At 39.5% G+C, this 112,885-nt stretch overlaps 1 protein-coding gene across 4 annotated transcripts; it reads right to left on the bottom strand.

Moving 5' to 3' along the window:
* Positions 1-33,733: 33,733 nt before the first annotated feature.
* Positions 33,734-104,534, bottom strand: Wars2 (tryptophanyl tRNA synthetase 2, mitochondrial). 4 transcript variants are annotated; one of them, XM_046458306.2, is made up of 8 exons: positions 104,395-104,499; positions 93,674-93,725; positions 92,846-92,895; positions 65,526-65,783; positions 49,550-49,630; positions 47,073-47,158; positions 37,359-37,477; positions 33,734-35,800 (listed from the first exon to the last, which is right to left on the bottom strand). In XM_046458306.2, exons 1-8 carry the CDS (start codon positions 104,482-104,484, stop codon positions 35,352-35,354), a joined length of 1,185 nt encoding a protein of 394 aa, XP_046314262.1. In that variant the 5' UTR covers positions 104,485-104,499; the 3' UTR covers positions 33,734-35,351. The 4 variants fall into 4 exon arrangements, with proteins under 4 accessions (XP_046314262.1, XP_046314265.1, XP_046314264.1 ...); XM_046458309.2 differs by lacking the exons at positions 92,846-92,895; positions 93,674-93,725 and having other exon boundaries at positions 104,395-104,534; XM_046458308.2 differs by lacking the exons at positions 92,846-92,895; positions 93,674-93,725 and having other exon boundaries at positions 104,386-104,499.
* Positions 104,535-112,885: the final 8,351 nt, after the last annotated feature.

The raw sequence follows: 112,885 nt of genomic DNA, 5'->3' as shown, positions 1-112,885 counted from the left end.
TAAACTTGGAGATCCCCCAGGAGAAAGAACCCAGGAAGTCTGGAAACCATGCACTGAGCCCTTAATGACTTCTGCCACTCTACTTGCAGACTCTGGCAACCTGGGAGGTGGGGGCGGGGTGTAGGGTCTCCAACCTCCATCACCACTGGAATTGTTTGCACTAGCTGTCCCCAAAAGTGACTGCTTTCACTATTACCTGGCTTTAGCAAAAATACTGGAGACAAGAAAGGCCAGAAATGTGCAGTTCCTTTCCCCAGAGGCTCAAGCCTCACTCTGGACTCCTGATCCACTGTTGGCCTGGCAAATGCCCAGATTAGAGCCTGCCTGGACCAGGCCAGGTGAGAAATGGCTAGAGCAGCCCTCTAAACTTTCCTGGGTCTTTCTTCAACCCACACCCTCCCCACTTTTCTGGCAGCTTCTCTCCTTCTTACTTTCTCACAGGCCTGAATTGTATTGAGAAAAAGACCACAAGTCACACATTCTTTCCTGAGCCCACAACAATGAGAGAGAGAGAGAGAGAGAGAGAGAGAAAGAGAGAGAGAAACACAAATTTTGGTTACCCACCAACAAAAAGGCAAGTCTGGAGGCCTGAACCTACATATAAGGGTTCCTGGACATAATGTTCCAGAAACATACAAAGAAGAACAGTGCCTTCATTGGTCTGCCTGAGTACCCTAACCCAGAGCATAAGCACTTCAGAGTTCTGGAAGAATTCCTACACTCCTCTATTCAGGTTGAACTTGGGTTGCTCCCACTCCAACATATCCTGCAATTTCAGGTTAGGCCACAAAAACTGACCCAAGTGAAGACAAACTGGCTTAAAAGAATCATGAATATAGGGATTTCCTGTACGTAAATGGGAAGGTGAAGTTCTGCCACTGTATAGGGGTTATGTAAGATTTTTTCCCCCCTGGGAATACACACTCCTTAGTGTATAACTCTGTGATGATGGAGAGTAAGGTCTGGAGGAGATTAAGAGGGATGGTTCAATATGTATGGCTCAGGTGTATGATAGTATACAGTTGGGGATAGGAAGAAGGTTGCAGGGATTAAATGTAAGAAGATAAAAGTGTAGTCTGTTATTATTCTATTGATTACTCACAGAGTTTTCAAAATATCCTCTCCTTACCCTAGTATCTTTCTCTTTTAACCCTTAGGGATGAGTGGAATCCCCAGATGAAGCTAATAGTCTAGGCACTCCCCAAGTTTCCCAGCTACAAGCACCAACCTTATGCCCTCTGTGGATCCTATAGGTGTTGAGCTCACTTCAAGTCTTTTTTAGACCTGAAACTGATTGACAAGGGCTCACCCCATCCCCTGTAGGATGCTAAAGAACAAGAGTAGGTGTTGAGCACCTGGAAAGTCTGAGATCACTGGGTATCACTGACCACCTGCATAGACAGAAGGAATGGAAGCCCAGGCCTAATGCTAGCAGCAGAAAACACAGGAAAGAAAGGGCAGCACAGTGATTGCTCAACCTAAAACTGGCCATGACTATATATTCTGAATTTTTTTTTTAAGGAAAAACAGTTCTGTATCATCAGGGCAAGAGTCATAGAGACAACTCAAAATAGGAAACCCCACATCCTGCATATATCTGTCTTTTCCGCCCATCATCCCACACCAAAATACCACCTTAAATTCCACCACTGATAATGCCTCAATATTAAGGTGAGCCACCAGCAGGCTTTGCTATTGGAGTTCTGATTGAGTAATTGAAAACAAAGTTAAAAATAGTTGACCAGCAGGATGTGTTAGGCTGCTCCTAAACACATGGGCAGGACACCCTGTGGGGGCAAGGGAATTGTAATGAATTCGGCCATCATGGGAGGTATAAAACATTATGAGGCGACTATGGGGTGGGAAGAAACAATCGGGTCTCCAAATTGAAGCGGAGCCTAGGACCAGGCTTGGTTTGGCCCCAAACTGTGTGACCTTAGGCAAGTCCATTAACAGGCCAGTGCCTCCGTTTCCAGGACCTGGGACTGAAGAGGTCCTAAATTGGTGGGGGACTGGTCACATTTGAGGCTTTATTATCGCTGTGATCGAAATCTTCTTGGAATGTGAGGGCAACATCCCCCATTTTTTTCACTTCTTTTCCCAAACTGGAGCCCCCCAACAACAAAAGAGCAAAAAACAGGTAGGCATAAGTGGTCTGGGACCCTCAGGCATAGTGGGAGGGAGTAGTAGGTTTCTGGAATCGCCTGCCCAAGGCCAGTTCCGCCGAGACGACGTGGGCCCACTCTGGTAGACCGCATCTCCAAGTCGCCGATTGGTTCAGGTCGCCCGAGAGCTGCGGGACCGTCGTGCGTCGTTGACTATTCAACCACCCCCCTCACACTTTTAAAAAATAAAAGTCCGTGGGGGCAAAAGGTCTTTAATGATGTTTTTTTGTTTTCACGAAATAAAATCTTCTGTTTTTATTTTAAACCAGCAGCGTGCCCACCTCTCGGTCCTTCCAGATGTTTGCAATAAAATCGCAGGTTTTGCCTTTGGGACTGGAAATAAAATTTAACGGCCTTCACCCTGTAATTATTCTCTTAGCTCGCCCTTCATAAATTTATCTGCTTTCTATCGGCGTTGGGGCAAGAGGCGAGCGAAAGGGGGGAAAGCCCCGATTTTATATTTGTGACTATAAAAAAGCGCCACCCGGTTTCCTCGCCTTCGGCCGCCGCGGTGTGGCCAGGAGAGCCGGGCCCGGCGGGCGGCAACATTGCACTATTGTTCGCTGACTTGGGTCTGCGCAGGAGCAGGGCCCCTCCACAAAGGGAGCCTTGTGTGGCCTGGCCCGGAGCGGCAGCGCCCCAGAGGCGAGGAAATCCTGTTCCCCCAGGCCCAGCTCCTCTTTCCCTCCGCGTATGGCGCAAGCGGCAGCTCCACCTTCGCCTTCGGTGTGCGCGGGCCCTGCTGGAAGCCAGCCCTGGTCTGCCAACCTTCGCAGGAAGCGAAACTCCAAGCCTGAGCTGATCCCACCGAGTGCGAGAGAGCCACCTGCCTCGGGATGCCAAAGCTTGAACCGCGGGCCTGGGGACAAAGGGGCTTCCTGGGAGGCTTTCCAAATCCTCTCCTTCACCTAGCGTGGGCTAGAAGCTGGAAGGTAACTTTACACGCTCTCAGGAGCTTAAGGTTGCTTAGGAACCCCAGAGAAGACATCCAAAGCCCTCGGGTTTTGACGCTACCCGAGTGAACTCCAAAATTAATGTGTAATCATCACTACCCTACCCTTACATAGGAAACTTGTAAGTTAATGTTCATACATGTATCATGAATGATTTTACAAAACCATGTATATATCTATCCTGCAACACTCGTGCACTTGTACACCTTGCACACTCACATGCCTGTCTTTCTAGAATCAAACATAAATGCATAAACAGCACGTCCTTGGGTTCCCGGGATTATCCATAGGCATATGGGGAAACATTCTAGCCCACACATTCCATTTCCCCTGAAATCTAAAGAAATCAAGTAGTTCCACCTGTTTTATTTCTTGCCCCCAATCCTCAATAATCTCAGGCTTTTCCTGGTATCCTAAAACTTAATCCATAAGACTGTCCACTAACCACCTCTCCTTCATCTGCATAGAGTTACCTTTTTGGTCAAAGTCTCTGAACTACATAAAAAGAGGAAAATAAGGAGCACCCTGCCTCAAGGATTCACCCATTTAGAGAGCCACCCTTGCCTAGAGGAGGTCAGAGGTTTTAGCAAAGCCCCAGGACCTGGAACAGAGTTCTGGCAGGTGGGCAAGGAGAAATGGTAAAACCAAGTAGGAGCAGCAAGCCTCTGTCTTTTTTTTCTTTTTCTTTTTTCTTTTTTTAATCGTGTGTAATGTTTTCTCCCTTCAGATAGCAAGCCTGGGACCACAAAGTCAAATCCAGGAGCCAGAAACATCCTAGGGAAAAATTCCAGAGAATTTTTTCAGGTTCTTTCTGATCCCAGAATTCCCTGCTTTTCCAGGTTCACTTCCCAAATGTGACTCCATCCTCTTCTTCCTGATAGTTTTGCAGGTGCTTAAATAAGTTCTTTTGCTTCCTTCCTTTCTGTCCTTCCTTCTTTCTCTCTCCTTCCTTCCTTCCTTCCTTCCTTCCTTTCTTTCTTTCTTGTCTTTTCAAAGAGGGAAAGTTATCTAAAGGTTATTATATGAAGAAGTACCAGTTTCTCAGTGTAACTCTGCAACAGTCTTGAGACAAAAAGAAGGGGAAGACTGAGGCTGATAGAAATGAGGCACAAGAGAGGGGCACCTAGGACAAAATCCAGGACAGCACAATGACCAGTAGCTAAAGGAAACCAACATAAAGGCTTGAGGGCCTTGGTGTAATGAAGATTTATTTTTTTTTTCTTGAACTGTCTGGATTTCATTCATCACCAATAAAAGGGCTTCCTAGGGCAATATGTCCTCAGTGGAACAATGGGAGCCTACCCTAAAGGCCATCACCCACAAAGCCTGACTGGTAGATTTTTATAGTGTCCCCTTCTCCACCAATTGAAGAATCAACTGCTCAAGAGAACAGAATACAACTCTCTATGCAAGATAGCCATGCAGCTCAAATCAAGAGAATTACATCTTCCTGTGTGCAAAGTTCAGGTAGTTATGTGGCTGGAATTATGCTTCCTTTGCTCTTGGACTCAGGTAGGGATAGAGAAGCTGGTAGGTTTGTGAGTTAGGTCATGGGTAGGTTTCCCTTCTTTTCAGCCCATAATTCATGGGCTACCTCTTCTACCCAAAACAAAGTCAAAGGGGATGGGAAGGGATACAGAATTCTTGCATAGTATACACAGTATCCCTGGTGATGCAGAAACTGGTTGGGGTAAGGAGATTACCATCCCAGAAGCCTGGTTGCCCTGGACAAATGAGCCTGCAAAAATGATTGACATGTTCTTTTATAATGAGACTGACCTTTCAGAGCAGATACTTATGTGGGTGTCTGTGGAGGGGCAGGCATGGCCAGAGCCCATGGGCAGGCTATTGGGGAAGAGATAAGTGGTGCAGTCCACTGATAGTTCTGAAACTGGCTCAGTCAAGTACCCTAGAAAATCTGGAGTAGGAAAGTTGTCTGTCCCTAAGCAGGAAAAAAATATTCACTTAATTCACATTCTTTGCAAGGACCTCACCACAGCCTACAAATCCAGGTGAAGAAAGGCATTCTTGGAATGGAACAATCCATGACTCTATGTTCTAATTCTCACAGTGTCTTCCACATCAGGGGACAAGGAGGTTGGAGGACTTTGAGAAGCAGACACTAGGATGGGCTGGGACTGCACCAACACCAAATATCATTATCCTTGGCTGCTTTCACCATTGACCCAGCTCAGAGAACAACAGAAGGCAAAGATTATCCAATAGCCACACCTTCCAGGAAAAATGGAGAGAGAAAAGATAAGAAGTTATCCATTTCCACGGCTTTCCTCTATTGCCACCAAGTCTCACTCTGTATCTCCCCTTTTCCTGGTCTACACCACTTCTGAAGAGTTAATATTTATTGAGCCTTTTACTCTGTGCCAGGCCTGCACTAAGTGCTTTACAGGCACCACCTCACTCCACCCATCTGAGTTCTATGAGCCAAGAACTAGTATTACCAGCCGCATTTTACACATGGGAAAACTGTGAGGTACAAAGGAGTTATGTAACTTGGCAAGGATCTCACAGTTTTTAGGGCAGGTAATCTGGCTCCATAGCCAGAATTCTTAACCCTTACACCCCCCAGTTTCTTTCTACATAGTATTTACACAACTTGAACATCTAGGTTCTCTCTGGCTGCAAGACACCCAAAGTGGTGGTGGGGTGGCGGGGGATGGTGGAATTGTCTTCTACAAGCTGAAAATTGCCTGGCTTGATGTAAAATACACATAGGGATGATTCGCAGTTTGAGCATAGCTTCTTCAAGGGCAAGGGGAGAAAGAGGCAGGGGCCTCCATCAAATTTTGACTCCGGTGGTGGAAGTGCAGCCCTGGGCTCACCTGAACTGATATCACTTCACAAGAATCAGTGGCTGCTTCCTGGAAGTGAACCCAGGACAATCTCTTGACTAAGGCTAGACTTAATCATACAAGATGCTTCAAAGATTTCTTGGGTTCTCTGGACTCTGGGGTGCCCACCTGGCCTTCCCTGGAGGACCCAGTACCCGTTGCATATGGGCAGCTTCACTTTAGAAAAGTCCCCATTCCATGTCTCTGATCCATTCCTGGTTCAACCATGAAGTCACCTATTCCCTGAAGGCTTCCTGACCCCCAATCCCATCTGGCCTGATGACCCCACACACACATGGGCTGGTAAATGAACAATCTCTTAGAATGCAAAAGGATAGTCTTTGGAGCCTCCAGCTCAGTTTAAATCACCTGTCCATCAAGGAAAATTTGTTGGCATAGTGGTGGACTGTACCCAGTATCTAGCAGACACCCTCAGATTAAAAGCTTCTAGAAGACAGTGAGTGCAAAGTTCAGGATAGTTATGTGGCTGGAATTATTTCATCTTGAGGGCTATCTCAACTGCATAGCTACTACTGAGATGCTGCTACCTATAGTGGGTCTTCAAATGTTTTCAAACTAAGTTTCCCTCTGGTCTCCCAAGCCCACCCACCCCTCTCTCTCTCTCTCTCTCTCTCTCTCTCTCTCTCTCTCTCTCTCTCTCTCTCTCACACACACACACACACACACACACACACACACAGATCTGAACTTGAGGGAGAACTACTTATATTTTAATCATCACTTCTACAGCTCACATTCACTTAAACTACAAGTAAGAAATGAGTCTGAAGGCTCCAAACACTCATTGGTATCAAGCATTTATTTCTGAGTAGCTGAGGCCTCAGAAATCAGATTTGTTAGTGAGAAGGAACAAGAAGAGAAAAACCCCAGGTCCTTGGGAATAAAGCATAGGAAGCAGAATATCAGAGTTCCAAAGAAAAAACTCTTGGATTTGGAAGAAGGAGATTTGGCTTAATTTGGTAGAAAAGAGAAGAAAACTGCTCTCAGGGAGGGCTCCCATGGAGCCATAGACCAACCCTGGAACACTTGTCTGGGCAGAAGATACAGACTGGCCCTCAGGAGTTCCCATTTCTCAAAGAGTGCACCTCCCAGGCAATGCTGTAAAGTCCCACACAGCCTATGGGCTGGAGGAGGCTCTAGTTGGGGGACTGAATTTAGTGGTGTTTGGTCTCTGAGTGGCTGCACCTTCCTTCCCTCAAAGAAACCACAGGCCTAACTCTCCCCCACCCCAACCCATTGCAAACACTGGCCTGTGGAACTCCAGTTCCAGGTGTGGTTAAAAGATTTGGGTGACAGGTAACCCGTCCCTGTGACCACCTGGGGGCCTGCAGAATCCAGGAAAAGGAAGAGGGTGAAACTTAAGAAGAGCTCCCCTCTTTCTTTCCTCCTTTCCCCACTTTAGGTTTCTCAGTGGAATGTTTGTAACTTCTCTCCTGGGCTATTTTCCCCCCCTCTCCTTTTGATGGCAAATCCAGTTTCATTGAGGGACTTAACTATTTTCAGATACAGATTAAAACTCTTGTCAAAGTAATGTAGTGTTGCCCCTGGACTGAGCTCCTTTCTGCTCCTCCATCTCACTAGTACACTCACTAGTGACATTGGCAGGTATTTTCCCCTCAAAGAAGCTTTCCTCCATGCTACAGATAAACTCTTTCTTTGCCCAGTCTTCAGACTGCTCCAACTCTCCTATCAGCCTGGGATTGCTGGTTGGTGTTTTTCTGTCCATTTTTCCTGAAATTTTGCACATATCACTGAAAATCCAGTTTGCATGTGTTTGATGGGGAAGACTTTGGAGAAGGAAGTAAGTTGGGTTAGAGAGAAAAGGAGTAGAAAGGTATGTACAGGGAGGACCCCCCAGACCAAGCCCTTGACCTGGCCCCTGAGGGCTTCAACATCCCCTGTCTTTGGTTTTCTCCATCTCCCACCATACCCCTGCAAGATCTCTCTAGGTCTAGCCATGCAAGTGGACAGGTTCATTAGCAATCTCCTTTTGGCCTGAGGAAGGTGTACTGTGGACTTTGGGGACTGAGAAAGGCTCAAGAAATATAGGGGGAGGACAGAAATCAGAAAAGGGGAAGAAAGGAAACGGAAATAACTAAAGGAAAGAAAAATGAAAGGAAAGAGGGCAGAACTGCTGCCTCTCAACTACTAAACCCTGGGACAACATATAATCAATGCCCCAACTCTCACTCAACTCCCCCAAACAGATGGGCATTCTCCAGGTTGGAGATGAATGGGGCAGAGGACTAGGGGTCCTGAAACAGTCTTCTGAGCAAGCATCTCATTTCAGGTATAGCAGAACCAGGCTAGTCTACTGCCTGTGGTCTGAAGTACCCTGCTAAGGCAAAGAGTTCTTAACACAGAGCCCACTCTTGCTGAAAACTGAGAGGTCTAGCAGCATCTCCATGCAGGCTGAAGAACAGGCATGGATGGATCTCCTGCACCCTTTACTTCAAGCACTGATGTGCTGTGTACAGAGTTCCCTGGACTTGGAAGAGAGGAAAGAAGAGAGACCGGTTAGAGAAACAACTATGGGGAGAAAGGGCCCAGAGTACCTGGGAGACCAGGAGGCAGACCCTAAATAAGTATGTTTGGCCAGGTTGGCCTAGCAGAAGAGGGAGGTACCTTAGAATGGGTATGAGGCGTGGGGAGGCCGTAGTGTTTGGCGCTCTTAATAGTTTCCCCAATCTTTGTCCAATTTGAGGTTATTAGGCAAAATGCTGAGTAAAGTTGCAAGTTGGTCTTATTTCAATAAATCCCCAAGCTCTCAGTGGCGAGTTAGACAGATGAGAACCGGCTAAAATTGACCTTCCACCCACCCAGTCTGCTGCTGTCCCAGCCTTCCTCCATCGGAGTTCTTCTCTGCAAGGAAAGAGGTGGTTTTCTCTGAGAGGTCATGCTCCCCTCTCTTCCAGATCACCTTCCCAACCCAAGCCTCGGCCTTAGCTTTTCTCCTCCCCACCTTTCCACACCTACTATACCAGCACATCTCGGTCAAAGACAAATAAAGCCCAGCTTCCTCCCTGGGGTGAATCACACCAATCGGTCCACAGGGGGAGGGGAAGAAAAACCCTGGAGAAGAATAATGTGCTGCAAACGCGGGAGAACAGATGTGCCCCTGCCGGTGCCCAGCCCCGACCCAGAAAGCTGCTCCTCAGCCATGCCCCCGCGGAATTACATTATTTTCTCCCCGGTCCAATCATCGTTTTATAGAAAAAAAATTAAATATAAATTGCTGCTTTGCAAGATCAAAGTGCCGCTTTCTGGTGCATCTGGAGGAATGGGGAGACCAAGAGGAGGGAAAGGGGGAGAGTGGCTCAGTCACGGCTGCCCAACTTCAAAGTGTTCTCAATAGTGAGTTTTGGACATTGTATTTTAAAATCTCTTCCCTTCCAACTTCTCGGGGCGCGGAGCCGGAAAACACGCGCTAGTTGGGTCGCTCCAAGGCACTTTGTCTTGACCCATGGGACTCAGCTATGAGGCCCAGCAGAGACACTGAGTCGCGGAGGGATGGGGGGGGGGCGTAGTGAAGCCAAGGTAGGATTGGGAGGTGCTGGTCCCACACCATGGAGTTACCAAATACCCGTATAAATCTCAGAAAAGCCACAGAGTTGCCACGTCCCTGCTCATCTAGCTGTTGGACGTTCCGTGTCAGCTTTCTGGCACTTAGGCTGGCTGCTCGGCTAGAAGGACTGAGGAGAACTACTAGGTTAGGATTCGGATTATTCTGATTATTCGGGGGATCCGGGTCACTCCCAGCAAGAGGTTGGCGGGGCTCTTGATTGTAGATTTATTTCTGTGTGACCCAGTCAACTGGGAGACTACGCAGGCCTGGTCGGCAAGGCCAGAGTTCCCTCGGACCCCATGCCCTTTCCTTAATCCAAGAGCCGGTATACGCGGGCCACGCGGAGGGCTCGGAAGTGCGACCAGAGCGCCCACGCCGGAAGCCACCAGAGCAGAGCGTGGAGTTCGCACGGCTTGGGAGTTTTTGCGGCGGAAGAAGCTGAACGCAGACTGAGCTGAGGCCCCGGGAGGGGCCGGCCGCTTCTGCGCTTTCGCTGGGAGATTATCTTGGAGCCAAGTTGAAGGGACGAGGGCTCTTTCTCTCGCGTTCAGCGGAACCTGCCTCTCAAGCAAGACGCGCAGGGGGACCCCCACGTCCCCACCGAGCTCCTTGCGACCTTTGGGACGGGCCAGAGGACAGCCGGATCACTGGGCTTCTCCCAAAGCGCGGTGGTCTTTCCTGGAAAGACCAAGTGCTCAATGTCAGCGCCGTTGCACTTGATCTAAATTGTCCCTGCGTGACCATTTCTGATGTTTTTAAATTTAAGGGCTTTATTCTAAAGTAGGATGGATTAAAATAATCGAGCTCCTGATCTCTCCTGCCCTGGGTTCCACATCTCCCCAGCCACCCACCAGACTGCATCTCCGAGAGCTGTCAACCCCCTTGGGAGGCAGGAGGCAGCATGATGTTATTATTGTCATTTTTGGATAAGGAAACCAAAGTCACTACAGCTTCGTTGATTGGTCCTATAGGTTCCTAAACTGCAAACTTAAGGACCCCTACCCAGGGTCACCTAAAAATTCGTGCTCTTCCCATTCCTCCTGAGTGATTCCACCCGCTTTGCACTCCCTTCTCCCGACCTTCGCTTGAGGTAGTCGACCCTGGCCGCCCGAGTAATTCGGCGCTGGCTTGTGCGCACCAACCTCACCATGCGCGCCAGGCATCTCACCTCAGCCAGGCAGGTGCAGAAGTGGCGGGTGCGGCAGCCGCGAGTCGTCCGGCCGGCCGAGGGGCAGGAGTAGGCTGGCCGCCTCCTTCTGCTGCCCAGCGGCTGAGGGGGCAGGGGAGGGGGGAACTGGGCTGGGGAAACCGCCGTCAGCGGGTCCGGGCCCCGCCTCCCGAACACAACGTCCAGGAAATCTCTTTCCATTGTCTGAGGAGCTTCACTAAACAAATTGTCGTTACAACTATAGGGCTGCGAAGAGCGGGTCTGGCAAGCTCTGATGGAGCCATTTTCCGGGAGCCTGTCTGGCGAGAAGTGTGCCCGGACGCCCTCCACCATAGGGCACAGAGAGGAGGGAAGAGCGCAGCGTCTTAGTGCCTACGCAAGCCGTGGTGAGGAAGGTGGGCACGTGGCGTCGAGGACCCGGGAGGAAGGGGATCTGTCCTTGGGTACTTGGTTCCAAATGGCAAAGGGCCCTGAAGTCCTCAGCGGCGGGTGCCTGTAGAGAGTACGTCTACCTTAGAAAATCCTTGCCAGGCTACCCATTCCAAGCGCCAGGATTCCCAGTGTTTCAAGGAGAGTGCATTTGCCATGACCCCCACCCTAGAGGGCGGACCATGGTATATCTTCCCACTTCCTGGTCTACACAGAATACATACACACAAATACACACGCACGCGCGCGAATGTTTGCCTTCGATTTCTGCAAATCTCTTTCTCTGGTTCACTTTCCCTGGTTCGCGACTTCTTGCAGCACACACCACTTGGAGGAGCCTCCGGAGAGAACCAGAGATTCTGTGAATGCCAATCCTCTATTCTTGTCACCACCTGGGGGAGGGGGGTGGGGGAGAAACTAGCCACCTTCCCCGGGGAAACAGCGGGTGTAGACCTGATGTGGGTGTAGATCTGGGCTTTTGAGTCGCAAGCTAACTTTGCCCAAGACTCCAGATTCACGTTCCTCATTTATAAAATTGGGGCGACTGGGGCAGGCTGTTGGTTCCTGAGACCCGTCAGCTGTGCATTTGAGCACACATTCTGAGCACATACGACACGTGTCTACATCTAACATATGGATCCCACCACCGGAGCACCGCTAACACCAGCGCACAGACTTAAGCTGTCTTTCCATCCCTCAGCTACTTTCTTGCATGCTGTTTCTACTGGGTGATTAACGACCCCAGATAGTGCAAGGAATTCTACTTCTCAAGCTCAGCATTTTCAATTCCTTAATTTGTCCCTAGGTGACCATTAGCGATCACGGCTGTAGATCACATCGGGGCGGGCCAGGTAGAGTGAGCAGCTGATTCAACACTGTTGAGTTGGAGTTTGGTTTCCTTTTTTAAAGCGACTCAGAAAGTAGCCCCCAGAGAACTTCAAGAAGGCAGCAGTCTGCAGTCTGTGGAGGTCCCTGCACTAGATGCCTTTGGGTTGTCACCACTCTTATTCTTTATAAACAGTAAAGCACGAGCAAATAACAAAGCCCTTCTGGACTTTACCCTCTGATGTGGGTGAAGCCGGTGGGTGAAGAAACAGATGCTCCCAGGTTTCCTTCCCCTAATCAGAGGCCTCACTAGAACCATGCTCTATCTGGGTCTAACCTTGTTTTATGTGAGGATCCTTCAATATGCTGTTCTGGGGACTAATGGTGTGAGCTCTGTGGAGGCAAGAAGGTGCCCACTTCAGGGCTGCTCTAGAGGATATTACAGTTTGGCATTTTTGTACCAGGTTTGATTAGAAACAAGTGAGACACCCCTTTACTGCCCTGTCCTACCTACAATACCTACTCTGAGTCCTGTGCTCCATTTCCTGTTTCCCATCACCCTCCTGATTAAACAGGTAGCTAATCTGGGAGGCAAAATCTTTGGAGACTACTATCTTCACAGGACTCTGGGACTATCAAATGCTAAGGGGAATATGAAAGGAGAGGTGGGACATAAGGAAAGGAAGAGTAGAGAGGAAAGAGAATGGGAAAAGTCTTTATCCTTGTTTTCCTGAGTCTTGCAGGCTGCCATAGATCGATTTTGCTCTAAGGGACAGAAATTAGCTTGTTCCTCCCCTGTGCATTGGCTGGCTGCTCCTTCCAGCCTGCTATCCTTCAGAAATAGTCTGGGGAAGCAGGAAGAAGAAGGTATCAGCATCCTCTAGGTGGCAGTAGGCCTGGCTGGGGTAAAGGAGGATACTGTAGCTTTCTCAGAGGGATAAGAATCTCTGGATGGAGTTCACTGAATGGCAAGAAGAGTAAGACCAACTGAGCTCTAAGACCTGACCTCTCATTTCTGAAGTCACACTCTATTGCTACTAAATACATACTTTCCTAAAATAAACCTGGAATATAGAACCAGTCTCAGCTAACAGTAGAGGCAGTGGCTTCTCTTCTTTCTGGATCTGGAGATCATCTCCCAAATTAAGACCCTGAGCTTTCCTGAGAACTTCAGCCACTTTGTGAAAATGACTGAGGCTGAGTAAGCTAATGGTGCCACCTGCCTGCCTGCAGACCTGTGAAACCCAAGCAATATACCTCCTAGAAAGTATGTACAGGAATGTGGGGGTTTGCAGGGTGAAGTCAGCTGAAGGACTTTTATAGAAACATGAGTGTGATCTATGAAGAAGGACATGACAGAGTAATGCATTTGCTTTTACTGACTGACTGACAGGCTTTGGGGAGTGTGTTCTGATCTGTTTACCAACTGGTTGCAGAGACAGGGCTGGAATGTGGAGGAGGGAAGACACAATGAATAGATATAAAACAAATCTATATTCTGTGCCCACAGTTTTTGTCACATTTATACACATGTATAGGCTTAGTTTTAAAAACAGGGCTTTGGACAGAATAGATATGCACATAAGCTCATTCATTCGCTCAAAAATAATCATTAAATGTCTACCACCAACACAGTTTTTTGTTTGTTTTTGGTACCAGGGATTGACCCCCTGAACCACATCCCCAACTCTTTTATTTTTTATTTTGAAACAGGGTCCCACTAAGATGCTTAGGGCCTCGCTAAGTTGTAGAACTAGCTTTGAACTTGCCATCCGCCTATGGCAGGCTCCCAGAGGCTGGAATTGTAGGTGTGTGCCACTGTGCCTGGCTATAAATACGATTTTCATAGACTCTCCTTTATAAATATGTGTACACAAGAGTGTGCGGATACAAATTTAACCAGTAAAGTCCAATCTGGTTTCATTGCAGGTTTGTGGGATTTCAGCTCGAAACCGTCAGAGTGATGGGGCTCAGACTTGCCGATGGATATATACACAATTGCCAGAGATGGTAACGAGTTTGCTGACACCCTAGGAGTTCACGCTTTTCCTCTTGTGCAATTGTGGAAGTGGGGATGGGACAACTTGAGTTCCAGTCCTATTACCTTTAGGGGTAATGCTGAGAAGCAGTATGCTAAATCCCTTTAAAATAATGTTTTCCATTCCTAAAGCCTTTTCTTCCAGGAGCTTTCTAAGGAACTTGGTAACCATAGACCCTGCATTCAATATTTTTAATGCATATTATGGAAAGAGGAAAAACAGATTTCCACAATTGTACACTTCAATAACATGCACACAATGGCACATGTACACACAAGTACACATATGACTATACAAATTCACTTTATAAAGTGTAATCAGACTAGGAAAAAAGCAGAATGGGAGGAAGTTATATCCAGCTTTTCCTATTTTCTGAATACAGAAACTCCCAAAATAGGTTCAAAATACCACTCAGTTCTTAAAAAAGTAATTTATTTAATTGACAAAATAATGTACATATATGTTGTTTTGAAATACATATACCTTATGAAACAGCTAAACTGAACTAATTAACATAGCATACTTCACATACATTTTTTTTTGTGTGGGGAGAATACTTAAAATATATCCTCTTAGCATCTCTTCTTTCTCTGCATGTGGGGAGCACTGGAGATTGAATCCTGTGGTGCTCTACCACTGAGCTATATCCCTAGTCCTTTTAATTTTTAAATTTTGAAACAGTGTCTTGCACTGACCTCTTAGCAATTATCAAGAATAAAACTTATGGTTAATTATAATCACCATGCTGTGCTATAGATCTCTTGACTTACCCCTCCTAACTGAAGTTTTGTTTGACTAGTCGTTTAATTTTTAAACAGTAATTTTTATGTGCTCTTACCAACTTATCTGTTTTATCAGTGCATAACCAGCCAGCAGACACCGGTACTTGAGATATAGGACCTCGTTGCCTGTGGCTCCAAGGAATAGTGTGTAAAATCCATTCCACACTCCTTGGTATAGAATGCTCAGACTCTGCCTAGCAGAGCTAGAAGGGGAATCTTAAAAGCTTTGGTTTTAGGCATCTGCGGGCACAGGCGTATTCCTGGGTAGTGAATTTGCATTGTGCGATCCAGGTCGAACAAAGAGAGGTAGCCAGCCACATAAAACTTCAGTGGAAAATAATGCCACTGGTGGGACTGAGGGCAAAGTGAGGATGGAGGTTGAGTGCCACCGGAACTCGTCCTGAAGCAGCTGAGTTAAAGCACGTCCCAGCTAGCATCGCGATAGACAGAATTCTAATGCGAAAGCATCAAGGAGAGGGCATTGCGACCGGAAGACTTTCCTTTTACGGATTAAGAAGGCCTTGTAAACTGCACTCGACAAGATGGTCCCATTCATTTTAGCTATGTCTAATGAGATTTAAAAAGAAAAAAGAAAACCGTCCAGTTTTATCAAGCTGAAAACATTCTCAATTTTATCTTACTACTGAAGCAAAACGACTTTTCATAGCATACTTCTTATTTTCCCTACTATCCTTTGGGAAGGTAGCCTCAGATTTAAATGCATTCGATTATTCCCACGACACCTGTACAGGTGAGACGGGTTCATACCCTTGTAACCGTCGGATAGCCGAATTATGGATCCGGGACGCTAGGATACAAGGAGAACCCTGGTCGCGAGCTTCCTTCTCTGGCCAGAGTTCAGCAGCAGGGGCCGCGGTGGTGCGTGCCTTTGGGGGCGGCAGAGAGGCTGTCAGCGCGCGGCAGCTAGGCGGGACAGGGAGTCCAGCAGTCTGCCGCTGCTGCACAGCAGCTCTGCGCTTTTTCACTCGACTGAGGGAGGAGAACCAGAGCTTCTGCGTCTGGCACAGTTCGCACCCAGAGAAGCGGAGGGTGCCAAACTCAACCCCCGCGCGTCCTTGATATTCAGTCGCAAACCCAGCTGCCTTGGTCCCAGGCGGGCAGTTGGGAGTTCTGGTGGGCTGCGGGGAAGGGCAGTAAAGTGGGGTGGGGTGGGGGAGTAGCCGGCCGAGCTCCTGCTAGGCCTTTCTAGATACCTACCCTGCGCTGGGTCCGTGGACCAGAGGCGTCGGCTGATCTCCCAAGCTCTTTGGGAGATGCTCAAGGACTTTGATGCCCCGTGACCCAGAACCCTGTTTCTAGATTTCCGTTAATGAGCTTCTCCTCTTCTAACCCTGCCGCACAACTTCTCCATGTAAGCGGGCAAGCACGGTGCCCTCGCTTTATTTCTACGGGCTTGAGGGTAAAGAAGTGTTGGCTTTCCACGTCCACCCTACCCGGGTGTTGCACTCTGCTCTGTCTAGAGGGGGCAAGGGGAAGAATGCCAATTTGAACTTAAACATTTTTTTTTCCTTCAGATTTTGAGAGGAGACAATCCTTCTCCTTTTTTCCTAAAAGGGCCTACCTCGCAGAGCACAGGTTCTAGAGAACTGGGTGGGTGCTGGATGGAGCCTGCGACTGAATCTTGGGGCTCTGATTGCCCACTTCGCCGGGAGCGGACATCGTGTGGGGAAGGTGGCCAGAGGAAGCCTCAGAGATTGAGGCCAAACCCCTCGGAAAGTTATGAGTTTCCCCCAAGAAACTTCCCCGTTTCCTGACTTGAAGGTGCTCCGTTCTTTTTCATGGTAGACCTTTGGAAGAAAAAGGAGACAGACTCAAGGAAATTTCCCCTCAAAACCCCAGAGCAGTTACCAGATCTCCTTCGTTGTTGGGGGGAGCGAGGATCTGGCGGTTTGATCTCACTGCTCTCTGGTTTTGTTTTACAGGTCCCAGCTCGCAGTCCCAACTGCACTGGCTCGCGGCGGGTTCTCTGGATGCCGCAACGCACAAGCACACAAAGAGGCAAACCCGGCCCGCACTCCCTCGCTGTGCAAGTCAGAGGCCACACTGTCTCCTCCACTTTTGTGGATTTTATCCTCTGGCACATGAAGGTCTTAGGGGCTCTTAATGCTAAGACATTAACCCCTTTGAATAGGAAACACGAAAAGTTCAGATGGTTTCGTGGCTCTGACAGCGCTGCATGCGGTCTGTAAGCCAGCTACACCCTGCTTCGCAGCTCGCGCCTCATCGCCTGACCTCTTTGGTTGGGCCTGGGCCCGAGGCAGATTGCCTGGGCCGGCTCTGCATCCCGAGGACAAGTCGGGAATACCCAGGAAGCTAGGATGCCCAGATTCGGGCTAGGAAACTGCCCCGAGCGAACCAAAGGAACTTGCTTGCTTGCTTGTGAACGAGAGAGCTTCTAACTTTACTCTGTGGCTGCAGCTAAACTTTAGCAGCAGCAGGCCTGGGGCCTGGGGCCCAAGATCTGGTTTGTGAATGTCCTAGTAGGGTCCACGCCTCGCTGCTTTTATGGCTAACAGGATCTGCAGGGTGGTGGGCCGGAGCCAGGGGGTTGAGAATCGCAGGAGTTGGACAGGCGCTTGCGGGTCAGGGAGACCCAGGTGTGTGCGTGCAGTGGTGCCAAATAACTATGGAACCTGCATCTATACATCCGCGCCGGGGTTTGGAGTATCCTGGGACCAGTTAGCGTCTGTGGCCTCCTAACCCAGTGCCTCTTAGCTTCGGAGGCGTTCCATTGCAAAGACCCAAAGGAAAATTTTTGTGAAGGTTCAACAATCTCCTACGCATTTGCGTGATATCGCCTCGCTCCTGGCTGGCTGATTGAATAGCGTGGAGGCTGAGTTCCTAATCCGACTTCCCACTTCCTGGGTTTTCTCACCCCTCTACCTCAGATAAAGAAACTGATCCTTGATAGTATGATCTAGGAAGGCAGAGAAAATTTGACAGTCACAAGACTGCCCCCAGGTGATGGTTTTCGGCAATAACATTTCTGGGCAATTTTAGGTTGCATTATCTTTTTTGAGCTAATGACATCTGTGGCAGAAAAGTTATTGAATCCAAACGTTTACGTTAATCCCCCAAGAAAAGGAGAAATGGCTCTGAGAAAACCCCTGCCCACAGACTTGGAGAATTCGTTCAATTTGTCTTTCTAGCCCTACTACTGTTAACATTTGTTAACTGCACTTTCAGAATCGAAATTTCCACTCCCCAACAGGCAGACATGCTTCTAACCATCCCCTTTTCTTCTTCTTTTTTCCCTCCCCTTCTTCCTAGTTTTTTTTTTCTTTCTGAAACAATAGCACGGGCTGCTGGAGTCAGTCTGATGATATAATCCTTAAGGCATTCACGGGCAGACCAGGGGCCAAGCTATCAAAGGGTTCAGCTTTTTCTTCTTCTTTTTTTAAGCTGTTTACTATTCAGGAAATTTAGTAATTATTTTTTTTCTCTCCATGTAGTGGTATTGCCCTCTTCCTTTTGATATTAGATCCTCTATGGGCCCCTAGCTTCATGCTAGAAAGAAGAAAGATGAAGGGACAGAAAGAATTCTGCATCAGAATGCAATTTTCCTTTATGTCATCATTGCTGCTAAAGACCAGCTGAAGGCTTCCAAAGGAACAGGAACCCCCAGAGCACACAGAGTCCTCATGTTTCTAGGGACAGAAGAGAGTGCCAATTCCACTTATTCTTTTACACCACAAACTTGGTTTTTTTGTACCTCACTCCACCAAAATACATTCAGTGTTTTTATGGTAAGATTGAAAAGGCACACCAGGAGGGCAAAGGAAAGATAATAACCACAATTTAAAAATCCTTTGCTCAGAATGCGCCATACTGAATCATTGGCTTTTTTTGGGAGGATGTTTATTTATCAGTCTTAATGTCTTTGCTATGTAATCATGTTAACTATGGTTTCCTCAGCACCAGGAACAGTGTTCAGCTCTTAACTGGCAAAACACAATAAATATTTGTTGACTGAATGTTTGAGAAATGTAACGCAAAGGAGCACAAAAATGATTGATTATTTAATTCCATTCAGTTAAAAATTCCTCTGTGATACATTTCTTGAGCTAACATGTCCTACAAAGAAAAACTATTTCTGCTAGACCGTAAGAGACAGACTACATACAGTGACTTTAAGTTTTGTCTCTCCAACTAAACTATAGCATACTGTGATCAGAAACTCAATGTAATACTTTGTACACATTGTAAACAATGTTTTGTGCATTGCTCGACACATTCATCAATCATCTTAGAAAACAGTGAAGGAGAAGAAGTCACCAGCCTAAGATGGAATAGGTTAAGTGAAATTTAGCATGCAGGGTTTTCCTTTGATAATGCCAGGTGTTCCTGTAGATGGGCAAGTGTAGTTCAGATATTGGGACTTCCTCAATTAGATCATATCTCCTCCTGTTCAAACCCTTTCAGAACTAAAAGGTTTTCTCTCTACTTTACTGGTTAGGGTATAAAACCATAGAGAATAGGATGAACTGAGGATGACTCTTCCATGTAATCATCTGCACAACTCTTCTAGCTGCTTTTTTGTAAGCTGTGATGATTGGTTAGCTCAGTGGTCTGGGTTGATGCTAATGAGATCATCAAAAATGTTCTGTCCACAACGGAGCTTGTTTGTAGGCCTTATTCCAAATACATCCACGATAGCCTCTCCATAAATATTTGGCCAAAGAGACCTGGAAGAGAGCCATCTTTAATGTATGCTCAAAGACAGTTGTTTTTAAAAAATGCTATGCCAATCAATATATTTTCCCATAGGAGCCATGTCATACTGTGAGCTTATGTGCTTGTGTCAGACTGAAATAAACATGACATAGGACATAACTTCAGGGAACTTTTTATCTCCGCCCCATCTTTTTTATTTTTTAATTGACAAATTCCCCCATGGTAAACATAGGCACTAGAAATTAAGCTTTCCCATCAGAAAAATTTCTGCTTTCTTGAATTGCCATCTCATTATCACCCTACACAGAGATATGAAGCACACAATATGCCAACGTTTAAAGTGTTGGACTTTTAAACAATGAATGGTTAATTCTTTGATTCCTCATTACTTGTGTGATTTAACACATAAAAAAGTCTCAAATAGCCAAATTTAATGTTGGCTAAATTAGAAGGCAGACGGTGCTGGGTTTGATCCTAAATCTAACAAATCACAAATATCTTCTCTCTCAGACACACATCCTGTCCATTCTCTCATAATGGTGATTAGCAATTGCCAGTAAGAGAGGGCTCTTTCCTTTGATCAGTTAAGAAATTTTATTTCTTGAGCTTTAGGGAATGGCATCAAATTAAAAAGCTTCTGTCCAGCAAAGTAAACAATTAAGAACATGAAGAGAGAGAGCCTACAGAATAGGAGAAAATCTTTGCCAGCTACTCTTCTGACAGAGGATTAATATTCAGAATATACAAAGAACTTCAAAAAAAAAAAAAACACACCAAAATCCCACACATATAACCCAACTGATAAATGGGCAAGTGAAGTAAAGAAGAAATAACAAAAGATAAAATATAAATAACCTATAGACATATGGAGAAATATTCAAAATCTTTAGAATCCCTGAATACCTTCAGGGAAATGCAAATCAAAACTATACTGATATTTCATCTTGCTCCAGTTAGAATGACAATTATCAAAAATATAACTAATATTAAGTGTTGGTAAGGTTGTATGGAGAAAAGAATACACATACATTGTTGGTGTGACTGCAAATTAGTATAATCTCTTTGGAAATCAGTATGAAGAATCCTCAAAAGACTAGGAATAGAACCACCGTATAACCCAGCTATTTTACACCTTGGTATTTAACCAAAAGAATTGAAGTCAACATACTATAGCAATACCACAAATGTTTATAGCAGCACAACTCACAATAGTCAAGTTAGGGAACCAGCCTATGTGTCCATCAACAGGTTAATGCATAAAGAAAATGTGGCATATATATATATATATATATATATATATATATATATATATGCAATGAAGTACTAGTCAGTCATTGGGAAAAATGAAATTACATCATTTGCTAGTAAATGGATGGAACTGGAGAAGATCTTATTAAGTAAATAGGCTGGAATCAGATAGTCAAGATGTGAATGTTTTCTTTCGTATGTGGAAGCTAGAGAGAAATAAGGAATTTTAAAAGGGGGATCTCCCCCCAAATAGAATAGAGGGAGGGGGTTGAGGGGGATGGAAAGGGGAAGAATTACAAAATAAAACCAATCAAATAATACCAAGTAAATGTAAGATCAATCACAGTGAATCCCAATTGTATGTAAAAGTACAATGCAGGGCTGGGGTTGTGGCTGCAGAGGTAGAGCGCTCGCTTAGCATGAGTGAGGCACTGGGTTCGATCCTCAGCACCACATAAAGTAAAATAAATACATTATGTCCATCTATAACTAAAAAATAAAAAAGTACAATGCACCATTCAGAAAAATAAATAAGTAGAAGGAAGACCAGTAGAATAGAGAAAGGAGATTGGGCAGGGCTGAGAAGAGGGAAAGGGGAAGTGCTGGGACTGAAATGGGACAATTTATGTTAAATGTATATATGAATATATTACAATGGTCTGGGATGTAGCTTAGTGGTAGAGTATTTGCCTGGTATGTGCAAGGCCCTACATCAATCCCCAGCACCCCCCCCACCCAAAAAAAGAAAGAAAAATGTCAGAATGAACCGACTATAGTGTATAATTATAATAAAGTAATAAATGCTTTAAAAATAAACGTTTGATAAAGAAAAAATTAGTGAGATAAAACTTACGGCTCTGATATAGGTTTGAGTTCATTGTCAAAGTTAATGCAAACAAATAATAGCTACTGAAAAAAAGAAATTTAATTTTGTATTTTTATAAGAACTTTATAGTTATACATAGTAGTTAGGTTTATCCCAACAAACTTATACATGCATGAAATTTGACTTCAGTTCGTGATCCACCTTTTCCTCCTCCTGCCCTCCTTCATGACCCCCTTCTCCTTTCTCTACTAGACTTCCTTTCACTTGACTTAAAAAAGAACTTTTAAAGAATTAGAGGATCAAAAACTGAGTAGAAAGTAATGGGACTAATCCACAAGTTTTTACATACCAGAATTTATTTATTCAAATAAAAAGTTACCCTGGGATTCTGTGTCTTATCCAAATGATTTTTTTGTGAAACATTTTTGTTTTGTTTTGTGCATGGGACTAAACCCAGGGCCTTGTGCATGCTAGACAGCACTCTACCACTGAGCTGTATCCCAACCCACTCAAAACATTTTTGGAATGCCACTTTTAGAGATGACTTCATGGGCTGTTTACCAGCCACACAAAAATCTCTGAATCATCACTTACTCTAATATTTTTTCCTTCTGCCTGCCAATAAGGGTGCGCTGCCCGTGCTGAGCAATAAATTCTAAAATTCACTCTCCTGCCTCCAGACCTACACTTGGTATAGTTTTTATAATTTCACATTGAAATAAATCATCTTGACGAGGTCATCTTTGACCTTCTCTTCTCCAGAGATAATATTTTCCAACCTATATCAACAATCATCAGGAGTATCAACTGCAGAGTAGCATCTTCACCTAAAGAAAAGGTGTCATTTCAGTAGTGTCCCTGTGACAGAATGCACAGCAAGCAATGTAGTGGCCTAAAGTAATTGTGGGCTGGTCCCATCCATATCTAGGGATCCAGATCTTGGGAACAAAGCAGCCCCAGGAATTCAGAGCAGATTCCTAGGAGGTATGCATCTGCCCAGAGAACCCCAGATATGGTGGGTCACCTTATTTCAGAGATTGCTTGTTCTAGGACAGCATCCCTGTATATAAGTTTCTGAGAATTTAGAAAAGGTCTCAGAAGAGTTGAAACAAATTAGGTCTAAGTCCCTTCCTTTCCCAACTCCTCCTTCCAAACAAAGATAAATAAATCAACAAAAACAAATGCATTAGACCAGAAATCATGCTAGCAGGTCCAAACAGTAGAATTATAAAAAGTCTGGTGATGATTTAAATGAGGACAAACTACCTATAGTTTAAGAAGTAGTTACCCAGTGGTCAACCACAGGTTCCTGAATGACCTCAAGACAAAGTGAAGACCAAGGGAAAACGCCATGCTCGTGACCCTACCCAGGCCTGCTGCCTAGATGATGCAATTGGCAGTTGGAGGTAGGGGAATTGTTTCTTTGCACATCATTGATACTTCCAGATCATTATTCCCCTCACCTTCTTATCCAGGTTTTGTAACGCCTATCAGCCTGAAGACCATGTCTCCCTACTTAGAGATTTTATTCCTGGCTCACTCTCCTGCCTGCAGAGCTACGCTTGGTATAGTTTTTATAGTTTCACATTGAAATGAATCATCTCCACAAGGTCATCTTTGACCTTCTCTTCTCCAGAGATAATATTTTCCAACCTATATCAACAATCATTCTTTGGGCCATACTCCAAACTTTGTCATTGCTAAGAATTGCACCCCCCCCCCCATAATCTTGATTTCAAGTTATGACCCATATAAACTTGTTTTCCAGTTTACTATCTCAATTATTTTTTTGGACACCATCAGGACTGCCTATCCATTGATTTAACCATCTTTCCACCCACTCGGCACTCCTCACAGCCTAACCTCCCCACTTGCTCTGTTTGGTTGCCATGACTCATTACACCCTGGCATACTACTCAGCTTCTTCACTCTTGGTCCTTTATTGCAATCATCTGGCAAAGTTCAGCTCTAGATGAAGTCCAACTTCGCCTAGACTCTTCCTACACCCACGCAGCAGAATGTGGCTGGAGCAACACCGTCAACTTTGCCGACTGCTCACATTGTAAATTCATGTTCCCTACCCTCAGGAGAGCCCTTAAATGCTGCCTGGCACTTCTGCATTTCCCTGGTCCATTCCACTCCCTTTCCCTAGTTGACGATTTCACACCTTCTCCTCCTACTTTTCCCTGGAACCTCTGACAGATGCTCCCTCTTCTTCAATCTTCACTGAGGATCTTGATTCCTGTTTCTCTAAGAAAACTGACGCAAGAAAGAGAACTTCTACTTGCTTTTTCTGAGATGTGTAGGAATCCATCTGCCTCTGTATCCCTATATTGTTCCTTTTCTCTTCTCTGGTCTCCCATCTAAATTTAATCTGTTCACATATGCTCTGGATCCCATTCCCTTCTGCTTATTCAAGGGTATCCCTTTAGTAAGCAGCCTCTCTTATTCCAGCCCCATCAATTTTTCCCTCTGGTAAATTATAATTATTTTGCAATTAAAAATGCAATTATTTTCCCCATCCTAAAAAAGTGACAAAACCCTCTTTTGACTCCATTTATCACTGTAATATTTTTCCATTTCTCTGTTTCCCTTTACAGCAATACTCCTTGAAAGAGTTATCAAGGACACTGTCTCCAGTTTCTTTCCACTCCCCTTTAAATATATTTAATTAGGTTTCAGACCTTACCATCCACCAATGTGCTTTGATCCGGGTCATCAATGACCCACACATTGCTAAACTCAATGGTCCTTTTTTTTACTTCCTTGACAGAGATCAGTCTTTTTTTTTTTTTTTTCTGAAAACAGCTTTTCTGCTTGGCTTGTAGGGTTTTCTCCTTGGTTCTTCCTCTGTCACATTGGCTTTTTTTTTTCTCAATGTCTTTGCTGCCTGCGTATTTTCTCATTTCCCTGAACTTCTGAATAGGATTAGTTTTTGGACCTCCTTTTTCTGTCCATACTCACTCACTCATTTGGAGATTTCATTAAGACTTCTGGCTTATGAAATGCTATCTATAAATTGATGATTCCCAAATTAGTATCTCTAGCCTGGACCACTCCCTGGTTTCTAGTTTTAAATATCCAATTGTCCACTTAACATCTCCAACATCCTAAGCCAAACTCCTCTTTCCAGATGGGTTACCTCTACATTAGTTCCCATCTCATTAGACAGCAACTTCATCTTTCTAATTCTTCTAGTCACAGACATTTTAATTAACCTGATTTCTCCCCCCCCCCATCTTTCTCAGATACGAATCTATTAGCAAATCCTGTCAGCTTTACCTTCACAAATGTTTTTTCATAGCCAATTCTGCCTGAACACTTCCATCACTGTTAGCCTACTCCAAGCCTTCCCTTTTACCTCCTACCTGGTCTCCCCACTTCCATCTCTAACCACTGTTGTCTATTTGCACCACAAAATAAATGGTCAGCAGGAACCTTTCATAACTTAAGCCTGCAATGGCTCCCCATCCCAATGTCATAAAGTAAAAACCAGTCCCTACAATGGCTTGTGAAGCCTTGACCTCACTACTGTTCTGACTTTGTCTTCTGCCACCATGCCTCCCACTTACCTCCATCTACCCTGTCTCCTTCCCACTCTTTAAATGAGTCAAGCATGCTCTGTGTCAGGCCTTTGTATTAACCGTCCCCAGATATCACCCTGTTATCTTCCTTACTTCATTCCGTTTTTTTCTTAAATTTAACCACAATGAAACCAACCTTTACAACTCTATTAACCAGTGCTTACATTAGTTTGCTGGGGTTGCCATAACAAAATACCACAACGGTGGCTTAAACAACAGACATTTATTTTCTCAGCGTGTGGAAACTGGCAGGTCTGAGACGGTGGTTTCAGCTGGTCTGAGGCCTCTCTGTGTGGGGACCTTCTCACTGCACCTCCCATGGTCTTTCTCTGTGCCCGCCAAGCTCTTCTTATAAAGACCTCAAACAAATTGGGTTGGGGGCATCCTTACAGCCTCATTTGAATTTAGTTACCTCTTTAAAGGGCCTATCTCCCCTAAAGAATCGTAGTCTTGAGATCCTGGGGGTTCGGTTTTCAATATGTAAATTTTGGCAGAACACAATTCAGTTCACAACATTCCATCTCATTTTCTTGTTATTTCTACATCTGGTGACCTACCATCTTATTTTCTATTTATTTCGTGTCTTTAATCGCTTCTTTACAATGTCAATTAGAAGAGGGCAAAGATCTTTTTCTCTTTTGTTCACAGCTTGTGCCCAGAACCTAGTAAGTCTTGAATAAATACTTATAAAAGGATTTAATGGATTTACATACTATTTCTTTCTTGAATCCATTTGAATTTGTAACCTCTAATCCCTCAGTGTGGTTTTCAATAAAAAACATTACGTTTGCATCTGCTCTGTGTCCAGTATTGTGCTTCATAGGAGAATGATTTAAAAAATAAAAATAATAATTAAAAATTCAAAATCCATTTTTGCAATAATTTATGCTCAAAATACTTACAAACAACTCAAACGTGTGTGTGTGTGTGTGTGTGTGTGTGTGTACTCACACATATCAGGGGGAAGAAGGGCATTAAGAAATTTAGTTGGTAACCAAGTACTCAAGGAAAACTTACCTGTAAAATAGGGATAATGAAACTGATATATTAAACAAATATGTGAAGATGAAATACAGTTTTAGTTTGCCAAACACTTCTTCATATTAGGAAAATGTTTGAAAGTTATAAGAAGAAAGACACAGACCTCTGGGAGCCATATAAGCCCTCTGGTGGAAGGTTCCTGAGGATCAAGAAGGAGTTAACATGCCTGGTAGTGCCCAGGGTCTTGGTGAGCCTGGGCAGCCAATAGAAGCAGATCAGAGATGTGATTTTTGTAATATGAGTCCTTGCTGGGGTGCAACAGGGGTTGTGCTAGAGACTTACAGAGGAGCCCCTCTCTAGCCTGCCCACACAGTTCAATTTACTCTCTATAAAAATGCAATAAAAATCTCACTTGCTTCCAGAATGTTAAATACTTTTTATTCCAAATTATTTGAAATAGAAATCCTGACTGACAATGTTTTTGGAAGAAGTTGGATGAAGTATCTTTAAAAAGAAAAAGAAAGGGGATGGGAAGAAGACAAAGTAGCTGTATTTTACCAAACTGGATTATAGTTTAAAGACATTGCAAGATTTTAAAAACATGTGGGCCAGGGCAAAAACAATTTTTAGCAGCAAATGGCAGATATGCAGAATGACTCTTGTCATTCTGGTGTTCCTAACAGTGGATGGCAGAATTAAACCTTGTATTCTGAAAATTCACAAAACTTGGGGGAAGTTGTGTGATGCTAACTGCAACCTCTTCATTATCACATAAGTCTACCTTCACTAAAGTCCCAAGTTTGACTAGTTTTTGGATGTGCTAAACAATTCTATGTTTGTATTATCCAAAACATTCAGCTCCTATGTCAAAGATATAAGATCAGTTTGCTGTTGTGTGGTAATAATAATATTTTATTAGGTTTTGGATTTGTGTTACTGATCTTTCCATAACTGTAACAAAATACCTGAGATAATCAACTCATAAAGAAGAGAGGTTTATTTTGGCTCACAGTCTTTGAGGTTTCAGTCTATGGCTGATTGACTCTGTTGCTTTTAGGCACGTAGTAGTGCAGCACATCATGGAGGAGACATGCAGCAGAACTGTTCACCTCATGGCTGAGACATGAAAGAGAGAAAGGAGAAAGGACTAAGGTACCAATATCCACTTCAAGAGCATGCTCCTCATGATCAGAAGATCTCCCATTAGGCTCCACATCTTAAAGGGTCCACCATCTCCCAATAGCTTCATGGCTGGGGACAAAGATCTTAAGTCTTGTTAGGAGGCACTTTTCCAAACTATAGTAGGATTACATGCAGATTTCAATTATCTGAGTTATCTCCTATTAATAAGAATAATGCGGGCTGGGGATGTGGCTCAAGCGGTAGCGCGCTCGCCTGGCATGCGTGCGGCCCGGGTTCGATCCTCAGCACCACATACAAAGATGTTGTGTCCGCCGATAACTAAAAAATAAATATTAAAAATTCTCTCTCTCTCTCTCTCACTCTCTCTTAAAAAAACATGCCTTATTGATAAAAAAAAAGAATAATGCACTTTAATTTTAACCTCAAATTATATTTTTTTAAATGAATTCCATCCATCATCTCCCTATTTCCTCTGTCTTTATGATCCATTAAATAAGATCAGTGTGCATTGACCGATCTCATACAAAATACATTAAGAACAAGAGTCTTCATTCTCATAAATGTACTTGCCAGCCAATTACCAATACCATGTTAGTCTAGCCTGGTCTCTTCTAGTGTTCTAAACATTGAAGGTTATGATAATAAGGGTGCCAACAGCAAAGACGGCAGTTTCCTTCTATGATATTGGTGTCAGACACTTTCAGAAATGATTTGAACATTCCTAACGTGTGTTTAATGCAATTTTATGACTTACTCACTCATAAATTTAATCCATGCTCAACTGTTTTTATTTCTAGGCCATATAACCCTTTACAGGGTAATAAGTACTATAATTTTACTACCCACTGTGTAAAAACAGCTCCCCCTTCTTGTTTGTCTCTCTTGGCTTCAGGAAATCCTTATTAATTCTAATATTGGTGATCTAATCTCTGTTCACTTTAGAAACGAAATTATTTCTCCTTTTATGATTTGCATAGACCCAAATGACCTACATTTCAAGGTCTTTATAAATAATCATATACATAAACAAAAACAATCTGAGCTAAATTATTTTGGGTTAATGTGATGGAAAAAAAAGGGAAGGGACAGAAGACAGGAAATAGCAGAAAGTCAAGATAATAATTATGTTTTTGTGCCTGATTATGTATTTATACCTCTCTGTCCAAATAAACTCCTTGAGGACAGAGACTGGTTGTGGTTCATTTGTTCTATTCCTTATTTCCCATGCAGCAGTTCTCAACATCTGCACAATCTGTCTACCTGAAGGCTCAAGTCTGTTACCAAGCCCCACTCCCAGAGTTCCTCATTCAGTCAGCGTGGGGTGGAGTCTGGATATGAGTATCTAACAAGTTCCCAGGTGACCCCAATGCTACTGCTCTGGGGATCATAGTTACAGCCTCAGCACATAGAAGGCTGTCACAAAGGCTAGTTGCACTGGATTAAAGCAACCCAGTTGCAGGGGCAACATTAGACAAAGAGGCTGGTAAGGTTAGTGTATTGCCTGGGGTAGTAGCTAAGGTGCAGGAACCCAGAGAGTCCAAGAGAAGGTGGCTTAAATATGCTAAAAGTTATTTACCACACAACAGTCCAGAGGTAGGCAGGCAGTCCAGGGCAGCAAGGCAGCACCTTTTGTTGAGTCCAGGAACCCAGGCTGGGAAGTCAGCTCTGCCCGTCTTTCCCTGGTGTTTTCCATCAATGGGTTGAACATTCTCCAGGATGTGGGGGAAAGGAGGAGAAGTTTCCTTTAAAATAGATACAACTTAGAAATTGCACACATCACTTTTTTTTTTTTTGAACCCAGGGGAGCTTAGCCACATCCCTAGCCCTTTTTATGTTTATTTGAGAAAGGGTCTCACTAAGTTACTTAGGACCTTGCTAAATTGCTGAGGGCTGACCTTGAATTTGCAATCGTCCTGCCTTAGTCTCCCGAGCCACTAGAATACAGGCATGCACAACCTCCCCTAGCTTGCACACATCACTTTTGCTCTTTTCCCATTGGCTAGAACTATTTATTTCCCTTGCTTCCAGCTGGCAAATGTAGTTTCTACCCTGCTAAAATTCATAATAAGGGTTCCTTTACTAAAAAGGAAGAAGGAGAGACTGGATACTGGGAACTAGATAGAAATCTCTGCCACAAACTTTTATGACCCATCTATGAGTAAAGTGATGAAAATCTGAGCATTAAGTACAGAGGGGTTTTCTTTGCATTTATACATATCGTTTTGGGGGGAGATGGAGTGAGAGGAAGAGGCAATTATGTTTTAATACTGAGGTTGTTAGTTGGCTAGTACTATGGATCAAAAAACCTTTCTGTTCACCTCAACATGTCCATATTCCAGTATATCAAATGAGCATCAGAATGTGCTTCCCTCAGTAGAGAGATGTGGAGGAAGAGATGGCTTGATGCAATTGTAGAAGATGCAAGAAACAGCATGGAAGTCATGATAACAGTGGCTGGGGCAGAGGGACAATGGGCTGACACCATCGTCACCATTGAGTGAGGCACACAGTGGTAGTTCCTGCAGAATGGTGGGAAGATGGAGGAGGCACAGGGAGGATCCTACACATGTGGCCACATGGAGAGGCGAGCCTTGGCTGTGATGGTGGGGCATCAAGGGAGACTGTGGAGGGCTGTAATAAAACCCACAAAGATGTCATGGAAGAATTTGGCAAGAGCATTTTATACAGTGACTAACAGCAATAAGCTTAGAGTTTCAAAGCATTGAGCTAGAAGAGGGTTGAAGCTGAGAAGGTCTCCGGAAGAGCATTATTTTGTTTCTCTAGAAGCTAATAGGTAATAGAGAAGTCATAGGTAGAGGAAGCAGAAGCAGTGACTGGATTGGGCATCACTTAGAAATGGAAGGGGGAAGAAAAATGAGTTCAGGATGCCCCAGAGGCTGAAGCACGTGAATCATTGTGCATAAATGTGGATGCAGACTCATCAGCAGGGAATTCCCACTTCTTTGGATTGAGCTTGTGGGAGCTTTGAAGATGTTTAGATGTCACGAGCCGTCTGTGGGCTGTGTGTGGACTATGTTGTGCATAGTAGCTTAATAAGAAGATAAGTCTGGCATTGGGAACCTCCCATGGCACCCCTACAAGGACTGATTGCCTGAGGCAGGTGAACTTGCCCCTCAAGCTCAGCCAGAGATCCCACACAGCACCTGAGATGGGTGTGATGGGCCAAGATGTCAATCAGCCTGCTGACTGCAAAGACTCCGCCCTTGAAACCTTATCCCTGCCTTTGATGTCCCACCCCCAACCCGGCCATATAAATAAAGCAAGTGCAGGCTCCATTTTGCCAGACTATAGAAGCTTGATCCATCTGATAGGCTTGCCTTGCCCATCCTGCCCCCACGCTCGAAACTACTTTCTGTGTCCTGTGGGTTTTTTTCGTCCTTCTATTTTTCTTAGCTTTTATTTCTCAGCCAGCCCATTCCACCGAAGGGAACTCCATTTCCACCGCCTGTGCAGGATGCAGGCGAGAAAGAGAAATTAGCAAGGAGAAAAGGAGGGTAAGAAAACAGTGAAAGAATAATAATCATTCACTGAAGAGCTGGCAACCTCAGAAATTCTATTTGTTAAATTTTTATGTGAGTGGCCCAGGAGAGAAAACCATCACAAAACCACTCGATCACCCTGCATTTTCGTGAGTACTCACCTCCTCTTCTAGGGCAAGAATTTTTTTTTTTCAATGATACCTGCTGAGGAACTAGAAATTTCTTGCTCCCTGGTTGCCTAGTTCATGGAGGGAATTTTTCTTTCCCAAGGGTTGTCTCCTGGGTCAATCTGGATAAGCCATGCTATTTTGTTATTGTTGTTGTGTAAATCATCACAGAACCCACTCTTTTTGGTGGAGGCTTTTGCAAACTCAGGGAATTCTTAGATAACCCATTTATTTGAACTGACAGTTGCTCCCAGTGGGCTTCCCCGTGGGACATGTTGGTAGGGGAGACCTGGTGGTAAGGGCCATGTACACAGCACTTCTTCATCTCTGCATTCACACATAGGAATCGGGACACAGCTGTACTCCCGGGAAGAGTCTGTATGTTTAAATATTACTCAAAAAAAGGAAATCTGTAAAATCAGAACACTATTCTAAGTAGAATCACATCATCTACTTTTCAGAAACACTTTTAGAAACTGACAAGCATAGTCCTGACTTATTATGTGTATATGTGGATAAGAATGGGAAGGTTATGTTAAAAAAAAATAAAGTTTGCTTTCAATAGAGCCAACACAATGACATCAAATATCAATTGTTTTATTTATCTGAGGACTACTGAATGTGACATTTTGCTGTGCTTTGAATATGATTTGCCCCTTTAGAAACACCTCTTGAAGTCTACTCTCAACTGTGAGGTATCAAGAAGGTGGAAACCTAATTGGACGATAGTATTGATAGGCCTTTGGGAGGTAATTAGGATTAGATGAGGTCATCAGGGTAGAACCTCCTTGACTGATATTGGTGGCTTTATAAAAAGAGATCCAGAAGAGACCCTCCCATCCCCTGCCTTTTGCTATGTGATGTCCTGCAATTCCTCCGGACTTTGCCAGAAATAAGGCCATCACCATGTGCATTACTTCCATACATACAGAAGACATTGTGTGGAGACCACTGTGACCTAATGAACTCCAGATCCTGAGTCCACCCCTTAGAAGCTGAGTTTGAGCCTGATTTTACTTCTTAGAAGCTGAACTATGTTGGGCAAGTTTCTTGACCTCCTGCTCTTCAGTTTCAACCTTAGTCATGGATGATTGGATGGTTGGTAATTATTATTAGCTATGAGGATTAAATGAGAGAATTCATATGAAGTGGTGGTTCTCAAAGTTTAGCAGGTATCAGGACCACCTGGAAGGCTGTTAATGTAAAAAATTTCTGAGTTCATACCCCAGGTAGGTCTGTAGTGGAGCCAGAGCATTTACATTCCTGATGAGATCTCAGATGATTCTCATGTCGCTGGCCTGGGACCTCTCTTAGAAAAACACTGTGTTATAGTTTGGATCCTAAGTGTCCTCTAAAGGCATGGTCTCCAACATGGTGCTACTTGGAGGTGGAGGAAACTTTAAGAAGTGAGGCTACTGTAAGGTCTTCTGGTCATCAAGGCTGCATCTTGGAAAGAACAGTGGGTCTCAGCTACTGTTTTTTTTTTTTTTTTTTCTCTTTAGCTTACCATGAACAACTTTACTCCACCATGTATTCCCCAATATGATGTGTTATCCTGAGACAGGAACAAAAGCAATGGAGCCAACTAACTATGGACTAAACCTCTAAAACTGTAAGCCAAAATAAGGCTTTTCTCTGTATAAGTTTACTATCAAAGGTATTTGTTATAGTGGTGGAAAACTGACTAATATACTCTGTTATATGACATTTAATACTGTGTCTAATCCATCACCAGAACCCAACAGTGTTAGATGTTTTATGATAACCATCTTTATGATGTGTGTCAGGAGAGTTTCTGGGAGCAAGAAATATCACATTTTATTAGAAATTTCCAACCCATCTTCATTATTTTGATGTTTATGAAGAACCTACAAAGAGCAAGATAATACCCACAATGTTCTGTGTACCTAGTTAGAGCCAGTGGGTTTGTGGTAAGGTTTGTCAGTAGGTGGAGCTATAGCGCATAAGCTACTGACCATTATACTACCATCTGAAATATTTTGCACCATTTCGGTTGTCTATAAAACATAGAAAATAATAATGAAAATCCCCTTTTGTAATGAATCGTGATAATATATTTCCCTGTGATTCTTCATCTCTATTAAAAAGACTATGCAGAAAAGACTGGGATTCAAATCAGTAGACTAAGTAAAGATCTGCCCTCACCAATGTAGGTCGACAACATCTAATCCATAGAGGGACCATCCAAATAGAACAGAAAGATGGAGGAAGAGTCAATTTGCTCTTTTCTTAAGCAGAGATATCTACCTTCTCCTGTCCTGGGACATAAGAGTTCCTGGTTCTTGAGACTTCAGACTCTGGGATTTACATGAGATCCTCAGGTGTTGGACCTCAGACTGGAAGTTACACCATCACCTCCCCTGATTCTCTGGCCTGTGGATCTGGACTGAATGACACCACTAGTTTTCCTAAGTCCCCAGCTTATAGACATCATATTATGGGACTTCTCAGCCTCCATAATCATGTGAGCCAATTCCTGCAGTTAATCCCCTCATGTACATATATCTTACTGATTATGTTTCTCTGCAGAACCCTAACACATTAACCAAGGTTTTTAATCATTGTGGGCTAATTCTCAACTTACCTAGGGTTATTTTCAAAGAATAACAACGGGATACACATAAGTTCAATCACACCTCTGCAGACGTTGCTCCTTGGAAGTTATCACATGTTGTCTAGTTTTCCTTCCCTAAGATTATTTTCCATAGGGCCTTCATTTCTTTGGAGAAAAATATTGTAAGAAGGCAGAAACCACACAGACAAGATAAACAATTAGTTTGATAGACTCATCTTTATTTTGACATTTTCCAGTATTTATAACAGTTTCCTTTGAAAGGGGGAAAAAGAGAATAAGTATGACTTGGAAGATATATATACCCAAAGATGATCTAGGACTGTAGATATTCCATTCCATTCCAAGATCCAAAGGTAACAGGTTTTCTTTTCCCATGAGCCAGGCTAGCTCTAAGAATCCTCAAAAGTGTTTTTTGTTGTTGTTTTTTAATATTTATTTTCTAGTTGTGGTTGAACACAATACCTTTATTTTATTTATTTATTTTGAATGCATACTTTTTTATATGCATTTTTTTGTGTGCGTGTATGATGCCAGGGTCTTGTGCATGCGAGGCAAGCACTCTACGAGCTGAACTATATCCCTAGCCTTTACTTACTTATTTTTATGTGGTGCTGAGAATCAAACTCAGGCCTCCCACATGCTAGGCAAGTGCTCTGCTACTGAGCTACAACTCCAGCCCATAAGCTTCTTTTAATTTAGGCTCTAGGATACCATTTTGTGGATTTATATCTGTTCTGCTGAAAGGACAGCTCTACTATAAGTAAAATTTTTAAAAAATATTTATTTATTTATGTATCTTTTTAGTTTTAGGTGTATACATTAGTTTGTTTTTATATGGTGCTGAGGATCGAACCCAGTGCCTCATGCATGCTAGGCGAGCACTCTACCACTGAGCCACCACCCCAGCCCCTATAAGTAAAATTTAAAAAAAATTATTTGCCCAACATTCTAGGTATATAGGTATAAATAGTCATCATAGTACAGATGAAAAAAAAAACTAATCTTAGAAAGAGTAAAGGTTTTACTCTTTTATTTTAAAATTTATAAAAGGTTTTACTCTTGGATTTGCTTCTTTCTGAGTAATACTGTATGAGTTTATTGTATTCTCTGGGCCTCATTTTCCTCATGTGTAAAATGGCAATTCCTTTCCTATATATTTCATAGGGGGTTGATGAGTCTAATTCCAAGGAATGCAAAAAAAAAAGAGGGGACTTATTAATAACTTAATTCAGGAGCTGGGAGTGTAGCTCAGAGGCACGTGGGAGGCCTGGGGTTCGATGCCCAGTACTGTAGTGAAAAAGAAAAAAAATTAAAAAGATGAACAATAATAATCAACCTACTTTTATGAGACCCGTATACAAACTGTATCAAATGGCATCTGAAGGATTATAAATCTAAGGCAATTCGTGTGCTGCTTTTTAAAAGGGCTGGGATGAATACTTCTTACAGTAAATATCAAGAGCACAAATCATCTCATTTCCCAAGTTATTGCTCACCTCAGTCACATTTGTTCAGATATTTCAGTCCAAGGAGTGTGCTTCAAATAGCTGGGGATTCGGACTGCTATACCTCCTTTTACAATTTGCTGTTTTTGTTTTTCTGATCACAACATTTTGTTGATGGGATTTGGAACATTGCTGTATTTGAGGGCTACAAAGCATTGTCATCAAATGAAGACAATAATCAGCCATATCAAATTAAATGTCCCAAACTATAATTTATATTAATTAATTATTTTTGTTTGAAAGAAAGCTGCCTTTGTTGAAGTGCACAGACTATAAGATACAAAAACCTTTTGTGATTGGTTCAAACTTCCTATAGAATTCCCACCAATTTCTTCACCTCCTGGAGGACAGGATAGGCTAATTCTTTGGCTTTTGCTGACCCAGCTTGTAAAACCTTCTCTAAATATTCCTTGTCCATCTTCAGTTTTTCAATTTCATTTTTAATTGGAGCAAATTTCTCAATCACAGCATCTGCCACCACCAGTTTGTAGCGGGCAGTATCCATGCCTGTGCTGCGGCGGACCACCTCCTCCGTGGTGAGCCCTGTCACCGCAGCGTGAATCGAGACCATGTTGGAGACGCCCTCTCGGCTGGCAGGGTCGTAGGTGACCTCTGAGGTGAAGTCCGTCACAGCCTTGCGGAATTTCTGCACTATCTCCTCTGGGCTGTCTGTTATTCGGATGGTGGCCAGTTTGTCAGGGTCAGATTTTGACATTTTGGAAGAAGGGTCACGGAGGGATTTTACCTTCTTCATGGATGCTAGGTCAAAACACCAACACACATGCCAAAAAACAAAAACAAAAACAAAAACACAAATAAATCATCAAGACTCACTGCTGGAATCTGGAAGATATCAAGAATACCAATGACTTTTTTACCTGTCTGGTTATAAAAATAGCAAATATTCATTGTGAAAAAGTCAAGCAATTTATGTAAGTATGAAAGTAAAGATTATCTGAATTATGTAACACTGTTAACATTTTCTCCATACTTTCAGGCATCTTTTAATGCATTTGTCCACCTAAAATGTATACTCTTACCCAGATGAAATTATGCCAATCATACTGCTTTTGCTGTGTACAACTTTTAAAAAAGTATTGTTTCTTCTCCTCTCTGCGCTTCCCTATTAGTAATCATTTATTTACCCCCTGCAACCATTGCCATTTCTACCCCCCAACCAGTTTTAACAATCTGCAGTAATCCTTCTATTTCTTTACCCAGGATTACACACATACACACACACACACACACACGAGAAATGGCTTGTTTATTGCTCTGATAGAATCAAGATGTTAAGCTGTGCTTCATAAACCAGTGTTATTAATAGTTGCCTATTTTATGGCTATTACAGAAGCATATAAAATTGAAAGGTAAAATAATAATGTCATATATTAAAATTTTATTTATTTATTTATTTGCATTACAATTCTTAATACACCATTATACATTAAAATCTGATTGTTAAAAGAAGTCTGACTTCAATGCCTGGGATTTCTTGAATTTATTTGTGTGAATTTTTGAAATTACCTGGAAATTTATACCTGACTTCTGTCTTTGAGTTGAATCTAGGATCATATTATACTCCTTTACAATGTTGTCAGCTTAATAAAGATGAACAGTGCTTAGGTTCCATGATCTCTGCCCCTGCCACAAAATTTACAAGTCTATCAGAATGCTGGTAGACTTACAGCATCAAGAAGGTTCCAGACTAGCATAGCAATGGAGGCTGAGGCTGATCTCTGAGACCCAGCAGGTGGATTGTACATTCCATCTCCGAGGTTCACTTAAGAAGACAGAACATGAGGATTACAGATTCCCTCTTATTTGATGTAGATTGGGATACTTTCATTTTGCTGTGAGTACTCAGGAAGGCAAGGTAAGTAGGCTTTGGGCTTACAAATGCTCAGCATAGGACCCAACTCTGCCACAACTAGACATGTGACTTGGACACAAAGTGAGCCTTGCCAAACCTTTGTTTCTTTACCCATAAAAGAGGTGAAGATATCTGCTCTACCCAATAAAGTTTGTTATTTTAAATATATCTATTAGGTAAATTATATAGTACTTTACAAATTAAAATCATTTTTAGTTTGTAGTTTCTTCCATACTTCTCAAACATTTTAGTTATCTTTTTCAATAATCTAGGGTGACGTGCTAGTCCTACATGACAGAAACAATGAAGATTCGAGTTCCAAATCCTGAAGTTTGTCTATGAGAAAGCCAAGTTTTGTCCTAAGACAGTTCCCAGCCTCCATCTATTATCCAGTTTTCACTTCAGAATATGCCCGGATTTAACAATCATGTGTTTGTTACTTACTGAGGATGGATTTGGGCACTGGAAAGAACTCCCCATACTTCTTGTTGAAACCTTGTGCTAGATCCTGAACTAGTTCCATGTGCTGGATTTGGTCCTCCCCGACAGGAACGTGTGTGGACCTTTAATAAAAGACAGAAAAACTCAGCAAGGCTTCTTCTTAGATGGAAATGATATTGCAAGCAGCTGCATTTCCTGTGTCTATTTCATTGTTAGTGTTCAACAAATGTTCACAGACTACAGAGGGAACGTTGAGACCCAAGTCTTTATCCATGTATCAGACAAATGCTGGAGAGATGTTTGTCTATTCTGGTTCAGTTTCTTCCATAGCAGAAGAATACAGCCATCAACACCAGTGTGACAGGATCTTGCTGGGAGGGAGGCATGGGATCTTCAATAGCATATGCGTTACACATAATTGTATTCTAAAACCACTCCTCATTCCCTCACTCAGTCAGCACATATAACCCGAGCCTGACCAGATGCTTTTTACTCAGAGCAGTGGCTTGCACTTGAAAGACACACCTCCACATCTTCAAATCAGATATGGCAGAAAGCTCTCTCTCAGGCAAGTGTTTTCCCTCCCTGTCACACAGGGAGTGATTCAAGATCTTTTTGGAACACACTGTCATTTTCAAGTAAATTGCAATCATAGGAGAATTAAGATGCTGGAAGGAACATAAATAAACAACATCTCCAGGTACAATAATAGATAGATCTTGCGTTTTTCAGCTTCTTGTTGCTGAAAATACCTGACTTGAACAACTTAGAGGAGAAAAAGTGTCTTATGGCTCACGGTTTCAGAGGTTTCACAACATCCTGGTGGAAGGGCAAGGTGGAGGAGCTGCTCCATTCATGGTGGCAGGAGGCAGAGAAAGGGTAAGGAACCACAGAGTAGATGAACCCTTCCAGGGCACGCCCCCAGGGACCTTTGGCCTCCAGCCACCACCAACCTGCCTACAGTTACCACCAAGATAGTCCTTTCATACTAGCATGGTTGGATTAAGTTACAGCTCTTATTATCTAATCTTCCCACCTCTGAGCATTCTTACATCAACACAGCAGCTTTGGGGAGATAACTCATATCCAAACCATAACAAATCTCAAAAACAATGCTGAATGAAGGAAGCAAATTTCAGAAAACACCTAGGGTACACATTGGCATTTACGTAAATCGTAAAAGTACATAGGAAAATACTACACATTGCTTATAGAGGCATAGATCTGGAGTGATAAGTACGAAAACACACTGGAGGGGTCTTCTCAAATTCATGACCATAGCTGCTTCTGGAGAAAGAGAGAAGGAGATGGGTCTGAGGAAAGGAACAAAGGAGGCCTGAATTTTATCTATAATATTTTATTAAAAAACAAAGATGTGAAACCAAAAATATCAGAATGTGGAGAATCTATTTATAATGATTTGAATTACACATATAAAATTTGTAGGGTCAGATCATGATGAGGTTCATCAAGAAGAATTAACCATTTCAGAGAAGATCTAGTGGGGAAAACTGTACTGAAGTGTTACTGTGGATGGAGATAGGTGATGTTAGTATTTCATATCTTGATTGGCAAGTTTATATTTGATATTTGATAATATAAATATAATAAATAAAGTGCCATAGTTTTTTCTTTTCTTTTTGGGTACTAGAAATTGAGCCCCAGCAGTGCTTAACCACTGAGCTACATCCCCAGCCAATTTATTTATATTTTTATTTTGAGACAAGGTCTTGCTAAGTTCCTCGGGGCCTTGCTAAATTACTTAGGCTGGCTTTGAACTTGTGATCCTTCTGTCTCAGCCTCCTGAGCTGCTGGGATTACAGCATGTACCACTACGCCCAGCTACATAGCTAGTTCCTTTCAAGGAAGTTCAATATTACTCCTGGGAGAAGCAGTCAGTTATCATGGGCAAGTTTCTTACCCTTTCCAAGCTTTCAATGTCTCTGTAATGCTGCTTATCTCGCTGGGTGGTTTCAAGGATAACAAACATAGTGCTTGATGCTAAGGGCTCAGTAACCCTTGCTGGTGGTATGCCATATTAAGGGCTGACATAATGAAGGACAAAATGGCACAAGGAAGATATATAGAAGGGTCCTTGATGTGAGGTGCACTGTGACATTTTTCAAAGAGATCATTTCCTTTTTTGGTAGCTGACTCATATACCACAAACACATAGTCCCAGAGATGGTCAGAGACCTGGGTGGCAATCCTGATACGGGTAGAAAACATACCTGAAAGGGACACTTCACCTATCAGGTGGTCCCCAAATACAGACAGTATGCTAATATAATTCTGAGAACTCTTTTAATTTAAAGAAAACAGCAGGGACAGAGCAATGAATGGAAAGGTAAACTCCAGGGACAAAGAAGATGAATCAGGAAGTGCTTTCTGTTCTTAAGTTAGTAAATAAATGTAGGAAATTCTACTAAAGGATTGTGAGGGCCATGTCCATTGTTCTCTTCCACACAGTGTGGAGCAGAAAGCCACTGGCTCAGTGGTTAAAAAAAAAAAAAGATGTAGGCCCTGGGTGTAACCCATTCATGCCTCACCTTTGAGAATTTCCCTTCTTTGGACCTTGTTGCTCCTGTCTGGTAATTAGAGTGAGGCTGACGTGCAGAGGTCACTTTGACTCCCCCAAACCAAATTAGCCAACAGAGCAGGTTAAAAAGCAATTACAGTAGCCCATAGGAAATCAGAATGGACTGCAACTAACACAGAAAAAACAATTACCATAATCAATACACTTTAAGCACATCAGAATGAATATTTCCACATGCCAAAATGGTTCCAGATTCACCAAGCAACCAAACTAAACAGAAAACACATTTAGTTTTCATAATGACGCTGTGTGCGTCTTGCCTTATGTCGGATCCCTGCCTCTTTGCTTACAATTTGGTGAGGTTTTGATTTTTTTTTTTTTTTAAAGGAATAAAAAAATTTTAATTTTTTTCACCTGGTCCCATTGCGCCACGTGGCTTTTGCATCTGACTTTGTTTGTTTCTGGTCTCTCCTCCTCCTGCTCCTGCTTTTCCTTTCACCTCCTATAATTTATCTTGGCCTTTACTTCTTATCCATTGAGTTTACACTTCACATTAATTCAGCCTGTCTTTGATTCTACTCACTTATGGGGCTTATTCTTTTCACGTTTTTAACCTCTCTCCTCATACTCTTCCTTTCACTTCAAATAATTTAGTGCTGCTCTTTTAAAATTTATACCCAACTTAATGATATCCATATTAATGTGCCTACTCTTTTTCTTTTTCTCCAGTTTCTTTTTTTCCCCCTTACCCTGACTGTGCTTTCTTAGACACAACATAAAACAAAAGTCTTTCATAATTTTGATTGTTATAACTTCTGTCACATAATAATGCGTCTGATCTTCTTCTTTGGTGACTAAACCATTTTTCTTTTGCTTAGTTCCTTATTGCATCTTCATTTACTTGGGATCCACCCCACCCCTCTGGCAGAATTAGTGTCCAGATGAATAATCATTGCTTACATATATCTGCTTGCAGAGATTTGTTCTCTTGTCCCCCCACCCCCACCCCCCTCCTACTTTCTTGGCTTGTGTTTGTGGATTTTCAATGCTGCTGCTTTTACCCAGCCTGACGGGACAGGGGTTTGGTGTTGTCTTTTCTATCATGAAGGATTGATCCCCCATCCCTGGGCAATTGTTGGATGTGCTATAATAACTCTAATTCATCAATTATTTAGAAGACCCACAATGTGAAAGGTCCAGTGCTGGGTACTGTGAGAGATATAATAAAGTGGTTACCATCTCCAGGAGGATAGATATTGAATAAAGCTATACATTCTTCCAGTTAGTCCTCTTTCAGTATTCTCATTGCAACACCATCAATCTAGTTACCCAAGAAATGTGCGGTCATCCCTGACAGCCCACACTCCTGCACATCCAGTCCAATGGGAAGCCCTTTCATTCTGACCTCCTGAAAAATCTCCTACATTTGGTGAGGCACCATGGTGCACACCTGTAATCCCAGAAAATTGGGAGGCTAATGCAGGAGGATGACAAGTTCAAGGCTAGCCCCAGCAACTTAGTGAGACCCTGTTTCGGGAAAAAAAAAAAAAGTAAAAATGGCTGGAGATGTAGCTCAGTGGTAAAGTGCTTCAGAGTTCAATCCTAGTGCCATACCCCCAAACCAAAAAATCTTACATTTGGCTGCTTCTCCTTCCTCTTCATCATGGTCCAAATTAGACCAGTGAAATAGCCTCTGAAAAGTTCATCCTAGCTGTGCATCTGTAACTCATTTTCGGTATTTTAATCAGTTATTTAAGTATAAATTATATGAAATTTATTCTGTCTTTAAAATGTACAAAAAGCTTCCCGCTATGTTTGATGAGCTGACATCTTAGCTCAGCTCTCTTCCTTCTATGCTGTCTCCCTCTTTTTAAGGGCTAGCAGCCTAGAACCTATTTCAGATTGCCTTCCTAGGGTTTTGGTTTAGTGTAGCACTTGCCTGATGGCTAGAAAGAAGAAAGAGAAAGAGAAGAAATGATTGTTCAGAGAGTTGTGGATGAATATGTGGGTATTAGCAGTCTGCAGAAATGAGGCCCAGGCAGCTGCTTGCAGGATCTCATAAAAATCCAGGATAGCCTGGTCTCACAGAGAAAGGAAGTAGTTTAAGAACTGGAAGTCCTCAAAGCAGTTTTAGGAACTCCAAACTTTTAAGACGAGCTCTCAAAAAAGTTATCAAGGGCAGAAGTCTGATCCTCATACATTATGAAAACTTTTCTCTGACTCGACTTATTGAAGTATTGTCCACTTTACTCTCCCTACTTTTTGGTTTTGGTTTGGTTTGTGTTGATTTCATAAGTCCACTTCCCCACTGGGAGGTGGTGGAACCTTTAGGAGGTGAAACTTAGTGGAAGGAAGTGAACTCACTGGAGGATGCCCTTGAAAGGAATAGTGGGGCACTGGCTCCTTCCTGAGTCTGTTTTGCTATCTAGCTGCCATAGGGTGAGCAGCTTGGCCTCACCACATACTTCCCACCATGATGTTGTGCCTCATCACAGGTTCAAAGTGACAGTCAAGGGACCATGTACTGAAACCTCTGAAACTATAATATACCTTTCCTCCTTTAAGTCGACTTACCCCAGGTCTTTTGTCACATGATAGAAAGATGGCTAATGGCTTGGTTTCTTCTTACTCAGTTCTTTTTCTTCTTCCTGTGCTGGGGATTGAACCCAGGGCTTCAAGAATGCTAGGCAAGGGGCTGGGGCTGTAGCTCAGTGGCAGAGCTCTTGTCTTACACATGGGAGGCCCTGGGTTCAATCCTCAGCACCACATAAAAATAATCAAATAAAATAAAGGCATGCTGTCCATCTATAACTACAAAAAAAGAAAAAAAAAAAAAGAATGCTAGGCAAAGGCTCTACCACTCAGCTACAACCCAGCCCACTCCATTTCTTAAGGTTACTGTTCCCTCATATCAGCTTTTGCTTTCACTATCTTCTTATCCTCCTCTCATGTTTCTCAGTTTATTTTTTTTGTATTGGGATTGAACTCAGGGGCACTTTACCACTGAACTATATTCCCTGTCCTATTTATTTATTTACTTATTTAGAGACAGCATCTTGCTAAATTGCCTAGGGCCTTGCTAAGTGGCTGAGGCCAGCCTTGAACTTGGGATCCTTTTCAGCCTCCCAAGGATCTGAAATTACCGAAGTGCACTACTGTGCACAGCTTCAGTTCAAATTGTTGAGAAAGATAACCTATTGGACAGTCAATCATTCTCTAATGTGAGTAGACATAACAACTCTTCCCTGAAAGTTAATTTCTTTATCTGTAAAATGGCCCATCACCCATTTATCCTACAGAGCTGCTGTGAGAATCTGAATAGATAATGTGTGTCACAGCTATTATAATATCTGGCAAACAATGATGGACACATGTCAATCCTTCCTTCTCTCTCTCTCAAGGCCATGTACAGTTCCTTTTTTTGAATTAGTGACTTACCAAATAGTTGCTGAATTTGAATAAAAACTACATGTGTGTATCTGAGAGGGAAAGACACACATATGAAGAGAAAGAGAGAAAGAAATGTATACTTAATATAGAGCCAGTCTATTGAAATTAGGCATTCAGATAAATAATGCAGGGTACAAAATAAAAATTATGAATACTTGCTATTTTTGAATATTTTACCTTCCTTCAAATGGCTGCTATTTATTATGCTTTCAAATTAAAGACAATCTCAGGTCTCTATTCTTGGGTTCCTTACCAAGTTCCACCAAAACATTATGTAAGTCTTTTATTAACCGATCTGGAAGATTTTTCTTTCTCTTGTGTTTTTCCTCCAGCCCACAGTACCTAACGCTGATTTTAACAAGAGCAAACATTAAGTCTGTATTTAACTTATAGCAACGTTTTATGAAGAGGCCACATAGATTTACTGGCAGAAAACAAAACAAAACAAAATAAATGTTTTATCCATCCTTCAACCTACCAAACTACCTGTCTATATTTATAATGTAAATATTCATAGACATTCTGGCTATGACCTTTTCCAAAATCCAGAAATATCTGAAATAAAACAAAAACAAATAAACAATACCCCCACGAGTGCAGGTTGTCTAACCTGAAACCAGACGGGAGGCAAATGTTGGGCTGTTCTTCCTAAGAATAAGAGGAGGCAGATGTCTGCCCATGTCTATTATCTAATTATGGCACCAGATCTGGCAGATAGCTAGAAGGCTAAGGTAGTAGGCACTCATCTTGAACACAGATAATTATCTAGTTGTACAGAAAAACATCTCTATCTATTTGAACAATCTGTAACTAAAATGCCAGAATGCTGATGAGGATGGATAAGAATCCCTCCACTATTATCCTCCTTTTAGAAGGTAGTCAAGAGAGAGGCACCTCATGCTTTCCTTAAGACAAGTTCTAACCACCAAATAGACCAGCAAACGTGAAAGGACGAATATGTATCATATGGGAATTTCTTTGCTACAGAGAGCAGGCTCGGGGATAATAGGCTGAAAAATAAATGCCTATCCTTGGGGTCAAGTATTTTTATGTGAGAATCCTGCTGATGTTGTAGAAAGTAAGACAGACAAGAAGTCATCAGAGACTTTCAAGGTTTACCTTCCATGTCTGAAATACTTATAGTTTTGTATGAGATAAAAGGGCATTCACAGCCTCAAGCCTGGCTTTAAAAAGGACAGCACATAAAACAAGTTTTGAGATCTTAAGAGGCTATTTTTGCCAATGTCAGTCTTTTTTAGAAGTTCCTCTTATATCTTAAAATACCAGGTGATATCAATTCGTACATAATTTGCTCAATAACCCCCACAGGTATATCCAAGAGTCCACTTATGGATAAGAGAACTGGAGTATTTTACGATTCTTCCAATTGTATTTTGGGAAATTGAGAAAAACATACAGTATTTCCCCCTTATCCAAACTTTTAATTTCTGCAGTTGTAGTTAGCTGGGGTTAACTGTGGTCCAAAAATATTCCAAAAATTCCAGAAATAATCGATTCATAAGTTTTAATGGGCATGACATTCTAAGCAGTATGATAAAAATCTCTCACCATTTCCTGCCCCCATTCATCCTGCTTGGGATGTGAATCATCCTTTGGTCCAGCATATCCATGTTGTATATGCAACCAGCCCATGAATCACCTGGTAGCTACCATGGTCACCAGACGACAGCTGCAGTGTTGGGGGCTTGTGCCCAAGTAACTCATATCTTACTTAATAATGGCCCCTGACACAAGTTCAGTGATGCTGGCAATTCACACATGTCTAAGAGAAGCTGCAAAGTGCTTCCTCTAAATGAAAATGTGGGAGAGTTTTCAGCTAAAGGAAAGGAAAAGAAATCATATGCAAGGTTCCTAAGATTTATAGGACCAGTGAATCCTCTGAGAAATCATGTAGAAGGAAAAAAAAAATGTATGTGTTAATTTTGCTGTCAAATCTCAAGTTGCAAAACTGACAGCCATGGTGTGTAAGTGCTTAGTGCTTACTGTTTACTTCCATCTCATCATGTAGGCACTGTGTCATCCCACACTGTCACAGGAAGGGTGAGTGAAATACAGCAAGATATTTTTGAAAGAGCCCACATTCACATAATGTGTATTCCAGTATATTTTATATTAATTTAAAAAAATCATTTATGTATTTATTTTGATGCATGCTAGGCAAGTGCTCTGTCACTGAGCTACAGCCCCAGCCCTCCAGTATATTTTATGACCATATAATTAGACTTCATTCTGCTTCCTTTAAAATATCATTGGCTTGGGGCTGGGGATGTGGCTCAAGCGGTAGCGCGCTCGCCTGGCATGCATGCGGCCCGGGTTCGATCCTCAGCACCACATACAAAGATGTTATGTCCACCAAAAAACTAAAAAATAAATATTAAAAAAAATTCTCTCTCTCTCTCCCTCTCTCTCTTTAAAAAAATAATAAAATAAAATAAAATATCATTGGCTTCCCAAGATATTAAGAGTCTAGCATTTAAGTTGATACAACAAGCAGACACATAATCCCATGTGCAAGTTTTGATCATAATTAAAGACAGGTTGCTTGCTCTCATGGACATTGCCTGTTTGTGGAGTTAGGCAACTATTCTTTGGGCTGTTTCCATCATAATTGTCCAAGGGCTTTGAAGCCCTTCAGCGAGGAGGATACTGTCATCTGTATGCTATCATCAGATTCACAGGCAAAAGAATTCTAGTTCTCCTAGGGGACAATCATGGCTTTAGGGGGAAAGTGATGAGACAACAGTCCCTGATGCTTTCCCAGCAACAAGGCAAAGGCCAGGAGTGCACTTGCCTGGGAGGCTTTGCTTCTAGAAAGTCAAAGGGGTGGGGGCCGGCCAAGAGAGGCTAATGGAGAGAAAGCAGGGAAGAGCTGGGGGAGAAATGAGATCTCAAGTCCTGGCCAGTACAACAGAGAGCACAGAGAGGAGCATTCTTTGTTGTGTATTTTTGAGGCCTATAAATGGCAGTAGTAGTCAACTGGATGGATTATAGGTCCAAGAAAAGTGAGGGCGTATCACACATCATGTTCAAAATATTTTGCTCTCAACCTTCAGGTTAAATATGTAGCCACTACCCACAGGTGGCTATTTAAGTTAATTAAAGAAAAATTTTAAATTCAGTTTCTATGTCACACTAGCAACATTTCAAGGGCTCAATAGCTACATGTGGCTGGTGTTTCTGGATTCAGAAAGTGCAGGTGTAGAACATTCCCACGGTCACAGCAAGTCCTATTGGTCAGCATCACGTTAGAGTGTTGATTACTTAAAAATATATCAACATTTAAAGCTTGAAGTTTGTTCGTGAGGAAATATATATGGCCCCGAGGTTAAGAGGCACAGACCCGAACTTTTGGCACTCAAATCCTGTCTCAGCATGCTACCAACCACTCAGTTGCCTCATCAGTGAGACATGGAAAATAATAGTGCAAATTTTACAAGGTTCTTGTCAGGATGAGTATACATAAAGCATTTATAAAAGCTCCCAATATACAGTAAGTGCTAACTAAGTGTTAGTGCTTAGTATTGTTAGTTTCTCATTGAAGCATATTTCCATATTTTAGTATCTGTTATTAGAGAATAATATAAACTTATTCATGTGTCTAACTCTTTCTGCATGCCCCTTCTCCACGAACCAAGCCTTTGTCAGATGGGTTAAAACACTTTTTTATCATGGCGATGTGTGAGAACAGGGTTGGCCTCTCTCCTTACTTGTAGGAGAGAACGTCAGCTGCTTGGAGTACTGGGTATGTGAGCAGGCCCACAGTCCCGTCGTGCTTCTGCTTGGCAGTCTTTGCCTGTGGGGGATGAAAAGAGGAGGGAAAGAAATCTGATTTGAATTTAATTATATTGCTCAATTAAGAAATTTTTAAAGTAAGCAAAGTGTGATCTGAAGCCACCTGTAATAACATTATATCTCAATTCCTTTTAGCAACTCTAGCCGTCTTTAGCTGGTTTGTCTTCATGCTCCATGCCTGGGCAGGAATAAGGTGAATCAATTTTTCTTCATTTTTTTTTTTTTTTTCTGGTACCGGGGATTGAACCCAGGGGGTGCTTAACCACTGAGCCATGTCCCTAGCCCTTTCTTATATTTTATTTACAGACAGGGTCTTGCTGAGTTGCTCAGGGTCTCACTATGCTGCTGAACTTTGAACTCATGATCCTCCTGTCTCACTCTCCAAGCTGCTGGGATTACAGGTATGCACCACCATGCCTGGCTCAAGGTGAATCAATTTTAATACTGTCCCTTTATTTGATTTATTCATGTGTTTCTGGTCCTGGGATTGAAACCAGGTACCCTCATGCTAAGCACGTATTGTAACACTGAGCTATCCCACAGCCCCTTGCCCGAAGGAAGGATCCCACACCGCTACTACTTTTTACTCAATTCACTAAAGTACATACTAAGGCATTTTCTAGGTTTCCAAATCAGATAAATTCCAGATTTCACAGATAAGAAAAGAAATGATCATGAAATTAAATTTCCACAAATTAACATGAGTTAACATTCTCTTACTACAATTTATCTGATAAGGGTTGGTTAACAATTATCACTGGATAAAATCATGAACATTTAATTTGGAAATGAGCAAATGGGAAAATAATTCAATTTTTAAAAGTTAGCAAAGCATTAGATTTATAGTCTTTTTAATATTCGCATACTGGACCTAGAATTACAAAGTAAGCAAGGAGACATGAAGAACATTGCTTATAGAGCACCTGTTACATCTGCCTTGCCATTTGTTACTCACTAATCCTCCAAATAACCTTAACCTCATGCCCACTCTCCCATCAAAATCAAGCTGGGTGCTATACCCAGGGCCCTAATATCCTGCCCTCAGAGCACTTTTCACATGTTGTGACTTGTATAATGTCTTTCTCTAAATAGACTACAAGCCTCCTTCAGGGCTACTCTGTTTGTCTTGTTGACTGCACTATCTTCAGCACCTAGCATGACAGAAGAAGACTTGCAGAAGGCATTGCTGTAATTCACTAGAGAATGAAGGCCCATAGAAGGCAGTATCACCCCCAGGATGAGGGTTTGAAATCCACGTGTTTCCTATAAATAGAAATCATGGACCAGTGGAGAGGCTTCTCTGGAAAACCAATGTGCTCACAAGACCCTTAGAAGCTATTTCCTAGGGAGAGCAGTTCCTAATTAGTATTAGGTTCCTACAAAAAGGACTTCACCATTCAACTTAGTGGTAGAGTATTGTGATAATACGGGATAATCTTAACCTAAAATCAAAATATAGAACATTAGAGAAGCTAAGGCTAAGGCAAAGTCAGTGTCTAGACAGGACCCACTGCCTGGCTTTGTGATGGTGCCTTCTCTTGTCCTTGCCTGAGGGAAAGGAATAAAGGTCTCCCTGGGGCCTTTTCTCTAAGAGCACTAAATCCCATTCTTGAGGCTCTACCCTGAGACCTGATCACCTCTCAAAGGCTTCTCCTGTGGGGGTCAGACTCACCAAGAGCTACGGGGAGACACAAACGTCAGACCACAGCTTTCAGGCACTGTCACTACAAAGCTGTTTCTATCCTGTATGCAAAGGCTTCTGAAGATCCACTTGAGGCCAATGGCCCTGAAAGTATGCTCAAAGCCAGCTTGAAACTGAAAGTAGTGTTGACATAACTGGGGCTACCTACCCTCAAGTTATCCAATTGCAAAAAAATAAGTGGAAGTAAAGTACTTTGAATTATACAATTTATTTTTCTCAATCAAACTTCTTAGTGAAAGTATATCCTTAATTTTTTCTGTGGGTTTGAACTGTTGCCTGGACTCAACTTGTTTAAATGTTAAATCAAATATGTTGTCTCTTCTCCCCACAGTGAAAACATTTCTTCCTTACTGCCAGTTAATTCCCATGGGGATGGGTGGGCAACAGCAGTAATCCAGAAACTGTGATTATTTGTTAATTATAACATGGTACTTTTCAAATCATTACCAAGTCTATCCAAACACAGACAAAAACAGTTAATAGGATTTTTAAATGAGAAGAAATCTTGGTGAACCTAAGTCACATTTTGTTTAATACCCTGAAGTAGAGAGGTGGAAGAGGCTGTCCCAGCCTTCCGGGGTTGCATTCCACAGAGGAAAGCAAACTCAGGGCTCCCGGGGCCCAACACACGCATAACCAGAAGGGAAAATGGTTTCCTTTCTGATTTTTAAGCAGATCACTGATATTTACCTTCCACTGGTGTAAATGCTGTAATCGAGGCAGCCTGACCATGCAGGTAAGGATCCAGTTTAATTGTGTGTGTTCAGACACCTAAAGAAAGAAAACAACATCAACAAAGGTGGCCAGTGTTTCCTTGCATGGAAACAAACTCAACAGACAGCAGGTATTATCATAAGCCACTGAAGACACCCCAGGTCAAGGTTATTGAAAGAAGGACAGGTGGAAAGGGCTTAGTTGTGATTCATGCTGCATAGAATCTTAGGCGAGGAAGAAATTATAAAGGCCAACTCATACACACACTACTCAAGTGTTCAAGTTCTCCACAGCATCCCTAGCAAGGGGGTGACCAGTCTGTTTCAATATCTTCAGTGAGAGGGATTCATTATGTCCTAAAGCCACCTATTTTACCCTTCAAAAGCTAAACTTACTAAAACAACACACACACACACACGTTCCAAGTCCTCTCTAAATAACTTCAAAGTATATGAAAAAGAACTATAATACATCATATATACATAGCAGAAAAAGGCACCAAAGTTAAATATTGAATTCTTGAGATCTAGAGTGATTTGAATTTTAGGGATTGCTTTATCATCCCATCATCTGGAAGGGTATTTTTATCATTTCTAGTTCTTCCTCTACTTCCTTCTCTTTTTCTAATCAACAGGAAAATATCAACTTTCCCAACTTGTTTTTGTTTGAATCAAATTTAATGAAGTAACCAAAGCTAGCAAAAACTGGGATGATTCTTGGGCCCTGGCCACATTCTAACTGATCACCCAGAATTTAAGTCCTATGCATCCCGTTTTGAGCCCTGGAGATTCCCAGCCGTTCATCGACTGTGGCTTTTTTTGTGTGTATGTGTGTCCATATGATTTCCTTAAAAAGCAGAGACTGTTGCCAACTCTGCAAAGTAGCCCCAAATGTGTTCTTTGTGGGTTTTGCAAAAGGAACATAAAGGAATGGGGCTGAACCAGTCCAGGCTGATTTTACTAGCAAGGAATCACCATCTGTTGTAAGATAGTTTCTCATTTTTTTTCTCTCAAGTTATAGGGAGGGAAGAGTAGTTTCCCACGTGTTTGACAAGGAATCACTTTTAAAGTTTTGCAAGTTGCTGGGCTGAACCTGTTGTATTTCTTCCAAGAGGCATTTGGGTTTCATTGAGGCCAGTGACTTTGACAGGACTCTCCAAGCAAATTGCTGACTGCTGCTATAAACAAACAGCTATCAGACAAAACAGCAACTGGGGATGTAAGCAAGGGGATTAGAGTAGCCTCTAGTCCATCAAGCAAAAGGCACTCTTGGTAGAAGTAATACAAGGCTGTTTTTAGGCATGAAAAAATGTAAGATAATTTTTCCCCCTCTTTACTGGGTTGGGGAAAGGAATGAAAACACAGAAAATAACTATGGACATGTGGAAAGAGACAAGATGACTCCTTCCCTTCATCTCTGGTTCACATGCTTAGCTTTGGTGATACGGAAAAAAAAAAAAAAAAACTATCAATGTCTCCATGAACTCAAGTATTTTCCTTGGATAAGCTTTTTATTTGGACATATGGAATGAAACTTACTTAATGTTTTTCAGAGATCTTCCTAGTGTTTCCAAAATAGAGAGCATCAAGTTAATTCAAATTATTCTCATGCAGAAAAAGTAGGTCAAAGGTGATTGATTTTTCATAATCCAGCTTCAATAATTGCACAAGAAAAGAAGTACTTCAGAATTTAGTTCTCTTCCTATTCAAGACAATTTCCTGGAAAGGTTCAGATTTTTACTTGAGGAAAAAGAAAATATGGTAGGTAACTAATTACAATATTTTCTTGCATCGTGAAGCCCCAAAATAATAAGATCTGTTTTAGCTACAAAAAAACAAAGGTATGGGAGAGACTGGCCACAAACAAGTCAACTGTGATTAAGTTGAAAAGAACTGAAGATTTCTAACCCTCTAATTGTAACAAGTCAAGTCATGTATTCGTCAGCCACAGCAGTTTTGCCTGTCTCGTTCACTCCTATGAAACACAGCCTGACGTTATATGTGCTCAGTAAATACTTCTCAATGTACAAAGTCTATGAAAGGCTCTGGAATAATAGGGCCATTATATTTGTCATCTTGATGCTGATCCAGACAGAAGCCATTTCAAGGGAGTGATTGAGATGGATTACAAAGGCATTAAGAGTGGGGCTAGGATGCAGGATATGAAGATAGAGGTATGAGGAGCATAGCAGAGTGGGGTTAAGAGGGCCACCTTTGCAGTAAAGCTACCTGGATCTGAATGCCAGTTCTGCTACTCAGTAGCTGGGTGACCCTGGGTAAGTAACTTAATCTCCCTATGTCTATGTTTTGTTTCTTATAAAATGAAAAAAAAAAATAGTACCCACACAAAGGTACTTAGAATAATACCTAGCACATATTAATCAATATTATTATTATTATTACTATTATTATTATACATAAATTTTAGAAATACTACAGGAAATTCCCATATAACTTCCACCCAATCCCCGCCATGGCAACAACTTGCATAACTATAGTTAAATATCACAACGAAGAAACTGAACTTCAAACAATCCATCCTACCCTAGTTAGATTTCACCAGTCTTACATAGTGAAATCTAAAAAGGGTCTATTTAATTCTATGAAATTTTATTTACATGTGTAATACATTTGCTTTTTAGGGAAAGATAAGAGATGGGTAACAAAGAGCAGTTAGAGAGCAAACATTTTGTTTTTTAAGGGAGGAAAATACTATGGTCTGATGTACTAAGTAGGAAGAGAGCCAGGAAGACACAGGAAACGATTAAATCAAAGAACAATGTTTCTGAAGGAGGAAAGGGAAGGTGCCCAACAAAGTCAGAGAAACAGAGGACTAAAATGTCTTCCACCGTAGTAAGAGGTGAATGTGGCCGAGGTATATCTTGTGAGCTAGGAGTGGAGAATGGACAATTCAGAGGAATTCACTTCTAATGAGCTCTGTTATCTCTGAAAATAGAAGACAGGGCAATTAAAAACAAATGGGGTAAGAAATATACTTTACAGAATTTCTGGGTTCGATAGGAAGGAACAAAAGATCTTCCAAAATGGAATGAGAGAAGCCGATGTTTTGAAGATATTCTTATAGGTGAAAGGGGCCCATGGTGCATAAACTGTACTCTTGGGAAGCCTCTGAAATTCTTTACAGCACACTGAAATACTCTCCTTAATCATTATAGGTATTTTTAAAATTTGCAGAAGAATTCAAATCAGTTCACTGCACTTTTAACTTAGTAAAGACTTTTCAAAAACAGGATCCACAAAGTGCTAAACATGAAGAATAAGCCTTGATAACATAAACTGCATTAAAATCAGGAACTTCTCTTTATTACATGCCTTAAATGCAAACTAAAGCTAGGTATGATATACCACTACATATTCACAGAATGATTGAAGTGAAAAATCCAACAGTATCGGGTGTGGTGAGGATGTTGAGTAAATCCCATACACTGTTGTGGGATGTAAATTGGTCTACCAACTTCAGTAAACAGATATACCCTAGCACTCAACATTCACTTATCCTCTGACCCTAAAATTTAATTCTAGGTATATATTCAGCATAAATGTCTTCATATATTTCCCCAAAATAAATGTGCAGGCACACTGTAACAATCCCAAATTTGAAATAATCTAAATTTTCCACGTGTAGTTGAATAGACACATAAATCACAGCACACAAAGAATAGGCAAAGCCATGAGGATTAATGAACAATTACATGGAACAACATGAATGAGTGGAAGAAAGAAGCCAGGTACATACCAACAAAATGAGTGCATATTGAAAAAGAAAATTTATACAACATTCACAAATAGGTTACCTTGGGGACCAAAGTAGTAAGTAATTTGAAAGAGAAATGAAGAACATTCTAGCACTTACATGTGTGCATTCAGTGTGAGAAAACAGATTTATGATTTTGTGCTAGTAGGCATGTTTGTTGTAGCTAATATAAAGTTATATAAAAAAACTGAAAAAACTTGAGTCAGGTAGTAAAAAACTCAATAGATGTGATAAATACTAGATTGCATTCAAATGAATACAGAATTAGAAGAAAAAAACCAATCACTCCATGGAGAAACAGATGGCCCCCAAATCAAAGCGGACTCTAAATCCTTTCAATGTGGTCAGAGGAGAAAATAGGATCCCAGCATTGAAGAAAAAGAAGGAGGCCAGAGCAGCCATCATACTGTGCACACCCAGGTTTTATTCTTGTTTCTTTACTTCTATTCCTTATTACACTTGCTCCCTTTGCAATTTCATCTCCTTTCCATTGCTTTAAGTGCGGTTCATATGACTGATGATTTCAAACTTACACCCCAGCCACACTTCTCTGATGAGCTCCAGATTCAGGTACCCGACTACCTGTTCAGCATCGCCGTGTGGACATCTAATGGACATCCCGAGCTCAACATCACTGAAACTGACCTCCTGATCCCCCATCCCAAACCTGTCCTGTTCCAGGATGGAAACTCTACCCTGGCAGTTGCTTCGGTAGAAACCTTGTGCCATCCTTCACTCCAGTTTTCTCACACCCTATAGCTAACCCACCTACAAATCTTGTTGCCTCTATCTTCAAAATATATTCAGGACTTCACCACTTCTGCCCCTGTGGCCCGGGGCACCATCTCTCTCCTCTGGCTCACCGTAATAACTTCCTCAGTGGTCTCTGATTCTACCCCAGATCCCCTCTGGTCTATTAGTAACAGAGCAGCGAAAGGGAGCCTTTCAAAACATAGATCAGATCACTTCTTGGCACAAAACCCTTAAATTCTCATTTCCTCAGAGTAAAAGGCAAAGTCCCGTAATGAACTGTGAGACCAGGCAAGGTCATTTCCCGCTGCTCAACACTGTTACTCTATGTCACTCTGGAGGCTCCTCCAGCAAGCTGGTCTCATATTCCTGGAATACACTGATACACCCTCACCCCAGGGGCTTTGCCAGGGCTCTTTCCTCTGAAATAATTCTCAACCTCCTGATACTCACCTTAAGTCTGCTCAAATATTATTTTATCAAGGGGGCTTGCCCAGACCACATTGAAATAGCTGTCTATTCCCCTCCACCCCGCTCCCAATTCTCCTTCATCTTTTCCCATATCATTTGTCACTATTTAATATACTTTGTGTTTGGCTTATTTAATATGGTTATTATTTATTTTACGTTATCCCAACAGAATGTAAGTACTATGAGGGCAGAGATTTTGGTCTGATTTATTCACTGATATAACATGAGTACTGAGTTTAGGATATAGTAAGTGCTTATTAAACATTCATGAAATGAATGCATGAATAAAGTTAAAAGTTTATTAATAAGAAATGCCTGTTAAAATGTGGCATAATAAATGTGGCATAATGGCACCCTGTTCACGAGTATAAGAAATAAGCTAGATTTACTTGAATAAACATAGAATATAAAAACCCAGTTTCATGAAAAAAAGAAAACTGCAAAAAGGTACTACAGCATTACACCCCTCATGTAAAAATTTTAAACCACAAAACAAGTTATATATATTTTGATGGAATTATAAGTACAAAATATGAGCGTGTGGAAAAGAAGTGTGAAATATGAACTAGATTGATATACAGTGAATCTAAGGTTTTGATTGCCTGGAGTTAGAGAAAAGTGATGCAGGGGATGGAAGTAAAGAGGCTGGGCCAGGAGAAGGATTAAAGAGAAGTTTAACTTCATCTGTATATATATATATATATATATATATATATATATATATATATATATTTTTTTTTTTTTTTTTTTTTTTTTTTTTTTCATATAAGAAGTCAAAGTGAATCCAGATATTAAGAATCTTCATTCAGCATTCCCAAATGCTTGGCATATCGTTATCTGTGTTTCACTATATTTAAAAAAATCAAAAATATTTAATTAACAAGAAGAGTACAAAGAAGCATGATTCCAAAAGATATAGCTGCTAGGTATCAATCACACCTAGCTAAGCAATTACTGGTTCAGTAATTCCTGAATCAAATCTCTAAGATACTCTCTGTCCCTTAGGGTTTTACTATTTCCCATATAAATGTTATCTTCCCAGGAATCAGGTCCTGTAAGTTCTAGATAGGACACTTGGAAGACTGTTCAGACTCACAAATTCCCATTTATTTCTTCCTCTTGGAAACTAGCAATTTCATGCTGAGTTATTTTTATTAGACTCTTATCATCCCCATGACAAATCCCCTTAACAAGAACCTTGTTTGAGAATGTGATTTTAATTAAAATAAATCTGTATCAATGATGAACTCTCTTTCCAACTGCTCTGCCTCCTGTCAGTACTTGTATTTGCCAATGAATATTGGTCTCTACACACTTGGCGTTGCCTATTTCTTTATCTAACACTTCCAAAGCTAAACGAGTTGCTTCTATCAGCCAGTTCCTGACTTAAAGTCATTTCCATTTAAATTCTGTTGCTTAATATGTATTCACTTATGTGTGTATGCATTTTTTCTTTACCTGTAGCATTATATTTATCAGCTTTTGCTAGGCTATGTCAATAAATAAAACAGAGTGCTTATATTAGAAAACGTTATTATTAGAAAATTATTATTATTAGAAAATGTTTATATTAGAAAAGAAGAATGGTTGCAAATTAATAAGGTCCACTAGAAAGTTAGTAAAGAACAAGGAAATCATTTCAAAGACAATAGATAGAGTAATGAAACAGGAAACAAAGATACAGTAGACAGCCTCACAAAATCATTTGTTCTCTAAAAAGATTCAGAGTAGCCTCTAGCTGAACTCATCAGAAACAAAGAACAATGGATATTTCAAGAAAAACAACCCAGAAGCTGTGGGTAAAAAAGTGGTAAAATTTTAGCTTTCCAATGCAAATGAGAATTTTTGAAAACAAATATCCATCACTATGTGCTACACAGTTTCCCAACACTTGCAGACTTCCCTGATGAGATAGTTGGTGATATTAACTACATGTTTGTGTGTGTGTGTGTGTTTTATCTTATAAACAAAATGTGTTGTAATTTGTAAGTTTTATATAAGTCAGTCTTAAAATACATTTTGGAGATAATAAAGAATAGCTTCATGCCATTAAGCCAAGAAAGAATTACTTTAAAAAACACTTCAGAAGCACACAATCACAAAGGAAAAGACTGAATTATGTACATTAACATGAAAACTTCCGTACAACAGACAGCATTTAAAAAGACAAACCATGCTCTAAAAAAAAAAGACAATATATAACAAAGGATTAATATTCAGGATATGTAAAGAACTCCTACAAATCAGTAAGAAAATAAAAACAGGCTGGGGATTAGCTCCGTGGTAGAGTGCTTGCCAAGTATGCATAACACCCTGGGCTCAATCCTCAAAATCACAGACACACACACACACACAATTACAAAATGATAAAAGATATGAAAAATTTACAGAAGAAATTAAAAGGGTTAATAAAAGTGCCTAACCTTACTAGTTTTCAGGGAAATTCATATCGAAACAATAAGATAGTATGTTCCATCGATAATAATGGCAAAAGTAAAATGTCTAATAATACAAACATTGCTGAGGACTTAGACCAACAAGAACTCTCCTGTTAGTGGGAATGTAATTAGAATCCAATTTGGAGAGCAGTCTGGCAAAGCCAGTGACGTTGACCATATATACATCATATATCCTCATGATTCCACTCTTAGGCATCTATACTTAGAGAAAGTCTTTCAGATGTACACACAAGTTTTTCCAAGTATGCCCTGTAGTATTGTTTATAGTAATAAAAAGCTGAAAAAAAAATCTATATATCCTTGGCCAGGAAACTGGGTAAATAAATTGTGACAGAGCCCGACTAATGGAATACTATACAACAGTCAAAATAAACTAATCTCGGACATGTAACATTGAACAAAATAATTATGCATGCAAGAAGATATGTAGCAGAATATCATTTACATAAAGTTTTAAAAAATGCAAAAGAAATCATATAAATTATGGCCATATCATATTAAATAACAATATAAACACATGTGGGAATGATAAATATCGAAATCAATAGAGTGGTTACCTCTGGGGAGGCAGAGAGTGAAATGGGATTAGAGTGAGCTAAACAAAAAGTTTCTATTATATTCGCAAAGTTTTATTTCTAAGAAACAAAACTACATGAAGCAAGTATGCTAAAAGGCTAGAATTTCAATCATCTTCACACTTTTCTGAATGGCTGAAATAGTTCTTAAAAGCTTACCCCAGAAGAAAAATCCTTTAACAAGAAACTCTCCTGAAACTCTTTTATCATTAAGGATAAAAGGAGCATTGCCATTATTTTGACCTCCACCTTCTAATCCCAATTTACCTTTGTACAAATCCTTTGCAAAATCAGGGAGCCCATGGGGAGCAGTATATGGATGGCCAAGCATGACGCACCATTTTACTTAAATCCCTATTAGAGACGTTCTAAGGGGGATTCAGGAAAGCTGAGGAACTGGCCCAGTGTATCACAGCTGAGAACAGGTGACACTGACATACTAGCTAAATGGGTCCAGTTCCAAAGTCTGTACTCTTTCCACCACGGATCTGATGGCAAGACAGGAACTCTTCTTGAAGGTATCATCAACACGAACCTGTTTCTGTGTGTGGGATGGACGCAATGTACACACTGTGCCTTGCTCATCAAGGCACACAGGGGTGCAGATCTGGGCAAGGAGGGGTACTGGTGGAGACTCTGGAGAGAAGGAAACGTGTTAAGAGTTTGCTTACATGATCATTTTCCTAACTTCCCCTTATTTATACTACAGGCCACTTGGATCCTTGCCTCCAGGAGGAACTGGGGAGGTAATGCCACCTTTACAAACAGACCCCCAAGCCTGTCCCTCCATGCTGCTGGTTGTTTGTCCCCTTTCTACCAGGAGCCGAACATACACCTGCTGATGGTTTTTATCAACTCAGGATTCAACAAACCTAACTATGTACTCAAATGCGCTTCCAAAACCACCAGGATAGACGGAAGACGACAGAGACCGTCCAGTTTGGGGCCTTGTTTCTACACCTCTAAAAAAAGGGACAAGGGGGTCGCGTGTGACTTTCGTTTGTATACAGCGAGCCAAGATGCCTGTAGTCAGTTCCTTTGGCCTTCATTCAGAAACTGCTCTCCCTACAGTTCCCTTTTATTTATTTATTATTATTATTGATTTGAGTTTCCTGGGAAACAAAACACAATTAATCAGAGAACAAGGCCACATTCCAAAGCTGCAGATTCCATTTTCCTCCCTTGACTTTTCTGGGGACGGCTTTGGACCTTTTGTAACATGATGTCCGATGGCCTCAGCTGGCCCTTTTTCCTGGCCTTGGCAGGAAGCCAGGGCCTAAAGCTATGTCTTTTTCCACTTCTACCTTCCATCTGCAGAGTGATTAGATTGCAGGGAGCATGTGGATACCTGTGCCTCAGAGACATCTGGGGGACTCAGACTGCATCTGCACTGAGGCCGGTTCTGCCTGCGGGAAATAAAGGCCCCTGACTCTGGCATTGAGATGGAAATCTCGGCCAGGCATTCTCTGACTCTCCCCACTGTGTGTGTATACACATGTGTGTTTGCACTCGCACATGTGCATGCGTATACACACACACACACACACACACCTTTTAAAAGAGAGGGTCTGTAAAATTCTTCACATATGGCAAACATATTGTAGGGGAAGAACCATGACTACAGGCCAGTGGGAGAGAAAGAAAAAGAAAATAATGAGAAGAATCTTCAATAAGTTTAAATTGTTCCAGTCAGGCTGCTGAGAAAGAATGCAAAGGATTGGAGATGAAAATTATTGGTAAAATCAGCATTATAGCATAGCTGAATTCTTTCCCTATTTCACATCATTACTAGGACTCTCTCTGATGTACAAAAATAGCACATGAGAAAACTGTTTTTATGCTTTAGTAGTAAATATTTGTAAAAATATATGTAAACGTAAAAATACAAAAATGTAATAAATGTAAAAATACACTGAACACAGTGGATACATTTGAGAAAAGCACATCACATAACATAGAAGAATATTTTTTTCTCTGATTCATAATTTCAAAAATTCTTAATTTTACTTACCAATAATTGTGCATGTGTAGGTGCAGGTGGAATTAATTGTAACTGGCATTGGCGCCCACTATTTTAAGTATAATTGCTTTCTAAATTCTTATCCTCTCTATCACATATTTAAGGATCAATGAAATGCTTAAATGTAGTAGAAAACTCTCAATATAAAGGAACTAACAAAAACCATTTTCTTTCTTTTTTTTTTTTTTTTAGTGCTGGGGATCAAACTCAGGGCCTTATGCTTGCAAGGCAAGCACTCTACCAACTGAGCTATATCTCCAGCCCCCCAAAACCATTTTCTAAATGTAGACAAATTATCATTTAATTATCTGCTTATAAACTAAGAATTGATTGATCCAACAAACTTTCTCAAAATGAAAACAGAAAAAAGTTCTTCAACGTCTGCTTTAAAGAGATAACTTGTGAAAGTGAACTGAATCATCTGAACACAAAATATACTGACAATATAAAGTCCACATAGGGATTTGACAATATAAAGTCCACATAGGGCTGGGGTTGTGGCTCTGGGGTACAGCACTCGCCCAGCATGTGTGAGGCCCTGGGTTTGATTCTCAAAAAACAAATAGGTAAATATAGTCCATTGACAACTAAGAAAATATTAAAAAAAAATAAAGTCTACATAACTTGGTGGGTGTGGTGAAAGAAATGCTGGCCTGTTGTTCCCTGGGGCTCACTCACTGTAGAAGGCCTTTCTAACTAAATTGAGATTTTTTACTTAGGGCAGGAGAGAAACAGATATATTTTTAGTAAAAATATGAACGTGGCTGCCACACGGAGAATGGACTGCCATTCTGTGAGAGCAGGGCAGGGGTGAAAGGGGAATTCAGTTGTCCAGGCAAGAGGTAAGGAGGGCCCCTTGAGTTCTGCTTCAGCTCCCCATTGTCCCTCAGCCAGCAGCCCCAGAGGCAAAGGCCAGGAACGGGGTGACCAGCAGGGGGCAGAATAAGATTCCTGCCCCACGAGCACACCCTCTAAAAGCAGTCCCTTCGTGAGAAAACGGAGTCCTGGCTTTGCCATCTAAAGCTGTCAAGAAGTTACATACCTTAAACATTTACAAAATAGGAGATGTCTCTAAGATGGTTTTAAGTACATTTTAAAATTCATTTAATCTCCTTATACTCCAATTTAATCATCTGTAAAGGAAAGGTAACAGTAACTTTTGTGGATATTCTGATCATTAAGAGAAAAGTCATGCATATGAAAGGGCTGGGTAAACCTTACTCTTAAAAAGATTAGTTTTCTAATAAACATGACTTCCCTTTTTAATGAATCTTAAAATGCTGATTATTATTATTTTTTCTGTCCCCATCCACTGAAGACTTCATGGGTTGATTATCTCACACCTGCTTGAATGGTTACTAGTGAAAGGGAACTCTTCCATAATGTTAGTGGTAATGGAAATTAGAATAGCCATTATAGAAAGTGGTATAGAGGTTCCTCAATAACTTAAAAATAGAATTGCATATAAACCCCCTAGTGATATATATCCAAAGGATAGGAAATCAGTATGTGAAAGAGCTACCCGCACTCCCATGGTTAACATAGCATTATTTACAATACCCAAGATACGGAAATCAGCCTAAGTGTCCACCAACAGACGAAGGATAATGAAAATGTGGCATATACACACCATAAAACACTATTCAGAACTAAAAAAGAAGAAAAGAAAATCCTTTCATTTGTAACAACATGGATGTACCTGGAGGATATTATGTTCAATGAAATAAGCCAAGCACAGAAAGAGAAATACCATAGAGACCACATGTAGAATCTAAAAGAGTTGAACTCATAGAAGCAGAGACTAGAATGGTGATTATCAGGGGAGAGTGAGGCAAAATGGGAATGTTCATTAAAGGACACAGGATATAAAACCACAGGAGGAATAAAGTTTAATAAAGACCTACTGTATAATATGGTGGCTATATAACAATGTAGTGTATGCTTGAATCTTGCAAAAATATTACCTCACCACATGAAGGTAGGTGAGGCAATACATATGCTAATTGGCTTGATTTAGCCATTCTGCAACCTATACATATACCAAAACATCACACATTGTATACATAAATATATACAATCTTTGTCAATTAAAATAAATGGGAAAACAAAGACATAGTTAATTCTTGATTTTTGGATCACAACTATAAATCACAGCCTATGAAGATTCTTTCACATGCTACAGCACTGCACATAGGGGGCCCTGTGTTTAGAAATAATTGTTCTGGAGACTAGCTTATTCAATTATACTTCTTCTAGAAATGGTTCTGAGAAGCAAAAGCTAACACACGCCTTCACAGTCTGAAGATAAAACATGAGGAGGATGTTTCCATCACTATGAACAACTGAAGCTTTATGGTCTTTTCTAAAGGAACCGATACAGAATACTTCTCTCGAGGAGCTCTGTGGGCACTAGGCAAGCACACATTCTATTTAAACTAATGAACAGAAGGACGAGCATCTCCATGGGACAGCAGTTTATAGTCACCAAACATCTAATTACACAGATTAGTGCAAAGAGACAGAAACACAACATTAAGGTTTATTTTTAAGTTTATAAGAATTAACTTTATAGCAAGTAAAAGAAAACTTGATCAATATATCAAAGGTATAAAAAAAAGTAAAACCATAAAAATTGAAGTTTAAAATTTTTTAAGTGCAGAAGGACTTACTTTATAGGAAATAAAATAAAACTTGATCAACAAATCAAAGAGCACATATACACATAAAGATTTCAATCTATAATAAAATATGATGTGTGGATTTTGGTAGATCATCAATCAAAGAAGCTAACTCCAAAAACATTTTGGGGAGGATCAGAGTAATCTGGGTATTAGATAATAATATAGAATTAATAACTTTGCTAGATGTGATGATAGCATTATGGTTATATACAAAAACTTACTTAACTTGCCGGGCGAGGTGGTGCACACCTGTAATCCCAGCAGCCTGGGAGGCTGAGACAGGAGGATCATGAGTTCAAAGCCAGCCTCAGTAAAAAGTGAGGTGCTAAACAACTCAGTGAGACCTTATCTCTAAATAAAATATAAAAAAATAGAGCTGGGGATGTGGCTCAGTGGTCAAGTGCCCCTTAGTTCAGTCCCTGGTACCACCCCCACCCCCGACAAAAAATTAATTAACTTATAGAGAGGCATACTGAATTATTAAGGAAGAAAAATGCTACAATGTGTAATATCTGCATTAAAATGCTTCAACAGCAACAAGAAAATAACTTGATGAGATAAGCCACATCATGTTAAGTGATGAGAGTTACGATACACTATTCTTATAAATATTAAAAAGTTTTCTTCACTTAATATTTAAAAAGAAGAATGCGAGTCTGATAAAATATCTGGTGTATCTACACAATAAGGTTGGTTGCCTGATCCAAAAAAGAAGAGAACGGCTAAGTCCACATGTTCTGTGGTCAGAAAGAGACCTGAGGAAATCTTTTACATTTGCTTTGATAGAAAAGTTGTGAAATGTAGGCAAAACAAATACTTCCTTTAATTTTTCTGGCAAACTATCAAAATCCACCCCAACAGAGCTGAAGTCAGAGATGGCAGAGAGGGAACTGTGATGGCTCAGGGCTGCACTGAGGCTACAAGGAGGCAGATACATGCCTGTCAACACTGGTCACCTCCACTATTTGACCTATACCCACAGCCTTCTTGGAACCAATGATCTCATTAGTCACCTTTCAAGAGACAGAGAAATTTTTTATCCTTCATTTATGAGAGAGCCCTTACAAAGTCTCTCACATTGAGGTTTTGCTCTATCATAATTGCTATTTTAAATGACAAAGTACCATGGAATTATTAAAAATTTTAAATGCTTATGAAGGTCACTGCCAAAAATCTTTTACAAAGGAGACAACATTTATAATATGTTAATAGGGAAATATTACCATATGGTAATTATTCCTGGAGGAATAAGTTCAAAGTGCAGTCTTTGGATATGGCTATAAATAAGCCTTTAATTTTAAAGATTACTTACAAAAGCAATCTGGTAAGTGGTTATTTTGTGGAGAGTAGACATATTCACCTAAGAAATATAGGTATAGGTACTTGTTGCCGGGACTAAAATTTTTAGAAATAACATCCAATAAGGATCAAAAGAGCGCTCATATCAAAAACAGCTTAGATGGAGTGAAGATGAATGTGCTTTGCAAAATGCATTAGGTGACTCAAGAAGTGGCTCTGATGATGACCAGCTTTCCAATGTCAGAAATCGATGCAAAGAGTTTGAAGAAACGTCATTTCATGAAATATGAGAGTTTCATATTTTCAGAGAGAAGGTGAGAGTGCTTCTGAGATACAAAGACCAAGAGTGAGAGAAGCGGGGACAACTGGTTGGAATAAGGTAAAACCTGTTGACTAGGGATGGCACATAATCCAGGTTTCCAAGTATTTGAAGAACAGGTATGTGAAGAGAGATTAATTTATTGTCTATAGTTAGAGAGCAGAAATTAAATGAATGATGCAAATTATAGAGAGGCAGATGTTTGCTCAATGTGAGATAGAACCTTATAGCAATTAGAGCTGTCCAACACTGAATTTGAAAATCATGTGTAAGTAAAGGCTTAGTGATGAATTATAAGGAAGTTGGAGTAAAATGCCATTTAGCAATTCCATCCTATTATTTTATCAAATATCTACATGTTGGCAACAAGCTTAAGTTGATAAATTCATTTATTTTATTTTTTAAAATATTTTTTTAGTTGTAGACGAACACAATTCCTTTATTTATTTATCTTTTTAATGAGAGAGGCACTGGGTTTGATCCTTGTTTATTTTTTGAAGACACTTTTCAGGGTGTGTACGTGTGTGTGTGTGTGTGTGTGTTTTGAGGTGTTGAGGATTGCTAGGCAAGTGCTCTACCATTGAACTATACCCCCAGCCTTACTGCATATGTAATGGGTTGATCTATGTGAATCATTACTTTAAGTTCTGTGGACAATAAAACATATTAAAATAATGATAGAAGATTATGATCAAGGGAGGTCATTCCTTGGCTACGGTTTGGCTGCAGGTTAAAGCAGATATGTAATGAGGGCATGGATCAGTTAGAATTTTTATCTTCTTTGTTAAAGCATTTCATAATTGTCCTCTCTCTGGGCCAGGCTCTCTGCATGTCCAAGAATAAACTGATTCATCCATAGTAAAGATATGAGTCAAATATTTTGGCTTTGCTCTGAAGCCTTTCTTGGCTTGAACACAAGACACTGGGACTTTGTCTTCCAATTTCCCAGCTTGTTCTATCAAATCTTCTCAAAAGCTATTAGACAAAGAATGAACAATGGGGATTATCCAATAGGCCTTCCAAATGCAATACCCAAGAAAGCAACATTGGAATTACATAAAACCACTGGTCACTAAATTCTGTTCTTGATCATAAAGAGATTAGTTAATAGCACAAAATCATTGGTTCAATGATGCTTGCAATAGAGCAAAGAAAAAACCATTCCAGGATTAAAAGTATTAGAGATACAACTTTTTTGATAGATGAAGAAGAAGAACTATAAATTTGCCAAGTCCAGTGGAAGATAAGTTGAAAAACACTATTGAAATATAAGGATACTTGGGTTGGGATTGTGTCTCAGCAGTAGAGTGCTCGCCTAGCACATGCAAGGCCCTGAATTCAATCCTCAGCCCCACATAAACATAAATAAAATAAAGGTATTGTGTCCAATTACAACTAAAAATTATGTTAAAAAAGAGAAATATATGGATACATAATGATAAGAATATAGACAAAACATTAAACGAAAACAATTGCATTTGATGAAGCTGCCCTTGAACAATTTAAAAAAAAAAAAATGAACAGGAGCTATATGAATCATTCAAATTTTTCCTTAAATAATCTGAAAGTAAATATTGTTCTCGATTCTAATCCGAAATGCTGACCTGAGATTGTTGAAAAAGGATGCTTTTCTCTGGATTTATACCACAAGCAAGAAGAGCTGCAGTCATGTCCAGGATGCTCTGCCGAAGAATGGTGGGGTCTTGAGGGATGGTGATGGAGTGGAGGTCAACGATGCTGTATAGCACTGTGTCATATTCATCCTGTAACCTCACCCAGCTCTCAATGGCTCCTAGGTAATTTCCCAAGTGGAGGATTCCTGTAGGCTGAATACCAGAAAATATCCGCTCCATACTGTCTTTCTAAAACGAAGGAAAATAAACATATTTGCTTTTGAGGCAGGATCCCAAATCCTATGCTCATGTTACAATGACTATGATGGCTAGTCCTATTTTTGCCAACTGTAATCTGACAGTCATTTGCATCAAGCATTTATCCTGTGCTTACACTGTGCAAAATCACCACACTAGGTGCTATTAAAGACCATGACGTTTAATTTTTTTTTTTTATACTTAAAACCTTTTAAACATAATGATACATGAAAAGAGGTCTGTAACCCCAAGAGAATATGATCTAACTGGAGATACAGGATGTTTATGAAAAGATAAGTAAAGGTACAATGGGGCATCATAATCATGACTAGGTAGGAAAGTAGAAGAGTGCGGTACAGGCAGCAGCTCCCAAGAAGAAAAGACGACTGTGGTTCTGGTGGTCAGTGAGAAAGTCCTCAGACATAGAATCATATTTCACTAGAGAGTAAGAAGCTCAAAGGTTTTTCATGTGATTTCACTTATTTTGTAGTTAAGGAAATGAAGGCCATAGCTTCAGTGCTAAGGGCTACTGCTATTTATTAAAGTGTGTTTTTTTTTTAAATAATTGCTGATAGTAAATTTACTGTGTAGATTCTTGGATTAGAAATTAGGAAACACTTTTTGTTTCTAATATTATTTTTTAAAGAACTTTTTAAAAACTTTTTTGTGCTTCAGTTTCTTTTTTTTAAAATTTTTTTTAGTTATACATGGACAGAATATCTTTATTTTGTTTGTTTATTTTAATGTGGTGCTGAGGATTGAACCCAATGACTCACATGTGTGAGGCAAGCGCTCTGCCACTGAGCCACAACCCCAGCCCTCAGTTTCTTTTAATTTTGATAAAATTACATTTTTATTTCTTCAAAAGAAGTTTTTAATTCTGCATAATTTCCTAAATTATAAAAACATTTTTTTGGTCATGATCATATTTTCTCTTTGGATTGTACTTTCTAGTAACGAAATTTTAATAGGAAAATGAAAAAATGCAATACAGGGTTAAATAAAATGCTGTTTCCCCCCAGAATTACTTAATATTCTATGGTGAAAAAATTCACAATGAGTATGTATCAATAAATGTGCTGTAATTAAAAGGCTCTGGAAATATAAAATACATCATTATCATTTTAACCACCATTACAACGAAAAATTAATAATAGTGATCATAACTTACAGGGCAACTACTATGTTGCTGACACTTTATCTCAATGCCTTATAAACATTAATATAGTTAATCCTTATGTTATTGATATGGTAGGCATATTATTGTATCCAGGGCAGATGAGAAAACCGAGGCTTACAGATTTGAATAGATCTCCCTTGATGACAGAGCTATAAGTGGTGGAATTGGGATTTCAGTGCAAGTATCACTCACTGACTTCAAAGCCCAGGCATGCTCTCTCCACTAACTACCATATTTTGCTTAGCCAGCATCTGTGAAGGCTTTATCATATATGGTATGCTTATTTGCCACTTTTCCATAGGCTTGACATTTTGCAAAATAAAGTTATAGGAACAAAAAAGTCCATTTCTTTTTGTGTACAGTGCAAGTTTCTCTAGTGTGCATGTGTAGAGACCCAGCTGCTGAATCAAAAGGTGTATACTCACACCTGCAACTACCTACCATGTGGTGAACTACTCCTTTACATTTCTACCACCAGCTCTTGTTGTTCCACCTCCCCTCAAAACCTGGTGTTGCCAGCCTTTTGTGTTTTACTAACATGTAGATTCTACTCCACGAAGTAGAATCTAATTATGATTTAATTTCACCTCTTTGTTTGTTAAAGAAGTTGAGACTTTTATGATTATTGGCTATTTTTCACTTCTTTAGTCAAGAGTCTATTTAAATTGTTTTGTCTATTTTTCTCAGAATGGATTATCTTTTATTTATTTAAATATTGGAATATAGGGGCCGGGGATATAGCTCAATTGGTAGAATGCTTACCTTGCATGCACAAGGCCCTGGGTTCAATCCCTAGCACCAAAAAAAAAAAAAAAATTGGTACATAATCTATATAACTAATACTTTCTCAATTATCCATAAAAATATATTCTTTTACTGTGTGCCTATTTGTCTTTTTACATATCTTTTGACTATGAGAGGTTTCTAACTTTACCAGCCAAATTCATAAATTTTGACTACAGATTTTTTTTTTATCATAGAAGAAAACATTCAATACCCTAAAGTCATAGAGATGTGTGCACGTATATATATAAAGCATGTGTGTTTGTGTGTGTGTGTGTGTGTGTGTGCACTTTAAAGTTTTATCTTTCACAATTATGCTGGTATCCATCTGGAGTTTTTGCATATAGCCTGTGATAGGCATCCGATTTCTTTCTTTCTTATTTTTTTAACCTTTATTTTATTTATTTATTTATTTATTTATTTATTTATTTTTTATGTGATGCCCGGGAATGGAACCCAGTGCCTTGCGCATGCTAGGCAAGCGCTCTACCACTGAGCCACAACCCGCCCCTGTCATTTCTACTTTCTTTCTTTTACTGTGTGTGTGTGTGGGGGGGGGGGGGGGGGGGGTGGTCCCTGTACATGGATATCTGATGGTTCTAGCACCTTGAATTGAAAAGACTGCTTCTTCATATTACTCTGGAATACCACAGCTGTCATAAAGGATTCACCACATGGAGAATCTGTTAACGATCCGGTCTTTCATTTCTGTCCCATTAGTCTATTTGTATGTGTGCCAGTATGACACTGCTTTTTAAATAAGTCTTGGGATCTGGTAGTCAAGTCTTTCTATTTTTCAAGAATATTTCACTTGATTTTGCTCCTTTATACTTAATACATTTTAGAATCAACTTGCCAAGTCCTGAGAGAGAAAAAAACAATCTGCTGAAATTTTTGACTGGGATTACATTGAGTCTTATAACATGGCTTTGGGTAGAACCACCTCCCTAACCCAATCCAGGAAACTGTATAGCAGATGAAGATTTATCTTTATACCCAACACTGAAAGCTAATCTGCTTTAAATATGTGAATGTTAAAAGACTACTTAAAATCTCCCCATCCTTTTCCCCCAGAATTTCAACTCCTACAAATATCAGTTTATTTCCCTTTCTACTCCTAGGAGGGCAGCTCTAAAATAGAATGCCACATTACAGTTACATTAGGTCCAGAATTGTACTTGATCCAAGTCCTCAGGAGGAGATCAAAAGATTTGCAGCTCTGAGGATATGAAAAATATCATTGACATAACTGAGAACAAATATCATCTAACCACTCAAAATCACAAACAAACACACTCACACTAGGCCTGCAAATAACTAACTCTTTAAATCACAATTTACAAACAGTTTCTAGTTGAGAATTGAGGGAGGGAGGGAGGGAAGGAGAGAGAAACACATGTACTCATAGTACATCTTAGGGAAGCTTCCTCCAGTACCTAGGGACCTTAACCAGCTCTGGGTTCCCGATATGGGAATAAGCAAAAGAGTTTTCAGTGCAGTAAAAAATGATTAATGAGCTTTAAGGTTGATTGATGAAGAGAGAAAGCAAAGCAGAAAAACAAACTCTGAACTTAATAAATGGAAGGGAAAAAAAATACCATCCAGAAATACTTGACCTAGGAAAAAGAGGAACTGTTTATGGTAATGTAAAGGGTTATGAAGACCAGGAATATTAAGCTGAAAAAAAAAAAGAATCTGAATATTTCCCCATAAATTCCTCCATGGTCAAACTAAGAAATTATTCCCCAGGAGAAATGGAGAAAACAAATTCTTGAGAAAACTAGAAAAGAAAAGCACTAGAGGACAGACTGTGGGAAAAAAGAATTTTGACCAGTGGGAATGGGCTAGACATGATCTAATACATCTTTTCCATTCTCTAGTTTCTGAGATTCTATACATCGGGGCAGAGGGAATGATATTATCAAGAAATAAGAACAACAAGAAATGTTTTGTTCAATTTTCAAGGAGCTATTAAAAAAATACAGCCTCTAAATGGGAACTGGATTCCTGGTCTTAAAAATATACAGAGAGCATCCTGCTCTTCCACCGTGAGTTTATGTTCCCGTCTGTTCCCCTGCAAGAGTCAGCGGGCAGCCTGCAGGCATGGCAGGGGAGATACGCCTGGTACCATGAGATCACGGCGTTGGAATGTAGAGTTTGGGAGGTGGGAGGATGGGGGTTCTGTGTTCAAAAGCACTGGAGCTGGAGAAGAATGAAAATGAATGCACAGCTTCCCCGTGGACCAGGGCAAACCGCAAAGAAAACAGCTTCAAGACGAGCCCACAGGAGCTCATTCACCCATGGGGCAGGCAGGAGCACCAGCCTACAATTCCACGAGGCTGGACAGAGGAGCAAAAGTGAGCTTTTTTACAAATCAGGTCTTCAGTTTTACTCAAGGCACAGTTCCTTAACAAATGCCATTTGCAACCAATGCATCCATTGGCTTGTTTTAGAATCAGCACTACCATTGGCACTTGATGTATTCCAGAACAGAGAATGGATTTTCAAATCAGAAGTAGAACAGATTTACCAATTTCACAAACACAAAAAATTTATAATTTTCTTTTCTTTTTTAAAGAGAGAGAGAGAGAGAGAGAATTTAATATTTATTTTTTAGTTTTTGGTGGAAACATCTTTATTTTATTTTTATGTGGTGCTGAGGATCGAACCCAGCACCCCAAGCATGCCAGGCAAGCGCGCTACCGCTTGAGCCACATCCCCAGCCCTATAATTTTCTTAATTTCAGTGACTACTCAAAATTAATTGAAAAGTCCTAAGCTATTAAGTATGGCAAAGAACAATGCTTGTGATTCACTTGAGAGTTTCTGCCTTTAATCCTAAATAGAAAACATTAAAAGTAAGCTGTAAAACGCTCAACTTCAGTATGGTTGTGGAAAACAAAAATTTCAACCAAAGGTTTCAAGAGTCCTTAAAAAGCCCTGCTATGCCAGGCAAGGTGGCCCATGCCTGTAATCCCAGGAGCTTGGGAGGCTGAGAGAGAAGGATCGGGAGTTCAAAGCCAGCCTCAGCAAAAGTGAGGTGCTACACAGCTCAGTGAGATCCTGTCTCTAAATAAAATACAAAATAGGGCTGGGGATGAGGTTCAGTGGGCAGGTACCCATGAATTCAATTCCTGGTAACACCCCCCCCAAAAAAAAATCCTCCTATACACAGCTATAACATCAATTGTTCAGTCATTCTATTTATTTTTAATTGTTGCATTATTATTACACATAGTAGTGGGACTCATTGTGACATATTCATATATGCACATAACATAGTTTGCTAAATTTCGTTCTCCAGTACCTTTTCTTTACTCTTCCTCCTTCCAGATTTCCTTTCTTTACTTTATTAGTGTTGCTTCTATTTTTCATGAGGTCTCTTTTTTCTTTTTTTTTTTTACTTTCAATCCTCTAGTATCCAAAAACAAAACAAAGGAACAACTAACTTATTAACTGTGAGTTTATTAAGGACATCTATGATAAGCACTTAATATATATTGTTAGTCTAGTAAATGAATTTAAAAGCAAAAACCTTCACATTTTTTAAAGTTTTCTACAGGCTTCAGTCACTTCCAAATTTTGAGAGTTTTCCCAATATGTACTGGGCTATCCTTTGATCAGCTGATAAAATACTTTTACAGATGTGTTTTTCTTCTTGTGATGAATTTAGCTATCAGAAGTAGTCCCTGGCCCTTTCATAGACCTTATATTGTTTAAGGAAGGTAGGAATCATTGGCATCACTGTCCGTGGAAGGACACTACAAGGCTAACTAACTTAACTACCTAGGGTCACAGGTAGGTGAGTCAGATCTGGATTGAAACCTTCGCCATTGGGTTCTGTGCTGCTTCTGACACACTGAGTTGCATCCATTTTAAAACTTCTTGACTTTAAGATTGGCCTGACTTAAAAACAGCCATTGGAGAAATGATATTTTTAACAAATATTCTCAAGAAAACTGGATAGCTACACTTAGAAGAATAAAATTAGATCTTTCATCTCTTGCCCTACACAAAAATCAACTTGAAATGGATCAAAGACCTAGGAAGTAGATGAGAAACACTGCAACTGCTAGAAGAAAACAGAGTTAATGCCCCAGCATAACAGCACAGGCACTGACTCTCTTAATAACTTCTAAAGCTCAAGAAATAAAACCAAGAATCAACAAATGGGATGCCCTCAAATTAAAAAGCTTCTGTACAGCAAAGGAAACAAGACTGTGAAGAGAGATCCTACTGAATGGGAGAAAATCTTTGCCACCTGCTCTTCATACAGGGATTAATATTCAGAATATATTAAAAAATTTGAACAATTTAATAAAACAAACAACACAATAATGGGCAGATGAACTAAATAGACACTTCTCAAAAAGAGAAATACAATGGCCAACAAATATATAAAAAAAATGTTCAACATCCTTAGCAATCAGGGAAATGCAAATCAGAACTACACTGATATCCACCTCACACAGTTAGGATGGCAGCTATCGAGAATACAATAAGAGCTGACAAAGATGCAATGAAAAGGTACATTGACACCTTATTGGCAGGACTGCAAATTAGAAAAGGACTTTGGAAAGCAGTATGGAGAGTCCTCGAAAGACTCCATATGACCACACGATCCAGCTATCCCACTCCTCAAAGAACTAGAATCAGCTTACAATAGTGATAATAGGCATACAGATGTCTATAGCAGTGCAATTCACAAAAGCCACATTTGTGGAATTGGCTTCTGCCCATCAACAGACAATGGGTAAAGAAAATGTGGCATATATACATGATAGAGTTCTACTCAGTCATAAAGAAGGGTGAAATTATGTCATTTACTGGTAAAAGGATGAAACTAAAGAACATCATACTAAGTGAAATAAGTCAGAAAGTCAAGGGTCGAATGTCTTCTCTCATATGTAGAAGCTAGAGAGAAATAAGGAATAAAAATGAGGATGTCATGAAAATAGAAGAGCAGTACTGGAAGGAGATCTAGGTGGAAGGAGGAGAAATGAGAAGGGGAAATTGAAGAATGAAGATTGATCAGATTATGTCATGTGCATGTATGAATATAGCACAAAGTGTTCCACTTTTATGTATAATTATAATGAACCAATAAAAAAATAAACTTAAGACCAACAGAGTAGGGGAAGAAGATCAGAGGGAGGGCGGAAAGGGGATAAAGGGGAAGCACTGGGGATTAAAATTATATGCATCTTGGGGCTGGGAATGTGGCTCAAGTGGTAGCGCGCTCTCCTGGCATGCGTGTGGCCCGGGTTCGATCCTCAGCACCACATACAAACAAAGATGTTGTGTCCTCCAAAAACTAAAAAATAAATGTTAAAATTCTCTCTCTCTCTTTAAAAAATATATGCATTTGCAATATGTCAAAATGAACACCACTATTATATATAACTATAATGCACTGATAAAAGCATCAAGAAATGACTGGCCTGATTTTTAGACACCCCCACTCTCACCAGTCCCTGACCCCAACACACTTCTCAGAAGAAGTTGCTCTGCAGAAGTATTAATCACAAGGCCAAGGGCACACCACTGGTGACACAGCAGGGGCACCAGAATCCACAACTCAGCACTGCCAACCTGCAGACAATGTTCTTCCCAGGCTCAATCCTTTGAATATGCAAGCCCTCCAAATTTCAAGTTGCAAATGGATCCCTGTTGTAGTAGTAAGAAGAGGTGGGCCTTTGTTGAAGTGATTAGGAGTAATGCCCTTACAAAAGAGGCTTCTGAGAAAGTTCACTCTCGTTTGCCCTTCCATCCCTTCTGCCATGTGATAATAGTGTTCCTCCCCTCTAGAGGATGCGGCAATAAAAGAACATGTTGGAAACAGAGCAGCTCTCACTAGACACCAGGCTGGTGCCTTGACCTGGGACTTCCAGCCTCCATAACTGTAAGAAATAAATTTCTGGCCTTTATAAGCCATCCAGGGCTGGGGACCTGGCTCAGTGGTAGAGCACTTGCCCAGCACGCACAAGGCCCCAGGTTTGACCCCAACACCACAAAAACAAACAAACAAACAAAAAACCTTATAAACTACCTTTATAAATGGTCTGTGGTTTGTTACAGTAGCACACATGGACTAAGACAGCAGGCTTGTACATTTACAATGTTCTTTTCTTCTGTAGCTATTTCTTTTGGGCTTAAACATTTCTTTGGGTTATTTTCTTCAGATCTCTCGCTCTCTTCCCCCCACCCCCTTGGGCAAACAGCCTCTTAGTGAATATCTCCTTATCTGACAGAAATGATAAAATTCAAACTCCTGATAGTTTGACTCCCATCATCATCTCAGGGCAGCTAAGCCACATTTAAATGTTAAGGTTATATGTAAGAAGAGAATAAACTATAAGTCCCTTTAGTTTTCATTAGAAAGGTGAGTATAAACTAAGTTAACATATATCATCTAAACAAGGCATTAACACTACGTGACATATAATGTGAAATATTTTTAATTCCTAATAATACTGCTTGCTAAATCAAAGCAGCAAGGATCATGTTCTTGCCGGGTACATTCTAATTATCATGGCATGATTTATTTTTCTATTAAATGCACAGTAAATACGGGCAAGACATCAAGAAATACTAAAACTTAAGTATAAAAAAATGTGCTGAAATGCTTAAGATTAGTTTTTTCTCATAAGAAAATTCTAACATAGGTCTTAAAGTGTTCATACTGGGGTGCAATTTTATCATTACCTATTTTGTGGCCATCTGAAGACATATCCTGCCAGTCATAACCGCATTCACACATCCACATCAATATCTGCCCAAAGTCCCTCTTCAGCTCATTATGTGAGAATACTTACCAACTTGCCAGGAGCTGAGAGATCTGGACACCCACACCAAAGTCCTCAGACTATTACTGAAATGTGTGAGAATTAGAATATTATTTTTAAAATTTTTAAAAAGTTGAATTTTTTTGAATTTAATATTTTTAACAGATGTTCCCAAAGAAGAGCTTGGTAGGTGATTAGATAATGGTCGACCCAGTAAGGGGGGCCCAGGAGGTCTTCCCTGCTCTGTGTTCATCCCAGCCAACCCGAGAGTGGTCCTGTCAGAGCATAGTCTGAAACTACTTGATTCAAGATGTCTCAGAAGCTTTAATATTCTGTTGAAAATTAAAGTTGTCTTCCACAGGGTGGTGAGAAATAGACAGGAAAAGAAAGTTCTTTATTACAATGAATCCCACTTCTATGTATATTTATAGTATCCCAATGAAAAACATGTAAATAGGAAGAAGGGAGGGTCAGAAGAGAAGAAGTGGGTTAAGGGGGTTGGGGGGAGGAGAAGGAAGGGCAAATTATGTAATGTGCACATATGAATACGTCACAATGTACTCCATTATATAAATACAACACACTAATAAAAACATAAAAAAGAGAGTCTGGGATAAAAGTGTAAACACCACATATACCGACTTAGAGTGACTTTTTCTTTTATTTCTACCCCTAGGAGAAGGCTTAAATGTGAGGGGGTAGTTGATGTCCTTCAATCTCACTAAATGGGGAGCTCACCTGATTCCTTGACTTTCTTGTGCAGCTCATTCCTCTCTGCAGTCATACTGTCCCATCACCCCAGAATGTCCACCCGCTTTTCTGCTTGAAGAACTCTCCTTGGTCTTCAAACCCCCAACAATCTAAATAATTGTAATCCTCTTAAACACTTGGCTTTCCCCATCAGTCTCTCCTACCCGGACCCACTCCTTTTCCTCCTCTTCCTCTCCTCCCTCCCCCTCCCTCCAGGCAGAACAGATTCCTCCTTCATCCGTTTTTCATTATTGCATATATCACATTGGTAACCTGGTAAATATTTTCTTATTTGCTTAGTAAATATTTTCCCACCTAGAATATGAGCTCCTCTAGGGCAGGGGCTGTCTTTTTCATCTTTATATCTCCAGTAAATAGCACAGTGCCAGGTATATGGTAGGCACCTAATAAATGTTAACTGAATGCCTGACAAACCAGCTTTGGCTCCCAACGTAAAGAGAAAAATGAACTGCAAACAAAATGAACCGAATGTTCCCATTACAGGCAGTTGCTAAACAAGTTTTGTTCTAAGAGTCTGTTTTAAAATTGGTTTTATGCAACTCAGAAACTCAGTTCTTTAGATGGAGGTTAAGCTCCCGGGAGGCAGCCCACCAAAGCCTCTTTGAGCTACAGTATTCCTGAAGAATGGTTATAACAGCATGATTTTGGCTGTACCTAAACATTCATAAAATTGTTTCTGTGGGAAAATGAAATCCAAGTGCCACATTGGGACACTAGACACTTATCCAGGGTTGGCTCCAATTCTGACTGACGTTCAAGGGACTTAGTGGGAGCGGTTTTGCATGAAGAGGAGGTTGCTTTTGCATATATATTGCTTTTAATTAGGTTGGATGAATACTTGAAGGTGGGGCAATATGAGGCCTCCACCAGCATTCACAGTATTTTCCAACACTGTTATTTTGAGTTTGAACTATCTGAGGTGGCTGCTCTGGCCACCATTGGTGGCAAAGAGCAGAAGGAAGGTGGCCCAGGGAACACATTTTGAGAATCTGTGCTCAATCCTTTCATCTTCCATCTGTTCACAAACTTGGGAGCTGGTTAGAAATGCAAATTCTTGGATCTCCTCCTTGACCTACAAAATCAGGAATTCTAACAGTGGGCTTAACCCCGAAGAAGAAATGGGAGAAGTTATGCAATCTGTGCTTTAACAACTCTTCTAGGTGATTCTGATGCACGCTAAATTTGAGAGAGGCTTTTGGGCTTCAATAATCTATTCTTAAAATTAACTTCAGCAGCATAACATGAGGTACCGATGAAAACACTATGAATGAAAAGGAGAAGATATCTTCTAACCTCATAGCTCTCAATCTTGGCTGCAGACTAATCAACTGGGAGCTTTCTAAAATAATCAATGCCTAAGTCCCCCTGCTATCACCACCACCCCCTGCAAGAGATGCCAATTTAATCAGTCTGGGATTTGGCATGAACATCAGGAGTTTTAAGAGCTCCCCAGGTGATTCTAATGTGAGGTCAGGATTGGGAATCCAGAGTTCTAAGCCAATTACTATATAATTATTCTCAAAAGCTGCCAACCTGCTAGGAAATAAATGCCAACAAATGAAAAGACTGTAAAAAAATCCAAAGAGTATGTTCACTTGTTTATAAGCTACATTTCAAGGCAATAAAATCTCTGAGATGATCATCTATTAATGTATGGTCAGAGGTCCCTTGGGTTTCAGGCAGTTCAACTATCACATGTGGCAGCCACGGAGGTCAGCAGAGTATGAAGGTGTGGTTCCAGCCTTACCATGGTGAAAGAAGACACCTGACAGGCAGTAAGCACACACTCTCAGATGGTCAGGTAGAGTTACTTGGCAATGTCCAGTTCCATAAAGCCTTATGGCTCAGGGATTCAGAAAGCATATATAGCTTGGACTTCACCAAAAAAAATGATCTCACTAGGATATTTTAACAACACAATTGCAACAGAAGACAAAATTATCTCTGCCTGGAGCTCTTCTCTGCCCATTACCCTTTCTGACAAACACTCCTTCTGATAACCTGTCTTACCTGAGTCTGGATTCAACGCTCAAGCACACTGTAGGGGGTCTCATGGTTAGCTCAGTTGGTTGACCAAAACCTGGTCTAAGAACAGGTAGGCTTATTGCAAATTGGTGCAGCCAATATGGAAAGCAGTATGGAGATTTCTTGGAAAATTGGGGATGGAACCACCATTTGACCTAGCTGTCCCTATCCTCAGTCTATACCCAAAGGACTTAAAAACAGCATACTACAGGGACATAGCCACATCAATGTTTATAGCAGCACAATTCACAATAGCTAAACTGTGAAGCCAACATAGATGCCCTTCAATAGGTGAATGGATAAAAAAAAAAATGTGGCATATATACACAATGGGATATTACTCAGCAATAAAAGATAATAAAATCATGGCATTTGCAGGTAAATGGATGGAGATAGAGAAGAGAATGCTAAGTGAAGTTAGCCAATCCCAAAAACCCAAATGCCAAATGTTTTCTTTGATATAAGGAGGCTGATTCATAGTGGGATAGGGAGTGGGACCATGGGAGGAATAGATACCTCTAGATGGGGAAGAGGGGTGGGAGGGGAAGGGAGGGGGCATGGGGTAATTAATGATGGTGGAATGTGATGATCATTACTATCCAAAGTACATGTATGAAGACACGAAATGGTGTAAATATACTATGAATACAACCAGAGATATAAAAAAGTGTGCTCTATATATGTAATAAGAATTGTAATGCATTCTGCTGTCATATATAAATTTTAAAAATTACATAAAAAAGAATAGGTAGGCTTAGCAGGTGAAGCTGAGGTGCCAAAATTCTTCCACACAACATATGAAATAATAATTCCATGTTCTTTCAAGTGTTCTGAATCTGTGGGAGAGAGGCAAAGGAACCCATAGTACAGAGCAAACAGTTCTAAAATTATTTTCATGGCATAAAGATAATTCACAAAAAAATGGTATCTCTTTGGCCATCCCAACTTCTACCAGGTGAAACAAGTCTCACTTCCCAGGGAGTCACGGCTCCCTCCCTTATCACCCAACATGGAGGCTAATAGAATCCTGTAGGATTGTTCCAACCACATTCAGTCCAGACCCTAGTGTCAGCTGAGATTGTTAATCCAAATTTGGAGTAAGTTAGAAGAATGATAAAGAGTAAAATATGATAATAACTAGTCTGGTTATGGTTAGAAAGCAGCATCTAGTGCCAGATTGCCTGAATTCAAGTCCTTGCTCCATTACTTATGTAGTCTTGAGCATCTAAAAGATGGGGTAATAATAGTAGCTACCTCATAGCGGGGGTAAGAGGACTGTAAGTATAACATGCTCAATGCCTGGCAGGTACTTCATAACTTCATAAGTTATCTAACCATTTATTGAGGTCAAATGTTAAGTGTTTTATTTTGATTGAACCATTCAGCATACGGAAATCTGTCCTATAGAAATACACAAGAATGTAAGGACACCTGATATTTCACATGTGATTGTTTAATAATAAAAGAACTACAATGAATGTCCATCAATAGGGTAGTAAATAAGTTAGTTTTCTTTTTCAACAATGGAATATTATGAAACAGGTAAGAATGATGTAGGCCCTCCAAAAATTGATGGAGGGGAGAAGCCTGATTCTGGAGCCAGAACTTTGACATCCAATACTATCTTAGTTGTTTCCTTGTGCAAATCACAGAACCTCCTCATCTGTAAAATGGGAAGAAGAACAGTAACAGGACCAAGGACATCACTCAGCCCAAAGCTGTTCTACATAAAACATTTGTTAAATAGATAAATACTGAAAAGGAAGGAAGGATACACACCTAGCTTATTTGTGGTTACCCAGGGGGCAAGGGAATAATGATGTCCTTTTTGACACTTTTTTATTGTTTAATTGCTTTTAAAGAATGTGAACATTTTCTGTTACCAAGTTTTTCTGCATAGAGCTTGATTAAGCTAATTGGCATATAACTTTTAGAGTCTTGTATTAGCTGGGTGCAGTGGTATATGCCTGTCATCCTAGCAGCTAGGAAGGCTGAGACAGGAGGATTGCAAGTTCAAGGCCAGGCTCAGAAAATTAGTGAGGACCTAAGCAATTTAGTAAGACCCTGTCTCAAAAACAAAAATAAAAAAAAAGAGCTGGAGACGTAGCCCAGTGGTAAATTGCCCCTGGCTTAAAGCCCCACTACTACTCCCCCTCCCACCAAAAAGAGTCTTATACTAACAAGCATATCAGTAATTACAATTTCCATTTTACATAATGGGAAATAAAGATGTAATGTTAATGATGTGTAAAGGTCACATATGAAGTTATTTGTAAACTGATGGAAATAATATAGTATAATATAAAGTACGTAAGTTTCAAGGATCAGAGAGTGTGCTAGATTCAATTTCTTCTATTCCTTCTAGTACTTTTCACATATTATTTAACCTCTCTGAGCCTCAGTTTTATTCTAACAAGGAAGTTAATGATAGCTAGCATTTATTGAGTATTTATTGGGAAGTCCTACAGCAAGAATGATGAATGCATTATCTCAATCCTTACAAAAAGTGTGAGGTAGGTAGTACTATCATCCCCATTTTACTGATATGAAAACTGAGGCACAGAGGGGTTAAATGAGTAGTACATGGATTGTAAATGGTGGAGCTAGGATGTAGACCCAGGTGGATCAACTTCAGCCATACATGATTCAGAGCCAGACCATGAGAAGATATCAAGGGCACTCAAGATATTTGCTTTTACCCCTTTGATCCATAAGTGATGCTACCCTCTAGAATGTATGACTTAAACTCTCTTTTAATTTTATGTTATAATAAACTTTTAAGGGGATGTGTGAGTCTCCTACACTGCTTACTTCACTGCTTGATATACTTGTTGTCATTAAGAAGTGGTGGCCCGTACTGGGGCAGGTGACAAGGACAGTAGTTCTTATTCATCTGGGCAGCAGCTTCAGTGCTAATTCTAAACACAGGTGGTGAGAGAGACAGCCAACAGGAAGGGGGAAGGAATCGCTGCTGACAGAGCAACTGGGAAGATTGATGGTTTCCCTCTCTCCTTTTCCCCAATGCGTCGGCCTCCGGGCAGAGATGTAGAAGCCGCTGTGCTGGGGACAGTAAAATACACAGCACAGTGTCTGCCTTACTGGAACGCTGATTAATGAGACCAAAATGACACAGAAAACAGGCAGTGCTTCAGAAGGAGAACTCACAGGCATTTCTTTCTTTAATGATTTCAACAAAAGCAGTTCCCATAAACAGCCAGGTTTGACGCAGAATACCCTGTGGTTAGAGCAATGCAGGGGTATGTCTGGCGGAAAGCTTGGAGGGAAAGGTGAGGAAGGGGGATTTGTGATGCAGAAAATTCACTTGTGACCAGCTGGTTACATGTTTGTCACTAATTTCTCCCTATATCTGATAGGCCAAAAAATTCTACAAAGTTCTAAATAAGGTAGTTATTTACTAACCTAACTTAATGTAAGAAGGACATAACAATATTTCATCACAAAGATACTCACCCTGTTAAAAGTACCCACCCTTCCTTACCCTAAATTCAGATCTATAAGATAGCATCAATAGTTTTTAATATTTTACTTAAGCTACAAAAAGTATATATTAAAAAACAGTATTATCTGTATTCAGAGAAAATAAATGTTAACATCATATATCATTTTCAGTACTTTCTAGAGAGCTACTGGACATATCCATTTGGATTTCCCACCAGCAGATTTTGAATTTACTACTATATCTAAAACAAAATCTACTGGCTCACAACCTGGTCAGCTCCTCTCAAACCTGCTTTGCTTCAGTCTTCTCAGTCCAGCCTAATGACAGAACAAGTCTCCTTAAGTCATCCCCAGATTCCTTCTTTTCCCTCACTCACTACATTTTTAGGTTCAAACCCTGGTCTCTATAATTAAAAGCTATGTGATCTTTGGCAAAAATCTGTCACTGAGTTTCTTAATCTGAAATAAAAATTCGAATAGTTCTACATCATTGGATTATTATAATAATTAAACACATTGGTGCACTAAAAGTGACTGGTACATAGAAAGTGTTCAATAAATGTTAGCTATTGCCATCATCATCTAATAAATTACTAAGTCAACGGGACATTAACACAGTTTCACTTCCAATCATCATCTCACCTGTGCTGTTTCAATAGCTTCTGACTTCTACATCCTCTATGCCATCAGCTGATCTATTATTTTTAAAATAATGAATTCTCTACTAGATTCTTCCTTTCCTACAGGGTTAAGTCCAAACCCCTTAATTTAGTGTATGAATTCTTTATAATATGATTTCACACACATAAAGATTAATAAAACATGGTAGAGGTAAGTATCTCTATGAATTAGCCTTAATTAACCAAGTAAAAAGTCTTATGGGAAATTTTAGATTAATGTTTTACATTTACCATTTTTATGCCATGCTATTTTTCATTAAATCTTAGCACTAGAGTCAATATCATGTACCACTAAAACACTAAGAATATTCATTCATCTTTAGGATCTATGAAGTCACAAATGGAAGAAAGATTTATATAACAACTGACATTCTTCTACATAAGATTAAATTTGTAGTATTTCCATTGCTTGGTATAATGGCTCAAATATGTCCCCCAAATTTATGTCCACCTGGAACTTCAGAATGTGACCTTATTTGGAAAGAGGGTCTTTGCAGTGGTAATCTGTTAAAATGAGGTCATCCTGGATTACAGTGGGCCCTAAATTCAACAACCCATTTCCTCAGAAGACACATAGAGACACAGAGGGAAGAAGCCGCATGATGGAGGCAGACTGTAGTGATGGGGTCACAAGCCAAGGAACATTGAGGACATCTGAGAGCCACCAGAAGCTGGGAAGAGGCAAGGAGGGATTCTCCTCTAGGCTTCAGGGGTCGTACTCTACCCAACACTCTGATTTCAGACTCCCAGGCTTCCAGGCTCCCAGGCTCTAGAACTATGAGAGAATCAACTTCTGTTGCATTAAGTCGTTCAGTTTGAGGTACTCAGTTACTGCAGCCTTAGGAAACTAGTGTACTTGACTAATGCAGTAAACTGACACAGTGTGTCTCCTGGGATCTGTAATCTGGCTGCCATTGCTGTAAGAGTGTCATTACCCAGGCCTCTGAGCTCCTCTTGTAGAGCTGCACAAGCCCATGCTGGGGCATTGCAGAATGGAATAAAAGCATTCTGCATTGACTACTGGGATTGGCCAAACCATGACTGTATAGGTGCCGAGACACGGGAACCATTACTGGGCAGACCACATCAAATAAACAACCAGCCCAGATCAACTAAGTGGGTGTAATCATAGATGAAGTTGCTGTTATTTTGTTCTGGGACCAGTTCAAAGTCCTACGGTCATATTTACATTGATTCCTTAAAATTATTGCACATGGTTGGCTTTTTTTCCATTTATTTCTTCCATTTAAACAGTATCTCTGAAAAATTCCCACTATGTTATATGTTGAGACCTTCGAATAGTTATAATCATTCAGAAAAATGTAAATGTCAACTTAAATACTATTTCCTTTGTTGCAAAATACTGAGCATATAATATTTTCTTCTGATGAGGTAGTATGAAATGGAGCCATTGAACTGCCATGAGCTACTGTTGTTCTCTTTCTAAAGGAAATGGTTTTCCTTTGAAATTTTAATAGATTGTTTTTTGCATAATCACTCCAGAGAGATAGCTTTTCTTAGAAAATCAACAATGAGCTATTTCTTTTACTTTTGAAAACTAAGTACACATGTCTATAAATTCCCTTTGAAGCTCTTCGGAAAGAATCTCTAAAAACACTGTGTATGTAATTGATAAACTTGAGAGAAAAAATTGGATTTTCAAACCAGTGTCAGCTGATCATTAATTCACCATCCTTCTTTATGTTTAAAAGAGTATGTTTATAATCTCTGGAAGCCCTCAATGACAGCCCATAAAGTTAGAGAACAAATAATCCAATATATTTTTGACATGCCACATCACTTCCTGTATGTCACATCTTTGGGCCTCTTACAAAAGTTTTGAAAAAACTGGCAACCCAGATACAGAGGCAGAGAGGATGGTATCAAAGAAGTGTCAGTATTGGAGGCATTACAGAGTTTTCAATTCCTCATACTTCCTATTAAATCTTAGAATTTTGCACAGGCAAGCACTTCGCTCTTCCTCTAAAACTCTGCCCCACACTGTGGTGCTCAGTGGCACAAGAAAATCCTGATGCTGATTTACACTCACTCTGTGTGCATGTATAAAACAACTGTACATTCCTTAGTCAATTGTCTCACTGACCTAATAAAATTCAAGAACATTCTTTAATTAAGAAAGCTTTTCCTTCTCTGATTGTTTGCGTAAACCAATTTTTCTTTCGGTTATGAACTTGGTTTGTCATGTACTGGTAAATAAATTGAAGAAACATTTATTTCATTTGTAAAATAATGTGGCATCAGAGTTTTGTTTCCCTAATCCCAATAATCTCATTTGGCATTTGTAGTAACCACGTTGTGAATGTGTAAATCAAAATAATTATTCTCATTTATATTTTATTTTCATTTTCCAACAGCTCCAGAAAGCTGCCTTTATTTACCAATGAAATATTTATCATGTTTCTTTTAAGAAAACACTTCTAGTCCATATATTCTCCACTCTGATTTTATTTTTATACATCTTATCCATTTTAATACATTTTGTTTTTAAATGGATATATTCTATTTTTGTAAGTAGATAATTTTTCAGCAGCTTCACAACAAAATCAATACTCAAACTGTAAAAAACTTAAATGCAATTTACTTATGATTTGGGGGGACTCCCCTCTTTCCCAAATAGAAAATTTTAAGATGTTGTACATAACTCTTTAGAGCTAAATTTTAATAAAGTAATTAGCATAAATAATACAATATTGCTCTTATTTTTTAACAATTCCAAATACACTTTTGAAAGTGTATTGTGAGGGTACATTATTTTTCATTTAGCCAACAAATTACTGTGAGCTGAGCAGGTATTAATGATAAAATACTTGGTACCACAATTAACACCATTACTTGCCTTAGTCAGTAAACTCTTGGATGTTTTGTGCAAAATAACAGTCTTTCATTTTGATATTCTTATGATAAAGTCACAGATACAAGAAAGCAACAGCAAAAGCTCATGTCTGAAACATTAAAGAATTGGAAATGTGAGGACCAAATGGAACGAACTGTTTTGCGTGGACAGGCAGAACCCTAGCTGGGCAGAGATGCTGCTGCTGAAATGTCACCAGTTCAGTTTTAAGAAAGAGTTTTTCTTTGCTTATTTTCTAACATAACAAACTTATGATTTTTAAAAATGCTGCAGCAGAAAAAACAGTCCAATGACATATCAGATGATTTATGAAAGAAACAAAGAACTTTTCAAGTTCCTTCGTATTTCTAGCAATTTTTACTTCTTTGCTGACCTCCTACTCCACTGGCATTGCTGAACGAATAAGGCTCAAATTTATAGCCTTTTCCTCCTCCAGCTCAAATCTGCAGATTGTACTCTTAGTTCCCTGAAAAAGCCACACTCTTTCTAAATTCTAAGCCTCTATACATGCACTGCCCTCTGCCTGACACATCTTTCGCTATTAAACAAATTTCAGTTTACCTTTAAGACCCTCCAAACATCACCAAACTTGTGGTGTTTTCCAAATCTTTGAGGTAAAATGAGTTACTTGCCTGTATAAGCACGAACAATACTCTGTTCTGACTCTGTTACAGCGCAAGGTTGGACTGTAATTTACTTGTCCTATGTCTGCTACCCTTACCAGCCAGTGAAATCCTCAAAAACAAGAGCCATGTGTTTATTCCTAACACTGACAGGTGGAGGCTCAATATGTGTATTTGAATGAAGCAGAAATAAACACTCCATGAAGGTTAGGGAATGCAAGACTACAATTACCAAGATGAGTAGTGGGAATTTTCAAATGAGCCCTTCCCAACTGCCCATCCAAATCCTAGCCACCTTTTAGTCAACAATACCTACAACTACGGACCACTTTCTAAATTCCTGGTGTGTTATAATTTTAATTGAATTTATAATAAAATGCTCTTAGACTAATATGTGTTTAACAACTACCTTTATAACCCCCTTATAAAGTTATTCAACTCGCCTTATTGTGCAAGAAATCCTACCTGAAGTTTCAGAGGGAATTTTATATGATATTTTCCCGACACTTTATCGGTGCTGTTTAAGAGGCAACAGACAAATATACAAGGAGTTCACGTACAACTTCAGTGTGACTTTTGACTAGATCTGCCCTTTATACTTTAGGGTGTTTGGTATATTATTACTTTTATTGTAAAAAAAATTAACCTATTTATATCTGTTCTTATTTATTTTAATTTTATTTATGGGTTATTATTATTTTTTGGTGCTGGGGATTGAACACAGGGCCTTGTGCATGCTAAGTACATATACCACTATACCACTGTGCCCTTAGGTAGAGTGTGTGTCTAATCTATAATATAGTGCCATTTCCTTTCTTCTGGAAGACTAGTGCTGTGTGGCCACTGCCAAGCATCCAGGAGCACCCCTAATCTGGCAAGGGCAGAAACACAGAATGCCAGAGGATCATGATGTCTTGAGTTCAGATATGGGATCTATGGGAAAACTGAGTGGAAATGTGTTTATTTTTAAAAAATCTGAATCTTAAAAAAGAACAAATTAATAATCTCAAAATCAGTATCAGATGTTGTAAAAATGACTTCAACAGAACAAATAACATCTGAAAACAAAATATTTGGAAATCTAGTACCTTCTTTGCTCTTCTGCTGCTGCTATGGTTCAAGGGGTCAGGACTCCACTGTGATAGTTCCTAACAACCAAAAGTGACACAGAGTAAAATGTTTTGGTCCTGTTACCATCTTCAGTAAGGAAGAAACTGCAAACTCCTCATGTTAAGCTGGTAAGCAGAGGAGAAATGCATGCTTTCATATTAGAATCACTTCAACTTTCCGTTTCTAAGAAATAACCAATCTGGAATATAAGTTCATTGATTTAGAATCAAAATAAGATCCATGCTTTTTTTTTGTTTTTTAAGAAGAGAACCAAAAGATTTTACCAGTGAACAAGTCACATTTTACTAGCCTTATAGTAAAGCTTCCTTTTTATACTTTAGAGTGTTTTGTATACAATTACTTTTATTGTAAAAACTAATCTCTGTATATTTGTTCTTATTTATTTTAATTTTTTTATGAGTTATTATTATTTTTTGGTGCTGGGGATTGAACACAGGGCCTTGTGCATGCTAAGTACATGCTATACCATTGTGCTACACCCCAGCCCCTCAACATTTAATTATTAACTAAATGATAGAGCTTATCATCACTTTCCTTTTCACGCTTAGAAAAAAGACCAGAAGCTATTTCCTTTCTTTATTTAAGTAGTATCTGTCCCTGTCTTCCTTTTCAAAGTTATTTACCGAAGTAAAAGCACATGCCATTAAATCTTGCTCTTCACTTATCACATCTAATATAAGATTTATGAACACAGGCACCCAAGTCTATCTAAAGCACATGCTAGTCATTTGTTCACTTTTAAATAGGGAGATGTGAACTGTCTCAATGTTCTGGAACATTCTGATGAGGAGGTAAGAGCAAGGAGGTGCAGGTTCTGCTGGGGCCATTGAAACCACAAATTTGGGCCTCGATATGATGATACTTCTAAACCTGGGCCAGATTCCAGAGCTACAAGCAGCAGAACAATGTGTGCTAGATCTAACAATACACCCTTTCACCTAGCACTGCCCAAACAAAACACTGCTACTATCCCATATCCTAAGGGAGCCAACACTCATGATTTGTTGCTCATAAAAACAGTACCACCAACTTTATTAAGTCCTGTTTCCAAACTACAGTGTTGTGGGTTTAATTTAATGATTATATTTAATTTCATAGAGACTTTCATTAGGGACAATAGTAGTTTAATTCAATTAAAATAACCTTTCAATGAGCATATACCAGACACCAGATCATTCACTCTTGAATGCATCCATCCATTCAGATATTCATTGAGTGCTAGTGAGGATATAACAGTTAACACAAAACAGAACACTGATCCAGAGATAAATTACAAATAAAACACAGTTACTGCCCTTGAGAAGTCTGTGGTCCAGTGAGTATTGTGCCATACACAGCAAATCCACTGGTCCATTTTACTTAGAGCCATTTTTAAATCTCCAGTCTACTTAAGCCCAGGGACTGCCCTGCATCTATCAGGTCACCTCAGTTCTTGCTTTACAGAGATCAGTATGTAGCACCAACTTTTCTACTTTGCACTTCCAAATGCTTTCATGCTGACAAGTATCCTCTTTCCTCTTTCGCTTCAGAGAAAGATAACCTCTAAGATTCGCCTTTCCACAGAGCTATTGATTCTCTCTTCTGTGTTTGTCAGAATATTTCTCCATCACATTTTCTTTTCTTTCACCTATCTTTAATCATTCTCTCTTTACCAGGTCCTTCAAGTCTTCCCTACTGTGGAAACATGAAAAGGCCTACCCCTGTTGTGGGTTATTTCTCCCCCTACTCCTCCCAAATATTCCTGTGAGAAACCCTACATCTGCTACCCATATAACTTCCTCCACAATCTGGTTTCTTAGTCACAGAATTACTAAAGCTTTTCAAAACCCCAAAATGATCCTCATCCCATAATCCACTGCCCTCTGATACCTTGTTGCTGTCCAAAGAGCTCTTTGAATCTATCAAGTGACACAGTTTATTACCACCCTTTAAAACACTCTTCTCTCATTTTCATGAAGCTACAATGAATCGTTTATGTTTTAGGCTCTCAGATTTCTTCGATTTTGTCTTTGTTAATTCCTCATTGTATTCTTCTCACTTGTTTAATGGGACCTACTCCAGAGCAGTTTTCAAATTTTTCTGTTACGACCAGTAATTCTCACTGAAGAGAGCCTCCTTTTCTTCACTTGTTCTTGCTCATTAAATTGATCCACTACAAGGACAATGACTGGGCCATGTTGTTTACCGAGGAGTCTTGCCCTTTCTGTCATCCCTGTTAGCCAACCCTAGAGCCAGGCCTGGCTCCCTGACTCTCTTTCCTCATTTAGGAGCTCAGTTTGGTCTCTCGCACCCTCTCTAAGGTAACTAGTAATTCAGGACCCAACATTTGGGTTTAGGCAGAGGGTGGAAAGCCTGGGCCTAATCAAGTTTACCAGAGCTTTACACTGGAATATCAGGCCTCTGCCAAGTTGATAACGACAGCATTTTAATCTTCATATGCTACTGTCCCCATACACACACACACACACACACACACACCCTCTGGAACCTCTTCTGGGCCTTTGGAGCATATTGTCACCTTGTTCCCCTCTTCTTTATTAGATTGAAGAAAGAACTATGACATTTGATTCTTGTAACAAAAAGCTACACAAAGTAATAATATAAAGCTATTTAAAGAAAAGTATATAAAAAAAAGTCCTTTCCTTCTTTATATCAAACCTAGCTAAGGCCATTATATTAAGAGTCAGGAGTGTATCCATCCACATCTTTATTAAAAAAAAAATAAGAAAAATTTACATAGGTAAGATGAATTTTTAAACAAAATTGGAAGACATATTATGTTGCACTTGCTTTTACTTTCACTTTAAAAGTGTCGATCTATTGTGATTGTGTAAAGTAGAGCCACTCTGGAAGACATATCCTTATAAAATAAAACATACCCTTACCTTAGGATCCAGCAAATCACACTCCTTGGTATTGACCCAAATAAGATGAAAATTTATGTCCACACAAAGCACACACAAGTTATTCATAACTGCCCAAACTAGGAAGCAGGCAAGACATCCCTGAAGAGTGAATGGATAAATGGTGGTACTTCTAGAAAAATGGAATATTATTTAGCACCAAAAAGAAATGAGCCGGGCATAGTGGCACATGCCTGTAATCACAGTGGCTCCCAAAGCTGAAGCAGGAGGATCGTAATTCAAACCAGGCTCAGCAAAGGCAACTCAGTGAGATCCTGTCTCTAAATAAAATACAAAATAGGGCTGGGGATGTGTTTTAGTGGTTGAGTGCCCCAGAGTTTAATCCCCGGTTAATCCCCCCCCTCCGCCCCCTGCCAAAAAAAGACATATCAAGCCACAAAAAGACAGGAAATATATATGCTTATTATTTAGTGAAAGAAAACATTCTGAATGGGCTACATACTGTATGATCACAACTATATGTCATCATGGAAAAGGAAAAACTATGGAGACAGTAAAGAGCTTAGTTCACAGGGGTGGGGAAAGGGAGGGGCGAACAGACTTCTCAGGGCAGTGAAAAGGGAGGGACGAACTACTGCTAATTTGATATCTCCTCTTTTCCTCCCTTTTTCAAGGCCAGAGAAGGGATCTCAGCACAGGTAAACACTCAAGGAAAAAAGACACCAACCTATAGAAAGGAATAGGCTAATCTGAGAGTGGCCAAATAAAAGCTGTATGTGCACAAAGCTTAGCAGGGACAATATTGCTCAACACTGGCAACATTGCTTTGCTTGGTTTATGGTCTGCAGGAGATTTTGTTTATTTTTTTTTAATCTAGGAGAACTATTTGTTGTTCTCAATATCAGGGTATCCAAAGGCAGAGAAGAAGAACAGGAAGATGGAAGGAAGATTCTGAGATTAAAGTCCCTCTGACAGAGTCTGTCTAGAGCAGAATAAATAATAACTTTGGTCTTACTGGAGAACACGAACAAGGTACAAGCCCAAGTGCTATTGTACACAACACACCTTTCAGTAACCCAGCCAAAATTCAGCAAGAGATTGCCCCACTTCTGAGATCAGGTTTGGAGATCTGGGAGTTGCCCTACTATGTAGGGTGCAGCTTGAGGACCATTCCGTCCAAAGGAAAGTAATTTTCATGGTTAGCATTTGGCAACTTTTCCTGCTATCCCTTTTCAGTGTAACAGACAAAATGACAATTCCCTACAATTTTAAATGCTTTAGACACTGTAAATTCATTCCTAAGCACATCCTGCAAAGATCCAGAAAAAGTCTGCTGTATCCTAGCTAAGACTTAGTAGGCCTCCAGCTACCTTAAACCATAGCCATATGCTCCCTTATGTTACAGGTCCTATTATGCAAGTCTCCTCCCCAATCCCAGAAGAGACCAGAGGACATGCCACTGCTGTTGTTTCCTATCCACATTTTAAAATAACAGAATAATAAAAATAATAAAAGAAAATCCAGCCACAATTGGCTCCAGTTGGTGTGAATAATAAGACATGGTTGTCAGATTCTTGGAAAGCCGCCAGTGTGGTTATTAGCTGCCCGATACTGGGCCCTCTTATATACAGGATGATGCATACCATTTTAAATGAAGTCAATCTTTAGGACATTTTAAATTTGAGACTTAGGCATGGAGTCAAACAAACTATGAATCAGAATCCTTGCAGTAAGTGCTGTCCATAAGGAAAAAGGATAGATTGAGATGAAGGGAGATGGATTTTGGAAATCAAGCTTTGCCCAATTAAAATCTGGTCCTTTTTTGAAGTCTATGATAGAAGACTCCCAGCTTTGACAAGTTGGCAGTAATCCTTGTGATCTATTTTAGTGGGATATATATTGTCACTGCAAAAATAAAACATACTACAAAACTGGAGAGCAGACCCTGCCTGTGATCATTAGACAGACTGGACCAAGTGCCTCAAGCCTTTGATGCCCGGACATATTATTTTCTGGATGGTGTCCAGCAACCCAATGCAGAATAGCTTTTTCTCTACTGTATCCAGATGGCAAATGGAAGAGATCAAATTCAACAGTTTCAGGGCTAACCTTAATGGATGTGAAAGGCTGGCTCTTCTACTAGCTTTTTAGGGATCTACAATACAAAAAAAGGCCTTTGAACAAAGAGACAAATAACTGGTGTTTTTTTTTTTTTCCTCCCTTTCTCTCTTCAAAACTAAACCATAGAAGTGGTGATCTGGTTCAAATCTATCTGCTGATTGAAAAAGACAGCCAAATATCTGATCAGTTCTAATCACTGACATTCTCATGATACTTTCTGTGAAGTTCAAATGGGTGTTAGTCTTAGTATTCTGGAATGCTTTCTTCATTCCCTTCAGCCAAATATTTTCACTCTTCCTCTATTTCCTTCAAAACTTTAACCAAATATGCATGGGAAGTATGTAGGTACATGTGTGTGATGGGGAAGTATATTCCTAAATGTTTAGGCAGCATCATATTATAATAAGATATTCTCACATGCCCACCAAAGGCTAAATTGACTAGCATAAGCCTTAGACATCAGTGATATCATACAAACAGACATGAGAACTTCACTATAAAGTCATTTGTACAAATAGGAATGTGGTTTGAAGGCCTGTCTCACTCCCCATATATTTCTGATATGTCATTAAGAGGATTTTCTTAATGACATCAGAAATACCTCCACTATTTTCTTAATGACATCAGAAATACCTCCAGTATTCCCATAAAAGTCCTATGATGTGGATCATAAAAACAGTTTTGTACATGGGGGAGGAGGCAACAATGAGGAGGTGGACCCAATACTTGAAATAGGAATAGGTTTACCTTCTGGTGCAGCAGTCCCTATCTGTCCTCTCTTCTTCCCTTTCCAGCCTGTTCCAAGGTTGTCACTCAGACTATATGCCCGTGAGCAACACAGCTATCCTTATCTCCTAATTGGCAAGCAAAATTCCAACTCTAGAAATCAACAGCTAGGAGCTCATTCTATATTTGAATGCCTTATGAGCTGAACAGTTTGAAAAATTTCAAAACAATGCATAATTTAGTTATAATGCTGTTTATCAAACCCTTTAAATAAACTTATACAATGTGCCTGATACTATTCTAAATTCCTATATATACTAACTCACTTAAACCTCACAGTGGCCTTCTAAGATAGATATTATTATTGTCTGCATTTTGCAGAAGCAAAAAGCTAAGTGTCTTGACAAGATCATTAAGTGAACTTACTAGCTCCAAACCCTGGTAATCTGGCTATAGAATTCAAGCTTTTAACTCTAGGCTCTTCCTCATCTTACAGATGAAATGAAACAATGAAGTCTAATGAGGTTCAGTAACTCATCCAAGGAAACCAACTTCCATTACCCAATTATTAAATTGAAGAATGTGGATTTGAAAATAGAGAATCTGACTTCAGAATCTAACCTACCAACCTATACCATGTCTTTAGGCCTAAGTCCTCTAAAAAAATAATGCCCACCATTATTCATTTCTCATACCACTCTCAGAAAACTCATTAGACCCACATCTATCTTTACCTTTCTCCCAGTCTCAGAGTTGATCTGTGTCTCCTAATGTTCCATCATCTGCTGCCCTTCTTCCATTTCTTTCCTTTCTCTTCAAACTTTCCATCTTTGCAGACTCTTACAATCATGGCCAAGTTTCTTCCATCCCTCAATATCCCACCTCCACAAACTTTACTTGATAAGGCCATTCTTTATAACTCCCTTTACCTTCTCTGACACTTCCTGCTCAATTGGGCTTTTCAAGAGTAATCCTTTCTTACCATTTGTCTCATTGTAATCAACTTTCAGTATCAATAATGATTCTTTTCTCACCTGTTTCCCTTCTGAATTCTTCAACTCTGGCCTCTTCTCCAAGGTTGAACCTAGAGAGCATTAAAGATCCTGATTTTTTAAAAAAATATTATTTCCCTCTTCACATCCCTTTCTTAATGGTCTCCCAGTAGAAGACACAAATTTAAGTACTATTTAACTGACAGTAACCACATCAGTAGGTCTGGCTTTATTATTCCCTTTTGAAGAACCACACTTCTCTCTCCCTGTTTCTTCTAACATGTGGTCCAATGGAAGCTGACTGACCCTATATCCACATAGTTGATCTAAAAGTGGGTATGTGACTTTAAAAAAGACAGGTATCACTGAAACCTAACCAAAAAGTCTACCAGCTAGATAGAAAATAAATATATATACAACTTAAGGCAAACTGTGTCTCTACTTGAGTCATAAATATGTTAATATATTCCCAATCAAAATTAAGGCCATATGGTCACCTGAAGAATTTCTGTTCCATTTTAGAATGTAAAAAAACAGTACATTAGATGTCATGTAGATGCTGAAACATTGGAATCTCCAAGACACTTTAAAGATTTATGGAACAAAAATCCTGGATTTTACAACATGTCTGGACATTAAAGTCACAGGCTGAAATAGACAATGTTTGTGTCTCCCCAAAATTTATATGTTGAACTCTAACTTCCACTTTGATGGTATTTGGAGGTAGGTTCTTCAGGAGGTGATTAGGTCATGACAGGGGAACCCTTATAAATGAAATTAATGCCCTTATAAAAGAGACCTAGAAAGTTAACTTGCTCCTTCTACCATATGAGGTTATAGCTATCTATGAATTAGGAAATAGGCCCTTACCAGATATGGAATTTGCAAGCACCTTATCTTGGACTTCCCAGCCTCCACAACTCTGAAAAATAAACCACTGTTTAAATCACACAGTCTATGGTATTTGTTGTAGCAACCCAAATATGCTAAGATGAAGATTTAGCAGGAAGACAAATTAATCATCTTGTCTCTATCAGACATGATATTCCATGACAGTCTGATCATGCTAGGTTGGTTGAAGGCTTTGGTTAAACACATATGACAAGTTAGTAAGTACAGCAAAAAGTTTTCCTGATCAACTACCAAATGCCAGTAGCCATTGTAAAAGAAAAAATGTAAATTCTTTGCAATATCTAGATCATTTAGCTATAAAATCTGCTTGCATTACTCCACTCATTATAGTGCAAGGAAAAGTTAAGATGCATCAAACTGGAAGCTTACAAAAGCCGTACTGACTATATCAGATAACAATGCAGTGAGACTTAGGGCTTTTTTCTATGTCTATGCTGAGTATACCAATATCTATAGAGCAAAGGTGCTAAGAATGGCTTCATAAGTTGTTTTAAAGAGACTTAAAATGGGTAACAGTGCCAGAAAAGGCAAGGTCAATATAATTAATGAATTTTTAAAATCTCCTTCCTGAGGTGAAGAAAGTAAGTCCTTGATTATAATAGCAAAAAACAAGATACCAGTTATCACAACATAGCATATGTGTTGAACTAGATAGCTTTTTAAGGAAACCTATGATCAAAATAAAATCTTTAAATCTTAACCCTAAATTATGTCTACATTTTTCTATATACAAAGGTAACAAATGTCAGTATAATAAAAGCCCCAGTATAATTAGCATGACTTGTGAAAAATAAAATTAGGACTAGAATAGAAATAAAAGTCAGTTATGGAAACAAGATAGAAATCCTTAGTCAATCTGGAAAATCATCAAAATAAAATTGGTATTATCTTTCAGTAACTTATAAATATATAGATACTTTGAGAAATAATAAGACTACTTATTAACTGCAACAAACACTAAACATTTCTTATAAATAAATACATAAAATGTGTAGTTATATACTCAACAATATGCTTGATATCAATGCTAATAAGCATTTTCTCATGTATTACCTCACTGATTTTGATTTTCATTAAATACTTCAGTAATGACAGGAATCATCATACCAAAAACCTAAGTACTAACTCATTTCCTGCACAATTAGCTATCATAGATAAAGCTCAATGGAAAGACACTTCCTTTTTTCACAACTGGTGGTGGTGGCCTCAAAGCACACACTGCCTGGGGAATCACACTTTCTATAAAGAAAGGTACAAAGTCCTGTGTAATTTCAAAACAAAAATTTCTGCAGCATTTATATGAGTTTTGTTGTTGTAGTTTGTTTTAAATCACTTTATTGAGGTGTCATTCATATTCAAAGCTGTTTTTTGTTTTCAAAGTGTTGTAAAATACAGAAAGATAAGGAAGGGAAGAAGGCAAAAGGGAACAATCTGAGAAGTAAAAGGGAACAATCTGAGCAAACTTGGAATTGTTTTTAAAAAACAAAGCAAAGGATCCATGTAGGATAGCAATGGCCTAGAGGAGGACTTTGGGATCCAGACTGCAGAAAGTCTTAAATGTTAGGTTATCAGGAGTGTAGTCTTTATGAGAAGTCCGCAGAGGTTTCTGAGTAAAGGAACAACAAAATTACAATTCTGTTTTGGGGAGATTAATCTGGTCAGGGTGTTAGAGGAGGGGAAATTCTATATAGATTCTATTAAGAAACTATTAAGATTGATAAGAACAGAGAGAAATTTTGCTTATATAGTATTGAAGAAATAGTCATCATCAAGCAGGGAAGATCCACTGGGCACTATGCACTGGCCAAGGGAATATATATATATATATATCTGTGTGTGTGTGTGTGCATATATATATATATATATATATATATATATATATATATACACACACACACATATATACATATATATGGCAGGATCTCAAATCCATATAAAATTCCTACAATGTGAGTATTATTAATACCTCACAGATAAGAAAACTGAGGTTTGGTGAGTTCAAATAACTTGCCTGGCATTAGAGAGACAATACGTGGTAGACCCAGGCTTGATTGATCCAAATAGTCATGTACCTTCTGCTTTGCCACACTTCCTTTTAATAGTCAAATTTAAGATGTGCATATTTATCCTCAACAAAACTAGCTTCTCAAAGTTGCTGAGTCTGAATGTTTTATATTTTGGTGACAATGGGGTGGCTGAACAAGCTGCCAGCCACTGGAAAAGCTAAAGTTGCCTGTCAAGAGGAATTCTTCTTCACAATTCAAGTGGCAAGGGAACTAGCGTCCATGGGGGGACAACCTGGTGTTCTCTCCCAGACTGGCAAGGACTTCACATAACCTAGTCCTTAATATCTCCCTTGTGGCTCTACCTTCTACTGGAAGCTCACCCCCAGCCCAGGAGTCCTCTTCTCTTTTGTAGCAATTTTTAGAACTGGTTGCTTAGATCATTCTCTCTAGGGGATGACAGAATCCAAATCAGTGATTTAGGTAAACAGCTCCATTTCCCTTCACTATTACATTTTTCTGCTTCTAAAAAGGCATCCAAAGTAACACAAGGAGTAAACAGTGGGGCTCAATGAATGACAAGTAGAATGGTCCACCAGTATGGTCTCTGTTCATGGGGAATATAAGTCAAAGCTCACAAGGAGCCCTTTTTTTTGGTGTATGAGATCAACTCTGTTCAATGGTGCTAATTTTAAAGGTTCACCAGCATCCTAATTAATGTACTCAGTGGTAATTAGTGAATTAGAGACCTCTTTAATAACTTTTTAAAATGAGAATACTTTAAAATAAAAGTATTCCTTAGTCCGTGCAGCAATGGTCCACTAATTACTTGCATCTCCCACCTTCCCACTTCGTACTTCTGCTACTTCTTGAAGAAAGTACTCTAGCCATAAATCGCAACTAGACTCTAGATAGTGGTCCCCTGATCATCCATCAGCCTTAGCACTCACCACCTCCCTTGCGCCTGCAGGGCTCTGCCCAGATTGACCTTCCAGCTATGGACTGTGTATAAATAGAACTTCCTACATGCACCTAGGGACTCATGTGTTAAAAGCCCTTATATTATTCAAGGTAATCTTAGTGGCAGTAGCCAAATAGAGACATAGAGATAAATTTACAAGACAGCTTTGCTCCTTTCTCATTATTCATCCAGCCAAACAAGACCATAAGAACAGGAACAACAAAGGATGATTTATAATTTCAACTCTGCATGTCACAATAGCAAGATATATGAGTGGCTTTCATGGAACAGATTTGAAAGTTGCAAGGCAATTATCAGCGAATTAACATGTGTAATTTGTTTCAGGATTTGCAATCATTTTATTATAGTTAGTGCACAGGATTTGAAATTGGACTAACTAGGTTTATATCTTGGTTCTGACACTTGCTAGCTACATGACCTTGAGTGGGTTCCGTACCCTCCCAGCATCCTCATCTGTAAAACAGTTAATAATAGCATCTACCTTGTTGAATTGTGAGGATTGAAAGAGCGAATGTACATCAGGTGCTTAAAACTATGCTTGGCACAAGGAAAGCATTCAATGAATATTTGCTATTATTATACCGGTTCCTTTCTCCAATTATCATTATGTTTAGTAACAACTGAAATGATCACATTTCTATCAGATGAGGGTCCAAAACTGAATTAAAAATTAAACTAATTTAAATGCAAACAGAATAATACTCACTGAATTAAAACTTAAAAAAACACTGGTGTTTACATATTTAGATTTGTCATCATTACATTACAGAACTGGTGGCAAGAGAAAGAAAAACAGAGAGGGAGAAGGCACAACAAAAATTTAATCAGTAAGTAAAAATTTTAGATGGCCAAATAGTGAAACTTCATATGTTATCCTCAGAATTAAATGAGAATATGTGGAACATTTAAGAAAGTATGACATACTGTATTAGAATAAGATATTATTAATGAAGAGCAAGAATTCCACTGGAAAAATGCTTTACCAAGGTGAGGTCTGTTATTTTATTTGTAATTCCAACTATCTTGCAGAAAAATCTACCAATATCATCCCAAGAAATGGGGATAAGAAATAACATAACCAAAGTCATTCAGAGGTCTATCCTTAGTGGAGTTGTCTGACACTGTAAAGAGTTACAATCAAAAGGAGAGGACAACATCCCTGAATGCAAATTAGTGTCCTGGCATAGACAGCAAGGGATGTTAAAAGACCAAGTTGTGAATCTTCAGGGTTAGTAATCAGGTTGGCTGAATTCAGCTTCCGGGGAAGAAAAGGGGGCAGTAAAAAAGGCAGATTGTTAGCTAAGGAAGTTCAATTGGAAGTGGAAGTGGAACTCAAAAGAAGAAGGAGAAGGAGGAGGAGAAGGAGAAAAAGAGAAGGAGGAGGAAGAGGAGGAAGAAGGAGGAGGAGGAGGAGGAGGAAGGAGAAGAAGGTGGAAGAGAAGGAAGAGGAGGAGGAGGAGGAGGAAGAGGAAGAAAAGGAAAAAATCTGTGCCAAGAAAAAAGTATGCAAAGAAAAGAGCAATAGATGAATTTTGGTTAATGATTAGAGGACCAGGATAACTCAAATGACGGGGCAGTGCAAGGACCTAGATATGACCTTGCTTTGTTCAGGAAGCAGGGAATTTAAGAAAAAGTATCATGCTCCTGACTGGCAATAAAAGATAGGATATCACTAAGAAATGATATAGAGAGAAAACTGTAAATGCCAGAATTAAATTAAGTCCAGCTGGAGTCCGTGTATCATCTCTGTGCCTATAAATTGTCTTTCTGCAGCTAGTGTCTCATACTATGGCAGAGTGGCTTCTATCCTAAATGAGTAAATTTTTCCTATGGAAATTTAGGAGGAAGATATACACCTTAGGTCTTTAGAAGAAAAACTCCGGAGTGGTGGTGGTAGGATAGAATGAAGAGCAGTACCATTTGGGAGGAGGCTGGAGGCCAGACTAGTTACACTGTTGAGAGTGACTTCTGTACCAACACTTTTGTGCACAAAAATCAGCACGCTATGTAAAAATCAGCTGTAAGAAAAAAAGAAAGGAATGAAAGGGGAAAAGAGGGAAGAAAAATTGATTTGCTTTTATTTCATGCACTCATGAAGCTAAAGAGGATTATATTTTAGTCATGAAACACATGCACATCAACGTAAATAACCCAAAACCATTCATTTACAGGGCATCTCTTTAAAAATAATTCATCTATTATGTGTGGTCCTGAATGAGAAACTCACTCAGATGTTTAAGGCAACTGCAGTGTTTTTCAAACTACATCTTAGGAAATCCAAGACTGGCTGGGCACACCTGTAATCCCAGCAACTTGGGAGGCTGAAGCAGGAGGATGGCAAATGTGAGACCAGCATTAACAACTTAGTGAGACCCTGTCTCAAAAATAAAAAAAATAAAAAGAACTGGGAATGTAGGTCAGCAATAAAGCACTCCTGGGTTCAATCCCAAGAAAAAACAAGCAAGCAAGCAAGCAAGCAAAGACTGTGTAGTACAATCTCAGAGGACCTTGGGTTGTGTGTCAAGGAAATGGAGAGAAAGAAATCAAACAAGCAGATGGTAGATACTCTTTCACTTCTTATGCTGAAGAGGTCTGCTTTTACATTCTAACAGGGGGTCCGTAAAATTTCCTTTGATAAGCAATGACTACTGATCAAGTAGGAAAAAGATAGGCAAACTGGGTTGGGATCCTGGCACTGCTCTTTACTAGCTCTGTGCCTTGAAAAAGTTCCCTAATCTCTTTTAGCTTCCCCCCCCCTTATTTTATAAAATAGGTAAAATACTATTTATAAGATCATTGAAAGAAGAAGATAAATCATGCATAGCACATGTCATGAGGCTTTGGCATATAAAAGGCACTAGCTAAGTGTTCCTTTTCTGAAAGATATAGAGAAATAAGTTTTTTATGCAAGAGAATTGTTTTTTAAAATTCTCCAAAACATTAAAGCAACTTAAGAATACTCAATCAGTGGCAGTTTCTAACAGAGCACCACTGTGATTCATCCACTTTTGCTTTGCACCTCAGTAGGTAGGTGCACACAGTGTGTGTCTCTGTGTGTGTGTGCTCGCGCACACACGATTCGCACATGTATTTGTCTCAGCGTCCACAGACAATTCTTCTGTAACCTGCAGTTATGCAAAAGACATAGTGAGAAAGAGTTGGGGTCAGCAGCACCACTCTCTCCAGCACTTCCTGGCTGTGGATGCCATCAGAGATGCTAGCATAAATCTTCAGCATTTATCTACTGCTCCTCTATATTTTCAGCAGTCACTATCAGTTTCAATTTGTTGCTCAGAGATATTTTTCAAAAAACTGAAATACAAGTACTTATATAAACTAAGTTTACATGAACAACCAATCAAAAGAGCATTTTAGACAAATGGATTCACTGACTGAGATTAAAAGGAGTCATAGATTCATACGACACAAATTTAAGAAAAACACAAAGATGAAATAAACCTGATCAAACTGGCAGTTATCAACTAGCACAACTCTCGGATGGCTATGGCAGCTCTTGAAAGGTTTCCCTTCTGGTTAGCTCATGTTGTGTGTTGCCTGGACAGAGAAGAGCTAAGGGAAATATCACTGAGAACACTACCACAATTAAATGTCCGTAGGATCACAGAAACCTACAATAAACAGTAATTGCAAAATATAGAACTAAATCCCCAAAATAAAATTTACCATCCCAATTCATCACTCATTAACTGTGCTACACTGAATGAGTTACTTAACCAAAGGCTGTTTCCTCATGTTTAATACCTATTGTAAAGCCTTTTTATGAACAACATCTCTTCTGTGTATTCTTGCCAAAATCCATAAGCTCAATGTAATCATGAGGAATCAATGGAAAAATCCACTGAGAGACATTCTACAAAACAATTAGCCTACAGTCTTCAAAAGTGATGAAAGACTGAAGAAAGTGTCACAGAGTGGAGAAGACATGGCAACTAAATGCAATATAGGATCCTGGATTTGATCCTGGACCAGGAAAATGACTAGTGGAAAAACCAGTGAAATGTAAATTAGGTCTATAGCTGAATTAATAGTACTGTACCAATGTTAATTTTTTGGTTTTGCTAATTATGTTATGATTATGCAAGACAAAACTTGGTGAAGGGTGTGCAGGAATTTTCTGAGCTAATTTTGCAACTTTATAAGTCTGAAATTATGTTAAAATAAAAAAAAATTTAAAAAGACTTGTAATGAAAATTAAACACAAGATCAGATATTTAATATAATGACATTTTAAGACATGATTTCTTCATGTAAGGGCTATACTTACAGATCATTAATTGCAGAAATAGTATGTTACTATTGACCAAACCTAGGCTAATGATGGCTAATATTGAAGCATTTTGTTCAACTGCACTACAATGTGGACATTTTATACTTCAGCTGAATGATTATAAATATTCTTGCAAAAATTCACTAACCAACAATATTTCACTCTTTGCACAATACAATCATGAATTAATGCTTAAAGAATTATGTATCTTGTGTTTGCCCAACGATGACAGGCTTAAATTTACCTAATGCCACCAGCATTTAAATAAAACATGTCAGGTTTTCATTCCTCTGACTCTGTGACTACTCTCATCTTGTCAGATTTCAACAGTTTTCTGTCAAGCAACACCTGGCAAAATAAACCATTTTCATATAAATTGCAGATATCCCACAATGAGTATGGTGTCATACACTGTTATTCCTGGACACCCCCCCCCCCCACACACACACACACACAGGCACACATACACACACCTTTTCTTTTTTTCAGTACAGGAGCTGAAACTCAGGGCTTTTTGTACAGCTCTACCACTGAGATACATCCCAGCCCTTCTCTCCCTAACCTGAACAAAATCCTGCATTTAACATAAAGATCCCCAATGCCAAGTTTTTGTTTTGTTTTTTTATACAAAAGACAATTGGGAGGCTGAGATAGGAGAATAACAAATCCAAGGCCAGCTTCAGCAACTTAGCAAGCCCCTAAGCAATTTAGTGAGACCCATTCTCAAAATAAAAACTAAATAGGTCTGGGAGATGTTGTTCAGTGGTAAAGTGCCCCTGGGTTATGTCCCCAATACCCACAAAATAAATAAAAAATAAACATCCTCCAAAACATTAAAACAACTTAAGAATCACAATACTCTATCAGTGGTAGCTTCTAATAGAGCACCACTATCATTCATCCACTTTTGCTTTCTACCTCAGGGGGTAGGTACACAGCCCAAACCCAATAGCAAGTAACTTATCTATCTCTTGGTTACTGATAAAATCACCCATATGATAAATACACATTTCTTTCTATTGTAATGTACACTTGAAAAATATTTTTTGTTTTTTACAAAGGTTATGAGGTATCATAAAAATGTCTAATGCATCTGGCTTAAGAATCCAATTCTTCCGTCACATATTTCTGCATCTGTTCACAAAATCCCTTTGACTTCAAAGAAGGCTTTTGAGAGAAAAAGAAGATACACATAGGAAAAGTGGCCATAAATTTTTAGTAGTCCTTTCTGAGGCCATTTTAATAACAGCACCATAGGACAAGTATCTCTCTTAGAAACTTAAAATACCACAAACAGTATTAATGACTACAGGTTTGCAAGGAGATTTATGATTTCAATTTTTCTGGTTATAAAAGTAATATATATTCAATATAGAACATGTGAAAAATAATGCTTAAAGAAAACTGAAATTACTTTTAATCCACTATTTAGGAAGATCAAAACACAACAAAAAAGTTAAAAATGGTGTTTCCTTCCAACTTTTTTTTCAGTGTATATATTTAATTAAGTATTTATATGTAAACATAAAATTGTAATCATATTATGAATACTATTGTTATCTTTTTTCAATTAGTCTTTCAAAAGACTGCATTAATCTCTCAAACCATCATTTTAAATAACTGAAATGATATATAGTTATACACTTAAGAAAAATACATTTCATTCATACTCAAAGCTAAATTACAGATTTGGAAACACTAATATTGTTCTTGAAATTCTACATCTTGAAACAATCTAGATTAACAGTAGATTAACTTTAAGAATAACCCTATTCATAAATGCTACTGAAACTATAGTAGAGGTTTGATTTTTTTTTCATTAGCATTTATAATGATTTAGTGTCCTAATTTTCCTTGGGCAATCATTAGTGGGCTCTAATTTGTTTTTCTTCTTTCTTTGATTCTGTACTCTCAAGGCACAATTAATTCTTAGTTTGGAATGAAGGAAAGTTGGTGTCTAAGGTTTAGTCATTTTAATATGCCATTATCTATAAATTGTCAATTAGTTCTGGTTCTGAACAATCGAACTCCCAAACTTCAAAGAGAATATTTGATGAAGTAAATTAGAATCAATTCTTACCTAACATTGCTTCCTAAAATTTAAAATAACATTTGAAGAGTTGTTTGCAGACAAAGAGCTTTCAGTATATTATGTTCTTTATCCTTACAAGAATTCTAAGGTTCAAAATCAATGAAGAAATGAGAAGTTTGGTAAATTAAGCAATTTATGGGATGATTAGAAAAATAAATTGAACTTAAATCTTTGTTTTCATTTACTCTCACTGGCTTTGTTTTGACTTTTTCATGTAGTCATAGATTTTCCAAAGCTCCAAAGTACGTTAACATGTCAATCAGTCCAATTCTTATTCCACTTGATCTGTTAAAGAAAATAAGCCCAGGGGATTGTGACTTGTCATGCACACAGCTAGCATGTGGCAGATGAGACCTCGGCTGTTGTTTCCTAACTTCTGATCTAGTGCTCTTTCGAACACACTGGTTACACTGTGACACCCTCACGGCACACCTACGCATTAATGACAATGGATATGCAAGGTGTCAGGAAATTACCTAATAATCACAGAATCCCACGTTCCCCTCTAGATTTCAGAATATATCTCCATAGATAGCGTGTTGTCAAAGTGTTTACTACTGAGCCTGCATTTAGAAGACATTTAATAATGTCTGAATGAATGAAACGGTAATCCCAACTCTGTTTTTCTCAGGAGAAAATTCCAAATACGGATTGACGGAAAGTCGTGCCCTGCTCTTAACTCAACTAGAATGATAGTAATAGTAGTGCAGTCAGGCGAAGGATAAGACGACTCATTGTGGCAACTTCCGTATATTCTTTCACAAAGCCTGACCTAAGGATCACCAAGAAGGAATGACAATGCAAGATCACTGTTTTTTAAAAATACCACACTGCCAGAGAAGGACAAGCGGCTGCACCCATTTAAACCACCCAGTTCTAACAAGACGCCTTCTCGAAGCTCTCCCATGGCTCCTGCCTTGCAGATGGGAAAAGAAAGGTAAAAGCATGGAACGACGAGCAAGAGAGAAGTCTTAGAATGACCAGGTGTATTCTCTAACAACGTCACACTAAGAACTGGCTTCCCGCGTTGCCTAGTAACAGCCGCCGCGCAAGGGTCGCGGGATTCAAGATGAGGTCACATGGTCAGGCGGCTGCGCGCTCCTTTCACCGGGAACCTTGCGTCATCACGTATCTTTGCAACGTTTCCACGCTCCAAGTAGGCGGGCAGTGATAGGCGAGTGGGTTTTAGAAGAGAAATGGCCCAGTACTCTCCCGAGACAGCGGGAAGAGAGAAATTAGTACAGGGAGAGGAAGGAGGATAAGAGGGAGTTCGCAGGATGGGAAGCTGGTGAGAGAAGGACCTACTTCGGTTACCTGTGGAGCGGGAGCCGGTTCAGGTCCTTTATGAAATGCCCGGATGAAGCTCCAGCACCCACGCGCCTTCCGCATTGCGAGCAGCGCCATCTTGAGAAGGGCGGAGCCGTGTTGTCCAGGATTACGTTTGCTCAGAGAGCAGTCTCAGCCTACAGCTGCTTTGGCTTGCTGCGCATGCGCATGTCCTGGGGTTGGTTTTAGCTGCTTGTAGGAACGGTGCCTGTTGGACTATTTGGGGGATTGGGACACGTTGCGACGGGGCTGGACTTTTCCCCATATTCCTCATTTTTATGTAGACTTCCTTGAGGGAAAAACTTAAAGGATATAAATCGTAGGCTGATTATATAAGTAGTAGCACTGTATACTGGGAAGAAAGGTAGATTGCTTTTTTAATCTTGGCCATCCAGTGGCAACTTTCTAAATGTTGCCATAGAAATGAAGCCTCCTAGTGTTTCTTTTTCTTTTCTTTTTTTTTTTTAATAGAACAATTTAATGGCTTTTTGAGACCTATGTGGCCTATTAACTCATTGGGTCTGCAAGCTTTGCTTAGTGAAGGTATAAAAAAACACATGTAATGTGTTTTGCCATCAAGAAAGGTACAACCTAATGGGTAACAAATCAACGATGTACACTGATGAAGTATTATAGAAGCAAATACAAGGTGTGAGCAGGACGGGTCATTAGGACTGTGGTGCTCCATCCTAGTCCAGAGGTTCCTTCAGGAAGAAGGTGATACCTGGTGAAAGATTGGGGTTAAATATAAGACGCATTTATACAGTCCTGCACCTAAAAGTCTACAGTAAGAATCAGTAAAAGTATAATCGGAAGAGATTCTTCAGAATTCCTTTGTTTTGTTCATAAATTGATCCAATAAAATATTGGAGATTCCCAAGGGGAGATTAGATGTGGTAAATAAATTATGTAAGAAATGCCTATAGTATTAAGGAGCTGAAATCTAGCAGGGCAAGACAAAACTTGATAAGCCATACAATAAAATCAACAAAACAGATCAAGTTTTTTTGTTTGTTGAATTTGAGATTCTCCTATTTTCAAACGTGATGCCCTTTAAATAGATAACATGAGTCAGGAATTTGAGAGAGAAGTTTGAACTACAAAACATGGTATTTGAAGCCAAGGGAATCTTTGAAGCCACCAGATAGAGTTTGAGGTATAGAAATTGTCAGATGATGGAAATTAAGTAGTCAAGAAATACTGGAGAATTTAAAAGAATGTGGCATTACTGAAGGTCAAGATAGAGACCTTGCCAGGAGGAAGGATATAGAATATCCATTGTAAAATGTAGCTTTGTCAATCTAGTCCTTGAATGTTTGATATTCATATATAGAGCAAACATTACAGTCCCGATTTTAGTAGTTATTAGATTATATGACCCTAGGAATTAGCAAAACTAGATTTCTGACATACTCAACCATTCAGATTGCAAGATAAAAATTTGAAGTGAGATTGTAGTTCACCAAAAGCTGTCAAATGCATATCGACTTTATATCGTCAAGCAGTTCTTAGTATTACCTACTGAGACTCACGTGGCTGGTAATATTTTCATAGGAGATATTTCCAAGACTTAGGCCCACTAAAGAATGTTTATCAGAACACAAATCTGATTATCTCAATATACTGATATTTAAAAATTGTAATTTTGCAAAATTTAAGACATTATTAGAAACAAAAAAAATGGCATTTCACACCATGGTGATGACCTAGTGTCTTGAATATCAAGTCAGCAGGGTTGTTTCTTAGGGATGGACCATACAGTTTTTATAATTGTTTAAGAATTTTATATTTCTTCCCCTCCCCAGCACCTAGAATAGTGCTGTGCATTCCACAGAGTAGTCACATCTTTTAAATCTAAATTTGATTTTAACAAATTACACAACTTATTATGTAAGATTGATGTACATTTAATAACTAGAAGAAACAGTTGACAGCAGGAAAAAACAGGGGACCTATCAGAAGTGTACCAGTTCTGTTTGTAGTTTTTCATAGTAGCATTTTCATATTAGGGAAAGAATGAACAAAAGTCACCATCATTAACCATCTATTAAGAAGAGCCATATACATGTATTTAGCCTACTTAAACATTTCTAATAAAGATAACCATGAACTGGGTGTGGCACATTACTTGGGAGGATGAGGCAGGAAGATCACAAGTTGCAGGCCAGTTTAGGCAACCTAGTGAGACCTTGTCTCAAAATTTAAAAAAATTAAAAGGTCTGGAGATTAGCTCAGTGGTACAGCACTTTGCTAGCACTCACAAAGCCCTGAATTTGACCCTCAGTACTTCAAATAAAATTAAAATAATGGTAACCATGAATCTTCAGAGAAAGATTATGTGTTAGTTTACCTTCAAAGAAAAATTCTATAATACACTTTGGGAATGTTTCCATACAAAATGGTTAACATTTTAAAAGTTTATATAATAACAGTGGTAAATTCAGTTCTGTGGAAAATTCACTTACGGAATACCTCATTCTCCAATAGTGTTGTTTAAATGATGCATTATTGTGTTTTATGATTATATTTTATCACAGCTGTCACTTGAGTAAACTGAATAACTTCAGTAAAATGAAATATAAATGTATTAAAAGCAATCTTTAAATATACTTAAGATTAAAAAATGGTACAGTCCTATACTTATAGCATACATTACATGCTTCTACATACCTTTATACTTTTGAACACTTGTTTAAAATTTGATTTCTCATCAACACTTACAGTAAGTTCTGGTAATTTTGTTCTCTTCTTAACATTCTCTGCAAATCCTCCCTCACTAGAAGCAACAGATTAAAACCAGACTAGCAATTGAGGAACAGTTTCTATTGCAACCATGTGTGTCAGAAAAAAAAGGATTAGGTTTCCTTGTCCGAGAACATCAAGGGGAACCTCCACTTCTGCAGACACACCTCTATTCCTCAGAAATGGAGGGTTTATACCTAGTTAGATTTAAGTGGGATAAGAGAAGAGTTTAAATCCACTCTTAGCTAGTAGTATAATCAGCCCTCAAGTCTCAAAGTATCCAGTTTTGTTTCTCTAATTTAATTCTAAGTGTCAGGTTGGTGTTAGATGCTGATCAAGGTAAATGGAGAGTTGCCCTACACATTTATTCACTTAAAGAAGAATTTTGTAGACTGCAAAATCTAGATGGCAATTGTATTCAAAACTTACTTGAAGCACAATCTACTCACCCCTGACCTTTCATTTAAATTGGATGTGTTTTTCTAACAGAGAAAGAGATTCCAGAATGGATGAAATCTTTCTTTTTATAATCCTGGGGGTACAGCCGCAAGGCTCTGGTCATGCCATCTTATGCTGGACCCATTTGAAGGAGCCAAGTCAAAGTGAGGCAGTTATTAGTGGGATTCTACCCTTAGGGGAGATAACTTCTGAGAGTCATTAAAGTGTGTGGGAAACTAATGATTTGGTGGTGGTTCTTTTTCAGCTTTGGCTTAACTCTGATTCTACCGCTCATTTTATGGTTAATTTAACACTTAAAAACTTCATATAATACAAGGGTAAATTTTGGTTCTGTGGAAAATTCACTTATGGAATACTTCATTCTCCAACTGTGTCATTTAAAACTCTGTCATTTTAATGATCTTATTTTACCATGGCTGCTGTTTGGGTAAATTAATAACTTAAATGAAATATAAGTGTTGCACTAAAAGTAATTTTTTTTTTTGGTACCAGGTATTGAATCCTGGGGCACTTACCCACTAAGCCACATCCCCAGCCCATTTTATATTTTATTTAGAGACAGGGAGTTGCTGAGGCTGGATTTGAACTTTTGATCCTCCTGCCTCAGCTTCTTGAGCCTCTGGGATTACAGGAGTGTGCCACCCTGCCTGGCTAAAAATAATCTTTTATAGTTGATGAACCTGGTCCACAGATATTACTTTGACTCAAACCAAAGAACAATACAAGCAGAAATCAGAGAAACCTCTGTCCTCAGATGAGTGCTGTACTTTTCAGTGACAGCACTGTAAAGCTGAAGAAGTATGGCAGGAGATGGTCCAAGTGGAAAAACGTTTCATAGAAAATGACATTCTTGTGTCAGGCTTCAGAGTTAGAACAAGTTAATATCTCATTTTTTAAAAAGCTGATGTTTACCTCTCCATCCCTAATAGTTAAAAGATGCTCTTTTCCTACTAGAGAGTGCAAATTAGTGTAACAGAAGGCTTATCTTGCATTTGGAGAGACTACTTAGCAGTTTTAAGAAAGGCATCACTATTCGTTTCTTTCCAGAAGATGTCATCTGACAGAATCAGAAGAGACAAAAGGCTATGAATAGCAAAATGTTTTTGTTTTTTTCCCCTCAGAGTCCTTTTCCCCTAGAATAAAGGGGGAATAGTTTTTGAGTTATCAGATTCAACTTTTTGTCTTAAAAAGTCTGACTCCCACTCTTAATACAATGAAGAAATTTTGATTTGGGTTAGCAGAAGGTGGTGAGGGTGGGTAGAGACTGAAGTGAATAATTGGCATTCATTAATCTTCAGAAAACGGACTCTGTTGATTGGAGAGTCTTCAGTGTGCAGCACCCAGAGGAAACCGAATTATATAGGAATGTTGTAGGGCTGGAGTTCCTGTTAATGCTTCATGTTTTCTCCTTCATACTCTTTTTGAAATAACCATTTCAACATTAGAGAACTGGTCTTTCAATGGGACAGTGAGTGACTTGCTCCCTTAAATGTGTATCTATAATATAACAGTTTTGGAGAATTACAAGAGTACTTTCAATGTTCCCCATCCCCACTACTCATCTTCAGTATTAGGACATATATTCCATGGAGGAAATGGAGCAAAATTAAACTTCGAAATAGTATTTTAGTTGATTGGCTCTCTGTGCGTGGTATATCTTTTCTAGATGATATAGCCCTAAAGATAAAAATCTATATGCTCTCTTCTCACATTGTATTTTTTAATCAGCCTTAGCTCCCAGGTACTTCATAACAGGGGAACAGGCTTCCCACTACCAAGTTTGTCTTATACATAGAAAACTTTTCAGCAAGGTCTTTAAAAAGCTTCCCAGAATGGCTTTTAAAGAGGCTCTTTTCTGTCTTGTCTATTTGATCAGACTGCATTAAGTCCCATTCCATACCCTATCTACCTGGTGTTATTCTAAGATACTTGCTGTGACGATGGAAAGTCATATGTAATGCTTAGATCTTGATCTTTGTAAAAAACAAGAGTAAAATATATTTTGATCCCTCTAAAAATAGAGCACTAACCTCACTGTCACAGTCAAATTCCATTTCAGCCAGTCAGATTTCACTGGACTTTCCAAAACACACTGATAATTATGATCAACTATGTTTATCTTCACTTTTTCTCCTTAATAAGTAAAACTGAGCATTAACTTGGAAAAATTTTTCATGCTAGTCCCATTATTGATCTCAGTGAACCATTTAACCATGTGCCCCCTTATCCTTTTATGTAGAATGAGTGAAAAACTAGGATGGCTGGATGACATACATTGTAACTCTTTTGGTTCTTGACAAGGGTTTTTGATATGTCCCAATTTAAAGTGTTTAGAGGTGCAGAAATACTGTTATAATTAGGATTCATGTGTCAGAACATATCTGCTGACTCCATGTCTATGGAAGATACTGAGATATGGATATTGAGAATAACCTGAAATTTTTTTTCAAGACTATTACAGACAGCTACAGTCAATCAAATAAATTTTCCCTGCTTCTCATCCTGCTTTGGCAATGTTTAGGTTAATGAAAGAAAATATGAAATTTCTCAACCAACTGTGAGCATGAATGGTCACCCAAAGATCTCTTTTTAAAGGTTCAATAGGAAAAATATCTTGACCTGTCTTCATTCTCTCTAGCTTCTTTAGGTAGACATTCCCTGAGCTCCCAGCATTTTTATTTCTCAAAAATTCTCAGATGTTATTATTTGATAATTGGCAATCACAAGGACTTGTATGACAGCTGCTAATCTAATGAGAGTCCTTGGAGAAGGCTACCTAATAAGCCTTTAGGAGAAGTGCCACAGTATGGCAGGCATGGGGGACAAGGTGTGTGCCAGGGTGGGGGAGAATAAATCCTCCTCTCACTGTCTGATCCTCTGCTCTTTTGTTTCTTCCCATTTATTGAACCTCAAGGCAAAGGATCATAATTTATCAGGCCCATAAAGTTCAGGCCCTCCTCCTACATCAGAAGTACAGAATTAGGATGAAAAATTGTAGATAGTAGATCTGGAAAGACTAATGCAAATTCTCAGTATAGAACTACTATCTACAACAACTAGAAATGTAACTGTAAAAAAACATGAAAAAAAATCTAAATCATCTTCAAATAATTTTCTAATCAGGCATTAAACTGCTGGAAGGCATGACCTTCATCATCTTGGACTTAGCAGAGTATTTGGCACATCAAAGCCATTATTGAACTCCTGCTCAGTAAATACTGACAGATTGATTAAATGAACAAATGAACACATGTGCAGAGGAAAAGGGGATGTGCAGAGGGATATATTAAAGATAGTACAGGGAATTGGGGGGAAAAGGTTTTTTTGAGCCTAAGATAAACCCTGGAAGCATTTAAAAATTCTCTGATATATGCTTACTTTCTTGTGGTTTGCTCTTTCCACTAAAAATCAGAGTGCATAAAATATTCTGATTACTTGGGGGTTATTACTTAGATTCCCACTAATGTTTTATATATAAATCTAAATTACTATTCTTCCTCCGTTCTGTTTCCCTTTCTGTTTGGTTAAATCCCTGTGGGAGGGAATAGCATTCCTGTGGTGGGTAAAATAATTTCTATGGAAATTATTCAAAACACAATTTATGTAAACACTGAAGATATGATTCATTGCTGGATCCAGACCTTGTGCTTGCATCATCTCCTCATTTACCGTCAAGTTCTTGGTGGCGGCATCTCTTTATAAGGCTCTATCCTTATCAGTTGTGCATGGAAAAGGGTGAACTTCCCTTTCGAGGGCTGAGGCGGTAAGAAGCAAGAGAGAAAAGACAGTTTTCCAGGAGGTAGTGGTTGCACTAAAAAGAACACTGGACCTGGTTCCCAGTCCTTACTTTGCCATAACCAGCAAGGTGACCTTGGAATGGCCTTTACTTCTCAGCCTGTTTTGCTCTCTGAAAAAAAAAAATGGAAATGGTTGAATCAGATGGTTCTCAAAGTTCCTTCTAACCCTTCACTCTACAAGCTTATGCTTATGTATTGTGTAGTTTTTTGAATCCAATGATCCCCCAGTAGTTTAGAAATATTCTCCTACAGACTGACAGACTGAAACTGCCCTCTCATTTTGATATATGGTTCCACTGGGACCTGAGTGATTCTTTAGTTACTACAATGTGAATCTGAAGAAAAACCAGAAACTGTTTCTTGGGTAGTCTAGTGTTAAAGGAATTGAAAGAAATTGTGACTGACTAGAAAAGAGTGTTAATGAGAATATCATAAGATAATACATTTAAAATAAATAATGAGTCTTATCACATGTGTTCTGAGGTGGGGATGGGGCCACTTGAAAGTCCCCATATATAATAATATTAGCATTAGATACCTCTGTCTGGGCCCACGAGGTCACTGACAGATGTGCTGACAGGTCGCTTTGATGTGTCAAATGCTCTGCTAAGTCCAAGATGATGAAGGTCATGCCTTCCAGCAGTTTAATGCCTGATTAGAAAATTAATTCGAAGATGATTTAGATTTTTTTCATGTTTTTTACAGTTACATTTCTAGTTTTTGTAGATGGATAGTAGTTCTTTGAGAACATTCTACTTGAAATCTATGGATTGGATGTGGTTTGCTGTCTATTTATTTTATCCCTTTTATCCCAGAACTGCTTGGGGATAATGGAGAAAGGAAAAGAAGGGGTTCTCAAACTCTTAGTTTTACTGTGCTAGGAAGAACCTACTCCAATGCTATTGCCACTCCTTTTGTTTAAAAAACAATAAGGTCTCTTCTCTTAGAACCCTCATAGATTCTTAGACCCTTCCAATTATATGAACATTCAACACTGCAAGATGGTGAAAGGGTAGAGTGGGAAGATGCAATGCTAATAATAAACAATTACAGATTCTTCAGGAGCTTGGTGTTCCATTATTTACTCACCTAGCGAACACTTACTAGAAGTCTCTCATGCACACAAAGCTGGATAAAATACTATCCGTACTCTTCAAGATCTCAGTTTACTGGAAAAGAAAACAAACAGCAGACAATCTCAGGAGAAGTGTCTTTGTGTCATGATGATTTTTCAACTTCCTTAGATCATTTTATGGGCAATACTGGACTCACCAGTTACAATGTGTGTGACCTTGTATATGCTCTCTAAGGGTTCAGGACCCCAGTTTCCTCATCTGAAAATGAAAGCAAAGGATAACAAGTTCCCTGAGTTCCACTATAGCTCTAAGACAAGTACTGAGCTAGGTCTTAAAGTACTAAATAGAATTTGGAACTGGAAAGAGAAGCAGCCATGGATATGGACATGATGTAAAGAAAGATGA

The sequence above is a fragment of the Marmota monax genome, unplaced genomic scaffold, assembly GCF_021218885.2.
Source record: "Marmota monax isolate L192 unplaced genomic scaffold, Marmota_monax_Labrador192_F-V1.1 WCK01_AAM20220418_F8-fsc00087, whole genome shotgun sequence".
Taxonomy (NCBI): domain Eukaryota; kingdom Metazoa; phylum Chordata; class Mammalia; order Rodentia; family Sciuridae; genus Marmota; species Marmota monax.
The sequence above is the reverse complement of the archived record's forward strand: the minus strand, read 5'-3'. Positions and strand labels throughout refer to the sequence as shown.

Excerpts from the sequence above, each read along its gene's own strand:
- Wars2 (XM_046458306.2), bottom strand. The coding sequence starts at position 104,484 with ATGGCGCTGCTCGCAATGCGGAAGGCGCGTGGGTGCTGGAGCTTCATC. Across the intron at positions 92,896-93,673 it reads GCTTGCAAATTCCATATCTG|GTTCAACCTTGGAGAAGAGG; the intron begins GTAAGGGCCTAT and ends AATGCTCTCTAG. Across the intron at positions 65,784-92,845 it reads AGAATTCAGAAGGGAAACAG|AAAGACAGTATGGAGCGGAT; the intron begins GTGAGAAAAGAA and ends CCTTCGTTTTAG.